The sequence below is a fragment of the Aptenodytes patagonicus genome, chromosome 3 (assembly GCF_965638725.1).
Source record: "Aptenodytes patagonicus chromosome 3, bAptPat1.pri.cur, whole genome shotgun sequence".
Lineage (NCBI taxonomy): Eukaryota > Metazoa > Chordata > Aves > Sphenisciformes > Spheniscidae > Aptenodytes > Aptenodytes patagonicus.
In genome coordinates, this window is record NC_134951.1 from 29,016,999 (window position 1) to 29,120,470 (window position 103,472).

Below are 103,472 nucleotides of genomic sequence, written 5' to 3' on the forward strand. Positions count from 1 at the left end.
AATTTAGCCCCTTCTACACTACTACTACCCTGAATTATGATTGAAAACCTTGCCAATTTTTAATTGCTTCATATAATTAGGTTTAATACAGTTGACGAAAAAAAGCAACTACAACAAATTTAACATATGTAACAAATAAGGAAATTTGCATTAGATTTGGAGGATCTGGCAGACTGCCACTCACCACAAAGTCTTGGAACAAGATAAAGTCATCCATACACTTAACAGATGTTAAACAAAACAAAAATAAAAAAGTGCTATTGCTAAAAAATTCTTATGGTGAATTCAGATTTGGCTCCATGTTCATAACACAACTGACTTGACAAATGAAAAGTAAAGTTCAGATAAATAAAACACATAATAGAATGGCCACACACAGTGTGGGAGCTCATAAACTACTGCAAATATTTGTACTGTTCTAAATGCCATCTTGTTTCAAAATTAACTATGTATTCATATATATTAATATATATATTAACTATTCATTCATATAAACTATGTATTCATATATATATTCCCATATATATTATGGGAAGAGCAACTGATGTCATCTACCTGGACTTGTGCAAAGCATTTGACACTGTCCTGCACGACATCCTTGTCTCTAAATTGGAGAGACATGGATTTGATGGATGGACCACTCAGTGGATAAGGAATTGTCTGGATGGTCGCATTCAAGGAGTTGCGGTCAATGGCGTGATGTCCAAGTGGAGACCAGTGACAAATGGTGTTCCTCAGGGGTTGGTATTGGGACCAGCGCTGTTTAACATCTTTGTCGGCGACATGGCCAGTGGGATTGAGTGCACCCTCAGCAAGTTTGCTGACAACACCAAGCTGTGTGGTGCGGTCGACACGCTGGAGGGAAGGGATGCCATCCAGAGGGACCTTGGCAGGATTGAGAAGTGGGCCTGTGCAAACCTCATGAAGTTCAACAAGGCCAAGTGCAAGGTCCTGCACCTGGGTCAGGGCAATCCCAAGCACAAATACAGACTGGGTGGAGAATGGATTGAGAGCAGCCCTGAAGAGAAGGACTTGGGGGTATTGGTTAATGAGGAGCTCAGAATGACTCAGCAATGTGCGCTCGCAGCCCAGAAAGCCAACTGTATCCTGTGCTGCATCAAAAGAAGCGTGACCAGCAGGTTGAGGGTGGTCATTCTCCCCCCTCTACTCTGCTCTGGTGAGACCCCACCTGGAGTACTGCATTCAGCTCTGGGGCCCCCAACATAAGAAGGACATGGACCTGTTAGAGCAATTCGAGAGGAGGGACACAAAAATGATCAGAGGGTTGGAACACCTCTCCTGTGAAGACAGGCTGAAAGAGTTGGGTTGTTCAGCCTGGAGAAGAGAAGGCTCTGGGGAGACCTTATAGCAGCCTTCCAGTACCTAAGGGGGGCCTACAGGAAAGCTGGAGAGGGACTTTTTACAAAGGCATGTAGTGATAGGACAAGGGGTAAAGGCTTTAAACTGAAAGAGGGCAGATTTAGATTAGATATAAGGAAGAAATTTTTCACTATGGGGGTGGTGAGGCACTGGAACAGGTTGCCCAGAGAAGTTGTGGATGCCCCATCCTTGGAAGTGTTCAAGAGCAGGTTGGATGTGGCTTTGAGCAACCTGGTCTAGTGGAAGGTGTCCCTGCCCATGGCAGGCGGATTGGAACTAGCTGATCTTTAAGGTCTCTTCCAACCCAAACCATTCTATGATTCCATGATTCTATGATTCTCAGGTTTCCCGAAAAGAACTGAAATTCAGTTTAAAACATGGGAAAATGTCCCGGTGTTTATACATTTTTCTCCTCTGTAGAAGTACCAAGCACAGGGTTCTGTACTACAGTCATTTATTTCTTACTTACAAATCAGACAATTCTTGACAAAACAGTACAGTACAGTATCTCTTCCCATAATAAGTTATATACGAGTTCTATTTTGGTTCTTTGCTGAAATGGTTTTCTTATATTTGTTTTCTTGATATAAATGTCCTTGGTCAAGGTAGATGACAAATGTAATTAAGCTGCAAAAAAATTCCATTTAATTGATAGTTCCAGTATTGAAGGAAGCTTGTGCAACCTTTGAGTTTGTTTTCTTGTTCAAAGCTGTACAGATGAAGTTTCCGGCTTCCATCACTGTATAAAGATTTACTCCCTAAAAAAGAGGTGAAAAAAGTTAAGAATAATAAATGCACATGTTGAAAATGCTCAAAATCCAAGTTTTTTTCCTCCAGGGTCTAATTTTTGCAAACAAAGGGCCTGATTCATGTCATAGGTTGGGAATGGAGATCAGTAGAGTTACAGTGACGTACACTATAGTCACAGCTTCCAGTTGTTTGGAAGGTTCTACCACTTTGAGGGTGATTTCTAACAGCAGTGGACTAAATACTCTAGTAATATATTTCAAACTCAAAAGAATCTGGGATAAAGAACTGGTATAACAACTTGAAGAAGTTGGAAGAAAAATACAGTGTCTACATATGCGCTGTACTTATTTATCACTAAATGCTAAGAAACTTCATGCTTATACGTATCCCATTTGCAGCTCAGGAAAATGGAGGAAACACACTTGTATTAGGAATTGAGTTCAGTGAGAAACGGGATCCTGCATTCTCTTGAATAAATATAATCTCCTTCCTGAAGAAGTTCCTTTCATTGCAAAATTACAATTTACATTGCTAGCACAAGTGAGCAAAAAATTGCAGCTGCTTGATCTGCCCATGCTAAAAAAATGTTCCTTGAGCAATCAACTGTTTTTTAACTAACATAAGACACATATCAGTGCTGCTTGATTGCTAAAATGGAATCAGATCACTCATCAAAGAGGAAAAAATACCGCATTATTAGTCTCCTGGACTACTCATGTATAGTAAAAGTTTTAGAGTTAGATCGTATAAGTGATGTAAGTACTTGCTCCAAAGATTGGAATTTAGAAGCCAGTAAAGTTCCTGTAGAAGGGATGCAAAAGGGGACTTCGAACTACACTGAGCAGTCGCACAAAACTGGGAGATGTGTGTCACTCAACATTAAAGAGTACAAGATGTATTGCACCAGAAATACATTTTCATAACACTTATGGATTTATGCACTAAAGACCTGAGACCAAGACCAAGATCAGACCAAGACCAGACCAAGACCTGATTTAGATGCTTAATCCTTTAATTGGATCTAGCACTTATTTCCATGTTCTACAGTAAACTTTGCCTTTTTCATTCTTGGAATTGGCTAAAAATGTTAATGAGAATAGAAATTACTTCACAGAAATGTAATCAAAAACATTTTTAATTTGAAAAAAAAAAATGCTTCAAAGTTTCCAATCAGCTCTAGTATATAGCACCATCTAAACCATATTGTTCAAAGACACCCTTTTATAGCTGTCTCATTTTACTACCGTTATAACAAGGGTGACTTCAGCTCATTCTGTTTATCCTTTATTGGTCATTACTTAGGCTTAGTTTGTAGAGTGCTATTGCACATAATGAAATCTAAAAAATTCTTAAAGCGTCTGTGCTTTTTTACAGGAAGAAACGAGCAACATACCACCATAGACATACTTGGTAGTTAGATTATGGAAGATGGCAAAATAAAAACCCCAAACTATCAAAATTCACATTTTCAGCACTGTAACACTGCATAATGTGATATGTGTTGATAAGGAACATATGTTCACAGTTCACAGTCGTTAAATGGAATACAAGCATCTCTGCCTTTTACATGGTCTTTCTTATGTAAGTGTCGTGAACCAAAGAGGATTACCATGAGGGCGCAAAACCCAGCATTCACCAGTATGACTCATAGATGGGGATGGGAAAAGAGTAGTGACAGGTGTTTGTAAGGTTGTTGAGTCAAAATAATATGTCTTCAGACAGATACTCAGAAATGTACTTAAGTGTACTTGGTAACCACTCCATATATCCAGAATTATTCCTTGACACCAAGGAATAAAACCATGAAACACAAAGACAAGTACCTCCAATAGTATCTATGAGCTTGGATAAGTGCCTTAAGTCAGAAAAGCTTCTGCCAGGAGGCAAAGTCCTTTAACTCCCATTAACTTCAGTTAATCAGTTCTCATTCAGCATTCATAAATACCAGGTCTATTATCTCTCTGAACTTCAGTTTTGGTGTCAGTAATGTGAAGCTAATAGTACTTAGTTGCTTCTCAGAAAGGCTTATTGTTTGCCAAGCACTCTGAAGGCATCATGAGCACAAGTACTATTACTGTAATTACATAGGAACCATATAGAAACTGTTTTTATACTTTCTATATGTAATGTCTCCCTACAAAGTTTCATAAGCATTAATGATCTATGACATAATTATGTATCCATTACCATGGTACAACCAATAAATCTCTTTGTAGATGGGCTCTGCTAGAAAATTATTTCACATTTAGCCTGCTAGCGATTCATTTCACGCATCACTTCTCAGTTACGTGTTCTGAAGAACAGTATAAAACAAGCATCAATTATTATTTTGATGTATCTAGTCAATCTGAACTCAGTAATGTACGCTTAAATACTGTCCATCCTTTGGTTGACACTTTAAGTGACTTCAGTCAACAAAATGAAAGCTTTAGTGCATAGCTGAGAGGAACATGAGAAAGCGCTCCTTGCAAATGGACAGCATTAGTAATTATAATCTCATTTTGTGCCATTATACAAAAAGGGACTTACTAATAGTTTTTTGCAATAATGATTTGACAGAATTGGCCATGGTACCAAAACCAACCAGCACTGCGAAGACCAAAGCTCATATATTAAGATAATAATTTTGAGGCTCCATGTCTCTCATCCAGTAAACCACTCTTTTCTTAATGGGCCAGAAAAGGGTCAAGGAGCAAAGCCTTGTGTTTTGCTATTGCATAATCTAATTTTTTTTTTTTTAAAAGGGAGAACTAAATGTCTGATGGTGAGATTTTTATCTCCATGGGATTTGGTATCAACCTTTAGGACAAGCTAGATTCCTGCTTGGACATCAGATCATTAACAGATTAATAAATCTTATCAAGAAGCCTGGAACAAGGTATATTTCATTTAATCAGGCTATTTTTATTTAATTGATTCCTTTTGCTATGAGTCAGTTGGAAAAGTCAATGGGTATTTTGCCCAAGGAAAGACTGTACTGAAAGCCTAAGTCTAAGGTGCACAGAAATGTAAAGTGAAATGCATGATTTCTCCTCCTTATTCCAAAGAACTGTGTTGTTTCAAAAGAATAATCACCTTCTTCATGAAAAAAGCTACCCCAAAGCACGTATGAACAGTTCAAAACAGAGTCCACTTGTACAACGGACACTTGTGATTAAACCTTTTCTAAACAGGTGTCGGACATCTACCCAGAACTCCCTAAGAAGCACATGAAAGCAGATAAACATTACAGTGAACTCTGTAAGGTACTGAATATGATATAACAGTGCTCAGGGGATGCACAATTCAGAAACAAGTTCCATGATCCTTTTATGTCAAAGAACTCTGTCGGCATGCGTGCCACACTGAACTGCAACCGACAGACAAGTAATAAGCTCCCCAATAACTCAGATCATTCTATTTCAGACATCAGGCTTTTCAATTTCTTTCTGCAGTAGTTTAAATACAAACCACACGTGTTGCAGTTTTGGCAGCTCTTCATGTGTTCTCCTTTGAGCTTGACTCTCAAAGTCTATGTCTAAGTTAAAGGTAAAGTCACTGTATTGCTTGAGTTAGAACAAACTCATTATGCCACATTTCCAGAACAATGATGACCAACAGGAAGACCAAAGAGCACATTTTTTCAAGAAGGCAGCATTACTTGGTTCCCAGGAATACAATAATCAAGATGTCAACCAAGCCAGGGATACTATATGTGTGCTCTTCAAGTGTGGATGCTCACTGGTAAGGTTCATTAAAGGGCAGCTCAGTGCAGATAAGCCGCTTTGCCCTCTCCTCCAAGAACAGGGCTGGAAATAAAAATGACTGTGAAGCCTGCTAGCCAGTAACAGTTTTTGTACAATTTTGAAATATATTAAGTGGATACCTGAGAAATAGTAATGTCCTGTGCTTGGGCTTCAAACACCACAATTTTTTCTACTTTGAAGCCGGAAAAATTGACAAGAAATTAATAAGCACTATGAACCAAATCCAAAGCACTGTGAAAAAAGCTGAGGTCCACTCAGTCTTTCCACTGTAGAGCTGATCAGCCTTCTGGGGCAATGCCTACAGTAATGATTTTTTTGTGGTTACTGAGGCAGAGCAATGACTCAAAGCAGTTGCTACTGAGCTCCTCATAGCTCCAGGTAGGGAGAGGGGGGTTATTCAAATTCCTGTCAAATACACAAACCAGTTCTACTCTAAATTGCTAGTGAAGACAACATCATTCATGTTATGTGTCAAGCCATGTTAAAGCATTGAGTTTGCAAAACCTACTATTTGCTCCCAATATTTTATTGTACAGCACAAGTAATTGTCATGTATGTATCGTATGTTTTCTAGAAAAATAATTTTGTTTTCCTTAAAGCCTTAAGTAGAAAGTAAAAATATCTTACTGTATTGACCCCCAGACCGTTAAGCATGTATATCACATCTTCTGTGGCTACATTTCCAGTAGAACCTTTTGCATAGGGACAACCACCCAGTCCTGCAACCGATGAATCCACTACAGCAACTCCCATCTGGAAGATAACAACACAAAAATGCAACATCAGCACAGAGTATTATTTATAATTATTCATTAATAGCAGGCTATACATATTAGTTACCATGGATAAAAAACACATTTCTCCACAAATGGATTTGTTTCTTGGAGGACATTCCTTATAATGGTGTTAGTCCTGACATCTTTATAAGGTAAGACTCTTCAAACACAGGATGTGGAACAGAGAACTAACGGTCCATTACATGTGATTTTGGCAGATAAGATGATTGCTGTTTTAGAGCCAGAGTTTTATGTCTTTTCTCTCTTTATCTCTCTACATGTTGTTTTTAAGTAGCCTGCATCTATTCCTGCAAAGGCTTACATGCAATCAAACACAATCGATGCGTTTATTCAAATGTAATTTTAAGCATATGTATAAGTCTTTGCAAGTTGGAAGTCTTAATATTAGCATCTGATTTACGTGTCATCCAAAAGATTTTGGGACATCTACCCTCTAAAATGTGTTTTATATTAATGGCTATTCTTCCACAAAGAACTTCCCTCCTAGCATTTTCTCTCTTCTCATTTTCTTTGCTTTCCTCTTTATTAGAGATCATGAAACCACCACGTAAATAATTTTTTTGTTCTTGTTTTACAGGAAGACTACAAGGTATTTTCACCCAAATGGAACACCACAATGTAAGGAAGAATTAAATTTTGGCAGATCTGTTAAAGAGTTCATGAGTTTAAATCAACTGGAAGTAAAAGTTTAAAGAACTTTATCCTGGTGAGTCTGACGCATTGTTTACCGTATTCACCAGTCTAGAAGAAAATACAACCCCCAAAATAGCAAATTTCACACCCTAGCACGGTCCTGGAGCAGCATTCAAAAGCCTAGTTTTTAAGATGCTTAGAATAACTGAATAGCTTGGATATCATGGAAGTTCTCCATAGATATAGGTTCCGATCTTTGAATATTTTTAAGGGAGTACTTGATGCACAGTGTTAAGCCTTCTCATTTAAATTAAGACTTGAAAAAACAGCCAGCTGTCATAAATTCATAATTCTCTGATTTTTATTTTCTTCCTACTGTATCCAAGCTCCTTCTCTCTCCTGATCCTCTCTCAGCATATTCATGATAAAGAAGAGTAAACCAGTTATCAACTCTGCCCAACAGGTAATATTAAATTTCCTATGGGATAAAGCCTTCCCTACGAGATTGGTCAGGGAGGGAAAGGAACCAAGCCTGTGATTTCCACTGACTTTAGTGAGCTCTTGCACCCTCTTCTTTCTGTGATTAGATTTTTAAATAAAGCTGAAATTGGGAAGCATTTTTTTCTGTTTTAACCTGTTAGGTATGTGATCCAGGACACTGGGTCTCCCTTGTTAGAGAAACCTCTTCAGAATTTCCCTTGAAGAAGATTAGATCCCTTTGGAGGCATTCAGGCTCTAGAGATAATCAGAAGCAGGCAATGATATTAGGCAGAGAAGTCATCACATCTTCAAAGACACCAGCTTCTCTCTACCTTAGGCACATAGAGGGTTCTCCTCCCCCTAGGGCTAATTTAGGCAGACATACACCAAAAGTTTAGAAGAAGTCAGGCAGACTGAATCAGGGTGCAATCACAGCTCAAATTCAGGACAGGAGTTCCTGTGCAGAGATAAGTTTTCAATACTCCAACTTTGACTTTGGGTCCAGAGAGATTCAGAGGTTAAACCATGCCTGTTACTCACATTTGCAAGTCAGTAAGATCAGTTTAGAGGCCTGACTGCATGGCAAGCTGATTTCTGTTGCTCTCTTTCTGAGGGACCTACCTGTCCCCACAGGCTAAGCTGGGAGCCTGCGCTTCTCCTTCACAGCCACACGTACCACTAGCTGGCAAGGTAGGCAAAAGATGATGTCCTGCATGTTGCAGTTGCTAAGTCCCCTTTCCAAATATACCCATCAGTGTTTTTTTTTTTTACTTCTGAAATAAACTTCCCTAATGTTTGGTTGTATTTGCTTCTAGTTTTGACAGTGCTTTCCATAGTTTTATCATTGGCCTTACAGGCTCTTCGAAGTTCCAACATTTCTGGAGGGCAATAATAAAGCTTTGTCCCAGGTCCTATTCTCAGGCAGGGAACATTATCTTGAGCTAGGTAGCTGCTCAAAGCCTGTAATAAAGACCTCAAAGGAGGCGAGGTGCATAACTGTGACAGGCAAGACAGTACTGTTTAATATTGCTCACACAATGAGACTCTCTAAGAAGGGATATTGTACTTTAAAGTATGCTAATCTGTGAATTATGGAGTGAATCACCAAAGTACATGTTTCACATTTCAGTCACTTGTCACACACTTTGTTTGTGTAACCCACCGGTCAGAAAATGTGTTATACAACACATCTGTGTCCAATACACAGAGGATATGCGTTTATGATAGCTTTCAATTGGAAATTCTGTCTCTTTTTGCACTAGCTGCTAAGATTCATACATTTACTCTGGAAGTCATTGCTTCAAGCTCCACAGCGGTAGCTGTCAGGCTTGCAAATGTCTCTGCAGCAACACACCTAAGGCCTTGTAATGGAAAGACTTAGGGTATGGTGAAGGTCTGGGGAAAAGGGAGACTAACATGTAGAAGCGCTGGTACGATACAAGCAAGCATCCCACTACCATGCCTGCTCTTTCAGGCTGATTTTAAGATTTCCGTCAGAAATGACTGTTTCAGGGATGAAAAGGTAGAAGAAAGTGTCCTTCATGGAGTTTCCTGCCAGCTGTCAGGTTATGTCATAACTGCTAGAACATTATTCTGGAGGTACTTATTTTCAGTAACTTTTATATGAGGATAAAAGCTATAGACAAATAATGTGCTGAGGTACATCACGGCTGTTAAACTCCCAAGGAAGATCAACAGACTCAGAAACAGCTTTAGTAGCATATAAGCAGTCACTTTCTAACCCCAGTGAACTATCTCTGGGGGTGATAATTCTCATCTTTATGAAACGCTTGTCCTTGTGCAAAAATGGGAAAAATATCAACTAAATTGTATTTGGTGACAACTAAAGCGGCATCTGAAAACAGCCAGAAAAGTTTGCCGGTTCAAAGCTGGGAGAACCTCCTCCTGTGGGGTGTCACTTATATTACCATCAGTAGCCTGATCCAATGCTTCACAGGGCTCTCACTGTGAGAAAAAACAAGAAACAATATACTGCCAGCATTAAAAGGGTGTGTCTTCTAAAGGCATTGGATATATATACTCACTAATTTCTTGATATGCTTGTACAAACACTTGTGATGTCACCATAATTCTGCATTTGCAGTGCAAGTCTCCTAACACTGGGGTACATGCTGCTTATTGTTGTCTGTTGAAAGTGTGAATACATGGAGGGGTATGGGATACCACAGCAACATAACGGTAACATGAAATACACATCTTTGTCTAAGCACATCCTAGTATTCTCAGGCAGCCTCGTCTGAGTTAATTCAAACTACCTCCACTGGAAGCTGGAGTGAGCTCAGTCATTTTAGTCTATCGTATGTGCAAAAGCAGTAAGCAGTGAGAGCAGCAACCTCCAGATGACGGACAGTGATACTTGCTCTGTCTTTTAAACCATCAACTATTCTGGCTAAACAGAAAAAGGAGAAAGTCTAGTCACAGCTTTACATTGGTAACATCCTCGGTATGGAGGCTTTCATCCATTACTTCCCAGAAACAGTGTATAAACATGTTTACATCTCTATAATGGTATCTGCATCAGGATGGATTTGCCATTTTAACATTCAGCCAATTGTAGACAAGGTCTTGACACGTCGTATATAATACAGCAGCTCTGACTGACCTCCAAATCTGACACGTCTTCAAATCAGTGCTCTTAATATGCAATGAGCGGGTGTCTCTGCCTTTAAGATATTGTCCTTTAAAGTTCTCTTCACAACACTTCTGATAAGATGTCTACAGCAACATTTCAGCAGCAGGCTCAGCTGCATCTGTCTGCCCTTGCGTGTGATATGGGTAAATATAATGTGTTTTCCGATTCGTGTGCAGAATCACTGCAGTTCATCTCTATGGTGGCCCCATTCAAAAAGTCCTTAAATAATCCATGCTCCAAGCTCCATTCTAACAGTGCTAAAAACAGATGTTGGAAAACATCCTTCAGCAGCACTACTAACTAATTTGGAGGTTAATATTACAGCCCAGCCTGTCCAAGCACAGAGTCTGAAATAGCACCTAATAAATAACTTCTCTGCAAGTTTGAGCAGCTATGAAGCTGTTTTGCTTTTGCAGCCATTAAAAGCATAAGGGGCTCTAAAAGAAAAGCTAAAAATTGACATAATGTGTAAAACAAGGCCTCTTCCTTCATCGCATGTCCAATATTTGTCAGGCTTTTAAAGGAGATAATGAGTTTCAAGCCTTTCAACAATCTGAGCCTGCAAAACATTCACTGTCAATATGAGATCTTTAAAAAGCCCACAGTCTCGTTGTCACTTCCTGACAGGCGCTAAATTGTGCTGAGATTCATGAGAAGTTGCACTGCAGCTTTTTTGTAGGATATGTCCTAGACGAGCACTCGCTGAGCTGCTTATGTATGGACGTGTGTGTGGGTGAACAATGGCTTGGCTTCCAGGACAACTTTAGTGCTCCAATCTTTTTTGACACTTGAGGAGTTTTGATAATCCCTAAATTTCTGACAGTGGTTCCTGAACTCCTTCCAAACTTTAGCTTTGGCTAGCTTTAGCTTACTCTCTAGAGAAGGCAGAAGACTTTTTGCTCCTGTCCCATGCTAACTTCCTAATTCCCCAATGAGAGAGAAAGGAATTAAATTCATCACCTTTGTCAAATAGCCAGTTTTAACAGGAAACCATTATTGCCAGTGAATAATAAATGCTTCATGTTTCTTAGTTTGCTTTACTACCTCCCCATAACTTCTTGTTGGGACAGTCAGTCTCCTTCCTTACTGATCTTTAAACCTGGCTTCATCTGACAAAAAATTAACTTTGTCCCTCTCTTAAAAATGGCAAGATCAGCATCAGTAACTCCAGGGATGCATAAGGTATAAACCAGAAACTATAAACCAGGTCTCTCATAAATCGGGATTTTTTTAAACTATGAGATATTAAACTATGAGGTATTAAATAGGAGAAGATTTGTTGTCCCTGAAAGTTTAGGGGCCACAGCATTGTAAAGTTCAGTACCACAGTACCTTAAAGATAGGTGCACATAGATATGACAAAATATCAGCATATTAGTTCAGCATTTGTTCAAGGAAGGGAGACGGAAGGGAGGAAGAAGTAAAAGGAGGACCTACACGCGTTAGGTCAAAGACTGTCCACACAGAAAGCAGCACAAGACTAATACTTCCAACTGTTTAATCCTGCAGCCCTGTCAGTGTCTAGCTGGCACTCTTGGCGTGGTGTGGTACTGTCCCATTACCGTGTCTCTCTGGCATCAGCCTGCTACCCACCACTACTTGGTATGCCATCAGGGAAAACTTCTCCTCCTGTAGAGATATAGATAACCATAGAAATATAAATAACTATGCCAGCAATGCTCTGTAAAATGGCTGTGCCCATAGAGACGCTTCTGTGAGTTATATTACTAAGTTGTCTAAAATCAAGGCTTGTCACTCCCCTTTATTTCAATAAGACAACTGTATATAAATAAATATTATTTTAGTATTTGAGCAATTCGAAGCATATATTTCTACATATAAGGCAATAAAATGGGACAACATCTGTCTGTGGAAAACCCTGAAAGTTAACTACTTTTCCTTCTTGTTTCTTTTTCTCTCCGGTCTTGCTAAAGATTAATGCATCACAAAAGAAAACACTACTTTTCAGAGTAAACTTCATCACTACTGACCACAGGGTGTCACTGTAACATTAAAATCTGTAATTTCCCCGTTCATTTAGTTAGAAAATTAATACATTCAGCCAAAAAAAAAATCCTTTTCTCCCGAAACATATTGAGATGCAAGCAATTTGTGGGCAGACGTGCTGCATAAAATCGTTTAATACAGCATTCCTTTAACTTATTGCACACATCTTTTCATATTGCTACTGACACATTTATTATAAGCAAAGCTGGCAATGACATCTAGAGTTAAAGTTCCCTAACACTTCCCATCATAAGGCCCTACTTTCAGTTGTTTATTACTTTGTCAGCCTTTAACTGCTGGATCTTATATTTTCCGTGCCTCGTCTCTGCCTCGGGCTGGATTGTTTTGGAAAGTGTTAGTGAAAAATGGGGTTGGCCACTTCCGAGAACAAGTTTTGGGGAAGAAAAACACTTTGTTATGCTAATATTCAATAATTCTAACACGAGCTTCTTGGAGATATTCTTGTAGCTTTGCACTCTCAAATTTGGCACAGGAGAAATACTGCTTTTAAGAGATCACACAGTCTGGACTTAGTTATGAGCTTAGGAAAGTTCCACCCCATTGTCAGGAACTGGTCAGCCTGGTAGCTAAAATGCTTGAGGGTCATAAGAGCAGCAGCTGATCATGCTCTTTCCCTTAACCTCAACAAAGAACTGTGAAGCAATTTCTCTGAAACTGAGTCGGAAAAATCTGTGTCTCTGGCTGACAGTGCATCACTTGCACAGAAAGCCTCTCACCGGCAGGCTCGAGCAGCTGAGATCTGTGTTGTGGAACCAGTTCTTCAGAGAATGTTCGTGGATGTTTAGGGGGAATCGATGCCATTAAACATGAGACTGGTTTTGACATTTTGAAAAGCTTAGAAAGTCCTAATCAAAATCCTACGCCATAACAAAATTAATAGTGGGAAGCAGATGTTCACACATCGCTTTTAGTATTGCCTATGCAGGCATATTTTGCTCCCTTTTTGAATATGTGCACTCATTTTTATTTACAAGACAATAGGGGTTTGCTAATTTGGGGTTGTAGGCAATTCGAGCTGCTCCCTTGCTAAGGATCACAAAACCTGCAGGGGGAGCAGGAGACACATTTCAAGGTCTTGTCGAAACCCATGAAGACGCGATGATCATCAGAGCACTGAGTGACTTTCCAGTCTCCCTTCCTTCCCTCCCCAGGCAACCCAGGGCATTGTCAGATTTCCCAGTTCAGCTGCTGATGATTTGAAGTAAGTACTTATTGCCCCAGGTGCTCTCCAGCAGAAGTTGCTGCTCCCAAGTAAACCTCTGGTGGTTTAACAGTTTGTCTGCTTGCTATGTATTGTGAAATAATCTGATCTAAAAATGCAGGATATTCATTTTATAGATTTAAGTCTGGACGCAGTCAGAAGACCAGTTAAACAGGTAGAGCAGAGAAGATAATAATCTTGGGATCCGGAGGGAAAGGGGGAACCAGAGAGGAAAGGCAAAGGGCAGCTTCGGGGTAGGCAGGGAGGGAACCGTCTAGTCCAGAGATGCAACAACTGCACCAGGTTGTCTGTGCCCTACATGCAGCCAGGTGACAACCAGGTTTTTGTCACGTGCTACATGCCAGTGTAAATGAATAAAAATAAACCTGAGAATAAACTGAGGGCTTTGAACGGACAGGGAAGACAAAAAGATTACTTAACTTGATGGTAAAGTTACTGAGGGTTGCTCTGGGGGAGGAAAATTTTGCTGGTACTGGAGAAAGCATGTTTGGAACTGCTGACACTGGAGGTCCGATGAAGAAACAAAATCCATTCACTTTGCAAGGGATGGCGCACAGAGGATGAGCAGAGTAGAGACCTACCCACTAAAATAAAATGGCTGAATTATCATAAAGGCTGAATTATGGGACATCAGCTGAGAATGGGTTGAATGATGGAACCACAGGTAAAAATCAGTGTTTGAGATGCAGACTGCACGGAGTGCACTTCACTGTGAGTTACAATATTGAAAAAGGACAGAATGCTACTATGGAGAATCAGGGAAAGGCACTGATCTAGTGTTTGAAGTGCACATGGCAAATGCGGAACATGTGAATCCATCAATGAAAAGGGCAAATCTGACCCGAGCATCACAGTGTCTGAAAAGGCTACTTTTTCCAACATTCAGGGAACATATAACCTAGTTCATCTATCTCAGGTACACCTTTTAGTGGTATCTATACTTTATAAAGAAACTACAAATTCTTTTGATTTTCTTGTTCAGTCCTGGTTAGCTTCTGCCAACTCCCAACCCTTCTAGTTACTGGAAGACCAATTTCTGTTGATTCACTCTGCAGCTTAAGCTGGGCGGCCAAAACTCTTCCTGGAGGTCTAATTTCCCTCACTTTGTATAAAGAGAACACTTTCAGCATGATGCACCAAGTGGCAGAGTACACTAGCTTGTACCAATGTGAGCAAACAAAATAGGTGGGTGGCAGAAAACATCTATCTTTATAAAATAAATTTGTAGCAATGATGGCATTTATAAGAAAGACAGGAAAGCAGAGCAGAACTATTTCATTCCATGGTAGTATTACGGTATGTCAACATCAGGGTATCTAAAGGAACGAAATGGTAACAGCATTTAAAATCCCATCTGACTTCAATTCAGCCAGAGCCCTCACACAGCAGCACCTGACTCCCCTAGAGCCAGAAACATCACCCACCCACAAAAAACACTTTGTTTTGACTTTCATTCCCTGTATTATCTCTGAAATCACACCCACCTGCCACCCAGTCAGCAAAAATGGGGACCTCCCGCGCATCCCCGGGGCTCATCTCCAGATGTGCTGTGGAGTCCTACAGAAGTATCAGCTCCTTGTCTGGGGCTGATCACCCATACAACATGTGTGGTCTTCACAGTCTGAAAACCACCACTGGCTCCTTGGCGTGGAAGCTGGGGAAGCTCAATGGACCAAGACGGGTGGAGGGGACCCCAACATGACACCAGGAACTCTAACAGGTTCTTCAGAGGTCTGAAAATGTATGCTAAGGTCAGCCTCTTCTCTGTCTTCCTCTGTGCAGCTAAGATCGATGACTGTTAATTCTAGTACAAGGACATTTTCTTCCACAACTAATTCAGCTTCACCCAGTGCTTCCCATCTCAAGAGCATAACGAGCTTCCACGTTTAGAGTGAAAAGACCTTTTCAGATATTAGTGACTTTTAGTATTGTTCCCTCTCATACCTTGACAACTAGACCTACACTTGTTTCTCCTGGATGTGGTGATATACAAAGCGAGGGAGCAGTTGGTAAATATCCTTCAATCCAAATCTCCCTTGTCTCTGCCACATACCAGAATGTCTGCTGAAGGTTTTGGTTGCTATCCCAAACATGATGGCAGTAATGACATATTAAATGATCTGTTGCACATTACAATTTAAAGTAGATGACTACTCCTATCTCATGCTTCCAAGGCTTTTCCTCTGATGTCAGTACCTATGCTTTCCAGGAAGTTGCTCAGGTTACTGTTGTAACTATTAGAACAACTTCTTTCCCATTTCACCTATTTAATAGGAATCAAGCTAGACTAGAGTCAAACTTCCCCCCCCCCCCCCCCCCCCCCGGCCAATAACCATCCCAGACAGATTTAGCTGACTTAGAAATGGAGCAGATTCAGCAGTGGAGCTAAAAAAAAAACAAAACAAACCCACACAACCAAACACAAATACATCCAATAGTCTAGCAGTGATACTATCCTACCTGAGGCTCATGTTTTTTCTTCACCTTCCTTCTAAAGAAATGTCCTAACTATTGGGTAATGTGGGACACACAGGCAGTGAACCACAAAATGACTGCCTATGGCTTTTTCTCATTTGAGAACCAAACTGCCCTGTGCTTCATAAACACAAGGCAACATCTAAAAGGAAGATCCTGCTGAAGCTTAAGTTTTCAGCTACTTCACAAACACCAGGATGGTGGTGGGTTCTGTGCATGTCCCTGAGAAAGCTAGCCCCTCCCTAACTTCATCTTTGCCCCTCCACTTTTCAATCAGATTTTGCTGCATTTTCAATCTCCTTATGCAACAGCAAGATTTAAAACTCTAGCAGCAAAGTTCAACTTCTTAGAAAAGTCTGGTATTTTATACAGACCCAGATCTCTGGAAACTCCTCAACTGTATAAAAGTGGATTGGACTACTTCTTACTTTACTGAAATCATTATTCACTGGGAGCTTGCTTGAGCAAGGGCATGGACTTCAAGACTGTATCATTAGTAGTAGCAGTAGTAGTAGTTCTAACCTGCAGTTGGAGTTCATAGATTTGACACCTCTAGCAGATCTCAATAACAATCAATGAAATATCAGAACTTATTAATAAGTGGACAGAAAAAAAAGGACCTGATTGTATCAGAGAACAAAAGTCTGTCTTCATCTTCTTAACTGTTGTTACGGTTTTCATCTTTTTGGGGGAAAAAGAAAAAGGCAACAGCCCTATTAATTCCCGAGGCTACTTATTTTGCAAAAGAAGATACCTGAAGTTTTCTAAAGGAAGTCACACATTTCCAACAGGGTACATGTGTTATAATGATAAAATTTGCTACTTAGAACTGGGAAATCACTTTAACTTTCATCAAGTGTATAAGTGTTATCTTTAAGCATTGTTTCAGTTGTTCAGATTAATTCAAAATGTACGACAAGGATGTGCAGAATTTTGAATTATAGTTTAGTTTTTCCATAATCCATGGTATCTTTTGCATTTTATATTAATATACACAATATACACTTCATACTTACAATACATAGTATATGCTCATAGCAGTTATTTTCTAATGTGAGAGATTCCTATTCTCATTTCTGGAGAGATATCTCACAACAGAAATTAAGAGTTGTGCATCCTATCTCAAGCTGAAATATCTCCATCATTCACTATCACTCCATATTAGATTTAAAGTCTAGGCCAAAAATAATTGGTACAGTTAATGCTGTTAAATAAAACCTGCACTTTTTATTCAGGCATAACTACTATTTTGAATCTCTCTTAATTCTATTTTCATAATCCCCTGAGTGAAACAGTATTTTATTCTATTTTAGTACGTAGATGTAAGGCAGTTCAGAGTTTCTGCTCCCTAATATTCATTGACAAAACATGCTCAGCATAAAGAAAAGCGGATTGCCAAGACGTATGGTAAACTACCCTTAGAAAAAACCTCCTGGCATTTATTACATCATCTGGATTACACAGGTGCATATCCATCTTCTCCCGTATTTGGAAAATAAGAACTGCATTCTCCATTCAAATGCTTTTAACTTATTTACAGCTAGATCTGGAGACTTAATATTTATCATCACAAAGTATAAAGCCAAATGTCCTTTTTCTTCAGGAGCACCAAAGATTAACAGATTAGAATGTTTTCCACATGTCCATTTTACTGTCAAGAGAATATTAAAGAAGTTTTCCAGCTTCCGCAGCTCAGCCAGATGTCAATGGATCCCACAGTGAAGCAAAATTGGCAGAGTAGCCTTCTCATGACCCCGGCATTGTTTTATCAAGGATCAGTTTAAAAGTATAAAGGGCCATTTCTTGCTGAGATCTGTAATGTTTTTCAGCCCTTTTCCCCTGCAATTACACAAAAGTGCTGACTTTGTTGAACTACTGATATGCAGTAGTATTTCTTATGACTTCTCTCACACTGTGCTGTAATTGCTGTTTGTGTTGGCCCAAGAAAAGTACCACGTCTTGTTTCCACTGTACATTTCCGGACTCTGCTTTCAGTAACATCAGTGTAGGATATTGTACTGGGCATATGTTTTGTTGTGTAAACATTAACTGGTAATTTACCCTGTCAATCTCCACAGTATGGCCTCTAATTACCAGAGGCTGAGGAGCTTCAGATGGACATTTTATAAAATATTTACAGTAGTTATACTGCTTCTTTTTTCTCCACTGGTATCTGTGTTCTGAAAATCATTGCAAGGGAAAAAAATACAACTTCAAAAACCATAAAACAAAACCCAACAACAAAAACAAATGTATTCATTCTTGCACACCTCATTCTCTAGAAGAACTAAAGACTAGGTTCCCAATTAGTTAGGCAAAAGTTATGGCAATATTGCAGTAGACATTACAGTATTAAAAAGTATTAGATATTTCTGTTTTCTTTCAATTTAATTATTCCCTTTTACATCTTCTGTGACAAAAAAATAGTATATTATTTCTATCAGTGCTTTTTTTCTTAAAATTCATTCTCACTAAATAGCTGCTGAACTTGCAAACAGCTATGCACATGCTTAATTTGATTCAAGACTCAGACAAATGTATTTAACAAATGGGACCACTAAGGTCTTGTTGGAAAATATAGCATCTACTGCAAAGATTCAGAACCAAGGAGCAACCTCCCTTTAAGAGCTCTGGAATATATGTTTTAGTCATTCATCTATATAATTTCAAGGAAGTAGAACTTTCCATTTTGTGTTAAAATATAATGCCATGAGTAGAATTCCAGGATGGATTAAACAGTTAATAATTACAGTAATGTGACCAAAGAAGATGCAATCAATAGGGCATCTTTTTGGACACCATAGGCAGAGTGAATCTCCATTTCAAATAAAGTTTTCACCATGATTTTCATCATAATGCAGGAAACTTTAAAAAAAAGTGTGACAGTTTCTCAGCTTCTACTATTCCATTATAACTGGATCAATTTTGTAATATTCATCACATCACAATACCTTATCACATTACAATACCTCCAAAAGAATCTTCCCTTCCGATACATTGACCAATTAAGTGGTAGCATTAAGGTGGAGAGCCACAAAATGTAATTCATCTTGCAAATTTTTTTCCCTTATTCTGAGTAAAGTTCTTTTTTTAAAAAAGACAGTTGCAAATTGCTCATCCAGTATATCTGCCAACAGTAAAGCCAGAACACTTCTTTTGTTTAAAAAGGCATTCGATTAGCATCTTATCTTTTGCTATAGATGCACATTATATTGCCTTGCTAAGTCTATTTTTATTCTGTTTGCTTAGTTTATTCTTTAGAGGAAAATACACTACATCCTACATTTAGAGGAAAATACCTATTGTTGCAACTCTTAGTGCAAGCAAAATCTTACTGTTTTGAATATAGATCAGAGAAAAATCTTTCTTTCTATAATTGTTTCCTTTATGCATTTGAAAGGACTCTGTGTTAAGCAAATCACATCATTTGCTTCTGACAATCTGTCACCATATAGCACTTGCACTAAGCAACAAAGGAGAAAAAAATTAAATAAACAGGAAAATATGCAAGCTGGCAAAAATTATGGAGTGTATAAAACTATCATTCATTTATCTTTAAAAATGATCAAAAAGCTTTTATTTCTGAAAGCCTGGCTGTTTCAATTTGTACTGTAATATTTCAAAGGAAAAAAGATAAATGGCAAATGAATTGACTCAGGAGACTGGTTCAGTGTTGCTTCTGCACAGCACAGAAAGAAAAGATGATTCTCATACTTTAAGTACTGCATCAGCTTTGGTTTCTGTCTTAACTGGCGTCATCTTTGACTTATTCCACTTATGCAAATGGTCACTTGTTCTCATACGGCTACAAAGATCCACCCAACACACTCATTTAGAGTGAGATCAGGAACTTCAGTCTGTCCGATCATAGTATCTCTGGATCTTCTGCAGTTTAATTTACCTTAGGAAACACTCTGAGAGCTTGTTTAAAGCCACGTGCTGTATCTCAGCAACAGGAAGTAACTCTCCCTCCTTCATCGTTTGCTGGCTGATAACAAAATTGGTTCCGAGGATCCATAAATATGCAAGAATGGCCAGAGGTTTAGTTCCACCCCCTCAGCACAGCTGTCTGTAGAGCTGCCCAAAAAGCAAGGAAGCATCATCCTGTAAACACCGCGCTTCCCTACTGGAGACACTGGGATTTGTGATTTCCCAGGACTCATCCTGCCATGGCAAACTCCTCTGCTTGGGAGACCCTTGCTTGGGTCTGACAGTCAGGTTCCATGCGATACCTTCTTTTTCAGGCAGAAACTAGAATAACCACACTCACAGACAATGAAAAGTAAAGAAAAGAAACAATCGTTTCCAAGTGGGAAGCACTGTAGTGATTCTGTCCTTATTTTACACTTGCTGTTAAACTTTAAGAAAAAATACTTCAAGGTAAAAAGGGAGGGGGAGTCATTTCCACTGAGTAGAAAAATACACGTCTAAAAGCCATTCATCTTCCTCTAGCTGATGTATACAGAGTCACAGCCTGATTAAAGTGCAACATGACTATAGGGGGAATTTCTAAAAACAAGTCAAGCAACTCCTATAGAAATAATTTCTTTTCAAAATACCATGAAAATTGAATGAGGAATTAAATCCTGAATAAAAACCTGTTTTTAAAGGTACTTTAATTGTATCATCACCAAACTTCTGATTTTTTTCTTTCACAATTTTTTTAAAAAATATGTTGAAATACTGTATGTTATTTCTGTCACTGCCCCCCATACACATAGGAATAAGACAGTACCACAGTCAATTGAGAAGGAGACTAGCTGAAAACACAAAGCTAGATACACAACTACTGGCATACTCATATGTTCTAGATTAGAAAGTATCTAAAACTATATATCCTAGAATCTTCATCGTAAGTACATCTTAATCACAGGAACGAATAGGTGGTCTAATGAATACAAACCTAATATTAATCTAGAACACATTTTAGATGATTATTTTTTAAATATAGACAATGATTTTTGTGGTGTATTTAAATCAGAAATTTAATTTAAATTGGCATGTTAGCCATGTCAGTTACAAAGACTGGCCAACATTTTCCATATTCAGATCCTATAGTAAGCTGCTTAGAGCTTTGCCAATCTTTTACTAATCAAGCTGATATCCTGTGGGGTGCATATCTGCCCTGAACTATACTGCTGTGGAAAAACTTAGCTGAAACAGTTCAACTTTTTAGAAAAACTTACATGCACACCTAAATGTGTCATGCTAGTAAATAGTGATAGATTCCCCAAGTTCTCATGCCCCCATGCCTTGGATCAAAGACATGTAATGTGGGGAGTCCTACCTTAGCAGTAGAGATGGACACAGTGTACAAATGTTTAAGGAAGACCTGTAACAGCTCTGCAGTGAAATCCCCAGGGACGTCAGAAGCATGGAGCACACTCAGAGCTGACCAGAACCTCTGAAATCTCAGCTCTGAGACATCCTTGAACGGTCACTAGGAATGACAGCAAAAATCTCTCTTTTGTGCTGTTAATACACAGGAACTTGTGCTCTTTTCTGGCAAGAGATATATATATATATATATATATATATGACCAGCAAACTAAATGTCATCAGGACTGGAACTCAATTGCCCACTGTGTGTAACTCTTGCCACAGTCCCCAGCAAAGCTTTGGCCTGGGCCAGGTAGTGCTCCACCGAACAATTTCTGGCACAGTCTAGGAACTAGCACCACTTAGGGATCATTCATAGTTGGCAGTCTGGAAGTGCTGACCTTGTTTCGGAGGGTAAGAATTTGATTTTATGGATGCAAGCGTTTCATATCAAGGAGTGATACAGCAACCGTAGGAGTGCAAAGTCTATTCAGACATGCAGTCCTGGATCTAAAATTAATGTGACAGCTGATGAAATAGAAATTGATGAAGAAATGCATGCTGTGGGAGGGGTGCTGAGAAGGGAGAACGGGACAGGCTTGCAAGGATGGAGCAGTTCTGAGATGAGCCAGTTGTGTAGGACACTTATCTGTGGAAATCACATTTCATTTGTTGTGAAAGTTGGAAGGTGTGTGAGACAAGCGAGACAGCATAAAACCAAAAGGGACAGGTAGCAGCTGTGGAGAACTAGCTTGTCTTTCTGTGAATGAGAAAGTGACTATGTGACACTGAATGAGGCACAAAAAACAACCTTCAGACCAATGAAAACTCTTCATTTTCCAGTCACCTTGATAATCTAGACTCTGATTTTCAAGCATTGAATCAAGAACTGTTGTAAAATAACAGTTATGAGTTCCATTTCTGATTGTTACAGGGAGTCATCTCATCAAACCTACAGCCAGCCATGTAGTCTTATGCAAAAAAACCCCCAAAATACTATCTTTTTTATGCATGCAATCCAGTTGAGGCATAATAGAAAAATGCATGGGGAATTTGACACCAGTGTGCCCTCACCATATTTTTTATGCATGCTACAGATCAGTGACTTCAGTTTTCTAGTGCTATATTTTCACAACTCCTAAAAGTACTAAATATTTATTTTAAATTGGGCTTAGCATTTTGAAAACTATTTTATACTAATTTGTTCTATAAACACCTGAAAACCTTTTTTGAAAAGCCTTCTTACATTTCCAGCATTTGGAAGTAATTTGTTTCTAGTCCAAAAAAATGAATGTCTGTCTCTAACAGAAAGAGCTGGATTACTGCCCAGTCCACTTCAGAACTGGATGATGCTGACTCTTAGCCATTTAAACAGTCAAGTTAAACAAGACACAGTTGGGATGACAAAAGGAGGTCTGTAAAAAGACTATTGCTCTGGCCATGTGGACTTACAACTATCAAACAATGACTAGGAAAATAGTGAAAGAGAGGAAAAAAATAACATAAGTGCCAGGGAAAATACTAGGATTAGGTGAATGTAGGAGCACGGTATCCATTCCTATCATTCTCCCTTCTTGCCAGCGAGCTCCCAGCAGTGTATTTACTCCGCGTAAGCATTGATGGAGGCAAAGAATGGCAAAAAAGGCATTATAAAGGAGAACAAAGGAGAGGGGAATTAGACACTAACAGTCTGTACAGAGTAGTATCCTCAAATGGGTCTATAATCAGCTGGTTTTGTATCTAAATTATATTCTATGCTATTTTGTATGAGCCTTGCTTGCAAGCACAACTTTGCAAGCCTCTTATTAGCTGGGAAAAGGTGAAATAAGACAAAATTGTTTTCTCGTATTCTATTAATACTAATTCTTTCGCTTTTACAAACTATAGTTCCAGATATGACAACTAAAGAATGATGCAGCAGAACAGAATCTGATGAAGACCTAAGAATCATTTCAAGTAAATTCTCTGAATCTGTTTATTTTTGCATGGGAAGAAGTTCATTCACAAGAGGAGAAAGATGCACAGTAATGGAAGCGATACTAGAATGCCTTTTAGATACTGGTCAACCAAATCAGTATCGCCTTAATGCTTCTAGATTTAATGAATCAGAAAATGATCAGCGAAGCTGAAATTGGAACATACCACCGACACTGAAGAATGAAATGTGCAAATAAACATCACTTAGAGGATGGGAAACTCATAAATGAAAACATTTTAGATGCGATTAGGAAGCTACAATAAAACATCATTCCAAGAAAAAAGTAGAAGTAGGCAAGGAGGATGCAAGCACAGAAAAAGAGAAGAGCATAGAATATTTGGGCCAAATTCATTCTTTCTCTAAATCCACAGCTTCAATGCTATTAGTACAGAAATTATTTTTGGCTTTAAGATAGAAAACTAAAACCACTTCAGATTTTATTTCTTTAGTTGCTGCGGTGATGTCTCCATTCACATTCCATTTAGACCTAGGGTGACAAATCTATATGAACTTGCAGAGATATAGAGAGAGATGCATAGATTTGCATGAGAAATTCAAGGTTTTAAAATGTTTTAAAAACAGTTGAGATTTGATTTTAAGCCAAAGGGAAGTTGTGTCTACCACTCCAAGTCAGCTCTAGTGAGGGAATTTGGAGATGAGAATAATCTATAACTGATGAAGAATCTCTTGGTCTGATTAGTATCCTGAAACAGACTTAGACTTGAGGTTTGTTGGTTCAGTAACTAGGGTTGAAAGCTTCTGAAATTCAATCATCATATTAGAGGCAGCTAGAACAATGCAGATTTCTATTATTTGTTAATCATTTACAATATAATAAGTTTCATTTAAAATAAAAAACAAAACCCACAAAGACATACAGGCTACCTATTGGTATATGCATGTAAATACATCTTTGCCTCAGGAACTCTGGCTGCTATTTCAGTATACAGTAACAAACATATTACCTTTCCTATCCTAAAAAGTTCAAAAAAATAAAAATCTTGAAACAAAGTCTACTGTTTAAACTTTTTTTCTAGTAATAGTGTAACAGTTGTAATAATAGCAATGAGGAATTTATTTGTGAACTATCAGGCTATCAAGTTTTTCTGAAGCATAGGGAGAAAGGTCAAAAACTTTCAGGTCCTCAGAAATTGCATACTATGCACATCCTGCAAAAAGCAGCAGAGAGCAAAAAAAATAGGGTTGCTACTTCTTTTGTACTGATCTGAGAACGGAACAGGAGTGGTACTGCCTGTTCATTTGCTTGCTTTCTTATTTTGCTGAAATTACAGGCAACAATGTAAAACCAGTACCCATAAAAAGGCCAAAAAAAAGAAAGAAAGAACAGAGAAAATACTGGAAAACATCTCTCAGATTTTCAGTATGAATGCCTATGTTTTCATTTTCTTCCCATATGTAGGTCTGATTTATTCATTTGTGCAGTATGTTTTTTCACTTACAAAAGTAACTAGCTGACTGCTTATAGTAGCAATATTGTTTGATAAAACGCAAGTGTTTTTCTACTTTCCTAAAGCACACACCGTCTTTTTAAGTTTTCTTCAAAGAAACCTTGCAGTCCGGTGTGAATTTTCACAATTCACCTGCCATTTTCCCCCTAATTTATCTGCTTTCAAATACACAGTCTTATTCACCTCTGTCTTGTTAGCTTTCAATCTTAAACAATTCTACTGATTCTTTTCTTTCCTAATATCACATACTCCTTCAGCTCAAACATCTGATTGTTTTAATTGCTAGCTTTACCTAAGTGCTATGTTGTTTCTATGAGGAAAAGGGAATAAAAGGAAACAAACAAAAAAGCAAACTGCTGTTTTCTAAAGAACTTTGTGTTATTGCTAACAGCTCTTTTAGTTTGCTGGCAAATAATTCAAAAGTATTGTCTACACTTTCAAACCCAGAAAATACTTGGTAAGTGCCTAGGATAAATTAGTTCCTAGAGAAATCCAAAAGTAGAAAGCTCTAGGAAGACCCTTATTTAAAAGGACAGGCATGCTGTAATAAATAATCTCTTGCTTTACCTAAAATTTTTTGTATTCCTATACTCTTACTTTTGATCCCAAACTTTTTCTTTTGCATGTTTTAGAATATTACACAGATTTACACTTACAAATTGTGCTAGCTATCTTGTTTCTCGCAATGGAAAACTAGAATTTGAAAAGTTTAATTTCATTTAACATGAGCATTATGGTACTGCAAATTATTCATTTAAGCAGGAAAACCTGAGACCCACAGGCCAATACTTCCACAACCCTGCTCATGGGTGCTTTCCAGCTTGAAGAAATTCCGTTTCATAACTCCATTTGTTTCCTGCCATTTAGCCAACTTTCCACTTATTACATGCCTCCACGCCTTAATATTAACTTCCAGTGCAGAACACTGTAAATTATTTTCTGAAAAATCAAAGCATATGATGGCCACTGTATATCCTTTGTCTTCTTTGGCAGTGACTGCCTCAAAGAATTCCAGCGAAATATTGAAGCATGACCAGCCCTTCCTGAATCCCATACAGCTATTCTCAGTCAAGCTGTGTTTTCTAATGTTTCCCTATCTGAACCTTGAAATTAGTTTCTGGAGATCTCTGCTAAGTTTTCTGCAGTTTCCTAGCATATCTTTGTAAACGGCAGAGGAAAGTAAACCTGTAAGGTCTGCTGAAACCTTTCCATTTCTACATGTTTCTCAAAATAGGAATGTAAAAATATTAACATTTTTTCAAGATCCCAAAATATGTGCATGTTTCATACAGGAAGACTTTCCTACCCTCACATTGTGCTACATAAATTCTTCAGAGTGCCAGGCTGTGCAGGGGAAAGGAAATGGAGTGTTACAGAACTCAGATAATTTGATTGGGCTTGTATGTACTTTGATCACTTGCCCACTCATATACCTTAGCCTTTTTAATCTCAAAATTACATTCTATACCAAACTTAAAATCTATTCAGTTTCTAAACTTCAATTTCAAAAATATATTTTAAATCTAGACATCATAAAAATAATTTGTACTTGTCCGATGTTCTTCCTCTGTAGATTTTTTTTAGCACTTCACAAACTAAAAGAGATGAGCCTTATACCTGTTTTACAAATAAAAAATTCAAGAAAAGTGATGTGCACAATGACATGTTGAATCAGGAAAAGACAAGCCAAGATGTTATGGTTCCTGCCTCTGTACCTCATTAATTCCATACAATACCTCCCTATCGGCTTAACAAAACCTGTCTTTAGTACAGTGTCGAAATTTTAACTAAACTATCATAACTGGTTTTGCTCTGTTAAAAATTAGTTTAGATGTAAATAGTTTCATTGCCAGGCAGTGGGTACCCCAGCACACTGCTGATAATAAAACAAAGTCCTAGTGGTATTTAATGTATTATTCAAGCAAGAACTTTGGCAGCCCACTACATACAACTTCATTTCCTCAGTTACTACCTAACTCCCCAAAACCAGTATTTTTTGATTTGTGTAGCAATAGACAAATATGGCTAGATTGCCTTCCTCAGCTAGGAAGTTCATATTCACTGTTCCATGAGAATTCCTAGCTCAAGTTTATCACGATGACTACATGCAAAGCTTCACACTTTTTCATGGTTGCTTATCTATCTTCCCTACCCTATAACAGAAGTGTCAATTTATTCTACTACACTACAGCTCTGACTGATTGTGCTTTGCAGGGAATTAAAAAGAGAGCGTTTCTTACAAGTAAAGAATTATTAGGTGTCTTTTTTTTTCCCCTTCTTTCTTGATACCATCTTGAATGTCCAATTTTAGGTTGCTAGTAAGTTAGACAGGAGTTGAGAGATGTAGATGTATAAACAAATTTAAAATCCTATCACGAGTGTAGCCAATGGTCATTAGGAAGAAGTTGAACTACTAATGATGAACATAATGCATAGGAGTCAAGGGTAGATAAAGCTGGGAGAGAGGACAGAAGATTTTAAATCTTTATTCAAGGCTTGTGCATACACTTTGTTCTCTGTTTTACAGTGAAGGAATTCAGATGTTGGTTAAACCTAGACTGTAGGCAAATAAAAAGCAGTCCTAAATTTTGACCCTCCTAAATGGACCATTTATATCAGCACATAAATAAATGTGCATACCTGAATTAACGATGCTTTAATTTAATCCTGCTTTCTTTGTTCGCTTTTAAAGTCTTTGTTTTGTTACCCAGCATGCTGTGGATTTTTCTGATTGCTGTTTCATACTTAGAAAATCAGGGAACCAAGAGTTTTCAGTTTTACTGTTTAATTTTTACTTATATCATGTCCTCATTGCTCTCTTTAATACAGCATTTTGCAACAAAGCTCATATAGTTTTAAAATCTCTCTTAATTTTGTAACCCTGCCCAAGCAACCATCCAAAAGATCACAGCCCAGCTATGGCTTTACATTAAAATTATGAAAAAGGAGGAACTTCAACATAAAGCCAGGAGAAACCTGCTGGTTTTAACTTTGTATCTGTTCGGAAATTAAATCTAAGGAAGAAATCAGGATATAAAGCTTATGAAAACTAAACCAAAGGAAAATGTGCTTATGAGTTTTTACAACGTGAAGTTTCATAAAATTGTAGTTCAAAAAATTATCCTGTTGCTTCATTTTAAATCAAGAGATTAAACTGTGATTGTATGCATGCTTATATGCATAACTCAGTAAAAAGGTAACAAATCACCACCAGAAACCCCAGAACAATTTATATGTAACTAGTATACACATGTATTTGCCTTCTTCCCATTTGACCTCCCACCATTGCTATCCATACCTTCATGCCATATTACCATTATTCTTTTTTATCACTATTCTATTCTATTCAGCTACTCTAACTTGCATGGCTTCTAGCTGTACATACTAGTCATTCACTGGGATAAGCTAGCATGAGCTCTGTGTCCTTGTAGACATCTACTAAAGTAAGTTGGATGAATCAAAGGTGAAAGAACTGACTGCAGGATACAAATGCTAAGTGAATTTTCTAGTACATAAATGTTCTTACAGATTCTGTACTTATTTGGAAATTCATCATTATGAGTATATTCTTTTAGGTCAGTTAGTGCCAGAAAAACAGGTCTAAAAACTTAAGAGGAGAATGGCAAAGAAAGTAGTCTGGCACCTAAAAGAGGTGTTGAAGTTCATGATACCCCTCAGACACAGACACCAATTCCTCAGGCTGACTTTTTGTACTCTTTTTTTTTTTCCCCAGCTACAGAACTGTTAGGGCTTTGTGTACATCCAGACAGCAGTAAATGCTTTCTGAATTTAACTGAGTGGCAATATCTTGCCTCTCTGCAAGACAAAGCCTCCAGCTGAGCTCCAAGATCAAAGCACGTGAGACCTGCTAACTCACAACTGCTGTATCTTCCAGCTCAGCACCAACTCCACTACCTGCCATTCACAGCCATCCTTAAAGCTCAAGATATTGATTGCTAGTCCTCCTCTAAATACTTGACTGTCTCAGGCAGACTGCTCCATAAAGGAAGGCAAGTGTGGAGCCAAGAGTCACAGATAGGCAGGCAGTAGCGGCAACCACTCCAAAAAGGAGCCAGGAAGTCAAGTCAGCAATTCAAAGTCAAGATCAGGTCTGGAGACAGTATCAAGATCAGTCACAGTCCAGTGATCATCCAGCAGGTCCCTAGTGATGAGCCAGGTCTGAGGTTAAGTCAAGCCAGCGGGCGAGGATGAGGGTGAGAACCAGGGAGGTACAAGACTGGGAGCAAGCGCAATTGCAACACTGCCACAGGGTAGCTCAGGCAGGGGCCAAGCACAAGAATTTCAGGTTTAAAGCCACCTCCAAGTGAAGGAGGGGGAGCTCCCACTGAGGGTCCTCAGCAGCAAGCAACTCCTGGACAAGAGATCTTAGCTGGCCTCTAATCACCAGCTGAAAGGGGTCCTGACAGCCTGTTACTGCAGGCAAGCTCAACAGCCACAAACAGCAAATCCTGTGTTTGAAAAAAAAGGACAAGCTAGGTACTTACATCTAGGAGATGGTTTTGGGTGGAAAATTCATGTCCCCTAAGGTTTCACATGTAAGCTCGTAAGAATCATGGAAAAGGGGAATTTTAAACACAAACTTTTCTCAGTTGCTTAACTTAGGCTCTACCATTTCAGCTTGCTGGCTGTTGTGAAGTCTGTTCCTGTAAGACAATGATCCTTGTGAACTAATAAACCATGAACTTCATCAGCTATATTCAGATTCCTCTCCTGGTTCTGGCACTTAAAACTTTGCCATATCAACACTGACTGCCTTTGTGTGACTCTAGTCCTTACTACCCAAGTAAACTGGAGCCACAAAAATACGCAAGTTGGTTAGTCTCTCCAGCATGCACCAAAGGGGCTAGAATCTGTTTAGTTAAGTGATAAAGGGAAGAGTTCAGCAGCCAGCCATTTCTATTTGGATTAAAAAAAAATAATAATAATCTTTAAAATTCAAGGATCTTAAAGACATTAATGAAATATTATTAAATATTTTAAACTCTCTGTAAGGGGATGTATTATGTTTGTAATGAAAACCTGTATTCACAAATTTGGATTTTGCAGTCTGAACCTTGAAAGTTTAATTAGAGGCTTGCTAAATTCTGTTTCTGGTACTAAAGCGTGGATTTTATTTAAAAAATCCTGTTTTCTGGAAAAAAGAAAGCACTAATAAAAAGTAATTTCATTTGGCAAATCATCAATCTCATTCATCTCATTGTGTCCAATAAGGTGGAAATAATTACACAAGGTGTTGAAAATCCTTGCTCCCTCTAAGTCATTAGAGTTTTATTCTTGTTTTCGCTAAGTTAGGATTTGATCCCAGTAGTGTAGGGATCAGTTTATATTAATGAATTACAATAGCGATTTGAATTTGATCAAGTTCTATGGGACTACCATTCGATTGTTCCATTCATTGAGGTATCACTGCCAGCCAAAACTCCTCTTTGCCTCTTCGCATATTCTTTCTCATGTTCGGATATGTGCTATGAAAACAGACAAAGCTATTTCTGGCAACTACACAAGCTATGCAAGAAAAGAGTTCTGTATCACTTCCATTAAAGAACTTCCCCTTTCTTACCCATTCTGTGCACGCTACGGGAGTCAATTGTCAAGGTAACTCAAATCTCCTCAGATCGATGGTCTCCCTTACTGGAGCCTCTCCAGCACAGAAGTTTCCTGACTCATCTTTTTACCCTTCCTTGGAGGTCTGTAACAATTTCCTATAAATGTTTTACTACTTCTTTTAGCTACATTTTGTGTTTGTCACATTAGCTAACCCACATATGTAATCTTACTCAAAATACCACAACCTCTAACTAGATCGCCACATCACTTCCCGTGTTCTGAATTTGCCTCTGGTAAATTGTATACTCTGATATTTTAATATTAAACCATTTAACCAAGAGCCAGTCATGTTTCTACTTTAAACGTTTACTGTTTTGTTCTGAAGCATCACTTCACGTTCCTCACATTTTCACACAGATTCTCTTCATAAAAGAAAGCGAATTTCCTTTCTCTAGGCAATGCTTTCTATCTATATCATTCACTTCAACAACTTAAAAAATTACTTATCCTTTAAAAGTTGGCTAATCTCTCTCCCATCTTTCACTACCTATCCTTTTGCTAAAACAACACACATAAAATTGAATACTAAAATTACATGACTACTTCCCTGCTAATTTCTTATACAGATACGGCCTGTCAGTTCTAGATGACTTTGGATCAGCCCCAAACAAAAGAAAATATTCCGGGTAGTATAATCCTGCATGGAACAATGCGACCTGTATAAAAAATCACTTACTGAATCACCAGCACCTCTTTCCACTCCTAGGAGATCTCCCATCGAAGCAATGCCTGAATTAGTGTAGAGTGATTTGTGGCTTTCCAGCTGTCATTCATTAATTCTTAGGAAATACAATATACAATACAATAGTACTCAGCCTGAGGTTGTAGTCTGCAATGTCTTAGGAAGAGTGCAATTTGCCTGCTGAATGTTCTTTAAAATTGTTTTCAAACAATAACCGTAGCCCATTATTTCTATAACCCCTCAAACATTTAACTCCTGATGAAATACTGTCAGTCGCACAGACCCATAAAGGAGGAAGGGTAAGGAATTGCGTCCGTGGAGAGTCTGGTCTATGAAACGAACTGCTGAGCTGAAGACAAGAGGTTTTACTCCAGTACTTTGCCATTCGTGTTTCTTTGGCAGAGAGGAAAACACAGGCAAGCCTGACAGCAGGGGCTAGAAGTGACCTGGCCACTCTGATCCACTGGCTTTGGCACTCTACCATCCAGCTGACCTGTAAAAGTTGCCTTGTTTTAGAAATAGTGTTGCTTAGCTATAATGCACCACTAGCTGCCTCATTTCTTTGACCAGAGACAGGAGAGGATGTTGTGACGTACCGGCCCCGTTTGAGGATCCAAGAGCCTGGGGACCTACCTTTAGAGCGAGCCAAGGAGCTGCTTGCACAAAGCCAGTCAGAGAGACTGTGTAATGCCTGCTTCATCAAGGACTTTTGGCAAAATCTATGACAAGTTCAGCTCAGCCAAAAACACCGCACTTTTAGACATGCACTGTAGCAGAACTTGAGCACATAGGGAAGTCTTCTGGTGGGTCTCAGGCACCCCTGGCTTCCCAGAAATCTGAGAAGGCTGCATAGGGATTTTTTTTTAGGTCTATTGCTCTCTTGAATTTACATGTTAATTAGCCTGAACTTCACATTGGGTACCTAAGAGCGTTTTTCCCCTTTAACTCTTACACAGTTGATTTAGGAAGTAAATAAAAAGATAGGAGCAGGAGGTAAACCTGAAACAAGAATCACAACAAATACTAAGGGTTAACAAAGCATAGCCATCGTTCAGTGTTTAGTAGGCACCATGACAGCAATTATTTTAAGGAAGGATTTGAAAAACAATGCTTCAAGTATTTTTATGGTGAACTCCTCCCATGCTCAGGGGTTTTCATGCCTTTAGCTATTACATCTGCAACTGAAGCTAACTGTGAAATTAGCAATTTATTTATCCCATGGTACATACACGTACATTTGCAACAGTAAAAGTGAGTAAGGGTCAATAGTGAACACTGTGAGTAAACGTTAGAACCTTTTTTACCAGATTTTGTCATTCAGTATTTAATCAAATACCTGCAGAGATTCCCCTATTGAAACATTTCCCTGTTCCTTCTTGTTGCTTATATCACTAATACTAATGTTAACACACTGCTGTTATTTCTGAACAACATAATACGAGCTCTGCCAAAATAACAAGTCAGGACAAAGGAAAGTTGACCTTAAAAATGGCTGCCTGAGTTGCAAGGAAGCAGAAGATGCCATTAAGTATAAAATAGAACAATAAAGGCCTACGATTTTTAAACAGGTTTTGATTCTGTAACATTTAGTAAAAATAGGTCTCCTTAGGAATGCATATACACATTAAGATATTTTTCAAGATTATATCGTTACAAAAACTACATTAGAACTTGTAGTCTGTTTCTTGTATTGTGTCCTATTTTAAAAAATATATAAACACAAAAGGAAAAATCTCTCTTATGGAAATTAACTATTTCTGATTATTTAGCCACAGATTTGAAAGAAGATTAAATAGGATATAAAGTTGTTGCTAATCTTATTTGGACGGTATAACTGATAAACAAAAAAGCATACTGAAGGCATGTTAACGGTGATAAAATTATCTAGACCACTCTGTCTGTGTACATAATTGCCAATAATTTAGATTTATCCATCTGAAATCAAGATGTAATTATGTATTATTCTATTTTATATTTAGACACCTCTGTAAAATAGAAATTTTAGTTTAGTGAACAATGAACGTACAGATGTTCCTAAGAAAAGTGGAATCTGAGACATCAGAAAAAAATTATACTTTAGCTCCCTCATTCATCCAAAATCAATGGAATATAATAATCACCACTGTTTCTCAGTGATTTTGTATGGAATTGAAGGTAATAAGTAGGTAAGAACTGAAATTTTCTTGCAAAAGCAACAGCAGTAATACCTGTAGACAATCCAATGTGTGAGCAATACTTTCTGGGAGTTTAGTGAGTGCCTCTTTCCATTTCTAGTAATTTCTTTAAGGCTGTAATTTTTTAAAATTGTGCATTGGAATTAAACTAAGACTACTACTATCGTATCTATAAAATAAGAACCTGAGTTACCTGTATGGCTGTGAGGATATTGGCTAACGCCTGGCCATACGTGTCATGACAGTGAACAGCAAGAGCACTCAGAGGAATTTCTTTCATAACAGCTTCCAACATTCTTTTCATACTTCCAGGAGTCCCCACACCAATTGTGTCCCCCAGAGAGATTTCATAACAGCCCATACTGTACAGCCGTTTAGATACCTGATTAGAAACAGAGAAGCATGAAAAGGTCAAGATGAAAGAATATAAAATAGGGTCAAGAACATACATTAAAAAGGACACACTTCTGTACAGGTTTCAGGTTTTGACCCACCGAGGTGGACCTATGTATCAGAAACCCTCTATTCATTCTTGAAAATTGTCACCCAAGAAGAACGTCCCATAGATCCTCTTATTTTAAATTTATAGTTCTGCTTCTGTACATGGAATAATCAACCAAGCCAAATCCATCAAAAACTTGCTTTTTGACTCTCCCACAGAATCCAAATAAGCAAGACTTTACACTATGAATTAAGTTTCTGTCAAGCCCTTTCCCAACATTTTCCTCCCTCTGGGGATTTCCCAGCTGTTTGGTTTTCTCCGTGTACTTTCCAGCTTACAAGTTGTGCAGGGTAAAGACCTGCCCTTTTGTTTGCTTACTACATGGAGCCAAGAACATGGCTGAACTAAGACAATAAATAATTAACAAGAAGCCTGATTTTCCTTTCTCTTGGCACTGAAAACATCAATGAAAACTGAAGTTTTAACATGTTGTAGTTAATATTAATTTTGCTTGCTTTTCATGAAATCAAACATTAAAATACTAACAAAGCAAAACTGTAACTTAATTAACATTCTAGTCCTTAAGTTTTAAATTTTTTCTTAATACCAAACAAAACCCTATACAAATAGTTCTTTGCTTATGTAAGTAGAGCCCTAAATGTTTCTGGAGTTACGTCTTTGAGGAGTTCTTTGTATGAGTAAGAGATTTGAAGTCTGGCTTCATAATGTTTGTATGGAGAGACATACACTCGGAAGCACAAAATTATGTTTGCACCAAAGGTATTGCTTTAGAAATTGAATGTAGGATCTTTGCATCTTAATTTTGTTGAATTTATTTGAAAAGGGTTTCACCTTATTTTCAGTTGCTAAGTATGTTTGTCCCCTTTAGCCTTCCCCACTGTGTATCAGCAATCCTGAAAGACCACTCCACTGGAACAGAATCCCAAACTGGAAATTAACTGTTTAGAAATGAAAAAATACGACCCTTTTCCAAAACATCTTCAGTTGCACTGCACTCTGCTGTTAAAGCAATTCCAGGACTTCATCAGTGGGATTGCTGTGAATATGTCTGAGGAAGCTGACAAAGTGCTGCACCAGCAGTCTCGGAAGTGCTGGATTAATATTGCTGTTCACTTAATTCAAAGAACAGCTGAAAAAGAACTTCAAGTAGTCTGAATCGTTCTGCTTAAAGCTTGGAAGTGCTATGACTATTGCAAAGGTAGGAAAACTCTTTCTGCTTTAAAGTCAAAGAGCCCCTGGTTCACATCAACATAAATTCAATACATGCTTTTAGAAAGGGACATTCACCAGATTGCAAAAAAGATTCTATCTTGCAGCATATTTTTATATCATCAACACAGGGCAGGTGTTTTAACTGGACTACTGTTGTAAGAAAAAAAAAATCATCTGCAGTTAGTGGTAGATTACCTCTAGTTAATCCCCAAACTTCAGTTTTTGTTTAAGATCAGGGTAAAAGAAACAGACTGCATTTTTTTGTCATGTTCTTTTTCATTCATGATTCAAAGTTTTTCTAGATGAGCATTTTAGTGATGACAAAGAGACTACATAAACTGCTAGAAATCATGTTGCATTCACTTCTTTCCCATGCTCAGTCCTTAGGTCTTTCAGCTTCTGAAAATAAAGTTCTGAAAGATGAAAGAAGAAAGGGGGAAGCTCTGCTAACAAGCTGAGCATCATCACTGACTTGTCATGATCTAACCTTAAAGTGACCCTTAAGAAGAGATCTATATTTAATTTCAAGAAGAATGTGCATGCTTGGAAGCTGAATGAGAGTTTTTCATATTGGATTTTCTATCCTACCATAGTAGGAGGCAGCCCATTAGTTATAGTGTTGTAAGTTTTCTACGTGGATTTTTGGGAGGAGGGTGGGGGAGAAGAGAACACACTGTTTTGTCAGTGTAATCAGAATGTGATTACGAGCTTGCAGCTTTGTTGATTGAACGGGGTTGTGTTCTGCACCATTGAGCCGTTTTACTATGCATGAGTCTTGCGCTATTCCCCTTGGGACCACTGCCCTGACACCAGGCATTGATCAAAATGGGAGTTGGTGACCCAACACTGCAACCCCTTAGGCATGTGAACAATCCTACTGCTGGAAATAATATCTAAAACTATACTCTTAAACTGAATACAAAAGGTCATAATCGAGTTACAGATGATTTTAAGCAAATAACAACATAAAAACTCACTGCAGTCCTTGTGCTGTAAAGGGAAACTTTGTAATAATCCAACAGCATTCAAATAAAATAGGCACATTTTCTGTAGCCTGAACAGCCTGTATGATGGATAATACTTACATGAATTCATTTCTCTAGGTTTAAAGGAAGCTAAGGAGAGAAAGAAGCAGGCAGAAAGATAAAAACAGCCAAATATATGACTGGAAGACAATGGAGAACACAACTGGCTTCAAGGATGTTATATGGTGCTTCCAACAACGTTCAAGCCTTATCTGCCTAAGGTTGAAATTCACAAACCACAGGATGATAAATGGTTAAACAGTGACTCCATTTCAAGAAAAAGCAGAGTGATAAAAAAGGACTATGCAGTTTATTTTAATAAGTGAGAAAATTTTATTTTTTTTTTAAATAAACAACCATGTGGATGTACCAGATGGATTCTAGAAATCTGAAGGCATCTGAAGTTTGCACTCACTAGATAACTGTGTAGAACAGTAATGTACCTAGTAAGCCAGAAATGCATGTAGTCTGGTAAATGAGCCACCTCTCCTAATTGGTTTTGCTTCGGTTAAAAAATCTTTTGCTTAAAAAAAAAAAAAAAATTGTCACTGTCATTGACTGCAGAAGAACCAGTCTAAACCTTTCAATCATAGCTGCTGATTGCAATGCACAGTCACGGGAGTCGCACAGTCACGGGAGTCACACACTCCCACCCCAAGAAAGACGATGACCAGAGAGGCAGCTCTCTGAAAGGGTTCAGCAACAGGGCCAGTAATTTTGATAATTCTGATTCAGCAAAGGATGAGTGCATGTGTTTATGTAAAAACCATTAACAGCTAATCAGATGCTTCCATATAAACATCAGTGCTTGCTGAATCAGAGCCTCAATAACTTTAATGAGGGAGCTTTTATTCTTAAACACATGCACAATGGTGTACTGGTACACAAGAAGGCACTTAGGATGAAGACAGAAAATAAAATAACTGTGTGAGTAAAAGTTCGCAGGTTTAAGTAGCACTCCCACTGGCAAACTGAAAAGGAGCTCTTCTGTGCAAGGAGAGTAGTTAAAAAACAAGCAACACATGGAAAGAAGCCTGTTGGGGAACATGATATTGCAGTAAGCAATTTACCAACAGCACAGCTGAATCTGTCATCACCGCTCTAACTAAAGCTGTGTCACTTCTAACTTTCACTTCGTATTAAACCCAATTAATTTAGAAATACTGAGTACTTTCCAATTTAGCTATTTTTTTCAAAGAGTGTGAGTATATGTGGCTGCTGTGGGAGAAGTATTATCACAAGTTCCATCTGGAATGTGTAGAAGAAGAAGAAGACGACGCAGGAGAACAGGACCCGAAAGCCACACATGCAGAACACAACATATCAGACAAATGTTGACTAGCTGCTAGTGCTACAAAGAAAAAAAAAGTGGTTTGGAGATTCTGCTAGACCACCAAAAGTAGGTGATTAAGTGCAACAGAGAAGACAAGTCTTTCTCCAGGAGGAAGGCCAGCATGTTCTGCCTTGTGCCTCTTGAATTCTCTCCACTTTCTTCTCTACTGTCCATTTCAGCTTTCACGCCCTCTTTGCCTTCCTGCAAAATTTAACACTTGCGTTTCACTCATCTCTTTCTCTGCTGGAAAAAAAGGCTGGACTAAGACATCATCTTTCTCCTCCTTTATCCTAAATGGGAAAAGGGGGCAGGGCGGGAAGGTGCAGCTTATTCCACCATAGCAGTAGAGCAAGTTGAGTAGCAGGAAATCATGTTGCGGATGAGTTTTGGTTCATGTGTCCATCACATGACACTCGCCAGAAGCACAATGTTGTAGCAGTGGCTCTCACGGCTGACAGCGCAGTATGCTTATGCCAGCATAAAATGGATTTAAAAGCAGATACCCTTCGCAAGAGGTTGTGCTGGAAATCATCTCATACAACATGGTCCACTGACATATGTGCTTGAGTCTATTTCCTTAAGCATTTCCTTACCTTCTTGTTGGAGGAAATAGCACGTTATATTTTTCCTCGTGACTCATAATAATCATAACATACTATTTTTCTTAGATTTGACTGCATGTGGTTGAGTGAGGTTATGCACCCAGTTTTAGTATTAGCTATGTTTTGTGTTTGTTTTCCTTAAATTTTATCGATTAAAGATCTTTTTAGGATTAAGTAGAGAACATTACTCATAGACATTTTAAAATGTATTTTTGATTCATTAAAAAGGCAAGCCAGAAGTTCACTCTTACTTCTGCCACTTTAGCTGGTATGATGTTTCCTTCATATGGGCATCCCAATGCACATGACACATACCTACAATAAAAAGAACACACAAAGATGCTTCTGTTTCATATATGCATATCTGTATCCATCCATGTTACATTAAAAAAAAAAGTTTAAATATAATTTTGAATATTTAAGCCAGTCAACATAGAATAAATATTTGAATGAAAAGTTAAAATCACATCCGATGAAAATAGCAGGTTTATCAATTTTCTTTTTAAATCACAGAACAGAGATTTATAGCTGTATTTATGCTCAATGTATGTCACAAGTTGTAAAGGACTGGCAATGCAGCCAAGCTAATGCTGCTGCAGGAGACTTCAATTTTTCTTGGTATTTCCTTCTGAAGTTGTAAGAGCCAGCTCAGGTTTTGCCTTGCCTGGCCCACACAAGGTATTCAGAGGAAGATACCATTTTCTTCCTTGTGCCAGCTACCCGGATCACAGAGAGCAACACATGGACACAAGCAGCTTATAACAACCCCACCACCTCATAAGTCATCAGAATTGTGGTGAATGGGGTAGCTTTCACCCTCTATCTCTGTACTGGCATTTCTGTCCCAGTGCCCCGTAAGAATTATAGCTCCATTGCAAGCTGTAGATTAGGTATGCCTTGGGACAAGAAGAAACTGAGAAGCCAGACTGTGTCTCTCAGCAGCTATCGGCTCCACAAAGCACAAAAACTGAAAGCCACAACCAAGCCTCCATTGTTCAGTCTTAATGCTGTGTTAACATAGAATTTGGTTTAAATTTATTTTTTTTAATGATAATTAAGTGCCATGAAATTCGAATTAAACTTCTAATTGTTTATCTTAAATTGATTAGGAATAGGATTAAACTAACCAGAAACAGCCATTCAAAACCAAAGTAAGTGTGGCTGTAGAGGGATTTACAACAGATTCAGAGGCAGGCAGAGCCCAAGTCCCAGTGGGAGGTTGCTCAACTGCTTAATAGAAGAACAAGAGCCTTCATCGATCCCCCATCATTCCCTTTCCCTCAACACTGAAGGATATAATGTAAAATTATACACTGTATAATGCAAACGGGATTGAACAGATGCCATTTTGTAGGTAGTCAAGGTCCGTAGGGTAAAGGATGTATTGTTTCTTTGCGGTTGAAGGAGAAACTGATTGATAGAATGTGAAATTAGGATGAGTAACAGGTAAAAACAAATTGTGAAAAAAATGTCAACATTTTAATGCGTAGAACATACTCCATCCCTTATATGAAGGTATGGTGTTGGCACACTGGAAGTAGCAGTAAGAATGAAGCAAACCTTGAACCTAAAAAGAACTTGATTAGCCCTGACAAAGAAATGGAAATGGATTTTGTTTCCACAAAAGTGGTTGGGTCCATTACATCCTGCTCATAATTTTAGTCCAGATGCCTACTAGGCATGATTTCAATTATCTGTATGTCATTATGAAAACCAGGTTTTTGAAACTTGGCCATAGACTTCATTAAATATCACCCCCAATTTAGATGTCACTGTTTAAGTTTCAAAATTCTAAATTTTCTTATCTACATTAAAGATAAAAAAAGTACCTATTGTTAACAGTTAAACATTGCCCTGCTTTTCAGTGACACATAACTCAAAAACAATTCAGGATAATTTCCTTAATTTTTTTAATGCATACACAGTTTTTCAAATGAAACCAAGCATGAAAAATTTCAGACCCAAAGGATTGCTTTTTACATAATACTACAGTGCCTAGAGCTAGTGAATACCCAGACTTTTTCTGAAATTATTTTGCAACATCAGCCACAGCACTTATTATAAAGTGAGCAAGAACAGTACTAAATACAAAGTAAATGCAAAACACACAGTACGTATGTGCACATGTTCCCTTTAATTACATATATCTTTCCATGTTCCTAACGGCTACATATGTTAGATCAAGAAGACGTGCATTTGGTAGTGATAATGTGGCATGAATGACATCTGGAATGGAGTAGAGCAAACAAAAGTAAAAGCAGGCCAAAAGGTATCTAGAGAACAAGGGAATACTCCCTGTGGTTCACACCAGCGAGCAGAAACTCGCCTGAGCTCACATAATTCAGCTGGGCCTGCTGGGGTACGAAAGTATGTGGTGACCTGAGGAATCTGCCTACTACAATGTACAAATCTGTTTGAGATTATGAACTCTCTGCATGCTTACACCATTGTGACCAGACTGACATTTTAAACAAGGAAAATATGATAGATATAATCTATCTGGGCATCTGATACTCAATATTAAACTGGAGAAAATAGGGATTACTGACAGAATTTGACAGGTAAAGAACTTCCTACCAGAGAGAGAACAAAGTCCTGTGGAGAATGAAAGAACTGTTTTTCAGTGGAGTTCATCAAGGATGAGCTTGAAAGAATTTTATCTAATATTTTCATTTAATGAATTGGCATAAAAAGTAGAGATGTGGTGATAACATTAAATTTCTTGGTACTGTCAATACAAAAAAAAAGCACTGGGATTCCATGCAGAAAGGATAGGAGCAATAGAAATGGGACTCAGTTGATGGCAATGACAAAGAAAGTGAAATGCTTAAAATGAGGCTGTAAAAGCGTAAAATGCACTCCAAACATATATCAGGATAAGCATTTTTGACAGAGGACATAAAATATGAATTCCATTTGACAAGGTCTTGCTATATTCTTATTGGAAATAAGAGATACAATTTGAGTCATCTGTACAAAAAGTAACGCAAGCTGGAACAGATGCATGCAAGGGCTGAGTAGAGCTAGCAGGGGTACAGAGAGCCTAGCATATGAAAGGAGAAAATATGCATGTCTATGTGAAAGAGGGAAGATAATCATGTGTCTGGTCTGAGCATCTGCCAAGACATCTAGACTTAAGGCAGCGCCGGGTGGGATGCTTTGTAATTGCATTTGCGTGGTTCCAAATTAATAAGCTTAAGTGAGAGGAAATAGGTTTCAATAGGAAGGTAGAACTGTTATCTACAGATAAGTTTGCCTGTTACAGGCATTAAAAGCACAAGAGAATCCAGCCAAAGCAGAGCCCCAAGACCTCCACCCGCACCCCTCCAAAATGGGAGACAACTTTGAAGAACATGCTGAAGAACTGCTTAGAAAGAAGAAAATTAACAAGACAGAGCCACAAAAAGCAACAAAAGACACAAATTTAAAGAAGAGTCTGGTCAACTGCAGCAAACACTACTGACAAGTCAAGAAGAATGAGGATAGACTACTGTTTCTGAGATCTTGTCATCAGGGAGTTTGGTGAGAGCTGTTGCAGTTGCAAGCAAGAAACAGAAGCCAAAGTGTAGGAGTTCTAGGAGGGAATCACAGAAGTGGGTCTCCAGACAGTAATTATAAACAGCGCCTTCAATGAGCTTAGGAATGAAGAAGAGATAGGCGATGAGATATGATATGAAGAACCAAGTAGGGTGAAAGGTGCAATTTTTAAGAGGCAAATGCTTGCTTATATTGCAGTGGAAAAGAGCCAAAGGACAATGAGAGGTTAAGAAAGAGAATAAGGGAGGGGAGAAATAAGAGGAAGGACAGAACATGGGGTCACTGGGGTAAGTGGAAGGGGTACAGATGGAAAGTAGACAAGAAACTCCTGCTGCTCTGGCAGTGGAGGAGAATGAGAAAGGATTAGGGGAGGGAAGGGAGAAGAGAGTGACAGAAGGAAGAGCATACTGTATCTATTTTTCCTTAGGAGGAAAAGCAAGATCCTATGTGAACAAAAGCAGCAGAGGGAAAAAAGGGAAGAGTTTGAGCAATGAGTTATAGGGGCAACTGGGATTTGATTTGGAGATTCAATTAAGTTGGAGAATACAGCTGTTTTCTAAAAAGATGGCAGGACTGAAAGAAAAAAAGACTTTGTAATGAAAAAGACTGTCTTGGTCTCAGGATATTCACCAGAGACACTCCACAGCATGAGAGCAGAAGCAAATATCTGGGAGTTCACAAAGCAGACTCTGCAATGGAAGTGTTTAATTCTAAGTATGTGCTTAAATCTTTGCTGAATCAAGGCCAGACATTTTAGTAGCTTAACTACATCTTTAGCATGCAATCAAGAAACGAGTCCACGCAACCAGAGGTGGAAAGAAGGACCTACAATAAGTGAACGTACCTATACAGCTGCTTTAGGAACACACGGGTAAATGGTGTTTTATTCACTCAGGTTCTGTGAAATCAGAATTCCTGCCTTCAATAGAAGTGATAAAAAGAAGTTCTCTACTTGTTTCACCTGGCAGAGTTTACCCAGTCTCTTGCCTGTTCTACAGATTTCACTGCAGGTGAGTATCATTTGGTCTTCTCCTAAATTGTTTTCTATGCATATAAAAACAATTAAAAAAATAAACCCCAACAACTTTACTACGTAATATTTTGGACAAAAATGCTGAACAGCCTCTGGGGATGGAGAAGGAAGAGGAAGGCAGTTTTCAATTTCTTCCAGTAAGCCAAAACCAAATTGCAATGTTCCACAAATGGTATAGACAGTATAAGGTCCCCACGATCAAGGTGACTAGGAATGGTGATAATCACCACACCAGCCCTATGGCTGTGAAGTGCAGGATATAAAACCACAAACAGGGTAAATGAGCAAACTTTTCATAACCAAAGCGTGTTAAAAGGAAAATGAATCCAAGCAGAAACTGAACTTCATGTTGTAATCAGCCCTTTGTCAGCTTGTTTCAGCAAGAGTTCCAGAGCCAGATCCACAGCTGCTACCACAGCTGGAAGCGCAGAGCCTCCTGAGAAGCCAGTTGCAGACTCAGATGCTGCTGTTTCCTGTTTATTATTATAGTGTAAGTTCGCATATAATTTACCATGTTCACTGCAGATGTATTTATTTTTATTGGACGTTCGTGCTAAAATGTATGCGCCTATCATTTGGTGAATTCATAATATTAAGGTTGATATATTCTGTCTCTTTGCAAAGGAAGCCATTTGTTAAAAACAGGCAATCTTTACTGTAAGGAGAGGGGAAATACAAAGAAGAGAAGAGGGAAAGGAGATTCTTCCAGAAACAGAATCTCTAAGCCAAGCCCAAAATGTGTAAATAAGGCCAGGATTTTTTTTCCACATTTGATTTAAAAAAAAAAAAAAAGAAACAACCTCTCCATGTATTTAGTGCCCAGTTGCAAGTAATATATATGCTATTCAAAGTGAATCCTATAGTAATAATATTCACTATTATTTTTAGAATGCCCAAAAAACACTGTTAAATCGTGAACTATGTTCTAGAAAAGAACTTATTCTCTAAAAACAGAACAAAACTGTTACTATAATGAAGGGCCACTTAACCACTTAACTTTTAATAACTATATTGAATTATCCATGGAACAATCAGTAACATATTAGCAAACTACCTTCTAATTTCATACTAACATTTCAAGTCTGATTTTACGCTATGCTTTAAGAAGAAACAGGGATCATTTTTACTTCCCACAGGTACCCCTCTTTTTAAAAAAAAAAATAAAAAAGCAGCTCTTCTGGCCTACTAATAATATTTTCTATCTGCAGGCACAAAAAAATGGATAAAAGTTGGTATAAAGTTATTCCTAAGGAAAATGTCTCCTCTTATATACTGCAATCATCTAGTACAGAATCATACAATGGCTCCTACATCCTTTTCTTAACCTGTCCCCAGTACAGAGAAATGCACCGAGTGCCCACATCCCAGCAATCTCCGGCTTCTCAAACTTCTCCAGGGGACTGTGACCAGCTGGCTTAATGCTGTGTAACCCCGTAGATTTGTTTACCATTCGCATACTAAAATGTGTTGCTTCCAAGTCTATTAAATGTTCATCTACATTTTGTTGTTCCCATAGTCTCAAACATAGGCTCACTTACAGTGACATGAAGGTGTTAGATTGGTTTTACTGTCTAGAGAAGTGATAATGGTATAAATTACCCTATTATCAATATAATTGTGACTATGCTAAACTACACAGTGTAGTCTAAAAATGGGGGTTTAAAGCAATTCGAAAAAAAACGTGTACTCCAGCCCTAAGTATTCCAGAATACCAGAAAATATGAGTTCAAAGTTTCTGTCTGTATTTGTAAAACATATGCAGCTTTAAACTGTATTGATTTGTGCAAAACTGAATTGTTGGAGTTTATGTCATGGTACTTCTAATTAGGTAAATAAAATACAGTATTGTAAGGCCATCCAAATATCTTGAAGTAAGGTATTTAAGATGAACTGTAATAAAAGAAAAAAAGAGCATCATTGGACTGAATTAAAAAGATCAGATTGTCTTGATAATCAAAATTTTCAGTTAATCAGGATGCTTCTTTATAAACAAAACAGACTTCATTATTAGTTTCCAGAATTACTTGTTATAACGTATATCAAAATAAAAACTGATGTGTTCTTCCACATGTATTTTTTTTTTCAAAATAAATCCAAATATCACTAGCACAAGATAACTAAAATCAATTCTTTCTCTTTAAGTTTCCACTATTTTGTGTCTTAAATTGTGTATTACCATCAAAGTAAAACAATAACTATTTCCTATAATCAACAAGGGATTATATATGTTGTAACCTGTAACCTTTATTATGATATAATATAAAAGGTAATAATAATAATATTGTATACCATTGTTTGTTTGGTATCTATTTGTCGTAGCAAAAAATATTGCTATTTTTCAAGTATATCAACCAGTAGTTGAGTTCTATACAAACACAGATGTAAGCCAAATATTGATACATTTCAATATGCTTTTATGTATTGTGAACTTCACCATACTGCTCATTCTTAAAAGACATAGGACTATAAACAAGGGAATTACATACACCAGTTTAGAATTAATGTGTGATTACATATGCTTTAATTTATGAAGCAGAAGCTTTGTAAGGAAATGCTTCTAGAGTTATTTTACAGCAAACATTTGCATCTGTTTTTCTAACACTAAACATTTGCATACACATTCACATTTGCACATGCAAATAGTCCAAATGGCCTCAAAAGGGCTATTCACATGAAAATTTTTCAGGACTGGGACATAAATACAGCTTTTAATTGCTGGTCATGGAGAAGTGGTTTTTAGTAGAGAAAAAAAAATTACAACCTTTCAGCTCTTATATTCCCAGTTAATTTGTATTAGGGCTAAGACAGTCCTATACAGAACTGAATGTTTCAGAGGGAGACAGTCTGACTTTATTTCACTGACACAGGACACAAAGTAGGCAGTGAAGTACCATTTGTGGAAAAGGGGGAAACGCAAGTCCTTACTTCCTTACTGGTCTATTGTACTAATTGCAATTTATTTCTGTGTCTTTTTAAATTTTGGAACACATTAACTTGGAAGAATCTAGCTTAATCAGAATTTACTTAACATTTTCTTCATATGTACACTAAAAATACATTTAAATTAAAACACAATCCAGGTCACTACTTGCAATTACCATCTGCCACAGCTTTTCAACAATCCCGGCTGTTAGGCTTCATTTTTAATCACTAAAAAAGTTGTGATATTTTTAATAGTACCTGAATTATGCATTAAATATGCAATTCTAAAACCAGCAGTATTTTGTGTCATTTCACATACAAAATATGCATAGTAGTAATTAGTTGACCACACAGTTTATAACTGATTTGGCTCAGTGTCTTCACAGAATGTGTCCCAGATGTTATTGTAAAGTTTTTATGCGTGTACAAAAAAAAAAAAAAAACAAAAAACCTTTTATGACGCTAATAAATAGTCTAACTTCTAAGACCATACACAAGATTTCAATTCTTCATAAATATTTGAACTAATTTAGTAAACATTTAGAAAACTGTGTACTGTGCTACAGATTTTAAATGTGACAGCTGACAACACAAATTTTCTGGATGATGATCGAGTCAATGTTAGTGCAGCTGTAGCAACAGTAAGACATGCAAAAGCTTAAAGTTTAGTTTCAACTGTTTGAGTGCATTTTTCATAAGATTCAAGGATTGCCAATGATTTATGCTCACTACATAAATTCTAAATTGCCAATAAAAATAGGAAATAAAATTTGAACCCCCTAAAATTATTTTTGGAAGTATTTTTCAACTGCACAAATAAGGAGTTAGGGCAAGGCACTAAATTATCCATTTCCTGCAAATAAGTAACACTTTAAACAATAACAGTGCTTTAGAAAGCACTGTATTAAAAAAAACTCTGTATTGAAATTAATATAAATACAATTTATGCATATTAATACTTTTATTACCTAAGTAATTCAAGCAAAATATTTAGCCTACAAAATTTGTATTAGAAACCAAAATGTGTAGCTCTGGGAGCTTGCTTGAGCAAAGGCTGCAGGTTTTGGCCATGGTTCTTTAAAAGTAGCCAATCTCTAAAAGGGTGATTAAAAACAAAACGTTGATTCTCAGTGCACAGAGTACAAATCTTTGTCCACACAGTCCATAGCTTCATTTTGTGTTACCTTGCAGCACAAAGCCTATTAATACATTTCTAATATCTATTGTCATTTACATAAACTACAAGGTGCTAATCCTTAGCCTATGCACAGGTAGGATGGGATTCATCTGTTCCCACTTCTGATGTCAAAGATAATCATCTACAGCCTATGCCTTAGATAGGCCATCTATAGGATGACTAACGTAGGATAGGACCCAAGCTCCTTTGCAGCCAAAAGGATGGGTCATCCGGGGAGTGGTTCATCTTATCCTAAGGCAAGTACTTTAAAAAGCACATACGATAAATCATAGACTGAAGGCTGTCTATTTTCCTCTAGTAACTACAAGCAGATTTAGGATGACAAGCTCAGACTTGTTGTGTGGTCATGCTCAGATTTGCCTCATGTTACAACAATAGTTGTAAACAATATATAATTATTTTCAGTAAATAGAAGCCACTCAACAAAATAAAACCTGAAACTAATCTTCTCCTTGAAATTAAATAACCACCAGTCAAACCATGAGCACCAATTCTAAATACTGAATGTCAACTGATGAATTATGTAACATCCCATCCTTTTGTTTCCAAAATGCTGGGTTTGAGGTCATTCAGCAGAAACTCCCAAATTTCAGTTTCTGAAACTGTCAGTTTCCGCCCCTGCTTGACTCCTCTATGTGATACTTACAGATCAGGATATAAGCATAAAGAAAATGGCATAAAGAACAACTTGCCACAAAGCCTTGACTTTCTCAGCATTTAGAGAATTTTGCATGGAATTGGCATATAAAAATGCCATTTATTTTATCTGTTACTAAAAGCAGCTTCTTTAGTAGCAGCTAAATATGGGATCATAAATCAAGATCATAAATCACAGGCTTTGATAGCTAATTCTTTTTTGATTTGTTTTATCTCCAGGAAAAAGTCACCTTGATTGCACTGAGTAAGTCTATGAAATCTCTGTTTAAGTTTTACTTTCTGATTATCTTTTCCACACCTTTTTTCATCGAGGAAGAGAAGCCCTGTGTTTTATCTCGTTAAATACAATGTAAAACTCCACAAGTCTTCTAAATGTACTGCAATATTTGGGAACTAATGAACTACTTCCACTCAAGTCCTAATGAATTCCCTGTAGTAGTGCAGGCTTTTGTTTGGTTAGTACCAGAGTAAATTATGGTTCAGTCTTCTAGAATTAAGTTGAAAATGACAGTCTGCTTCCATAATCTTCCCCATCACAAGCAGCTGAAATGTTGTAAACAGATTTATTTACTTCCTGGATTTGGCATTCAAAATTGATGCTGCTTCTTTATGGGTATTTTTTCATTTTTTAACTAATTAAAAGTTTTAAGTCCACCTTCTAGAGCTTTGTTCAACTGCTAAGAGACCTACCATTAAAAAAAAAAGTCTTTCTGAATTCTGCATTTCTATGTTCATGCTCCTGCTATATTTTTCTGGTCTTCAGAATTCTACGCAACAAAAGACAGTACACTGGAGCTTAAAAGAAAGTACTGAGGTAGATGGACACTAAACAATCCTTTGTTATTATTATTATTTCTGAGCAGTCATTTCACCTCAGTGCTTCCTACAGATTCCTGTAACTCTGCAACCCATGCGGAGTGCATCTGAATGAGTATGAACATGCAGGAAACAAGACTCAGTGTATCACAATACTTGGTAATTATTCTCTTGAAAACATATTTGTCTAGACTCTGATCCATAGCAACATTTTATTTCTCATTAATTACTATTTTGCCTCCTCAAAATCTCCCTGGGAGGGATTTTTTAAAAGTGCACTCGAAGTCCAAACAGATTGTGTTAACCAGTTCTCTTTTATCTTCTAACTTATTAGCATGCTCAAAACTTTCTTTTCAATATTTTCATATACTGAAATCCATGTTCAATGGATGGTTTAAATACTCAGAATTATTACCTCAGTTAGGGTTTTTTGTTATGGAATAAGGCTCCATATTCTGCAATTTAGATTCTCAGCAGACTTTTAGCAAACTAGCTACTTTATTATTGAGTTATATTCGATCCCCCTGGACAAATACCAGACAGTCCTCTCCTAAAATTTTTGGTTTGTTGAAATGTAACTTCAGTCCAGCATCTTATCTCCTGATGCCTCAATCTCCAATTTTCACTGGATAAATTAGTTCCCAAGCTAATATCCTGTGACATAAACATAAATGTAGTTTCTCTTCAACATACTTATCCTCTCTAATTGGATTCTTTACTCGGTTACAATCCCACAAATCAAATTATTCTGTCAATGGCTTTCTACTTCTGAATCATTCACTTTTCTTAGACCTGTAAGCCTAAGGAAGAAAGCTATAGCTGGAGTGAACTTACATCATTTTCATTCATGACTTTGAATCTGTTCACTTTGTAACATATCTGATATTAAGCAGCCCACTGTTGAAGCGTTGTGTAACATACTGCACCTGGTATGACAGACTCAATAAAATTGTCCTGCATGTACTGTGTGAAGTTTGCCTAGGTTTGCATACTGAAGTGAAATCACAGATGTTTGTACCAGATGCACAAAGTAAGCACTTTTAAAACATAATCTGATTGTATTTTCTCTGAGTTCAATTATCTCATTTCTCTTCATCACTGTACTGCTGGTTTTTCTGTTTGCTTCATTACCTGGTTCTTGATACTCCTCTCTTTGTATCTCCTTGCTTTGTTTTCCTTCTTTTTATTCTTAATTTTTTTTTTTTTTTTTTTGTGCTCTGCTTCTGTTTGACCATTTTCTGCCTCTTACTCCTTCCTCTCTGTACGTGCCTTCCTATCCTGCTGCTTTCTCATTTTTTTTCTGCTGTGTGCAGAAGAAAACCTGCCACACACAGTTCATCAGATAGTAGACAATAAATGTATGGGAATGTTGTAGAATCCTATCATGGGAACAGTCATTTCCATCACATCATTGTATCAACGCCAGAATAACTGCTACTGGTGTATTACAAATGCCTTAGAAATGCAATCTGTGGAAAAAAAAGCAGCAGGTTGCCACTTTCTTAAACATGTGAAAACTAGTGCACAGAAGGTAAGTTAACATCTTAAGCTCCAACAACAATCTAAAGTACATCACAGGGACTTCTTCATCACCTGCAGTTTACATCTTCTGGACTAGTTGCAAAGTCCATTTGTTGACACCCATAGCTATCCGAAAACATATACAATGCATAAGCTTTGAGGATTCCCTTGATGGTTGGTTGCCTCTATTGTGCCATTTGGTTGAATTTTGTTAGTGAAATACGGGAATATGAATCAGAAAATATTGCCTGACATGCCTAGACATCTGAGAAAACCAGAAAACAAAAGTTTAGTGTAAAAACGTTCACCAGTGCCTAAGGTTTGTTGCCACACACATGCTGTCTTTTCTGAATTGACTGCCTATTCCCTTATCCACACCTATCTGGGAACTAACATTCAGATATCCCTGAGCTTAATCCTCCTGGAGAACTCAAATTGCTAGTTACATTCTCAGCTCACAATTTAGTTCCAGAAAAATGTGGCAAACAGTGGTGGCAGAGACCTTTTAAACAAACAGACGTCTTATAAGAGAAGTTGCTCAGGAAGGCAAACCCTGACTCTACCTGACAGATTAGCAGCTAGGTAGAGTATTTAAACTCTGGTACAAGTTATTGTTTCTTAATACAGTGAAAGTTCTTACTTCTCTATTCAGTGATTTTCCATCTGAAACCTATAACCAGGCTAGGGAATAAGGACCCAAGCATTTATGAGCTATCCTTGGTTGGATGCGTGTGTGTGTTAAAATCCTCGGGTTGGACAAGATGACCTCCAGAGGTCCCTCTCAACCTAAACCATTGTGTTATTCTGTGATCCTCTGAGGCTGAGGTATAACTACAAGTCAGATCTCCCTTTCTCAAGGCAAATGCTCAAACTACCACACTATTGTGCAAAAAGTGAGCAGTAGCATTACCTCATCACTATTTCTGGAGGAAAGGGAGATCCCAGTATTTATTCTCAGACAGGTTTTCAAGCACTTAGTCTCTGAGGTTTCTACCTCTATCTATTTTCAAGTCCAGGTATTTTCTGAGCATGATGTAGTTTGTATTACTAGTAATCCAAAATGAATCTCACTGTTGAGTTTCTCCTTGAATCTGTGTAAGCCTTTTTGCATTCACAAGGACCTTCACAAATAGTCTTAGATAAGTAGCTCTGTGTAATGCAAAAGAAAATGGAAATGAAAAAGAAAGACCGTTCAAGGGCGAGTGCCATTCAGGATTATTTCAAGTTTAAAAGAAGGTACTCTAGAGAAAGATAAATACTGGACAATTCCAGAGTTTCATGCTAGAGACACCAAACACTCCAATGCCTGGAGTTTTCAGAATAACTTCTATCAAGAACTTTTTTTTTCTTAGGAGTAAATTTGTTCTATCACTTTTATACCTTGATTCTACAGTGTATGAAGTGATATATTATCAATACTATGATAAAATAAAAGTATGCAGGGTATTTTGTAAGGTGCAGGCAACCATCTTATGTGTTCTCAGCAGCACAAAATAAATTTTATTCTGTCATCTGTCATGATAAAAATAAATTTGTATAATAAAATGGGTATGTTTATATACACAGCTTATTTTTTTTCAATTTCCAGAGAAAACTAGTCACCATCAGCAGTTACAAAACATAGAGCAAAATTACTAAATTTATTCAATCTTTTAAAAAAAATGACAAGACTATTATTTCAATTCATCTAAAATGTAAAAATTTGGTAGTATACTTTTCTACTGGTACAAAAAAACCTCTGTAACAGCGACTCAAATAACTCTGTATTACTTAAGAATCTTTATATTTACCCACGCACTGGAATATTCATATTCCTTGCCGATTTAGCAACTTCTTCAAATTTTTCTATGCTTTCTTCAATTGAACAATTAATATTCATTTTGCTAAAAGATTCAGATGCTGCACCAAATACTGAGACTTCTGTAGCCCCTGCTGCAATCTGAAAAATACATTTCAATAAAACAGAATCATAACACTGTATTAAAAGATTAAGCATTTAATTCTGTACAACATTCTAGAATTTTAAAGTACACTGTAAGTATATCATCCATATCTAAAATGTAAGTTTAATTCCAATTTTTTTTAAATCTATTGCATAAAAACAGATTGAATCAAACTTTGAGTTCATTCACTATGGCATATTTCCTTCCTCTTCTTATCAATTAGGTAAACATCTTTTTAAAGTGATAAATGATAAAGGTATTAAGACGTAGGAAATCATATAACCAACTACGAAAATAACAATGATTGACACTTATATTCATTTTTCAGAAAAGGAAAAGATCATATAACAACTCTGAAATATCCATCCTCTGTACAAAGCCTGTTCCTCATGAACGCCAGGAAGTCATTCTCATGCTTAGGAAAGCTCTGTGCCTGCACGTGCCTAGAGCAGCAACAATAACCAACAGGGATTTCCTTGTTAGAGCCAACTCTAGGATCAAGAGCTCCATTGGTCTTGGTGTCATAGTCGATATGGATAATATGGAAAACATGTACATGAGAGTCTGCTGAGAAAAAGTCTCAGAGCAAATACCAGTCTAGAAAATGTGTAAATGTGGTGACTTCACTGAAGGGGCAATTAGCCTGAGCTTGTACTCAGTACCTCAGTACTCAGTAAAATCAACTAACATGAGGCAAACTAGAATGCTGAAAGCTAAATGATAGCAGAAGAAAACATTTAAGCTTAGGATAATAGCTAATTAATTAATTCTCACTCTCCAGTAAGAATAATACTTGTTCTATGAAAAAGAACGGAGCTTTTGCCTTTTCTCTCTGCTTCTGCAGGATAATGTCTAAGCTTCAGCAACCCTTACAGGAACAAATATCCTTTCAAATAGAGGGAAGAAAAAAAAAATAGCAGCAAGAAAGGACTCAGCAATAACCTACAACTATTTTTGCATTGTTTTCCTTTCATTATATCACTAAATACGGCATAGAGATATAGGAGATTTAATTCAACTCATACAAGCTACCATTGCACACAAAATTGTGGCACTATAAATCTGACTATTGATAGTTAATGCGCCTACATACAGGATTCTGTCTTAACAGAGATCTCATATGCAGTATAGAAACTGAATGATAGACTACACCACAAATGTCCATCAAGCAGTATGCTTTCCAAATACAGCTTGTCCTATATCAAGACAAAAGCATAGAAACATGAAAAATTTTCAGAAAACAGAAAAGTGTAAAGATCTGACTATCAATGTATATGTTTTAAGAAGACTGAACTGCTCCATTTTTGCAATTCCAAACACTTCGAGTCTGTAATTTTGAGTATTTATTTTGTATGAACTGAAATAATTTAAACTGTCAAACCCTACCAAAATGAATTGCAGAATTTAAGAAATCTAACACATTCCAATAAAGCATTTTCATTTAATTAACTCCTTACTCATTCTTCTTCGCTACCTTCCAATAAGAAGACACTCTTCAGAAACTTTTCTAGGACCAAAAAGTCAAAGAAGGAACTGTCTTTCTCTTTATACACAAGCATCATTTATAGGAACTTGCAAAGACTGTTCGATCAATACTTCCATTAAAATATGAATATATAAACCTTAACATCAATCTTTGAATTTGCCCATTTTTCACAATGAAAACTGAAGAGTTTTTAATTAAAAAAACTATAGCTTAGTTCTAACAGGACAGGTTATATGACATTAAATAGCTAGTTTATGGTACTGAACTGAAAGTGTCTGAAACATGAAAGAGATAATTGTGGACATCTTCTATAAAGGCACTTACAGCAGAATGAAAACCTTGAAGATTAGGCGTGAGAACAGGATATTGGACTCCAGGATGCCGCTCAATGCCCCTCATCACTTCTTTGTGATCCGCCATCTAAAATATATAAATAATTTGTATTGATCAGCAGTTATTTTCTGATTTTATATAGCTAAGCAGAAATTGGCTTAGATTGTGTTTTTGCCTTCATTAGGTATACAGTTCATACAAAAAGTGTAGCAACAAAGGGGTTAAATTGATGTTGTACAAGCACTTCTTTTTTGATTTCTTAACTTTTGAGTATTTGAGTTGCAAGCTTTCCAGTTCTATATGAATATAGAATTGGGGCTACGATTTCTACGGTGTTTCTTTTTGTGTGTATCTATAAAAACATAATTTGCATCATAAATTGATAGACTTGTGATCATGCTGATCATCAACTGTTATTGCAACTTTAAACTTACTTCAATGGACTCAATAGGTGGAATTAACAGAATAACTGACATTTTAAAACCATCCAAATGTTGAAAACTTCAGCACTCTGAAAAATGCAACTTCACAATCTTAAGCAAAAGTGAACCTGAATTACTCAATGCTGCATATTTGAAAAGGCTAATCACAAGCCTATCCTTAAAAATATAGCAAAATCCAGTTCTCTGCTCAGTGTAACATTTTAATATACTTAGAATTTTCTTTCAAAAGAAGAAAATACTTCTTTACTATAGCAAAAGTCAAAGACCTTTACTTTATTCAAGCATTTGTTTTCCTTAATCTCCTCTCACAAAAGAAACTCTGCCTTTTTAAGACATTCTTACACTTTTCTCACTCAAGATTAAATATACTCTATGTACTAATCAAGAAGATGGATCAAAGACTAATTCATGTAATAAACTGTAGACAGCACATTTTCTTGAAAGAAGTAGAGGAAAAATGAGTTTATTTTTTAATGGTGTGCATGCCTGAAAACAATACAGTTAATAAAACATATCCCTCATATTTCATGTCTTACAGATTTTGAGTTTTAAAAAATGAATAGTGTATTTTAAATGCTTTTTAAATCAGCTCTCATAAAAGCAAATCTTCAAAGCAAAAAGTATTAAATTGGATTTCTGATTCTTTCCACACTGATGAAAAGTCATTTGAGGAGTACCGTATGAAAAGATATATGAGCTACAAAGCTTTCGTTACTCCTTATTTTCAACGGATACTTTATTGATAGATTTGCAGTACCAGGATTCTAAATATGTGATATTAAATTATACCAGATTATTAAGTGACAATACTACTGGCAACCTGGAATCTTCTTGTCACTGGTTTCCTACTATGAAAATGAGTGAATTAAAAATATCAGAAAAATACATGTATGCCTCCTCAAATGTAAGCCCAACATGTATTTATAAGGAAGTGGATATATGGTATGAAAAATGTCTTATAGCCAGACACAGCTCATTTCTCATTAGGAAACAAGTGATGGCACAAAGCAAATTTTGTCATTACTTCTACATAAACTAAATCAGTGTGACCACCTAACATATCTGATAACCTCACAAAAAAACATCCAGTAATGCCTTAGTTTTTTAAGAACAATTTTTCATTACTTAATATAAATAGTATCTACATTTCTCAGGGCAAAGAATAATGTTTGAAACCAAATGATTAATTAAATGACAAATGTTGGAACTAATTCCACACTTTAAAATTATAGCCTGACTTAAAATATACTAGAAAACCAAAATGACACTTTTTCAACCAGTATAAAGCTGCCAGGTCCCAATAATATTATGTGTATTACATTTGTCCCATTACTATTTTTCCTGTAAGTAAAATCCCATTTTAACACATATTGCATGTTATAAGATTTTAAATTGTAATAAAATATTTCTTTTCCAAATTCTTTAAAAATAAGCTTTCTAATGGTAGGTATTTATAATTTTTGGCCATTTAGGTTATAGGTGTGGGATCCTGTTTTATATGGCACCTCACTACTGTGGAATTTTTTCTTTTAGCTTTTTTCAGTAAAAAAATCTCTGCCAAAAAAAACAGTGGATGGGAAACCATAAAAGAGCTTTAAAATACTAAAAAAAGAAGTAAGTGAATGAGTGATCTAAACATAACCATGAATTCTATTCCCATGACCTATGAAAAGAAAAAAGAAAGGAGCAAAGAAAAGACAAAGTCAAGACTGCACTCCCTATCAAAGCAACACAATCTTATCTTTTAAATAAAAAACATTTTAAACACAAATTAAGCCATTAAAATAAAGTATTCAGACATGAATTTAAGATAAGAAGGGATTGTTCATTTTTTCCAAAACTGACAAACCTGTGCTAAATTTGGTACTCCTAATGGCTCACAGGAAAGGGAAATAATTAAACAAGAACGGAAGAAATCCACCTTTGCTTTAGAATTTTCCTTCTAATGTTGAAAAACCCCTACATCATTCTCTGTTGCTGTAACTGCCAAAGTTTGATGGCACTTGGAAAAGTTTAGCCTAGCCACTTTTAACGGACACAATCTGAAAATTCATTGCCCCTGCATTGACACCAAAGAAATTCTGCATTGTTGCTCTTCTCTTCCCCTTTTCTATTATCCTTACTTTAGGCCCTTCCCTGGTGATCCCGGGAACACTGAAATAAATCAAAGGAGTCCCTCAGAGAGTGCTGTTCAGCCAGTTTGCTCTGCTCACTCACGAATAAGAAAAAGTATGATCATACCATGTTTTCCTCAGAGGAAAGCCTGGAATACATACAGTCCAGGCCCAGGATGCATTCTCGCTTTTAAAAGGACAAACTTTATATACATTTTGACAGAAGATGTGCAACAAACAATGTTAAAAATTGAAGTATTTTCTCAAATCAATTAATTTCATGTTTTATTTTGTAAATAACTTGTGTGGTCCTTACTAAACATACAAGTACTCAAATGTTTCTGTGCAAACAAGTGTGTAATTTCTTGAAAATGAGTTTAAATGATATAGACAAGTATTGACTTAATTCCTTACTTGCAGGGAATGCTTAAGTTTGTATAAACAGGAGCTACATAGTATACTTCAGGACTAAGCCTGAATTTGCAGTGTTAAATCTCAAATGAAAACCTGGCACTCCTAACGACAATGTAGTTTTGCTGCTGAGTTCAGAAAGGCTGGGATTTCTGCTGAATTGTACCAAATGTAAAAATTAATTTTGGAAAAATAATAAGCAAATTATTACGATTCATCAAAACTCAGTATGGCTGCTGATAGAGTGCTAGATCTGCAAAATGACTAATGTGCCTAACTACTACTATGCACACAAAAGTCCCAAATTTAGACCTTCCAAACACACTTCCAAATGTGGAAAATGAAATTTCATTTAGGGGAAAAGAAAAAAAGGTATGCTACCTTTCTTTTTTACATCGATGACTATTAGTTCTCAAAAGAGTAGAAAAGAGGTAGGAACAACATTAAATTATGTTAATAATGTGTCACCATCCCAATTCTTTACTTACAACTGAATATTTACATAAATAAAGAGCAAAATAAAATGCACAAGTACTTTCTTTTTCTCCATTCCACAGTACAACGTTAACATTGATTGCAAAGAATTTTCTCTGTATTATTAACTATAGAAAGCCGGTTCCCATGTGTGAGCAAATTCAAAATCAGGATAGAATCTGCAACACCTCTCCTTAACTAGAATCCTTAACATGTAAGTGTATGTGTGTTTGTATGTGTGTATGTTTATAATGTTAGTGTTTGGAAAAGGAGGACTGAATGGTGGATAGATGGAAATGTACCAAGTGCAGCAGATAAAAAATGGTGTTTGGCTTCAGAGAAGAGTCAAGTTTCCATGACAGTCTACACAACCTCTAGGCCTGGGGAGTCTACTCCCCTGGTTTGGTGCTAGGGAGCTCTGTAGAGACGTTTCCACAGTTTGCAAAAGCCCTGTGCACCTAGGTTTTCTTTCTCTGATTCTAGGTCTCTGAACTGATGTTGCTTCCACAGGAAGTCCCCTGCACCATGACTGTTCCCCAGAGATCAGCCCCACTGCTGTTCATCTGGATACTCAAACTCAGTACTCTGCATCCCAACAGCTTCATATTCTCAAATCTTTATCACTTTGTCTACACTCAGCATCCTATATACCAGTGTCGTGGTTTAATCTCAGTCGGCAACTAAGCACCACGCAGCCGCTCGCTCACTCCCCCCCACCCGGTGGGATGGGGAAGAGAATTGGAAGAGCACAAGTGAGAAAAAAACTCGTGGGTTGAGATAAAAAACAGTTTAATAATTGAAATAAAATTATAATAATAATAATATGATAATAATAATAATACACAAAGCAAGTGATGCACAGTACAATTGCTCACCACCCGCCGACTGATGCCCAGCCAGTCCCCGAGCAGCGGCCCCCCCGGCCAGCTTTCCCCAGTTTATGTACTGAGCATGACGTCACATGGTATGGAATGTCCCTTTGGCCAGTTTGGCTGTGCCCCCTCCCAGCTTCTTGTGCACCTCCAGCCTTCTTAGTCAGTAGAGCATGGAAAACTAAAAAGTCCTTGGCTAGTGTAAGCATTACCTAGCAACAACTAAAACATGGGTGTGTTATCAACTTTGTTCTCATCCTAAATCCAAAACACTGTACCAGCTACTAGAAAGGAAATTAACTCTATCCCTGCCGAAACCAGGACAACCAGCTGCCCTTTACGCAGAGGGTTGACACATTGTCCCCACACGTCTTATCCCCACTCAGTATCCTGTGACCCAATTCTCTCACTCCCCATTTACTGCTGTCCCTTGCACATACACACTCATACAAATTCCTACCCTTATGCTGCAAGGGGGAAATAGGGAATCACCTGCTAAATTATTTATGTTTGGAGAGCGATGACAACATTTAAGATTTCTCACACCCTATGTAGTAACCATGGCAAATTGTACTCCTAGCATTTCTGTTGATCAGGGCCCAGAGTGCTCCCCTTCTTAGAGTCTAGCTGCCTGCACTCAAGGCCAGCTCATTGATAAGAAGGCAGCAACTTGAGAAGCCTCAATCAGCCTTGGAGCTCATCAATAAAAGCTGGAAAGCAGATCAGCAGAGGCTCCCCCAAACAGCTCTGTTAAGAAGTCTAAACGTGGCCTACCCTCCCTTTTCACTCAGAAGAAACTTTTAAGCTGAGACACTCTCATGTTTCCTCCCTGCCTGAGAAACAGTGCAGATGCACAGCAGCAGCCAAGCCTGTGCTTGGCCATGTACCTTACTGGTTGGATCCGACTATGTCTCGCAGAGTTGACTTTCTGGCTTGACCCTGGACCTGCTGCATCACTGCAGACTCACCTGAGTATGTGTATTCTTGGCTGCCCTGGTTACCCTCACCAGACTTGCTCTGCTCTCATGGACTGTTGGACTGCCCTTTAATCAACAAGGCTACAACCTCTGCACCCCTTGTTATTGTGCTTGGCTTCCAGTTCCCCTTCCGTTCTGGAGCAACCTGCTCCCTAACTCTGCTGAGTTAGGGATTTAACCAGCTTTCCACACAACTTACTGGCTTTTCTTCAATTTTGACTACTTTTTAATAATTAGTCTGACTTCAGCTGACCTGAATAAAAGCATAAAACTTGAAAACTGTGTAAATGGTGCCTGACAACAGCATCTGATTTTACAAATAAACAACATATTATTTCTGTTCCATTTTCTTGTATCATTATACAGGCTACACTACAGGAAAACTCCACTGCATGGAATGGCATTTAAATGGAAATAGTTCTGAATGGTGATGATTTTACATACCTGAGGCACCCATTTGGATGAAACGAAACTGGTCACTTCTATTGCAGGCAGGCCTGTTCTGGAAAGCTGGTTGATTAACTCAATTTTGATATCAGTTGGGACTATCACCTATGGACATGGAGAAATAATATAGTACAGTATTTCATGCGGTACGAAACTTTTGTAAGTGAAATATTCTTAGCACATAATCAATACTTTTTTTTTAAATAATGAACTATACTCATACATTATACCATAACTATACTGTTTCATGACAGTAGGAAGCTACTGCACAAGGAAAGCACTAGGCAGTATACATGATCCTACTCCATTTTTTGTCCACCACAAAAGAATGAGGAAGCACTTCCATGTAATTTGTTATAGATCTAGCCTCACTAATTGTTAGTAACCAAACACCAACCTAGCAAAGAAGCGACAAGGGAAATAGCAACACAGAATAGTCCAACCAGAGAAAAATGAAAAAAAAAAAAAGCTCCACAGCCGAGGCAGAGTAATTCTATTTATACTATTAACACCTTTGATATCAGTAACAACGATATATGTAAGCTTATCCTCCTTTTTGTGGAAAGAGATGATTGTTTTGATACATGTACCTTATTTTACATAGTCTCTTTCAATCTTCTTCCATGCTTCCCTACCAACTCTTCAGGCAATTATTATCAAAAGAGTAATTTCTTTTTCTTTCCATGCCTGTTCAGCAGGAAGTGTGACAAAACCTATTGTACTATTCCTACTATAGCAGCACATGTAGCACAAACACATATTATGAAGACAGCCAGTGTTTCATGGCATTTACCAGTTATGTCATGACAGAATGGGATTGATTGACAAGACAAATGCCAGAGAGAAAAATGGCAGTAGAGTAACAGAAAGGCTAGTTAACCAAGTATAGCCAGAAATTATATGATTTAACATCTGGCTAAATAGTAATTTACCTTTATTCTAATATACAAGACAGTTATTAACACATAAATCAATAAATGTATTTATAGTACAAAATGGAAGAAACACAATTAGCAGGATATATGTATTTTACACAATGAAAAGAATGCTGATATCCATGTCAAAACACACCCCCAAAAAAGAGAAAAATTACCTTTTCATTTTGTAATCCATCTCTTGGCCCAACTTCTACAATCTTTATGTACTCAGGCAGTCCAGATGCTTGAGATTCCTGAAATACAAATCAATACTGAAACACAAAACAATAGAGGTCACTAAGATCAAAGGTACACCTTGTACTTGTCCTCTCATATGATTCTGGGTATAAAGTCATACTGTCAACACTAACTTTGCTCACGGCCTTTAAAAATCTGTGAGAACATGTTCCACACCTTGAGTTAGGGAATAAAAGTTAAAAGCAGAAGTTATCTGCATGTATGTTCCACTGCTCCTCTGAGGCCACAAATGTTTATTATAAAAATGTACATAAAACCATAAATGAACAGTGTTTTACAGAGTGAGAAATATTCCCATTTCAAAAAGCTTCCCAACAAAAGATCCAGTCCTCCAAACTTCTAGCTGAATGTTCTCAATTTAACTGAACAGTTACTTCTCCGTAAATGTTTGCAAGACCAGGCTATAAATCTGAAGAGAACAGAGCAGTCAAGAAATGTTGAAGAGATTATTAATGAAAGATGAAAGTAATTCCTCTGCCTGAAGATGAAGGTTTTAAAGAAGGATTTAAAGGAGAACAAGGAAGGCCCCCGGTAGACAAGAAGAAGAATTTTCCAGGTGTAAGGGAAGATCTGGAAAGGCAGGAGGCTGACAGTGAAAGGAGGGAAGGAAGGCAGCAGTAAGGCCAAAGGGCTAGGGAAAGCACAGGGAGTTGGAGGGAGAGGAAGGAGAAACAAGAGCAGAAAAGCAGGTGAAGGGAAATGGAACTTCCTTTTTTATTATTTAGCTGCTCTGTTATTGAATCAAGTTGACAGGTGTGGCAGCTAACATAACCTGGGCCTTATGTTAAGGCCTTAAGGTTATGTTATCTCTCAGGCCTTAAGTCCTGAGACAGTTCAGAGCAGTTGCTCAGACTGACCCCCAAAAAGCTGCGTGTCTTTAAAAAACAAATCACATGGCCAACTGGGGGCACGCTCCCAGCACCTGTATGAGCAGACAGGAGGGCTGCAGGCAGCCCCACCGGGAGCTCTGGAGATGCCCTGTTTTCTGTATTGCACTGAATACAGAATCCAACCCAGTGTCTCCATTCCAGTGTTGAAAGCCCGTGCTGGGATTAGCATGAGCTACCTGTGGGACGGCTGCTCCTGCTGCACCCACCACCTCCCCAAGAGTTAAACTCCACGGGAAGGAAAACACTGTCAGCCCAGGGGAACAGCTCCAGCTCGCAGGAGTCGCAGCTCGTCCAGTGACCAGAAGCCACTTTTGCAGTACGTAAATACAGCCACTAATCTCATGTCACCCACAACCAGATGAAAAAAAAAACATTTTTCATCCCTCCCTGGCTAGTATCATCAGGGTTGTTTCAACAAAACGGCTGCTAATTTCTCCTCACGGTAACAGAAAATGAGCACTCCTACAGCACCTTTGGTTTCTCGGTGCCCGTGCATAAAAATAAGTTCTCTGCAGCAACAGCCACAACACTAGTCAAAATACAATAAACATATTTCAGAGCATTTACTGTGTATTTATCTGAGCCCAGTAAAAAGAATAGGAAACAGATACAAATATTATCTATTTGATCACGTGGAACATCTGGTAAGTTAAAACTCTGTCAGGCTGTGCTAAGCTCACACTCGCTGACAGTATAAACCTACTTCAATGTGAAGGAAAAACCTTCACATCTGCTGCATATTGTTTCTCTTTTTTTAAGTTATTTTCACAAATATGGCACCCCTTCAGCACTATGGGCGTAAATCTGGGTTATTTCATGATTATCAGATTCTTCTTGTTACAAGACAAATGCCACAGCTGTGCTATGAGTAAAGCTGTGACTGGAAAAAAAAAAAGGAGCTAAAATAGATTATGTGAACCAAAGCTTAATTTAGAGCATGAAAAATGTCCATAAAACTTTGGTGGCAAAAATGTTCAATTTCTAGGCCAAACCCTGTAAATCCTATTCAGTTCCTATGTGGTAAAACTTTTGCTGAAATCAAAGAGCTGTACCTGTCTTTACAGAACAGTTCACACAGCTACAGCACGTGCAGTAGCCATTCACACAGCCGTTCAGGGGATGTCTGCATCCCTTGGATTTTGTAGGGGACAGAATTTTGGAAGGGACATTTCAGAAAGGCATTCAAGTATTGATTTTTATTCTCCATCTGTGATATTACAGGCATACAATCTGTCTGAGCCATAGTCCAGGTCTCTCAACCCCTGATTTTCTCTATAGCCTTCCTGTCCACTAGTCAGTCCCAACTTGAATTCACTGTTCTTGAACACAACACTGAGAACCACGTATGAGATGACTCTCACAAGGGCCACATAATGGAAACTCAAGGCAGTACTACAGACAAATCCTTACACTCTTCAAGCTGATGAACTAACATCTTAGAGTAAACATCTTGGCTCTGAGTCCAGAAGTCTCTTGCTTTGCATTGAATTTCATCTAGTTTAATCTGTAGTACATTGATTACTCCTGTCTTTAAGGTCACTCAGTTCCTCCTGTGTAGCATCCAGGGTGGTACTGATAATGTCTCCTGTCTTTCTGTCATCAGCAGATCTTACCACCTTGATATTTTCTGGTGAAAACATTTGGACTAACATGATTACCTTATTTTAATACAAACACATATTATCACAAAAAATCTGGGTTAGTGCTATAGAAGAAACACATTTTAAGAAAAGACCTGAGGAACTCCACCAGCAATGTCTCTTTGGTCTAATAAATCTGCTTTCAACATCATCTCTTATTTCCTCCTCAGCCAGTTTCTTACTCATCTCACAAATTCTGTTCTGATCATCCTTCTCCCCAACATAACTAATAATTTCTCTTGTGCTGCACTGCTGAAGCTCAGATAACAAGCAAGTAAAAGGGAGGCAGAATACTTAGGTTCAGGCCCCTGTATGCTATTTATGCATTTTACAGTGCATAATCACTGGATAAAACTCAGAAACAAATTAGAGACTGTAAGAGTACATGTACCATCTTCTGCTAAGATGACTCCAGCATTTTTCCATTCTGTGGCCCAAGTTGAATCAGAGGAGTAAAGGAGTGCCTCTTCGCCCTAATCTCACCTGTCCTATGAATGAATACTCAGTAACTGGCTGTTAGGACATTCTTCCAAGACGTTGGAGATACATACTTGACAATGTTGTCGGGAAGAAAAAAGAGACTCCCTGCTTTCTTGGGAAGTCTTCTGATCACAGTGTCACACTTGCAGAATATTTGGACATCACTTGAAACACAGCTGAAGAAGTCACCTGAGCCACCAGTCACATTCTGTGCCAGGCTCAACGCCATCTGCATTCACTAGGCAGGCTTCAAATAAATCCACAGAACAGACTGAAGTCTTTAAGAACTCATGCAGACTTTAAACACTTCTCTGTTTACTATCTGGATGGCATTAGACCTTAACCAGGACTTGGGCTTCGTGAATTGAGGGATCGAGTTCCCTGAACTCTGACTGGAGGATTCCAAATGTGCACCATCCCCTTGGGTAAAAGGAAGGATTTTCAGAACCAACAATGAGACAAACTTAGAGAATTTCGACACCTTCAGGTATGACATTAAATAGTCTACAGATAATAAACAGAAAATATAAAGAGAAATAAATAGAAAAATGAAAAATAGTTTTATATTTTAAGAGAATCCAAAAAAGGTTAACCTTGCAGAAATACACAAGTACTTACATTAAACACTAAATATGGCAGGTAAGTCATTTTGTTTCAGAAAAAAATATTAACACAATTGTATTATACGAAGTATTTTTATGTAACAAAGTATAAAAAGTAGTTATGGTAGATACATAGAGGTGACTGCTTATTGAATTATATAGTGTCTCTGTTAAAAAGTAATGACTACCAAAGTACAACATTTGAAATATCAAAAAGGAAATAGTTGACATAAAAGACTAAGAGCCTGGAAAATTTGTTTTTTCCATGTATTAAGCCTTGCCAAGGGAGAAGAAAAAGCCTATAAAACCACAAAAAATTGCCTCCCTCAAAACAGAATGCAGCCAAAGAGCCTTTTTAAAAAAAATAGAAAAAGGAAAACCATACTATTCAGCTTGAGACACTGAATGGCAAATTTCTGTATGGAAACATTTTCCCTGAGTTATAAATAGCTGAATATTCAAGTTTATTATAGAAAATCCTAGTAACCCGTAATTAGAGCAGTATAATCTTCTTAACATAACCATAAATGTAATCAAATTAAATAAACACACTTTTTTAAGCTCTGTCACTGCTTCACTACTTCTAGTAAAGGTGCTGAGGTTCCTTCAGCCTTCTGATTTTTATTCCATGCAGCTCATTCATATGGGCACTAATAGCACTGGCTACCCAGAGCTGCTCAAAAGTAACTGAAAGGACCCAAAAGTAAGCAAGAAGAATCTGAAGGTTCAGGTCTTTTCAATCATTCTAACCAAGCAAGGATGAAGCTCTGCTTTCCTTTTCCACAAGGTGGTGTTCTGGCACAGAGGACAACTGAACAAAGGTAGGTCCATCTTGTACAAAGAATTATTCAGGAAAGCAGTTTTAAACAAGGATCAGCAGGGAGGTGTCATCATAACTCCATATGTGTATGTGCAGTGACATGGACAAATGCCCAAAAACTGGGAGAAGGCTCTGAGATAAATAATACGATTGCTGGAAGAAGAACAAAGAAAACACTGGTCAATCTTCTGAACTCATAGATGTCTCTAAACTTTACAAGACATAGAGGAAATAAACAGGAAGAAATTAAATTCTTAGTACATAATCAAATAATGATTGAAGTGGTATTGCAGAGACTTGTTTATATCATTCACACTACTGGAAGGCAGATATAAAACATATTCATTCCCAAGTTAACTAGGGGGAAAATGGAGAAGATTCACCTGTGAGATATAAATACTATATACAGATATTCAGAAAACAGTGGGACACACCTGGTGAATATCCCTCAGTAAAGATAAACTGAGTATTCGTCCTAGAACTTCTGTTGTATGCTGCTGACATGACCACTGGGAGAACAGTAGCCAGGAACGGGCCATGACTAGCAAAAAAAATCATCAGCCCTTGAGAAGCTTTCATTAAGTAAATTTTTCTTATGATATCATTGCACATTCATGACCTGAATGATAACATAGAAATACCACAAACAAAGCAGTTGTAAGTGCTTTAGACAACAGGACTGGAATTCAAAATTCCATTGACATACTAGAGAAATAGATATGATGCATTTCAATAAAAGCAATACATAACACTTAAGACCATTCTTATTGTATCTGACGCTGACTGACTAATTAAAAGAATTTTTGCATGTTGTCCTTTACAAATTCTATCACGCTTATTTCTCCACTTTAATAATTTTGCCCCCCCAAAAAAAGATTTTTGTAAAATAGAGAGTACCTGACTAAACAGTTCTATAAAAAATGTCTGGGATATTAAAACGAATAACAACTGAATATGAGTCAATAACATCATGCTCTCAAGAAACAAAAAAAGAAGAAAATGAAATGGCACATCTAATCCTAGCCTATAAACAGGGACGTCACAGATAAAACAGTAGCCTGCCACTTAATGAGTAGAAATACTGTGTCTAGTTTTGGACTTCCTACTTCAAAAAAGAGTTCAATTGACTGGAGATCGTCCATAGGAGGGCAAAAGATAAAATACAAGTAAATCATTGCAGAATGAAATCAGTGAAATGCATAGTTAACTTATCTGGAATAAATCAAATAATCATTGAGGTCAGAAGAGACCTCTGGAGATCATCTAGTTCCACCACCCCTGCTCAGAGCAGGGTCAACTAAAGCAGGTTTCCCAGAACCATGTTCAGTTGGGTCTTGAGTATCTCCAAGGATGGAGACTCCTGGGCAACCTGTTCCAGTGTTGACCACCCTCACAGTAAAAAAGACTTTTCTGATCTTTAAATGGGATTTATTGTACTTCATTTTGTGCCCATTGCCTCTTGTCCCGTCAGTGACTTTGTCTTCTTTATTCACCCCACAAGGTATTTGCACATATTGATAAGATCCCCCGAGCCTTCTTTTCTCCAGGCTAAACACTCAGCTCTCTCAGCCTCTCCTCATATGACAGATGCTCCAATCCATTAATCATCTTCATGGCCCTTTGCTGGATCTGATCCAGTATGTCTACGTCTCTCTTATACTGGGGATTAAACCTACAGGTATTACTTTAATCCACCTCTTCAAATTTAATTTGAATGTGCTTACAACTCTTATTAGAGGGTGTGTGTGAGCTCATGAAAGAGTAGTGATTTACATATATCAGGAGATTACCTGAACTGACTGAGAATTCACTGTAGGGATTTCTATTTTAAAGTAATAGCTCTAACATTTCTACTGTCATTTCCATTAATTACTGAATTCTAATATAATCTGCTAGTACACTTATTAAATTGTTGCAGGACTGTTTACAATAAAATACAAGTCATTCATATGAAAACAGAAGAAATGTGATTTTAAACACAGGGGGATTCAACTAAAGTATAAATGCTTATGCTGCTGGACTGGCCAGTTGTTTGATCTAATCCTGTTTACAAAGAGGACTTTAATGGTAAAGACAAAGGTCATAAAGTGCAAATAATATTAACTAACAAATAATAAGAAAAAACTGACTTTTATTTAGAAATTAGAAATTAATATTTCATAAAAAGAATTCTATCAAGTGAGCAGAATTCTGATGAACTGACTGTTCAAAAGGTAACAAATTACATTAATAGGGAATGCTCCAGAGATTTTAAAAAAATATTGCTGTGTTAAGAATAATATTCTTACACAAAATTAGAAAATCCAAGTCACACTCTTAACTACACTACTCATGGACATACAGTTATACATTTAAAAAAGCAAAATACCACCTATATATTACTATTCCTTTTGGAAATCCTTTAGAATAGGTCTTCCAAAGCTACAGAAGACAAGGTTTAAGAGTGGTATTCAGCTCAAGGTTAAGAAATCTCAGCTTATTCCTGCTGTCTAAACATATGTACCTGGAGTCATCCTGGATGACTTAAGAGTTCTGGCCTCCAAGTACTGCTCAGGAAGGGCATGGGTCCCACTTCGCCCATTTACTGCAGGTCTCATTTCAAATCTGTCAAGATGTCTATACACTGCAGGGCATCTTAAATGGCACTAGACACATCTGTTAGGCAACTGAACTGAGCTTCTAAATGGTTCCCCCCATGCAGGTGTCTAAAGGCATGCTAGATGTCTAAATTCCCATTGCAGCTGAAGGAGCTTTATTTAATACAGCTGATGAAGATAACAAATAATTCAGGTCATCCTAAGGTTCACACCTAGTGGCTGATGATCTCAGTTGCCAGGTTTGTGTAACTGCTTGGGGACTGAATGCCACTCCAGAAGGAAATAGGTCTCTTGTGCATTTTACAATGTACAGGATATGCCTACCCCATAAGGATGTCTCATATATCTTAGGTGTTTCAAATGGCACTAGGCACCTATGTCCAGGCAACTGTGTCCTGTCCCAGGTCTGCACTGGCTATCACAGGAACTTCAGCTGCTGTAGACACCTACTTATGTCTTAATTCAGATGTCTTAATCCCAAGCAGACATGTGCCTCAAGTGAACTATGTATCATCTAATGAGTTATCAAGAGAAATCAGAGGAACTTCTTTTGAGTTCCTCCAAGAGCTCAGTAGGCGATGTATTCTTTGTGTCACTCTAAATTGTTTTCACCCTTCCTTGCTGACATGATTCCCAATCCATCCTGCTGCTGCATTCCATCTTTGCCTCTAAGCTCTTCCTCGCTGAAAAACTGGAATACAGATAAATACATAGGAGAAAGAAAGTAACATTACCCCTTGTAGTGGATCATTTCAATCTAAAATATACCCTCAGCAACTGATACCCTACGCATCAACAATTTTCCAGGTATATGAAAGGCAACATGTAGCATCATCAGTCCAATGAAGAGGATTCTAATTCCTGTTTCAGAGCACCTCTTTGGAGCAACTGGCGTGATTTCTATTCTTCTGCCCAAGCTACACATTAAAAGCAATTCAGATCAACTGAATTCTTGCCTTCTTGTTTTCCCGTAACTCCTCTGCAAACAGAGCATTCACATTGATCCAGACCTTGACCCATGGACTGACTTTCCAGTTTGACCTTGGACCTCTCTCATCACTACGGACCTGCCTGATGGTCACTGGGCTGCATGGCTAACCCTGATTACCATCACTGGACCAAATCCTGACCCTGACTCACTGACCTGCACACCCAGCTCTTACCCTGGATCTCCCTTACCACCACAGACTTGCCCAATGACCTGGACTCTTGCTTGAACCTGGCTACCACCTCTAGGCCTACCCTGCTCACCTTATTTAGCTACTGTGGGACTGAGTCCTGGCTGGTGACCTGCCAGCCCTGTTACCACCCTCAGCTCCCCTCCCTTAGGGAGCTGCTGGCCCTCGCTGCTCCCTGACAATCGAACTGAGAGAAATTTCTTATTCTAGAGTTCATTGCAATATCTGATCCTTGCTCCCAGACATCCAGTTCAGATATATACTCCTTGAGCATTTCTTTACCCCAAGTCATACATGCTGGGAGTAGAATGCAGCCTATTTCTCCCTCTCTTTGCCCCTTTCTATCGGTTATGCCTAAAAAGAAAGTGCAGTAGTTGTTAATGGGTAGCACTGTAAGTAGAAGCTTTGTTGATGGAGGCCAGTAATATCACATGCACCAGATTAGAGCAGCAGCAGTCATAAGCTATGTCTGAAAGCTAGTGCTTTGTACATTAACTCTCTCTGATCCTGTTGCACCATCTCCTTACCCAGTGGAGGCTGCAGCTATCAGATGCTATGAGAGTAATCCCAAAGGATAATGTCTTGTTCAAGCAACAAACAAGGGTTTGACACGAAAAAATACACCAAAATCCAACTAACAGTAAAAGAGCTCTGTCTGATACACAAATACATCTCCGCTTATAAAAAAGAAAACTGAGACATGATACGCAATTGTGCTAAATCACTTACTGCACAGAGAATCACTGGAGGGGTACTAAGTGTGCAAACCCATTTCACAGCACAGTATCTCCCAGGTCCTAGCAAAATGTAACAAGATGTAGCAAATCAAATAAACAACTCCTTTCTATATGAAAGGACATTTCTTTCAGGCCAAACACAAAATAGCACATTTTCCAAAAGAGCTACAGAGTTAATAAATCAATATAATCTGTGTCTGCAGGAGTCTTAACAGAGGGAATAAGAGAAGGAATTCCTCACTTCTCAGACTATTTTCCTTTATACTAGATCAGAAGAGGTCAACTCTCACATACTTTGTGTGAAACACCTGCTGAATATTGTTTTCTATGATTTGCAGTTTACCCTTTTGCTTACAGTGGATGTGCTTAGCCGCTCAGAGATGCAAACAAAACCTGCAGCTGCCTCCAACGTATAATTTGCCTCGTATAACCAATTTAAGTGAACTCGGCTTGAACTATGAACACACATAAACTGAAACCTTGGCTCTTTCCGTTTTGTTTAATTGAAAGGGTAGTCATATATTTGAATACTGTTTGGAGGTGTCTACTTTCACTTTTAGTTTAAAAGCATAAGAATAAGCTGTAATATTTTATTAATTCATTTTTAAATACATGAGGGGATGAAAATTGTTTTCTGTTGTACTTTTCATATCACGTCAAAGACTAAACTGACATTCATTCTTAGACCGTTCCTCATTTTCCCCTTTCATGAGGAAGTGCCGAGTTCAGAACTAATAAACAGGCTTAAAGATTCCTCATTGGTTTTTTATCGTGTCATGGGTTTGGAATGCATTCTGAAACTACTACTCTTAGTCAAACAAATTACATGGGTTACCATACTGATCTTGCAACAATATTCTCCTGTATTTCCTTACGACCTTCTCAGTTTCTTCATAAACTAGATTTTCTTCTTGATCTCTCCATTATTTGAAGAGAACACAAAATCTAACAGTATTTCTTCCAAGATTGAAGAGCTACACTGAACTACTACACTGGCCACGTGTTTTTCCCAGTAGCAGTATGTAAAACCATGAATTGCTAGCCTGTATTCTTTAGCTCGGTGCTGATTAAGTCCTTGCTTTGTAACCTTTCATATATTGCTTTCAACCCCCAAAACTGTGCAAAGCACAGACACAGTGAAATGATAGAACACAACTTAACCGGTGGTTATATCTCAGGTACACAGTAATGGCTATGCTGGATAGAAAATGAATAAAAGCTGTATTTCCCACCTTACATAATGGTAAAGAGCAAAATCTATTAAGACCACCTATTCAAACTATAAACACTCATGAAGAAACATACATAGAATCATTATTACATAAAATACAATTACTAGTATTATTTCAAACATTAGAAATAAATATTTAGGGGAAATATAGGCATATAAATATCAACATTCTAGATTTATTATTAATTCACATATTTTATTGGGTTTGAATCTTACTGTTCTTCAAATATTTTGATATCTCAATTTAAACAAAGCCAGTGAAAGTGTACTGGAAAATACGTATAAAAATGATTATGATGTGAAGATAGATAGTTACAGACCCCTAGAAGCCTTTCCCTTTAGTAAGCAAAGGTAAGAAATGTGAACACTTGAATTGCATAAAGTTACTCATTTTAAATTGTGATCATCAAAATCATGACGGTCCATGCTAACTATACTGCCAAGGACAACAACTTATTACATGTCAGTAGAGAGTCACACAAACATTTCTGGTGGTCATGGCTTAAAATTTGCCGAATGCGAGCTCCAGTGGATCAGAAAATTCCACAGGCAGATGCAGGCTACCAAAACTGCCGTTCTGACAGCCCTTCAAAAAGGAAATCTCAGGAACTGGGGACTGAATGTCTAACAGAAGGAGCAGCTAGTTCCAAGAGTGACTGCAAACCACAGCAAATTCTCTGCCATGATGTTGGATGCTCTGAAAAAAAGTAGTAGCATTACAGGACAAATACTCAGAAGGATAAAAATCAAGCCCAAAGACTGTTCACAATCTTCAAAAACAAAGAAATCCCTTCTTTAATATTCATGTCTGTATTTTACATAAAATCATTCATAGGCTGACAGAACAAAAAAATAGACCAAATCTGTCAAGTAACAGTCTCCTGGATGAGTCTGAACTTTCTGAATTATCACTGACAACTTGATGTGCCACCTTCTAAAAAACATTTGTTGCTATTTTCAACAAATGTAGAGCACGTGGAATCGCAGAGGTTTGAATACAAGTGTCAATTACCGCTAACAGTTCGTGCAACCTAAAAGCAGACAGATGTGCTGTAGTCACAGATAATTTTGGATAACTTGCAAAATAATGATGAAGGGAATGTATTACTAGAGTCAGGTGGTAGCAGAGGCATAGACAACCAGAGTTAGACTTGTGTTAGTTAGACAATGGAATCATTAATAATAAATGGTACTAGAGGCCTCTGTTGTTAGTAAGAGGCCAACACAGCCAGTCACTTTAGCAAAAATTAAAAATGTATTTTCAGGACATGGTGTATACATTACCTTTTTCTATTTCCCTAAATGCTTCCCTTGGCTAACAAGCAGCATTTCTCCATTAACCAAGTTGATTTGCAGCCAACTCACTTTCATCCATATCCCTATCTTGGTCAAAGCCTGGAAAAGCAATTATACTCTGCCATCTGGGCTGGATGAAAAGGATACAGAGAACTGAGATCAACAGCATACTGATGACACTGAAGCCAAAACCTCCCACACTTTCCTTTACTATTATTTATGGTAATAGTATTATGGTGTGTATGGTGTTTTACAGGCAAGACTGAAGACAGAATTCTAGAAGGCAGAAAGAGTGGTGTTTTTCCACACACATTGAAAAAGCAGAGGCATGATCATCCTTACAAGACCAACATGTGAAAGTAATTTGCCCTTTATAATGCTTTGGGATATCAATAGGGGGGGGATGAATACATTGACAAGCCAGCCCATCCACCCTATCAGATAAGTCTCTTCAAATACCTCATTGTCAATAAAAGTGAGTTATGCACAGATCTTTAAGAACTCAAGTAAAAAGTTGGAAGTAAATCAACTATTCTCAATTATTATTGTCATCAAAATCACCTTCTGTATCCAAAGGCAGTGCCTAAAAGATTAAGGAAATCTTTAATTCAAGTACAGCTGGCCCACCACTATGTTTTCCATAGCTCTCTTCCCAAAAGACACTGATAAAAATGACAGTAGTTTAATGGTTATTTATTTAGCCACTGTTGGCAACTCATTCTTCAGGAGAATTTAAAATTTATAAAGCTCTTTAGAAAAATAACATCTGCAAAGTGTTACCATAATAATTTCCCAATAGTAGGAAGGAAATTATGGTATCTTGAATGCTACACCATTCTTGATGTTATAAAAATGTTCCATTTTCACAATGGAATCAGTCAAATGTGAGCATATTTAAAGAATATCATTTTCTGCCCATTTAACTGATAATAATTAAAGCTATTGAAAATTTTCCTTATATGAAATTTAGAAAAAAGACAGATATAATGCCTTATTTTTAAAATAAACATTTTTAAAAATTTATCAGTTTTTATGAGCTTATTTAAAAGTATTCATATTATAATGACATGCCACAGCTTCTGCTGAACTGGTTAAATATCCAATTTATTACATTAAATAGTAATGTAATAAGATTTTAACACGTTCTAATCATGCAAACCTGAAAACAGTGGAGTGGAACAAGCAGAAGAAAATGGACTGATACTGGAGAAACTATGACAAGGACAAAACCAAAATGGGATCCTATCACTTCAGACTATTTGAGAATATAAAGGGTTGTCATGGCAAAATGAATCATGAGATTTCCTAATTTTTTATTGCTTCCACTTCTAGACTTTGCACATTTAGGAAGATTTTTTTCAGCCTCCATATTCTGGATAATAAGTTGTACAACAGATGAGAAAGAAATGTGCGTTGTTGTAGAACTGGTAATAAGACCAGTGGGTCGGTGTTAACTAAACACAAAATAAGTAAAAAATATCTAATAGTATTACCATTAGCTGTACTTTCATTTTACTGTGACACATAATCTTGACCAAAGGATTGTTCTAAACTCTGATGACAGATAATAATACTTAGGGACTAAATGGCAATCCAGCCATACCACTCACTAAGCTCAAAATGTCCTGAAATGTTCTTAATGGCAGGATTCAACTGGACTTTAAGACACCTGAACTTAGGTATCTACACATTTATGTCTACATGTGTGCTAGGTATCCCAGTACAGTCAATTTATATATCCACATATAATGTCTTAAGGTTCCCTAAACACAGCATGTAGGACACAGGACCTGTGCCTTTTTTGGCAGCTGGAGGTAAAGTAGGATATTATAGGGCATCTTAAATGGCATCAGCAATGAAGCGTGGGCGGCTGAATCAAGCCACTTCTCAGTACTGTCAGCAATGGTCAAAAGCATATGAAACAACTCAGCCAAGTAGTAAGGGCACAAGTTAGATGGCTAATTACAGGCACCTAGTGCATTTCAGAGGCATCCCACCTGACTTCCAGCGATCGCACCAGCGGGCACAGGTCTCCCATAAATCCTGTTTGACATCTGCCGACCCTATAAGCCATCTCAGCTACCTTAGGGCATCTCACATGGCACCAGACAACTGTGCTTAGGCAGTTGAATCAAGTCCTAAATATCAAAAAACGGCAGAGAGACAAGAGAAAATACTCAATCACCAGTTGATTCCTCTCTGTATAGCCAACAGCCAGCTGGCTTAGTAGCTTCATTTTCCATCTTCTTCATACCATTCAGGCAAAAGTGAGACACGGCAGGGCCAAGGAACTTGCCTATCCTCTCTCTTCTCTTTCCCCAATAAATTCTTCATGTAAGCTGTTTTGCTTTATATGAAGCCAACATATAGTTCAATTCAAATTATGTTTCCAGGCTTTTAAAAATTCAGCTGTGATCATCTGTGGATTCTGTTAAATCTTTTTCCTAATCCCAGTATTCCACATGATATACCTTCATCACTTACCTTGCTCCCCCATTTCTCACATACTAACACCTATATTTAATCTCATCTTAACTACTTGCATTAAAAGTAAACCCTAAAGCCACATACAGTTCCTTTCCAGATGCTGCTGTTGAATTACTTCCCTATGGGTTTCACCTAACATTCCACCAATGTCCTCTGGCGCTTCAGTCCACACATCTCATGCATTCAAAGCCTTTAAACTTTTTTTTCCAAGAAACTCATAAACTAACACCTTTATTCCCATACAAAACAGCTAACATCTGTGGACAAAAAAACAGCCAAACAAAGAAGAAATGCCTACCCAGCACAGTTTTTTGCCAATGCACTTTTTAGCAGTTTTTGCATGTAATAAATCTGTTTTTTTGTCACAAGAGCTGTTGAGAATCACTCCCATAAGTATATTTAATCCAAATAACAAATTCAAATGTAATATAACAATTACAGTAACTTTCATTTATTTACACCAAACCATAAAATAAACCTCCATTTAACAAGGGAATTATCTAAAAATAGTATCAGCTACAACAACATTCTGACAGTAAGTATTATTTCCTTATCACCTGCAGCATCTTTTTCATCTTTTGCAACATTAGAATTTTGTCCCAAACTATGATCAAAATCTTCGCCGTCAATTACTATGTCTAACCCAGTAAAAGTCTGAAAAGTCATGAGCTGATTACTTCCAACTCTAATACCGTAAGATTGAAAAGCAGACCTTAAAACTATCCCTGCAAGTATTTTCCTGAAATGTAAATCATGCATTTATCAGTCTTCCGATTCCTTTGGAGTGAGAGATTGATTAAAAGACCAGATAGTCAGAAAAATAAAGTCTGTATCTGATTCATAATCTCGTATTTAATAAACTCTTTATTATTCGTTACAACTTACGTCACTATCAACATATTACAAAATAGAAAAAACTTTTATCTCCACTGTACTACTTGGTTTTAAAGTGTGCGCACCATTTTGACATTTCTGCCCCAAAAGGGCTATACAAGCATACATTAATACAGCAGTAATAAAATATATCCCTTTTGCTGAAAAGCAAAAATGCTGAATTAGTTTTACTGGTATTTAGCACAGCATGAAAGCCTGATTTTGATCATGGAGCTACAGGCCTCATATTACATGCTCTTATCTCAGAAATTCCAGATCAGCAATAAAGCCACTTTTCTCAGAATTTCAATATCCTGATGAGTTTTGCTATGTGACAGAAGACAGATGGATTAGATAGCCAGAGAGAACCTTTTCCTATAAATTTGTGCCCGATAGCTTTTTATTCCCATTCTTAAAACTAATATTTTTCTGTTCCAGTATTTTCTGAGGTTCAGTTAATTGATGAGCCTTACTGAGTGCATAGTACTTCATTACACTGTATGTCAAGGTCCCCGTATGTATTATGATGGGCATTGGCACACATTGTAAGGTGGTACACATTCCCCAGAAAGTTCACAATACCACACACCACCTTTAATACACATTTCTCTTTCATACTTCATCTATCTTTTTAAATACACATTTGGGGGAAAAGAAGAATGCTAAAGAAAATATTTCACCTTTGTTAAATAAATGAGAGCGCTAAACAATAGATGAGAATTCAACACAGCCTGAAGTACTAAATAACTACTTTTCTGAAGTTCCCCACAGTTTCTTTAAACATAACTCCTTCCACATTTGACACATCAAAGGATCTCAATAACCTTCAATTCCTAAAATTTCAGAGAATTATCACCTTGGTTAAATGCCTCAAATATTTATGTTGTGAAAGAGCAGAGGGTGACAAGAACTCATTTCAGCTTTCTCTCTGGACTGTACCTACACCACACCAGTTTCTTATTGCGTGATATTCACCTAGAAACTGAAATTCAAACACACACTTTCATAAACAAGTGAATCTTCCAACCCAGATGCTGCAAGAATTGGAACTACCTTTTTCCTCTGAAACACCAAAAAAAGGTCCTATCGTTAAAAGTGAGAGAAAATAAGTGTAACTTTATTCTAGGTACCCAGCATTCCACCTTTAAGCAAAGTCTATGTGAAAAAAACCTAACTTGTGATCCAAGCTACTATAGAGACAACTTTTACTACTATTTAGTAGTCACTTCGTCAGACAGTTCAAAGATACAAAATTTGATTAATTAGGAGCAATAAATGTTTTGCTTTATGAAAACTTCTATGTCTGACCAACTGCTAAGTCTTACAGTAGTCTTGTAAGGCACTTGTGAAATTTCCTTACCCAAACTAGAAGCTAGAAGATCCACAAACTGTAAATAAAATCCTTATTAAAACCTGAGACAAAGATAATATTCCCATTTATTTCAGTAGGAATTAAATTTGGATCTAGTTGATCTTAGGCAAGTCACTTATCTTCACTCCCAGCCAAGGCAATCAGAAAATGAATTAAGAAAAATGATCTCAAGAGGTATGAATTTTAAAATGATGATTTGACACATGGGGTGTCTGAAATTAATCTTCTTCCTTGAGCTGGCAAGAGAGGAAATGAACATCACTGTGCCCATATGTAGGCTTTGAAGGAGGTGGAGGTGGGACGAGTCAAAAATGGGATCTCACCAAAAAACAGATGTTGGGTCTGAGTAGAAATTTCCTGTGCGTTTTTTTTAATTCCCAAATTTGCAGAGCAAGATCTGTAAAATCCTTTACAACATTTCCAGCTGTATTGTAAAGTTCTAAACCCACATAATAATCCCAATATAGCATAAATCTGTATCAACTAAAAAGCTCCTGTTATCTTTCCACTATTTACAATCCAAGGGCACAAAAGAACTAAAAGTCAGTGACTCCATTTAGGTCAAACTTACACTTTATTATCATCCTCTTAACTTCTAACATCCTGTTTGGCACCTTTAGCAAATCAACTACTTCGCCTTTTCGGACTTCCTCTCTTCAACACTTTATCCACCAATGTTCTTGAGCTCTTATTCTGCAGCATAAAGAATACCTGGCTGAAAAAATTGGCATGAGTCTACTGACTGGATCTTCTAAAGGGGAAACTCCTCTTGACTTCAAAGAAAATTTTGGAAAGAGCTCAGCACTGAACTCTCTCTACTCTGGTTAAATTCAGTGGGAGTGTGTTCTTGTGTTTTATTTACTGCCTTTAGTGTCAGCATGTATCAAATGTCATTTATCATCTCCAAAGTCTTCAAGAAAAGATACAGCATGCTGATACGAACTTAATACTTTATAATTTAATTCTAAATTATAGTAATAGTAATCCTTTCTACTTTATTCTTCTATTTATTTTATTTTTTGAATAACTTTGTATGCTTTACATCTTATAAACATTAAGAAAATAAATGTTGCTTGGGAATCTGCAACACAACAAAAAAAGTCCCATTCTTGTGATGTATTCATCGAGAAAAAGATCCATCTACTGAGTTCTGTATTGACAAGGCCTCTACATGTAGAGGAATATGAAGGGCTGGAAATCAGGAATCTCAAAGGCTCTTAGTGATTGTTATTTAGTCTTAAATTACGTGAAAGACAACGTAAAATCTAAATACCTTGGAAGTTCAGGATGAAAACACAGAATGAGGTAAGAATGGTGGGTAAAGGAAAGAGGAAAAAGAAAAAGGATACAAGATCTTTGCCCCATGCAATTAATATACTTTCTCTATACTGATTTCATTAAGTATCTTTAAATAATGTCATCCTTTTTAAAAGTCAAGAAACAAGAATTCTGCAATATAAAGTTCAGGACATCTAGCAACTTTTTTCTCTATTAAAAATACACTTTATATGCAATTTTCAGCAGATCAAAAAAACCTGAATGTAAATTATGATGTATTTCTTGCATATTGTAATTGTCATAATAAATTAATACATTTGCAATATTGTTGACAGGAAATTTTTATAGTACTTCTTAAACTAAATAAATTAAATAAAAAATGAAAATAGCCTAAAAAGTTTTTTAAGGAGAGCCTGTAAATGTGAATTTGTTCCTGGAATATATAATTACGTGGAGATAAAAAGAACACGAAATACAGTATGTCTCAGATCAGTTGCTCTGAGGTGTAGCTAAAAGATTCAAATAAAAGAGACATGCCTCCTCCTCCCAGGTAGCATAATACCATATGCCTCATTTTTTATGCTGTAATTTGAATCAAGAATCAACCGTCAAATACAAGAAGTAGTTAAGACAAATACACGTAATTGTCATATGGACTGTGGTTTTCGTTGTTATTCTTGAGTTACTTCAAAAATAAATTTGACAGGTTTCAAGCACGTTTAAAACATGATAGTATATTGCAAAATCTAAACTAGCAAATTAAAACTGCAAAAGTAAGACACTTGTGTGCATCTCTTGATCCAAAAGTGTCATGCAGTGAGGAGATGAGGGAATCTTAGGCTGTGTGGTTTAGGTCTGGATATTTAGGCATGTAGCATATAAATCATTGCAACCTAGGCACTGAAACAGAAGTTAGCTGTCTAAATTAGAGGACCGAAGCTTTTGTTTGTTATTATACGTATTTAGCACATAGAATTTGTGTTCCTCTCCAGTTATAAAACTGACAATAATGTACACTGTGCTTTCCAATGATAATATACTGAACAACTGTTAGTAATTCTGGGTATTGCATCCCATATGACAGCCTAAATCTGTGACAGAAATCCTACAAGATAACATAGCACACATTAGCATTATTTAGATAGATTTATGCCTCCTAGAGTCACAGCCACATTTTTGCTTTCCTTGTGGTAGATGTAGGCAGCCCTCACCAAACCATATAACTCCTAATATACTCCTAATATACTATACCTCTTAGTGCACCTAGCTAGTGGTATATTAAAACCACAAGGGTCTAAGAGAAGGATACTTATTACTTAGCTATGTTTAGCCACTACCCTCTTGTATAGTACAGTAAGATGCACTGATTTAAAGTGGCAGAAGATGAATATTCACACTGAAGTTGACACTCTGACCTTAACTAATTCTATTTTTTCCAAAGTATTGTAAGCCATGCAATGTAATTAAAAACTGGATTTGGAATTGTCTCTATTTTACATCACTTAAATATCTAGTCCTCTATTCCTTATTATATAAACTTTAAAATCTCTTAAGAATCCAATCATTTTCACTACTATGGAAACCACATCATATAACCCTTTTTCTAAACCTAAATCATATAGGTTATTCACCCTCATTATTTTGATTAGAAAGCTATTAAAGAATATCACCACTTGATACTTAGCTTTTAAATTTCTACTCTGTATTTAATATATAGACAGATTATAACCGTATGTTTGTGTGTGGCAACGTATTCCTTTATTTTAAGCAGCCCTTTCCTCTTCCCTCCCTGCCTGCCCACCCATCCTCCAGGTCTTAACGCTAGATATCAAACAAACCAAAGTCATTTTACATTTCATCTCCGTTTTCTTGACCACTCCAGTGGTGCAAGACCTAACTTGTCCCAGCTGGAATTCAATTTCTTGAACATGACTAATCAAAATTGAACAAGCCTCAGATACAGTCTTTTGCAATGGTGCTAACATTTCCCTGTTTGACTGGAAATACTTGATCTGATATATCCGAGCACTTAATTTGATTTTTTTTTAACAGCTGTACTGTATTGGCAGCTCACAGTCCTCCTATGATTTGTGAGTATTCCAAGGTTCTTCGCTTCTTCAATCACTTCTAACTGATAATGTCACAGTTTCTAGTTTGGGTTATTAGCCTCAAAGTACCTAATCATTCTGTATCCTTGAATTTCATCCTAGTCTTTTACACCACTTCTTTAGCCATCCAGCTCTTCCCTGCTGTGTCCTTAGCATATTCCTAATGTATTAAAACTCCATTTTAACCTACACAAAAACATAACATTAAGTCTGTAGGACGAGACCAATGTCAGCTGCTGTCAGACCATCTCTCCTTCCAGTCAGAAGGTTCCTGCTAAGCTAGAGGACAACCATCAGCAGCAGATGAACAGCCAGCCTTCCTCCCTGCTGCTCAGCCTGAGCTTTTTACAAAACAGAACACAAAGTACATTACAAGTTCCAGTCAAGTGCTATGAGTCACCATCAGTAGCAATCTGAATCACCGCAGAAATCTCCCTAATACTGCAACATCTACCGCCACCTCCTTTCTAGGTAGATCCTAGCACATTTTACAGTTCTGATATAAATCCACGTCTTTAACAAATTCTCATGTAGCTATAGCTCCTATTTAGTAAAATTAATCAGACCTTTCATTAATTAATCAGACCCATTATTAATTAATCAGACCCATTAATAAAAACAGTAGGCACTGGGGTAATGCTAAGAGAATGAAGCAGAACTAGGATCCCCTTGTATGAAACATAAGACTATTTCTGAAGCAATCAAGGTTAAGATATTAAGAAAATGGAATAAGAAGAATATACTGCAACAGAAATGTGGTGTCCCATTGACTAGTCTGGTGTTCGATGATTTTTTAATGTAATACAGACTAGTCTAAATAAGAGTGAAATAGATATTAGTAAATTCTACTAATAGTAGAAAATTCTATTTACTTTCTATCTAGCCATTAGCCCAATTACCTTTTGCTTTCCACCTCTCCTTTTCAATAACTTTGCTCCTCAAGCAATGCTATGTTTTAAAGTCAAATACAATTGTAAAAATACTACAAAATTGTTGGCTAAGTGAAACAGGAAAATTAAGGGAAAACAAAGACTAAGACATCCCACTACACACTCTAGGACCTATTATTTTGCCTCCGATACAGCTCCAAGTGGTTAAACCTGGACCCTTACAAATTAATCAGCACAGAATATAACCAAACTTTTAGATATTTGGGATTTTTTAGACAAAATTGAATTATTTTAGTTTTACAAAAGCCCTGGTAGCAACACTCTAATAACACCTGCATTCTACTTTGTGTTTAAAGAAAAATCCTGAAAAACTGTTGAAAGATTTCAGCAAGAAAATCAACTACTTATTTTTATCAGCCATGAAAGCACTAAATTATTTCTGGGAAACTGTTCTTGCACCTTAAACCCCTTACCCTGTTTTATTTCTCAGTGTACCCACATAAATGTGATTACAGTGGTGCCCCCCTAACTGTCTTGCATACACTGGTCAAAACAAAAAAAACCACTTTTTACAACCATCACTTGAGCTAGTATGGTTTCTGGATCACATAAAGAGGAACATGTTTTTTCTTGAATAGGTTTGGTACAGAATGCACTCAAGCATAAGGAAAACCTTTATGGGTTGTTTAAGCATCCATGTGAGGAAAATGGAAATTTGAACAGATTAATGTATTAAAATCATCTAATAAAAATCACAGCGAGGTAATGCAGAAGCAAATGTTAAAACATTAACAGCGACCAACTCCGGACTTAATTAGAGTCAATGGGCTCAGTAGACTGTGCAGCTTACAATCACATCAATGTGCACAGGGAAGATAAGCAGCAAATTCTCATGTTTGCTGTTTACTGAGGAAGACATCTTTCTGTATCCTTGAAGGAAGAAAAATGGTGATGAAAATGAAAGAAGAGCACTGCAAAAATGAAGCAAAAGTTACAGGCATCCATTACAATAAAGAAACCTTTTTTTTTTCCCTCTACGATTTTCTGGGAAGATATTATTGCTTGTCTGACTTCAAACCCTCTCTGTTGCAAAAACCCTTGAACCTTTCAGATGCTTTGTCTGATAGGGGGCAGAGACTGATGCAATCAAGTGGTATATCAAGGTATTTTGAAGGAATTTTTAAAATACATTCACATCCTTTGAAAAACAATGATCCACCAAAATGTAGCAAGGGCATACGAAGAGGATTATAGTGCTTTGCTTCTTGCCTAATACATAAAAGTCCTTTCATTCTATTTTATTTCATTTTACAGTACGAAAACATTTTTCCACTTTTATAGAAACAACTGAAGGAATTATGTTTGATTTTTTCCCCAAAAATCAATGCTGGATAGACACTATTCTCAGGGAATTGTGATAGGTGGAAGCTGGATAGACCTTACCTATACAAAGCTCTGTGCTCACAACAGTATTGCTTTGTGTATTCCATATATGTAGCTTTTGAGATATCAAGCCCAGATCATCTGAAGCAAAATTATAATGCTGCCAGCTTTCATAGCACTCAGAACATTGTATTTTTCATGATCTCCCCACCTCTGAAGTTACATTGCTACCTAATAATTAAATTTCACTTCCAGACAGTGGAGAAAAATGGAAGATGTACCCCCGGTATATCTGAAAGGTGTAGAAAACAGAAGAAGGATGCAATGAACAAGCAGCGCATTTTTTTTAAGACATGATTTTGAAACCAATTTTGTTCTAGGCTTGGCTCATGTTTTTAAATGTTTGAAGCACCGACTGATTACTGGAGTTAGACTTGGAATGAATGACAGTTCAGACACAATATGCCCCAACAATAAGTGTGTTGTTATAGTAAAAGCAATGTCATGCTCAGAATTATTTCCTTCTTTGAGTACTTCATATTGACATCTTCCTCCAATGTCCTTCCTGATTTATGCAGCCTCTCCCTAAAAGCCACTGGTAGCTCTCCCTTTCCTTCATTTCTTTCCTTCCAAAGCCATGATTAGGACAGTCACGGCCTGCGGTCTTCATCTGGCCGCCTGCCCACGTGTCTCCTCATCTAACTTCCTCTCCCACTCCCCACTATCTCCAGCCACTCTTCACACCTGTTCCTAGCTGACAGACAGGAGGGTGAGCAACCACATTCACTCATCCCTCCATGACAATCCCATCGGTAGTCTGAGCACCCCAGGCCAAAAGAAGGGTACAGCTGCTCCAGAGGAGTTGACGGCTCAGCCTCCGCACCCTTATGGCTCTAGTGACTCTCCACCTGACAGCAGACGGGCCCACCACACTCCTTTGAGAAATACAAACTCCGGGGAGCAAGGGCGATACTGTGGACTCGCCAAACTATGTGTCACCCTACAATTTTATGACTTTTCACACAGTGGATTATAACGGGGGAGGAGACCACAGATGAGTGGATTTCTTTATCACTGTCTCATCCGTGCCCCCAGCGCCACTAGAGACGCCCACCTGTGTGTGCACTACCAGTCAGATGGTTTAAAACCGCCTGTATTCTGAAATATTGACCAGGAAAGGCCCAGCGGCGTGTGGGGATGAGAGAGAGGCCCCCACTCCTCCGTGCACGCCCTTACACTCGGCGGTGGCCGACGGGAGGGCCGTCGCGGCGGGCAGCGAGGGGGGCGAGGGCCGAGCGCAGGCAGCAGGCAGGGGGCAGCAGGGACGCAGGGTACGTGCGTGAGGGGGCGAGGCGGCGGCGGCGAGGGGGCGAGGCGGCGGCGAGGGGGCGGAGGCGGAGGCCCCCCGCGCCCGGCGGGCCCCGGCCTCCCCCTGGCGGCGGCCGCGCCTCGCAGGGCCGGCACCATCCCATCCCTTCACCCCCGCCCGGCGATACCTGCCCGGGGTGCGGAGCCGCAGGCGGCGGCGCGGCCGGCTCGCCGATCCACAGCTGCTCCTTGAGGAGGTGCTGGTAGCTGAGGCAGTGCTTCAGCGCCGACGGCACCGTGCCCATGGCGAGGCGGCGGGGCGCTCGCCGGGCGCTCGGCAGCCAGCCGCAAGGTCGGCGCAGCCTCCCGTCCTAGCGGGAGCCCCGCCGGCCCCGCGCCCGCCGCAGCCCCCGCCGCAGACACTGGCCGCAGCCCGGCCCCGAGCAGCGCCTGTGATTGGCGGAGCGCGGGAGCCCGCCGCGCCGGCATTCCCGCCGTGCCCCCTCCCGCGGCTGCTGCGGCAACCGCCTCAGCCCGCCGACCTGCCAACCGCCGCCAGCCGGAGACGGCCGCGGGGCTGCCATCTCTTCTCACCCTCCCGGGCGCTGAGGGCGCCCGGCAGAGGAGCCCCGGCGGTGGCTGCCCGCGTTTGCTGCGGGCTCGGCCAGCGCCACAGCAGCCTGCCACTGCGGGGCGCGGGTGGGGGAGAAACCTCTGAGGAGACTCGGGGACCTGGCGGGCCTAGAGCTGGGGGAGGGAGGCACGAGCATGGGGACAGCCAGCCGTCCTGCCCCACATCCCTCCTGACACTCCGCACGCCCGGGGGAAATGGGGCCCAGCCTGGGCTTTAAATGCTTTTGGCAGAAGGCTTGAGGGGAAAGAGAGGGGCGAGGATAAGAGACACGGCTGCTTCGACACCGAGCCCTGTTCGGGATCCTGGGGCTGCGCAAAGGATGCGGAATAAAACCTGTCCTGCTCACTCGGCCGTTCAGGTGGCAGCAGGTCTTTGACAAGAGGCTTTATGCACACGCTTGCATTTATGCTTTTCATTTGGGTAGCAGAAACTTAGAACATAGCAAACGGAATACTCCTCAGGTTTTAACAGCGCTCTCAGAAGCAGCAGGTTATATTTTGTCATCTCCTTCAGCATTCAGCGTGTCAGCCAACTTTCCAAACTACTCTCAAGCGAAATACCGTATGCATTCCTTGGATCATTCCTTTTTCGGGGTATTGGGGATTTTTTGTTAAATTCGCTAACCTTTCCCTCGGTCATTTTCTGCAAAGGATTATCAGGTTTACAGCCAAGTGTCTGTTTCAGTCGTTCACAGACAGACGTGGTGCTCTCAAAGCACCGTGTTTTTCTTTTGCTGTTTTGCATTTCAAGCTTGCTGTTCTGTGCATCCAAAACCCTCCCCATTTCTGAGTGCCGTTGTAAACCAAAACTGGATGCTGATTGATTGGCTGGGAAATTTTTGTTTTTCAAGGATAATGACAGCTTTTCAGAAATAAAATATTTCAAATACTATTTTAAAATTTATTTTAAAATATCACTGGCGGGTATCTCTGTAATTTCAAATCTGGCCACAGAAAAGTGCCAGGGGGTTTCTCTGCTGACTGCGACCTGAGGCAGTTAGTATCTTTTCTGCCTTCTTCCAGTAAAATATTTGTGAATTCAGAATTCTTATATTTTCACAGTTCAAAATTCCACTAAGTTTCCATTAAATGCTGACTCTGGATACTTGCTTTGGTCTTGTTACTTGTAAAGCTAGGGATAAAATATACAAAGACTGGCCATAAAATCAAGCCTTTCTCTTTTGTCTCCCAGTGAAAGACAGTTTATCTATGATTTGGTACATGTGAACAGAAAAGCACTTTATTGAGGTAAATCATTACATTTTGCACATTTTTATACATTTCATAGCGAGTTGGAAATAGGGTGAAAAATCCAATCGTGAGGAAGTTAGAGTATGTCTGTCTCTCTCTCCTACCTACCTGACCTGTTCTCAAGTTACTCCAGTACTGAAGTCAAACTTCATACTGCCTTTAATCACCTTTCTTACAAATGCCTCTGAAATTAGGTTCATTATAACCCTCTGCGGGTAGCTTAGCCGTCGAACTGCTATCTTCTCCACATTAAATCCCTTCTAATAGCACTGTTTCTTTGTCTGTCACTGTTGTTATAAACATAACCATAAAAACATAATGCCAGAATTGAATGCCATTTTTGTAGGCCTTAAAGCTTCAATGTGCTCTTCCAGGCTAAGTCCACTGTGAACGTTTTCTAACACAAATCTGCTTTAAGACTCAGAGTGCCACCAAACATGCTGAAAAGGAGCATCTTTATCTGAAATCCCAGTGTTGTTGGGCAAAGAAGGAAAATATATCAGGGATACATTATAAAGTAATCCCAAATAAATGGGGTTCTCATGCAACAGTTTCTCATCGTTTTTTCTGTTCTGAAAATCTCATAGTTTTTTTCTCCCTGAAATCAGAATTTGTTTTTCACCCTTGCCAATTTAGCACTGAATTTTTCAACTGGTGCTTCTAATTCTATGTAAGCAGTTGCTTCAAAATCAAGAGACATATAAATAAAACACATTCATCTGAAACTCCCATGTTTCTTGGGATAAGGACGCAGTAAGTTATCTATCGAAAAAGCACTGTGTGTCAAAAGCTTTAGAGCTAAACCAAACTGTTATTCCTAAACAAGAGTCACCTGGGACAGCGCAGGGAAAGTAGCTCCAAGAAGAGTGCCTCTTAGGCAGGCATAATACATGCCGATAGTGTTCTTTGCTTGCAGGGACTAAAAAACTTACTCCACCCCACTTTGTTAGTTAACATGAAGGTAGATATGGTACGATATGCTGTTTAACCTTGTCTACTTTCAGTGGTAGTGCCAGTATATTTACTGATTGAAATGTTTGCAAAATCATATAAAGACTAATGGAGACTTCTGGCGGATCTTTCTGCAACAACACATGGGCCTCTCGTGGTCTGGACCTTTGTATGCCCTGTGCTGTTCCTTATTTTGATTCTGCATATTTTTTGTTCAACAATGGCATTTTGGAACAACTTCAGTTTACTAGAACACATGGAAGGACTCAGATATGTTTAGTGCTACATAAGGATAGTGAATAGAAATTGCACGTGACTGGCTTTTGGCTTTCCGTTGGTCTCTTAAAACTATTTATCATTCTGATACTCCTCTGGATCTATCATTGCCATTGGCTCACACTGTATTCTGGTCAAAGGTTTTAAAACGTTTATCAAAAGGAATGCTTTTCACTAAAATAAATAATTTCTCATAAAAGTCATGCCATCAAGCCTACCAGATAGGGAGAACAGGCAAATTTGTGTAATATGCAGAGAAACTTCAAATATTACCACGAGAGATGTTTCTGTACTGCTTATTGTTCCCATGCAATTACACAGGTAGTTGGCAGTCAGATCATTAGGAGTGGAAACATCAAGCTGTTGAATTTCCTGCAGTGTGACACAAAACCTTGGCCAAGAAAGGCATGGTAAAAATAGGTTGATCATTTACAAGCATCTAAAAGAAAATATGAAAGTTGTTTAAAGAGTGATTTGATGACAGCAAGAAGGACAGAATCAGAAGCAAGGGAGCTATTCATACTGCTGATAATCATAAGTGCCAAACTGGCAAGCAGCCAAGGTGCCTACTAGGCAGGGGTCAAAGACACATATGGTGAGTCTCAAACAACAAATAAGCCATAGAATTCTGGCAAGCGTTGCAGGAATAATATGCTCCAGCCCTGACAAAGAAGATGAGGGCTAAAGAAAAAACAATGGGGCTACCAATAGTGGATCATACCTCAGGGAACGCAAAGCTTTCATCATTTCAGTTTTATTGGAGAAAAATGCAGATAACTTCTCACATATGGTAGGTCTGGTTGATCTAAATTGATGGGAAGTGTAACACAATGTTAAAAAAGATTCTTTACAGTTGTGGCAGTAAATCAGTGTTCCATTAGCAACGGCATCATTCAGAGACGGCATTCTTCAGAGAGTTAGTAATAGATTTACTTTGCCAAAGTAAGACTACACCCCAGGTGATAGACACCTGGCATTTGAAACAGACACAATCAAGAAGAAAGTCCAAGTTACGTCTTGCCAGATGTTGGATCCTGTTCTTTTCTATTCTCTCACTAATTCAGTCAGATGGCAGGTTTTTTGCCAACTAGATCACAATGTAAAACACACAAACAAAAAAAGTGAAACATTTTAATTTTACTCTTGTACTACTAGACAGTATTAAATAGGAAAAGAAGGAATTCTGTGAGTTTAGACCTAGTTTCATAATCACAGCAGTTAGACACCTATACACAGAGTCATAAAAGAAAGGGATGTACCATAAGCTATGATATTTTATATTTATAAAGGGCACTGCCTTTTACACTGGTAAGAATGGTACTCTGCAGCCCTTTGGGTGATCTCCAAAGTGCCAGCGCTACATATAGTTGTTAAGAGGCGTGTCAAAAACAGCAGAGAATTATAGCAGAAAGTGCTTATTTACGGATAACATTTTCCATTTGAGATATTTCCATAACTGACAGAAATGCTGATGAACCAAATGTGTCTCTTGTCTGACTCCATCGTTTAGACTGTAAGTTTTTTGTCTTGTGACCTGACCTACCACTTGGCATTATCAGGGGAAACAATGAGCCAATTCCTGAATGGATTTTCAAGGTGCTATTACAATATTTAAGAAAATATTTCCTTTTAAGAGCAAGTATTTTGCCCACCATTACACAGATGACATTGTTTTTCACATAAATGCGGTTAGTATCTCCCTATCCTCTCTACCCAGTCTTTTCTGCCAATAAATGCTGATGTGATTTCTTATATGGATTATAAGGTGCAATATGCAGTAACCACTGATTTCCTTCCTCCCTTTATGTTACTAAGAGCCAACAAAACAGTATTGATTGTCAGTCTGGCCAGTTTTCTTGCTCTTCCAGCAAATGACCCCTTTACATCACTTAGTACAAAGAGAAACTATAAATCATCCTTACGAAATATTTACTGAATAAGGAGATGCTGGGACAACTTTTATGCTATATCCGTTTCTTCTCAAGTACAGAGCATTTATCAGAGTTTAGCCAAAACAGCACAAAATAACCACCTGGCAAGTGTACCTGCACTGCATTCTGGGGATAGTGCTTTCCAAAGAGGAAAAGAGAGTTAAAGACCTGCACCTTTTCTGTGTTCTCTTGGGGAGCAATTCTTCTGATTTATTTAAAACATGTATTTTCAGATCAAATGAACCATATTCTAATGTATGCCTTTGTTTCCCCGCTGACTATAGAGACCCTAGGGTAACTACTCAGATGTAGATAGCTGCATTAGCTACATTTACTCGAATGGGTCCCACTCCAGCCAACATTATTAAGTCCATTACACTGTGACTTCATTCAACTCTATACCTGATTTCTACTTGTGCAGACAAGGAAAGTCTTAAACCAGTATACTCAGCAAACTTGTTGATGGCTTCAGAGAAAGGGTCACCAAGGAAGCTGGAATTGGACTGAAAGGGAAGGTACAAATGAAATGCAACCTACAAATATCAATGTATAATCTCATTATATACTGCAGAAAATTTTTATCTGTTCAAGGTTATGTGGTAATAGCTTTGAGGCAGGTGTGTCCCTCTGGCAGAGGAGGATGCAGTTTCAACATTAAGGAGAGAGAAGAAGATGGAGTAGAACTGGAGTGTTTCTGGGAAGCGCAGGTAGTCCAAGGAACTATGTATTTAGGCAATGAGATCACAAGAAAAGTAGAGATTGATTAGTCGCTAGCTTGCTTGTTGGTGATTTTATTACAAACTCTAGGATCTAATATACTAATGTCTAATATACTATTATCTAATATGCAATTTCTCTATTTCAAACTTTTCCAGCAAGTGAAAATGAATTAGGCATTATCTAATAAAGCACAAATATATGTAGATGATATGAATCCAAAAGTTAGATTTCTCTGTTCTTTTTGGTTTTATTCTTCTAATTACTAAGTTAATGTACAAAAAATATTTTGTGGGCATACCAGGAATAAGTGTTTGAAATTTTTTTATAAGCATTTGCCATATAACTGTCCTTTAAAAATGACTTGGGGTACTCAACTGCTGTGTCTCTGGCATTAAATTGTTCCAGACCAACAGTAACAGTTTAATTTCTAGCATAGTGACCTGTCTGTCACTATAAGTTTTCTATTTTTTCTGTCATCAACATTACTCAAACTAGGACCAAAAATAAATGGAGAGGAAGTCTTCTGGTGCGGTATAAACTTGCCTAATTTGGCAACGAAACACTAAAAAAGGCAGAGGTATTACTGAACAGACAAAGCAAAGTTTATATTTGCACATAAAGGATGTGCTTGCCAAGGTAGTCTGCTCGTGTTTAATATGGCAGTTTGATGTTTTTCAGTTTACTTCATATCATTTTGCCTAAACAATGCATAATTAAAATGCATATCCACGATAACTGAATGCAGTTGTTAAATTATCAACATAGCAAAAACTTTTGGACAAAATACTACTAAATAATGAAAAATAAATTGAAATAGTGTGTAATGTGGAATAAAAACAAATATCACATGCACCATAATACAAAGTAATCTGAGATCATCAAGTAAATGTGTGCATCATTTATTTCTTCCATTTCTGTTTGTATTTAACTTCAGAGTCAGATTGCAGTTTTCAGCGGTGTCCTGTGATCTAAAATCCTTTTTGGTAGCATGCATAAGTTTGGACAAAGGATTGTGTTTTTTGGCTTCGCTAGCAAAGACTGAACCAAGCAAATGAATACTGTAACTCTAGAGGAAAGGCTGACATAGGAAATACTGGAATGGTATCGACATTCAGAGATTCCCTTTTCAGCATAATGGTAGCAATACCACGATAAAGTAAAACATTTGGAAAAACTCTAGGTTTTTTACACCTACTTTCTATATCTTCATCACTAATACAAGACGTAATCACATAAAAATTAATGTGCACTACTTCATGTTACAGTTGCAATAATAAACACTTTCTTGAGTCCACAGCATCTCAAATAAAAATATATCTGTAAGCTTCATCTGGGGAAAAAAAAAACAATAATACCTTTAAATGAAAATACTGATCCCATATTGTGAAGCAGAACATGTTATTGTTGTTACCTTTAGGGACCCACAGTGTTGCCTAAGCAAAATTCTGTGAAAGAGAACAATATTCTTCTTTTTCATAACAAGAATGTCATTTGCAGTATCAACCATTCCACCCTACCCTTAATGATTTCTTTCGTCAATTTAAAGCACAAGCAGATGTTTGTATACCAGGACAAGAAGGGATTTGTTTCATGTAGTAGATCTGAGGGGTTTAAGATCTATGTGTCAGCTCATAGAATTATGGGACAACAAAAGAATTAACAATTTTCTTAAGAAAATTAGCAATCTTCTCATCTTTCTGATTGCAAAGAACGGCTTTGAAATGTGACAGTGTGGGCCTAGTGCAACAGGGTACTGGTTTTGGCTGGGATGGGGTTAATTTTCTTCATAGCAGTGGGTATGGTGCTGTGATGAAAACAGTGTTGATAACACACCCATGTTTTAGCTATTGCTGAGCAGCATCGAGGCCTTCTCTGTTGCTCACTATGTCCTCCCAGCGAGTAGGCTGGGGGCGGACAAGAAGTTAGGAGGGGACATAGCTGGGACAGCTGACCCCAGCTGACCAAAGGGATATCCCATGCCACGTGGTGTCATGCTTAGCAATAAAAGCTGGGGGAAAGAAGGAGGAAAGGGGGGACATTCAGGGTCATGGTGCTTGTCTTCCCAAGTAACAGCTACATGTGATGAAGCCCTGCTTTCCTGGAAATGGCTAAATACCTGCCTGCCGATGGGAAGTAGTGAGGTAATTCCTTATTTTGCCTTGCTTGCACGCACAGCTTGGCTTTACCCATTAAACTGTCTTTATCTCAACCCACGGGTTTTCTCACTTTTACCCTTGTGATTCTCTCCCCCATCCCACTGGGGTGGAGTGAGCGAGCGGCTGTGTGGCGCTGAGCTGCCTACCGGGGTTAACCCACAGCAAACAGATACAACAGTCTATCTGCAGGAGACTGCAGACAATTCAAATAGGTATGGGCAGCTCTAGTCAAACCTCCTACTTTAGGCATTTAAATTAGGCATTGCAGCATTTATGAGCCTTTAGAGAGATTTAGGCTGCCTAAGCTGCATTTTTCTGCAGAGTCAGTGGGGAGAGCTAGGTGTCCGCATCACCCTCAGGGAGTTATTTGGAGCAGCTTAGCTACAGACTTTCTTCTCCACTGCAATGAAGGAAGCTTTGGTGTGTCTTCTAGGCAGTGCAGTATGCCCACATGTTGAACAGGTAGCCCCTGAATTCTGGCCAGTAGGAAACATCAAGCACAGAGGAATAGCCATGAAGTTCCTGGCTCAGAGTTTGAGAAGCCTTCAGAGTATTGAACCCACACTTCCCATTTCCTAGGAGACAATCCTAAATGCCAAACCAAATGTTGACACTGGATCACTGTACAGCCAGGAATTTGAGTAATAAGGAATTAAAAACAATGCATAGAATATTTCTTTATGTTCTACAGTAATATATTAGTGTTACCGTACTGACTTTTCTTTGACCTTTAAGTTTGCTGGTCCTAGTGCAGAGAGATGCTTAAAGATCTATAGTTTCCCTTGAGGACAACAGGTAAATAGGCTTTTGGACTTAAAAACTATTCTTTATTATTTTTGTAAAAAGCTTTTTTCCTCTTCCACACATACAGAACTTCCATTAAAATTTTTGAGGTGTTTCATACCATGTTAAGGAACATACTTTGACCCAATGCTTCAACTATTATAAATCAGATTTGTAATTCAGAGCTCAAGGAGAGAGCCATCACAGATGTAAGGTACCGTAGTGTTAATGGAGGTAGTTTGAGTTCTTATACTCCTCTTTGGAGGAACAGGAACAAAGGGGGACAGGTCACCATAGGGCACCAGAAGACCCAACACAGGAGAGGCAGCGTTGTAGCCATAGAGGCAGTAGGACTGCTCCAGTGCATGATAGCCAGGAAGGGAAGCTTTAACTTTCTTTCGCAATTGGTCCCAGAGAGGCTTTGGCTCTTCAGCCTCATTAACATCCATTTCCTGCTCCTTGCCCTAGTGTTGTCACCACACATGTTCGTGAGACAATGAACTTGTGTTCCCATTGTAAACACAGTGCTGTTTACCCATGGTACATCTGTGCCTGAAGTAGCAACGACTATATTTAACTTGCCAAAGCTTTTCCATTACAAAAGTATGCCCAACTATTTCTAAAAGCACGGACATCTCCATGTCTTGTAGCAAGAATTTGGAGTTTAGCAGCAGGATAGCCTGGAGTCAGGAACATGTCCTCTGTTGTCCCGGTGAATATTGATTTAATTTCTAAAATGTTGAGAAATGTAATTTTCTAGCTATGTTTTGCTCCTTTATGTTTGCCAGGGGCTAACAGCTAAGCAGTTTAATATTCCAGTTGCTCTGAGCAGATTTTGCTCTTGCATGTTGCTCCAGCATGGGAAACAACACTGAACCTACATCTGGAGCCCACACAACTCAATTCTTGCCACTGCTCCACAACAAACACTCTCAAAGAGCAAAACTTAGTGAGACACTAAAGAAGAGTTCTGGAATGAAAATAAAACTTCATCCTTTAGGGCTTCAGACAGTCTCTAAGTATTAGGGCTTGGGATGAGACCTCCTTAATAGAGAAATAATCCAACATCTGCCTACTGTAAGGGTTTTTTGCACCTTTGTGTAAAACATCTGGTCCTGGCTACCATCACGGACCGGATGCTGCGCATCAAATTACACATCTGATTCATATGTTTTTTATAGTATGGATAGAAAGTTTGCAGAATGCTAATTCACAGAATGCTAGTTCTAAAGGAATTCGGTTGTACCTGTGGACTATTTTGTTTCTACTAAAACAATGATTTCCAGCAAGAGATCATTCAGCTAACGCGTATAAGATGCTAATTATGAACATATGAAAATATAACGATACTTGCACGTTTGTCTTGAGCTTGACTGTATCCAGACGTAAAATAAAATACGGCTCCTATCCCAATTTATCAGAATGACAAAAGAGAGCAGAATATCGGAAGGGAAAGGTAATCAGAAAATAAGCAGCTTTTAAAAGCCTTTTGTTGACAAAAATGATACAAAATAGCCAGCCCTGTTTCTTTTAGACAGAAACAGCTACAAAAATGCAGTAGGCAGAGTACAGGATCTCTTGCTGTTCTCTGTTTATCTGTGTCGTGACTAGATTTTATGAATTAGCATATTAACTATGAAGAAGTGCATGCATTGCTGAAAACCTTTTAAGAAAACCAAGAAATAATCTTTGTCATGGTTAGATATCTGAGTGAATCATTGCTATGGCATTTGAACAGTGATACAGTACAAAGGGAATAAGATGAGCCCTTCTTAAATGGAAGGGAGATCAAAGTCAGGCTCTAGGAGCAGAGGAATAGGTGGGGTCTCCAAAGCTGGAAGGAAAATTCTAACCAGAAGGAACAAAATTTTAACACTGATGAAGACTCCACCCAGAAAAGAGTTGTATGGAAAAGGCAAAAACCGTTGAAGTGTATTTTCTTCTGGAAAATGTGAAGCAATCAGCTAAATTAAGGAGCAGATTCACTGCATGATGAATAATTCACCACCCTTATTCTTATTAATCCTCTAGTCTGCCCAGGCAGATTTGGGATCCTTCTGTAGAAGCATAAATGGTCGGTTAAGGGTGGTAATTACTGTATTATATTCAAAATGTGGTTTATCTGGAATGCACTGTCATGAACTATTGTGCAGCTGGTACTATATACAGACATGGAATACAAGAATTAATTAAAGCATTACAGTAATATAAAATTTTTACTGCCTTAACAGTCTTTATGAATAACACCAATGATTTGGGCTTTTCAAAGCACAAATCAAAGTGAGGGTGAAGGAAGTCAACAATCAATGAGATGCACATTCAGGATTAACTGGGCATCATTAAAATAAGCGGCCTATTATTCTACACATTACATAAGCAATTCCAACAAAAATGGAGACTTAGGAAAGAAGGTGTTTGAGAGATATCTTTATGAAAAAAAAAATAATATATCTTGCTTAAATAGATTGTGTAGCTAGTCTGAGAGAAAAAGGGGAGGGAGATATAATTGAAAACTTATTTCCTGAGGAATGATATCTGAAAACAGTGATTCAGCTTTTAAAAACAAACTGCAAATTATATTCCCATACCATTAAGAAAGCAAATGATTCCTTTGATTCTTAACACATGTCATCATGACAAATCAGAAAAGTATGACTTTTTAACTAAGGTTAAAATTGAGTATGTCACATTTTTCCCTTATAGCATAAAAACAAGGATGAATTTCATGGCAGGCAGAACATTTCAAACTGGTAAAAATATTCTTATTTCAGTACATATTTAGGCAATTCTTAACTAGTAGGGGTTATTATCTTTGCATAAGATATCATGGAAGCTAAGAGCTTAAAGAATTCTAAGAGGGACTAGTGTCCATATGCATGAAAAGACAGCTATAAAAGAAAGGTTAAAAAATATAACAAGTATTTACCCAGTTGACACTAGGTGGAATTTGAGAGTTTTACTTAGAAGCAGATTTAATTATTTGTCACTGTCTGATTTCTTATAATAACTGATGGATTGCAGATCCTGAGACAGGTTACTTACTAGCTAGACCTTACACCTGGTGTAGTTGTATCTTAATATGTACATAAAGAGGTATCTTAATACATACCTCTGATGTAAACAAAACACATCGTGTGCACCAATATGCGATGTTTTGTTTTTAATATGAATAACAATCAGGTCATAATTTTAAAGGAAGACTTAATTGCTCCCTTTTATAGTGCCATAACTAAGCCCTTCCATCTCTACCACTACAAAAGATAAGGCCATATACAATAGCTGAAAAGACAGTAACCGTGATAACTTGAACAACACTTACTCAGCTGTGATTTCACAATAGGTAGCATGTCACCTAGCAACAGTAGTATTGGGGCATGAGGGATGATGTCAGAAGACAATAAAGTTGATGGATATGTGGCTGTGATGAAATCAACTTTCTCCTAAAAAGGCTGCCTAGCAGTAATTATATAAAGAATATCTGGGCAACAAGGGACAACTGACTTCATACAAGATATGACCCAAGACTTTGATAGCAGTTCATCTTTTGGGGGGGCTGTGGGATAAGTAAGCAGAACATCCTATTCCTGGTGTCACTCAGTACTCTGCAGAAGGAAGAGAGCTGGCTAGCAGCTGGTCATTCGCCTGGCTCCCATTCTTAGCCATTACTGGTGCACTGGTCTGCACAGAGATGTACTGTCAAAGTCTGTTGTCCTGGCTTGTGCCGCCAAAACACAATTGCAATGAAGAAGGAGTCATCTTGGCCTCAGAAGCAGAATTAGGATTTGCCCCAAGGGAGAAAAAGCACTTTATTTTCCTCATACAATAAGAAATCCTGAAACCCTGTGTAATGACAAAGTATTTGGCCTTTGTGCAGGTGTTGCGTGTAGGGTCTGGAGGAAGACAAGTTGCCAGATGTTTGCTTTTGCTCTTAATCTGGCCTACCCCAATATGTCCTTACTGACATATTCATAATAGATGCAAAACTCACCTTTCTATGAAGCACACTACACTGTCACCCATACTTCCTCACTTATCACTGTCTTAAGAGCAGTTATAGCATTTAACACAGGAATTTCCTACATGAAACGTCTTCTGCCACAGAAGGCTCAAATATATCTTACAATGATATCAGTGAAACCCCTGGTATCTACCCTGGGATTTTATGCTGCTGCCTATTACTGCAGTGTTTGAATGCTTTCTATATAGAATCAGTAACAACAGAAATGTCTCTACTTTGGAAAAAAATAAACTCCCTTTGGACTGGAGTTTGTTCTTGACATGCAAGATTTTAGTCATTAATTTTTGTTTATATGGATATATTCTCAAATACTAACACTAGAAGCACTGCTGTGACTGTGATGGTCTAAGAATATGCACAAGAAGTTTGTAGGTAGATGCAATATCTTTAGTGGGATTATTCAGTATATTTGGAAAAAAAAAACAGATAATCCCTTGGGCACATTAATCCTTCCTAAGTATATCAATTTTTTGCTACAGGGACAAGGAAGTTTACTAGTTGAGAGGTTTGGTGTTTTTATGAGAGAAGGACAAGTCAGGGTTATGAGTATTGTTCTGCAGCAGTAAAGTTTCTTCAAAGAAGGATTTTGTTAGTGGAATGAGAAGTTTAATGTTAGAAAAATAAGAAATCTGTTTTGTCTAGTCTTACCAGATTATCTGGTAAGACAAACACAAAACTTGGTTCCTCTGGAATATGATCCTGTAGATTTCCATGTGTTCCTGTTAATTTAATGCCTTGTATGTACTTTTACAGCTGGATTCATGAGCTGAAGCTGTTAAATTTAATTTCTAGCAAGCTAAATAGCTTATGGTCTAGTTTTATTATTCATATTTCTGAACCTTAAGCAATAAGACATTGCCTGTAGGGATGTGTTAAACCAACACATGACTAATCCGCCCCACGAGAGCATGAGTAAAGGAGGGGCCATATATCCACAGCTGATCCCCAATGACTTTTTCTCATTATTCCTGCAGACAAAATAGTATAATTTTAAAATTAGTGCAGTAAGAGAGAATAAAGCTTGGTGACTAACCTGATGAACTGTTTAAAAAATTTAATAAAGCAAAACAAGACTGAAAAGATAAAGTGGGCTGGAAGGAGTCTTCTTGTTATCATTCTTCACCTTTGACAGACTCACCTGCTGTGAAAGGAGATAAAGGACATTTCCCACTGAGATATAAACTTTTTAGACCCTGATCACAAGTTGCAGAGTGTGGAAACCGGTCTGAAGTGGGCCTTGCTCTCCAACTGGAATCTATTTTAAATCGTTCTGGAATTCTGCAGACACATACTCTTTTGGATACCTATATTAATCTTAATGATAAAGTATATTTTCTCAAATAAAGCACCAGTCTTCCTTTAAAGCAAGCATTCCCTTTTCTATTTAAAGTCTACTTATGTATTTCTCAGCAAAATACCGCTTAGGCATATTTTCCTTGTGAAAAAATGACAGGTAAACTGCAATTCTGTTATTTGATGTACAATTTATGCTCAAAATTACAACCATTTTCAATTTGATCCATTTTGTTTAGGCGAAAGCCTCCCTATGGATGAACCCTCCCTCACATCAGATGAGTACTTCAGAGACTCGCCACACAAGTTTGACAGAGCTCAGCACATTTGGCAGGCTTTGCTCTGGAGAGGCTCAGGCCTGTAATAACCCTGGTGTGGCAGATCAGAAACAAAGTGCAATGGGAAAGCAATACTGGGATGGTTGCTTAGCACGTCTGTAATACATTTCTTTTTACTAAGGTGCAGCCAGTTGTGCAATATTGTAAACTGGCCTCTTACTGTGAAGCAAAAGCACAAACCTGAAAACAGCAAACTACCATAACATGTGAACATATAAAATTGATACCAAGTCTAAAAAGTTTATGTTTAATGTTAGCATAATGAAATACAACTGTATGACTGTGCTGCTTAAGGACTCTCTTTTGTGAGGTGCTGAGCACTCTTAACTTAAGACATATAATATTTTAAAATGAGGAGCTGTACAAGGCAAAAAGAAAGGCATTTCATTATGTCATCAGGTCTGATTACCCAAAATAACAGTGCTTGAGTGAACAGCCTGATATGCTATATGCCAACTTTATGTGAAAGCTATTGAACCTTAAAAGCCCCGAGTCCATAGGTCCCTCAACACCTCCAGTGTCTGAGCAGATTCAGTGTTATTACCATTTTGTTCTATAGAACAATGCTATGTTACACTAAAAAAAGCGTTAGCTACCTTGGTTAATGTAAATTTAGAAATCTAAATAAATGTAGCAGTTCCTACATGGAAAGGATACCTATTGATTCCAATTGGATTCTACAAGCATATGAGTTGAAGAGTGATGTGTAATGCATATTAATAATGTATGCTAAGTTGGAAGAAATAGTTCCTTCTCTATATATGTGAAAACGTACTAGATTAGGATTTCCAAGAATATATTTTCTAGGGAGAACACTGTGCACATGCACGCGTACACACACACACGCACACACATGTTGAGATGTATCTTTTATTATTAATGTTGAGACATGAACTTGCACAGCATTCACATATATTTCTACCAGTATTTAAATATTGATGTATCTACATCTACTATATCTAAATTACACACAGGGTACTTGTTTACTCATGAAAGCAGCACCAGACATAACCAGTGAACCATCCTTTATAAATATTTGCAAAGAACAGTTTCTCTTATCTTCACAATTAGTTCATTTGGGCAGTGATTCAGGTTCATAAACATGGATGCCCGATATCTTTAAGCACTGTAGTTAATGAGACATTTGTATGAGGCTAACAGATATGAAATAAGAGATGATACATGTTTTGTATGGCATTGGCAGATGTATGGGACTGTGACCTGTGCCTCTCTAGAATGGCTGTGTGTCTGCTATAATTGCCTAACAAGTAGCAGTGATTTAAGGATAACATAAAGATAAGCAGCTCCAGGCCCTCCGAATTGTAAGCTCTGTCCCATGCTCTGTCACAACAGCTTCTGTTTTTATTTTCTAATGAGCAAAACAGAAAGGAAAGAAAGGGCATCCATATATACCACGCCATCTTACTTATTCAGCTATATATTTTGCATGATGCAGCAAGGTGAAACAGCTTTTCTGTCTTGATTGTGTCTTCCATGTGGCAGTGGGGAGTGTCGAAATCTATAAGCTCATAAAGATTCGATCTTCTCATTCTGAGAATCATCCCCAGTGTTTTTGTTTACCCAACAATTAATGATGTTGTTCTTTTGCAATGATATATTCTGGGCCTGACGCATCCCATGTTGCTACAGTGAGAACTGATTTTGTTGGCTCCCAGCAGTGTCAAAAAGAAACAAAATGAAGTCTTCCAAACATAAAAAGATAAACTATAAAAATATTAAACCTATATTTTTATATTTTTTCCTCCACTATTTGTACTTTGGAGGGGTATTTTATTTTGGTTATTATTTTCACAGCAAAGAAAATCTAAAATACTGAATTTATCCATAACTACAAAAGCCTGAACTTGAATTACAGCATATACAGCAGCAGGCAGATCAGAAAACTGGCCTTTTTAAACATTTCAGAATGGCTGGAAATATCATCTGCCAAAAGCACATGGAACACCTCTTAAACAGACACAGAACAGTATGCTACAAAGGACACTGAATTCAAGTGCCCTTTAAAACAGTTATCCAGCTTTAAATACAAGCTGAAGTGAAAGCCAAAAGACATTCATGAAAGTGAAACACCACAGCTTGGACTTCCTCAGACTGTGTGCTGAAGAAAAAGCTGGATTGTAAAAAGTCATAAGCTGAGCTTCCATTGACCTTTGCTCTGCCTTCTTAACTCTGAAGAGCGCAGTGCTTCAGGACTGTAGATAACCATAATCATGCTTCAAGAAGAGATATTCCAGATTCAGGATACCTGCTAATGTGCCTATAAGTAGCAGAGGGGAAAGAAAAATCAAATCCTCAAAGGTAACATATTTCTACTGGGTAATTAACCACAATAGAGTGGTTTAGGAATAACATTTCTTTCTGATAACAGAATTTTAAATTCATTTTTTTCAAACTCAGTACTAGTTGCTTTATTCAGTGGGTGTTCTCCTCTGTTGGTTTCACTGAAAAATTACAGGAGGCTTAAAGACGGAAAATCATCCTCATTTTGGCAGTCCAGGCTCTTTACTGTAGGTTGAGAGCACAGTCTTGAGAGCAGAGTCTTGTTTTTCCAGAGCTCATTTTGGAAGGAAAAGGAATAGTATGCTCCATTTCTAACCCCTTCTCCTTTTCCTTCTTTCTTTGCCCTTTTCCAGTCACCAGCTGTAAGAAATTTGGGTATGGCCTACTCAAGCTATACCCACTGTTGAATTATTGTATTTCTACTGGTTCTCAACAGCAACAGCAGAAACAAACCTGTTATGATGATCTCAAGTGAACTACCTAAGCAATGTCTTGAACTATCTTCTGCAGTAACTGAAGATTTGCAGAAAACCAAGAAAAAAGTATCAAAAACTACTTTTTTCTAGCTTCATTGTTGATACCATCTTACCAAGTGCAAGACGGAGCCTTATATATGCATGTAAATGTGTGTCGTGTATGTGAAAGAGAAAGACTTCAACTTGAACGTATCCACCTTAAAGGTTACCAACTCATGTGATCCTTGCAAATAAAAAGGCAATTGTCTAGTGACTTTTTTATTCAAAAACATAATCTACTGATTTTTGTAAACACCTGTCTTTCGCAGCTCAGGGAGTTAACTTCTTCCCATAACAATCAATTTCCAGCTGTTGAGATTTGCACTGTGCCCATACCAGTGAATCTCTGCAAAGCACTAGTGAGAAAGGTGTGGGAGCAGGAGGCCACCTTTTCTGTTGAAGGAAGACAGCAGTAAGAGTAGCTGGTAAAATGATTAAGTCAGGAGAGAAGAACTTTCTTGCCTTCACCAGGTAAGAAATACAAGTCAGAGAATAAGGGAATCAAATGCTTCTCAGAAGGAGAGAGTCACAGGCAGCTTTGGTCTCTCCCAGTGACGTGAAATGAAGGTAAGAGATCTGGTCTGAGAGCTGGGAATAGGTGGTTAGTATTTCAGAAGAGCTAGGAAGCAAGAATCCCACTGGAGTGAACATGAGCCACAAATACGATCGTTATATTAATTTTTCAAGGAAGCAGAAGAAATGTTGTGAGGCACTCCTCACAAACACTTCAGAGAGTACGCTAAAGAGAAAATACAAGTAACAAGTTGTTACTGGAAGAGAGAGAGAGCTGTTTTCTCCGTATGGGACAAGTGCCCAGGCAGCACTCAGTCCTGTGATTTCGCATCCCTTTTGAGTTTCTCTATTGAAATAAATGCCCCAGTGGCCTCATTCCAGATCCAGGGAAGCCATGGGCTTCAGTGGGCTTTCAGTCACTACTTGAGTGTGGATTTTGGTGGGCATGGGGGAGAGTGAGCTGACAAGGTTGGGGCCAGTTCTTTATACTTACTTTGTAAGCAGGAAGGTCCTGAGATTTTAAGATTTTGGATTGCGGAAAGATACAAAGAGGGTCTTTCTCAAAAATAATCCATTCAAGATATGCATCTCGTGTCAGAACATCAGCGAAACTGGGTTTGATCCCCTACTAAGTTAGCAGGGGGACAAGTTGTCAACACACATCAGTCAAGAATTATATTTTCTAATTTTCCAAACACAGGAACATACATTAAACTATCCTGACTTTTTGCTAGGGGTGGAGAGAAGTAACTGGGGGTGGGGGGGTGGGGGGGTGTTTTGTTTTGTTTTGTTTTGTTTGTTTTGTTGTAAAATTGTTACCAAGAAGGCAGGTCTTTTAAAATGTTCATGTAATTCAGAGGGTTACCTAGATATTTCCTGTAAAAATACTGTGAAGAGAAGATGGGGATATTCCCTTTTCTGTCCTCCCTCAATGCTACACCTTCCTTTCACTATACTTGTGAAAGGCTTTCTTCAAGGTTAGAGAGCAGAAGCAACTATAGGTACAGGTAAACTCAGTACTCAAAGGGAATGATAACAGTGTCTGCTTTTAACATTCCTCAGCATCCTCTCTTTCCTTGAACTGAGGCCCTCCAGTACTTATTATAGCAAAGTTGTTCTCTTCCTGTAAGCTAAGTGTTTGATTGCTTCACTGTATTGAAGGCAAAATACATACTTTGAAGAAAGCACAGTTCATATTTTAAGGTATTTCATCACTCAAGGCCACAGCTGGCCAATACCAAACAAGCAATCAAGAGACTAAGGACTGTCAACAAAGAACAGTTCTTTACATCACAGAATCAGACACATTTGCACTCAATTAACACTTTGCTTAAAAATAGACAAAGATAAGCCCTAAAGAGTGTGGTGCCCCACAACGCCATCATTATATACACAATAGCAATGCATAGCAGTAGTTATCATCATGCCTTACCACTCCATTTGATATAACAACAAAAACATCCGCTATCAATTCCTTATCGTGCTTTGGATATATTTAGAGATATTATCATAAAGCTGTCTCCATGATATGGTCAAAGGGATGATAATCTCGTTTGTTTTAAAAGTGAAATTTATATAATCTTATTCTCTTTTACTTAAATTCCTTACTTAGTGCTGATTAAACGTAAGCCTCTGTCATGTATGGGTGGCAAAGATGACTTTATGTCACTTTTAGTGTTCTTGAGGTTCAGCAGAAACTATTTTGACTGTGGTAGAAGTTAGCTCTGCTTCAAAATTACACAAATCTGTGCGTAGACCCAAAGATACAGGGATTAGTGGAGTGCAGGAATGCTCTGGACTGTCACCTTTCAGGGAAAGCCCACTTCTTTTTCATGGCTAAAAGTCAGTTGGTACACAGCTTTTCAGTCCTTTTCCATCACCATGACATGGGGATTCATGCACACAGGAGAATTTAAATCTGCATAGATCAGCTAGTCCAGCAGCTGTTTTGCAGCACCTGAGTAGTGCAAAGCAGAGAGAATTAGGCTGAGAAGAAAACTCATGTTATAGCAGGTCACAATTCAGTAAAGCATTCAGCCTCACCTCAAACATTTCCATCTGCAAAGCTGTATCCAGAGAAGGCATACAGCATTTACAGAGCACTCAACAAAAGAGTAAACTCTTTGTCATTTTCCATAGCAGCTTTCTAGTGAAGGAAAACACTTGTAGAACAACAGTAATAACTTTCCTTTTACAGAAGTATAGTTCACTAGAG

General features: G+C 38.0%; 1 protein-coding gene across 1 annotated transcript; it reads right to left on the bottom strand.

Annotated features, from left to right (window-relative positions):
* Positions 1-522: 522 nt before the first annotated feature.
* On the bottom strand, positions 523-83,898 carry HMGCLL1 (3-hydroxy-3-methylglutaryl-CoA lyase like 1). Its single transcript, XM_076332963.1, has 9 exons — positions 83,767-83,898; positions 60,327-60,404; positions 59,231-59,338; positions 53,487-53,582; positions 51,524-51,672; positions 38,301-38,364; positions 33,608-33,796; positions 6,504-6,629; positions 523-2,138 (listed from the first exon to the last, which is right to left on the bottom strand). The coding sequence occupies exons 1-9, from the start codon at positions 83,881-83,883 to the stop codon at positions 2,025-2,027; spliced, it is 1,041 nt and encodes a 346-aa protein (XP_076189078.1). The 5' UTR covers positions 83,884-83,898; the 3' UTR covers positions 523-2,024.
* Between the last annotated feature and the right edge of the window lie 19,574 nt (positions 83,899-103,472).

Coding starts and splice junctions, on each gene's coding strand:
- HMGCLL1 (XM_076332963.1), bottom strand. CDS start 83,883: ATGGGCACGGTGCCGTCGGCGCTGAAGCACTGCCTCAGCTACCAGCAC. Junction 60,405..83,766: donor CGGCTCCGCACCCCGGGCAG/GTATCGCCGGGC, acceptor TTTGTATTTCAG/GAATCTCAAGCATCTGGACT. Junction 53,583..59,230: donor CATCCAAATGGGTGCCTCAG/GTATGTAAAATC, acceptor TATATATTTTAG/ATGGCGGATCACAAAGAAGT.